Source organism: Cynocephalus volans, chromosome 5, assembly GCF_027409185.1.
Source record: "Cynocephalus volans isolate mCynVol1 chromosome 5, mCynVol1.pri, whole genome shotgun sequence".
Lineage (NCBI taxonomy): Eukaryota > Metazoa > Chordata > Mammalia > Dermoptera > Cynocephalidae > Cynocephalus > Cynocephalus volans.
The window spans coordinates 120,311,987-120,456,165 of NC_084464.1; the positions used below are offsets into that span (position 1 = coordinate 120,311,987).

Consider the following 144,179-nt stretch of genomic DNA (forward strand, 5'->3'; position numbering starts at 1 on the left):
TGCTATTACCTACTCAAAATGTTAGAGGATCAAGTTGAATTCCTTACTAAGCATTCCAGGCCCTTCACGGCATAATGGAAACAGCACAGGTTTCAACCCTTACTAGTTTTGGTTGTAATTGTGATGCTGTGTGTATGCATGTGTGTGGGGTGTGTGTGCGTGTGTGTATGGTAGTTGTGATAGTGGGGAGTGTTTCAGTTTCTTCACCTTAGTTGTTGTTGGGGGCTTAAAAATGTAAAAAACTGAAGTGTCTCATACAAGCTAGCTGTTCAAGAAATGGCTGCACTCTTAGTATGCCACCTTCTCTAGCCCTACATGTACCCTACATGTTGGTCCAACAGGATTGCATGTAGTTCTCTGGACACAGCTGGCCTGCTCTTTCTTGGCTTTTGTTTCAGCTTGTGCCTGGAATAGCCATTGCCCCTGGTTTGTATGGTCAGTTCCTCCTCATCTTTCAATATAGTATTTGGATACTACATGTAGGTCAAGCCTTCCCTGCCACCACTTATAACTAATTATTTCCTCCTCTCTCCTCCCATTGTATTCTCCATAAATCTCTTGGGTAGCTCTTCTGATATTAATTCTTTTAAAAAATTTGGTTCTGGACTATTTCAGCAAGTATACAATTAGCTGCTGAAGATAAGTGTTTATCATATTTGTATGGCAGATCTAACACAGTCACCACCTGCACAAATACTAATCAACAAATCCTTGGTTAATAAATGTCCAAATTATGAGATATATATAAACTAGGGGGGAAAACGTGCTTATAACTATTTTCTGAAATAAGCACTAACCGTTTTCTTAAGAAAATTTAATTGCTTAGTTGAAGTAAAAAAATTCAAAGCAAGTATTTGGCAGAATTGTTTTTTTCAGGATAACAAAGAACCTGCTGCCAACTGTGCATATTCCTATGCCATGGTTTATTTGTTGAGGATTTTGTGAGGATTAAATGACATAATCCTTATACTGTCCCTTAGCACAGTGCCTGATATATAGTAACCTTTTTAAAGGTTGGTCTTTCACATTATAATCTTTCATAGATAATGTATTATATTTGCATTTATCTAGTTGACTCAGATTCTTCTACAGTCTACATTACTGAATCAACCAAATTTGGTACTCTTAGAAGTGGATGCACTTTTTCAGGTAACAGAATATAATATGGTAGCCTGCCAGGATGGACTAAAGCTGAAAGAAATAAAAGTCTCATTAACATGTATTAGTGGTTAGTTGAGTCTATGTTGACATATCAATATTAAGTTGTCTACTGAGAAAACCAACAAACTGGTGTTTAAGACAAATTAAAATAGAATTGACTAGTGCTCGCTTCGGCAGCACATATACTAAAATAGAATTGACTATCTCTTCACCCAGTAACTTTTGGCCACAAAGTATAACATTAACCATAAATACTAACTGTACTGGAAGTTCTAGATCACAATAATCAGAATTCAAAAAAAGTCCTATAAGTCAACAGTATTTTATATACTTGAAAGTCCACAATTTAACAAGTGCTTTCATTCTAGCTTTGTAAATCTGGAGAACAATTTAGTTAAAATTGTACATGGTAATGGAACAAGTTAATAGATTATAACATATTTCCCTATTTTCATTTTGTGATAATTATTGAAGTCAAATAATTTGATATTATATGATTATTAATGCAGTAAAACTCTTGTTGGCAAGTCCTACGTGAAATTAAAAAGTACTTAAAAATTAAACTTACTATGAAAAAAATGAAAAGCATTATTGTTTATTCTAACAAAATTTATTATGCAGTAATTACAAAGGTTAAAGAGTCTTTCATCTCAAATAAAAATAACTGTTATAATTACACACATAATATAGTACCTTATGGAGTGATTCCAATAAATACCACAGGAAATACAGTGTGTTTTCAAATTGGAGAGAGAAATACTTTCTCATTCACAGTTGACATAAGAAAGCCTGTTCACATAATGATTTGTATAAAGTCATGCTCTTAGTAACAGTCCACACAGAGCTGTGCCAACACAATTCTTTCAGAATGTGAAGTATCGGGCAAACCACTCCTGGCGCTGGGGATCTGGAGAAGCCACCGGAGAAGCTTCACTCTGAGGAGGACTAAATTCATAAAAAAAGAGACATGTAACCCAGCAATAAGTAGTTTTGCAAAATATAGGGAAAAACACACATAAAACATCAGTGTAGATTACAAGAACTGGTTCCCCATGTTAGGAGCTGTGCTATAAAGATTTGCTACTCCCTCTACGCTAGAATCGGTTCTCCACTCCATGAGAGCACGAGAGCGCATCAGCAGCTCAGATGAAGTCAGTTAAGGAGGAGCCACATAGCAACAATTACAAAAAGACAAAAAACAAACAATTGAGAAGAATCATGTCACCTTTGAATAAAAAAAATTCAGGAGAAATTGTGGCAAATAAGAGAGAGTAAGATCTTCCTCTCATTCAGCACCTTTTCTGTTTTAGTTAATTAAAATTTCAGAATGTGACACAAGCATTTGATTCTTACAGATGTGTCCTTAAATATAACTAAAGTAACTGTAAGGTATAATATTTTTACTATATACATATTTATATTAAACTTTCATTTCATAATTCCATAAGCAAATACTCCAGGAAAAGGACTGCATTAAAAATCCTATTTCCCCTCTATGTTTGAACTTACATAATTTATACTTATCTTAATTCTAACTAAAGACTCTTTGGGCTACTTGAGAAAACAAAAGAATCCCTACCGTCTTTGGGGGAAATTACAAGGCACGCAATGTGTAATGGAAACTCCAGTAGTCATGTTCCTTGAGCTCATGCACATGCATCTTACTGAAACCTGAACATACCCATGCACAAAGAAAATAAGCAACACAAAATATTTAGCAGGAGACACAGTTAGAGGTATATTTGACTATTTTTTTATTCTTGCTATTTATTTTACTGTTTAAAATAATTAGTCATTAACTATGTCATTAATCATCTAGCCTAAAAAGAACTGTCTACTTATAAGACTGTTGCCAATGACACTGCTGAGATTTAGTAAGAATAAGAAAAAAAATTAAATTTAAAGCAGCAGAAAATCAGTAATAATAAGGTGAGCTTAAAACAATAGTACTTTCTGACTTATCTACTGGCTAAACAATTTCATTCAAAATTTATTTAATATATTTAATTAATGACTCTGAGGTAACAAAATTGAAATGTTAATTTTAAAAATCATTATTTTTTCTAAATTTATTTTTTGCTTAAATATATCATTACGTTTCCAGAACTTACATATTTTTTATTTTAATTATAAGCATATATATTTATAAATAAGTCTGGTAAACAAGAAAGGGAAAACATAAACATATATAACATAAAAAACAAATAAAGCCCACTTAATAAATAAAAAAATATTTTAAAGTTCTGCAATAAGGATGGATTATTAATGAAAAATTGGTGACAATACAAAAAAAAAAACAATTGTCCATAAATATTAAAATTGTAAGCATATGAATTATATTAACACCCCTTCAAGCCCTTTAGAAAACTGACTGCCTGGTGACAAGAAATCAGAAAAAAAAATTTTTAACAAAGTCAAAAGGGAGTTTTCTAGAGAGGTGATAAATATTACTATGAAATTTTCTTAGGTTATTGTTGGAATAGTGGATTTCTGCAATAGAAGAAGTTAAATTTCTCAAGTTAAAAAAGAAAAGAAAAAACCACTGGTGAGACAGGCTCACCTCAAAAATGTCTTGGGCTCTTTGGGTGGCACTGGCTGTGGAAGTGGTTTGCTGCTGTTGAACTCAATATCGTGGACTGGAGAATTAGGAATGGGATCCAGGCGGTTGGGATGTCCATTGCCCACTCCACCAGATTCCAGAGCACTTAGATTGGGAACACTCACAAACCTGTTTGTAGGTGATTTATCATTCTTCTTCTTTTGCTGCATTAAAAATAATACATGTGAGGATAGTCCCTGCATAAGGACAAATGAGAAGGCATAGCAGAAGATATAAATAGGAATGGGAAAATTTTGGCATGGGAAAATTTTGGAAGCTTTATGTTAAATTAGGGTGTTAAAATTAACCAGTGTTACCCAAAGTGTGGTCTGGGGATCCTTGGAGGTGTTCTTTATCTACATGGAATCTACATGGAATCCTCAAAGACAGGCATGCCACCAGGACACAAAGAATGAGGAAGAAACATGTAGGAATGGTCAATGGGAATGGGAGGAGGGGCAGCGAGAGTGCCCGAGGGTAGAGAACACTGGGAGGAGAAGGAGAAAATAGAGGGGAAAAGAGCAGATCTTGCAGATACCACGAGGTTAAAACAGATTTAGGCTAAAATTAGGAGAAGGGGTAAAGCAAAACATAATTTTAAAAGAGAGGTCCATGAACTTTAGCCATCGACTGTCAAAGGGAGGCAGTTCTTGCCTGGAAAAAAAAAGGAATGAGAAAATGCTTGGCACAAATTTCACATTTCTACTTAAGACCTAAAGCTGACTTAGAGAAATAATTTGGTTTTACATTGACTGCAACATCTTTCTGAAGAGAGAAAATTAAATCTGCATAATTAAGTCTAATTTCCCATTTAATTGGCAGTATGATTAATTGGCTCATAGTTTTTTTTTTAATTTAAAAGTTATGAAACAAAAGTAAACAATGTTTTTTATTTTTAATCAGTCTTTAAAATTAACAGACAGAAAGAGGAATACAATTGCAGCTTAACAAAATCTATTAGCTTGCAAATCCTTAACTTTCGTCTCAAAGTATTTTATTCACACCTCTAGTATCAATGAGTGTCATCTTGCTATGAGGAATAAAAATTAATATGTAACATATTTAGAATATTCTCCTGTTTTGCTAATTAGATGTATACTAATTAAATTTATGAAATAAGTTTTCAGAAAATGACTCAAGTTTGAAAAATAATGCAATTAGAATACAAGATTAAACTTTTCCTTTACTTATAAAGTATCTCACTATCAAGACATTTTCCTCTATGTCATATTCTGTGACCCACAGTCTCTGACAAGAGACTCCTATTTCAGCATAACCAGAAAAAGGAAAAATAATATCTTCTTCCAAACTATTTGTGAAAACTGAAGTCACTATTAGGAGTCAAATGTACTTTGAAAGTTCTTACAAAGATTTGTCTTTTGCATTTTCTTATTCTAGTCACCAGAGGGCATAATTAAACCTACTAATGGTTTCTATTTTAAAAATCAAACGTATCATTGGTAAAGTTCTATGGCAATGGTTTTGCAGCAAAAATTTTAATTCCAATAAAATAAATAATAAATGAAAAAGAAAATATTTCTAGTACACCTTGTTTCCACAAGTCTCATAATCTTGCTTTATAGTTAAAGGCTTATTTCACTCTAAATTATGAATTTAAAAATTAAAACGAATTATATTCATTCATTCACCAATTATTGGAGAGCTTTCTATGTGCCAGGCAGTATTTTAGGCTCTGGAGATACTGTTTGCATGGCTCTCTACTTTAGGCAGTCTATTTTACAAAACATTCAAGTTTAAAGTTTGGAGCACTTTAACTTGTGAATAAAGTATGTATTCAGAAGTTTTGTGAGCTTTGAAAGCAAAATTTCTGGGTAAGGGCCTAAAAGAAATTAGATATGATGTGAAACTTAATAAAATCTCAATTAAAAAAACAGTTTTAGCACTAGAACTTTTATTTATTTTACTATTGATTTCTGCCAAAAGATTCATAATATCTGTGAAGCCAACATATACAATTATTTATTCTTTATTACTGACTTAATTTGCAGAATAATTTGTGGTGCCTTACAGAAAATGTGATTAAATTTTTCAAGTGAACAAATATTTATTGAATACCCACTATACTCAAAGCATTATGATTAAAGCCATGGGAAGCTGGTGTACAAAGATGTATAAGACTGAGCCATGTCCATTTCAAGGCTCTTCTATTTGTCCTGAGAGAGTAACAAAGTATCAGAATAAGTCATATTCAATTTTTAATTGTCAATAACAGTCATAAGACTGAGAGAAGAAAAGGCCTTCTTTGAAAATTGGTAGGCAACAAAATGCACATTCAATCCAAGGTCCATTAAGCTGTTAGGCCTTAAGCTACGGGTAGTGTTGGTTATCTGGGGCTGGAGTGTCTTTCTGTATCCCACAGAGGATTATGATCAGTAAGGATATGACAAGAAATTGTCTTAAGGAGAGATAGAAGTTTAGTTTTCTTTAGATATGTGAGAAACAAAAAGGTAGAACCAAGGTTTTATAATACTGATTTAAAATTATTTTTAAGGAGTAGGAATTATCAATAAGTATTTATTATTAAGTCTTATAATGAAAATGAACACAAAGAATTCATAAATTTTAGTGCTAGATTATTAAATTTAAAAAAACATTTTTGGGGGAGCTTTATCCTATGCTGTTCCAAATATTTTACCAAATTTTTAATCAAGTTTTAAACCACATCCCTATTTTACAGTGTTTATAGCACATACCTTAGTCAATGGATTAATAACACCAACAGTAGGACTTGAGTTAAACACTTTGTTGAAGTTAGTTTCTCGATTGACTAATTCCAGCTGATAAAATTTATTATCCTCCTATGCAAAAGAATTATAAACAACTTTCAAACATTTTCTATCAAATATTTAAAAACTTAATTTATAAATGCCATTTCATTCAAAATTTAATTTAAAACCTGAATGAAGATTTAAATACCTTATTCAAAGATGATTAGACCTTATGGCTGGTGTCTTAAAGATTGCTGGTGGGTAAGTTTTCAATGCCTTTTAAACCCTATGCCCACGGACTCAACTCTACCCTCTAAGGCCTTTTCCTCCAAGACTGGACCTAAATGTTTTATTTGGTCCCATCTCTGTTCCACAGGGCTGATTGTGCAGTGTGAGCAGATCAAACTTGCATTCATGGAGCTGTACGCGTGGCTGAGTTGTTTCCACATGTGAGGAATGATACTATGATATATCATTATTCTTCAGCACTTGTAAATAGATTTGATCTCACCTAATCTAAGACTTCAATGTATGATAGCAATGGTAGTCACAGAACAGGAAAAAAGTAAATGGCCCATAGAGAGAGAACACTTTTGATTTTGGCTTCACCAATAAGATGTGCTAATTGAATAGGCAGACTGTGAGAAGTCCATAAGTAAATAGAACAGTTCACGTGTGAATGCAAGGTTGTGCTCTAGCAGTACTAGATTCTAGTGGAATCTAGAAGAACTAGAATCTTCATCTCCCTCTTAGTTACCACTAACTGTCATTTAAATTATCAATCTAGGCCCATATTGTCTCACGGCTCACAGGATCAGGGTGTTGTGGAAAGAGTGTGGAAGAACCCTTGGTTACTTTCCTGGCCCTGTCACTGATGAGTTGTGTTGCTTTGGAAAGTTAATTTACTCTTTGAAGACTAATACCTACCCTGTTATGAGGTTAAATTACAATTCTATTTGTAACACTTCCTCGGTAAGAATTAGTCAATAGCCATTTCTAAGGACCATAGATGAAATACACATTATGCTTGCTAATTTAATGTGTGAAATATACAGTAATTTTCCCTGAGTCTACTGCTATGAGACAGAGCAATCTATGAGGCCTGTGCTCATGTTCACAATACTTGGAAAATTGGGTGGTTAATGGGTTGAAGTAGCATACGCTCTTTCCAAAGCCTGCTCCTGAGTTCCTTCTATGTACCCCAATCTACTATCTGTTGCTTTCAACAGAAACTTCTAGTCCCAGACAGTAGGCTGGCTTTCATAAACGCTAAAAGAGATTCACTGAGGAAAAAGGACTTCAGAAATCAGTGCTGCTCTTACGCTCTCTTTGCATGCTAATGTCCAAAGTTTTCAGTTGAAGAGATCAATAAGCATGCAAAGTGACTGGCGTTGTATTTCTAATTTTACTGTGAAAGATTTTCATTCATTAGTGGCAGTAAAAAGCAATATTTTAATTACTGATTGAGACATAATTTTAGAAGACTCTGAAATGTTTTATGAATTCTAAAACATCTGTGTATTTTTTATTCTTGAGGATTAATAGCATTAATGAAGGCAATGCATTTATTGTTAAATCTGTATTTTCTTGCCTGATGGACATAACAGAGCCCTTAACACCTGTGTTACAGGCTGTCCAAGAGAGAGCATGCAGCTTTTCTTAGGCTAGATCGTGGAACCCTTTTCCTATAGAGTGCAGGTTGAGTATCCCTTATCTGAAATGCTTAGGACAAGATGTGTTTCAAATTTTGGATTTTTTTCTGATTTTAGAATCTGTGCATATCATAATGAGATACCTTGGGGAAGGGGCCCAAGCCTAACCACGAAACTCATTTATGTTTCATGTACACCTTATACATATAGCCTGAAGGTAATTTTCTAAAAGATATTTTAATAATTTTGTGTATAAAACAAAGTTTGTGTGCACTGAACCATCAGAAAGCAACGGTGTTGCTCAATCTGTATCTCTTTGAATCAGTGTTTAGTGGAACACATTTTAGTAAATTCACATGATAACCTGGAATTGTACAATACAGGCTAATGCATGGATGTGTTGACTGTTCTTTCCTAACCAATTCTAATTCTACATGTACAATACACACACATACACACAGTTCAGTAGTACATTAGTTATATTTTGGCAATGACAAATTATTAAACATTTCAGATGCATGGAAAAACACCATTTCTTTCTTTAAAAAAAAAAATGAAAAGGCACAATTCCCTTACCTTAATGCAAAATTTAAATTTTAAAAATTACTTGATATTTTCTTATCCTCATTCATAAACATTTTAATAACTTTCAGTCTCAATGCACATATTTTATACTTTCCATTTTCACTTAGCAATACTTAATAATATTTTCTCAATCAATAGTCTACTGATTACTAACATAGTTATACCAAAATCAAAATATCTTACAATTAGTTTCTTTATGACCTGGTCTCTTTCTGCAAGCATGACTTTTAATTCTGTAATCATCTGTATATCTTCTGGTTTTGATTCTCTCATTAGATATTTTTCTTCCAATTCTTCTAGTCTAAAAACAAGAAAGCCTTTAGCTCATTTTAATAATTCAAACACATTCTATTGTAATACCTACATTTTCCAAATTAGTCCAGTTGAACACAACAAAATTTGAAACAAAACTTTTTTCCTTAAAACCTTTAAACATAATGACATGATTGTTTCAAGAGCTATAGTGTTATATTAAAGGCTTTTCAGAGGTTAGACGATATTATTAAAGACACTGCAGGTTACTTTTTTAGAAATTCATTCATTTACGTCATTCAAGAATATTTGGGGATGAGGCAAGGTGAGCTCTGCAGAAGAAGTGATATGCTGAATAATACTAACCTAACAAATACAGGCTTGAAACTAGAAATGCAGGCTTCCTCTTAGGAGTGCTTGCCACAAATACAATATTGTGTGAGGACATAGGGTTGGTAACATATATAAAAGAGACAAGAGGAGATACAGAGGAAAGGGGAACAAAGGACGCGCATGTATGACATCATTCTTTCTTGGTTTATGGAAAATACAGCTAAAAATTCTATATTACCAGCCAATACATGTAAACTATAAAAAAGTTTCATCAGATATGAGAATTATATTCCCTTCTAGGCCTATTCTGCCCCAAATGATATCAGTATTAAATGCCACTAAAGACTAAAATAGAGGCCATTTTTTATAAGCAGAGGTGACGCAGACACTGCAGAATCTAGGACAAGGCAGACTGAAGAGAATGCAAATAGAAACGGCTGGCTTAGTTCGAAAAAAAGTACTTTCAATTTTAGAAAATGTAAATAATTAGAACAATTTAAAAATCTTATTGTTTTCAGAATATAAATAGAACTTAAGCTTAATACAATTATGGTTAATGAAGATTCCCAGAAAAATTTATTCACTCAACAAATATTGAGTAACTTTCAAACAATCTATCTTCTAGAAATCAGTGATCCACTCCTGCCCCCATCCCAGAATCTCTGTGTACTTTAGTATCATAAAACCCTTCCACTAACTCAGCCCAAGCTAAAGATTTGGAGATAACATACTTGGCTCCCTACCCAGCCGCCTGGCTAAAGTTCTAAACAGGGGTATGGGGAGGCATGAGGATAATGAGGGTTAAGAAGTGATTGGCTCAGGATCAGTTGGGATTTTGTCAGTTTAGTGTGAAGTTAGTTGTGCAATGTGTAAGTTTCACTATCTTTACCTTTGTTCTTTTGTGACAATGCAGACCAAGTGAAAAATAACGTGACCCACTGAGCTCACATAAAGTGACTTTGTATTTTATCACGATTGTATTTTATGGACAAAGGTTTTCAGAAGGTTGAGAAATACTGATCTATTCAAGGAAAAAGGCATTTGGATTTCATGCTAGAATAGCCACCAAGATGCCTTTGGAGCACTTTTATCATTAAAAGCAAAGTACTGCATGAGATTTTTGAACTGCTTGCTGCAGCTGAACAAGAATGCTTGGTATAAATAATAGCTAAAAAAACTAAATTTAAAGCTTTATTTGAAACTATTATTTCTATCTTTTTGTTCTAGTACCATGAGAAGTTAAGGTAAAGTGAGTCTAAAATGATCAGTTACAGTCTCTGAACCACCTTCTTTGCATAATAAAGGTTTCGCCTGAACCCAATTTCTAGTGTGTGTTTTTATTTACTTTAAATATTCTTCTCCTGCAGAATTATTATCAGTTATTTCTCTCCACAAAATATGTTTACATCACCAAAAATATCTAACAAGAAAGATACCTGGATGTTAAATAGGAACAAAATAATTGATTAAATTGAAGTAACACAATCTATATAAATACAAATGGGAAAGCATTAAAGGAGAGAACAAGTAATATGATATAGATTTAACCTGCAAGTACGAGAGTACTTCAAAAAGTTCATGGAAAAGATAGAACTGAAAGATAATACAAATACTTCCACGAACTTTTTGAAGACCCCTCATATATTCATATCTCTAGAATTATTAGTCTTTCAAAATTCTAATAGGAAGAAAACTTGGTACTATGCCAATGTCCATTTCAAGCCAACACTAGTCAACATTTTCCCTTTCTTCAATTGTCTCTGGCAGCTCTCTCTCTAAACTAGCATTGCTTCTTAAAGACCAGGTAATACTTAAGTTTTTCTTTAATCTTTCTGATCACAAGAAGGAGAAAGTCTATTTGTTCTAAATATCTTAAATGCCTTCATAACATGTGCTCATTACCATATTTCACAACACTTGGGTAGACCCTGAGCGTCAATGCTAGCTAGAATCTAATAACACTGTCTTATTTTCACAGAATTTACATTTATATAATTATAGCTTAGCTTCTATTTATAGGAAGGGATACAATTTTTCAGTAATAATAATGATTTTAATTTTACTGTAGTGATATCAAGTTTTTCTGTTAAATTTTTAAGATAAAATGAGTCAATTAAAAATATGAAGAAAATAATAAGTGGCCAGAAATGACCAAATTCCCAAAGGTTGTATAGGCATGATTAAAGCCTGAGAAATACTACATTGAGGGTACCACACAGCCTTTTACTCAAAACACAGATTCCCATTAAAAGTAATACAAAGACTAGAAAGAAGTAGAACACATGAAATTACTGTTGGATTCTCACCAGGCATGCATGCCCTGATTTTTTTTTTGGCCCTGAGAATATATAGGTCAATGTCTAAGGTTCATGGACAACACAGATCTAAAATATGAATGCCTAAAAATTTATACAAAACTGTATAAAAGTTTCCAAAGTATAGTCCCCCCATGCTGTTGTTTAAAAAATTTGAGCAAAAAAAACCCAAAAAACAAAAAACAGTGAATTGAGATTTTTAGAGCCAAACAATAATATTACTAGGCACACAAATATTTTAGAACTTTAATTTTATAAAGATGAAAGAACTCTATTATACCATCCTTCTCTACAGTCTTAAATAGAGGAAATACAGTAATTAAAGTATTTTAACATTGAACTTTTCTCATAAATTATGATCACAGACTCCAACTTGTGACAACAAGCCTACTACTTCCTTACTTCACAAAGCTTATGAAAATAACCTGAATGGTAAATTAAAAATCAAACGACAACAAAAATTACAGGGGTATTACAGCTAAAAGGACTCAAAACTTTCATGGGCTGGCCGGTTAGCTCAGTTGGTTAGAGTGTGGTGCTGATAACACCAAGGTGAAGGGTTCAGATACCTGCACTGGCCAGCTGCCAAAAAAAAAAACCTTTCAAAGAATAAGTAATTTTAGTGTGGTGGAATGCTTCTTTCAGGGATTACTGACCTATTTAAAGTCCAAGTACAGAAACTCAACATTTTTCTCAAGAAGAAATGATCTTTTTGTTCCAGCACAGTGAGAAGTTAATGTAAAGTAAATCTAAACAATCAATAATAATTTCTGAACCATCTTTTTTGCATAATAAAAATCTGACATGACCCCAAGTTCTAGAGTATATTTTCATTTAGCTTAAACTTTCTTACCTACAGAAAAAATCATTTAAATAAAATCAAATAGCCCGTTCTCTCATTTGTTTCTAAAACAGACAAAAACTGTGACATTTTAGACACAATGTTTTTACTATGATAAAATATCACTGAAGAAAATACAATTTCTATAGAATTATCTGAAAATCTAAGAAGACTTTAATACCCAGCACGAGAGAAGAGGATTTCTAATAATCATTCCATAAGAGATCTAGAACTCCTATTACCATTTCTACAATACATAGAGTGTATTTTCTATCCTTTAAATTTCTTGCTCCCCTCTTCCCTAGAGTCCAACAGGATTTGGGGCTGGAGCAGAAGCGAAAAGCTTATACCTACTCCAGAGCTTCCTCAGCTTCAGGCTTCAGCCTGGCAAGCTGAACCATGTTCCTTCAGTCCCTCTACCGCCAACACCTGTCAAGAATCCATAGGGTTTTTCTGGTTTGAAAGCTTTAAAGCCAGGGTGCTACTGATTAGGAGCTTCAGTAGGGTACTAGTCCTTTGGAACAAGCTGGGTGCGAATCATTCAGATATTGTTCCCTCCAGCTCCATAAGCTGTAACAGACACTCCCTGTTCACCATCTCTAAATCCAAACCATTCAGCAGATCCAAGCGGCTGCATTTAAGGATATGGGCCAGAAATATCCAGTAGTCTAAAACTGTCCTTTCCGATATGGTAGTCACTAGCCTATATGTGGCTACTTACATTTTAATTAATAAAAATGAAATTAAAAATTCAGCTCAGTTGCACTAGCCATAGTTTAAGTTTTCAATAACCATTTGTGACTAGTAGCTACTATACTGGACAAAGCAGATATAGAACATTTTCATTATCACAGGAAATCTACTGGACAGCACTGGCTGAAAATAAATTTGTATGTGTGTTTGTTTTTAACTAAGAGTAAATACTTAAAGCTAGGGGCTAATTATACAATGGCAGCAGGTTTCTGGGTAAGAAAAGAAATATCACTCTTTAGCATGGACCCAAGCCTAAGTATACAATGAATGGTAGGTCTAGAAAAGCAGATAAAATATTTTATCAGTAATACTAATTATTCAGCTATTAAAAATGATCATTATAAAGAAAAATAAGTAATTATTTACTATCTACTGAAAATTGATAAAGTACAAAACCATATTAAGAAAGAAAAAAGCAAAAACAAAGACACAACTTTATTCTGTAAATTAACATTCTGAAAAGACAGGACACATGGACAAACAGAGGTTATTCTTTTTGTAAGCATGCTTTTTCAGAGTATGAAGTGGGGGATGCCAGGATTTTGGCCTCTGCCAGATGAATAATATGGAGGCCAGGAGAAGTGCAGACAAGACACTTAAATTTATTGTATTTCACTTCTGCACAATGCATGAGGTTACGAGCTCTTCTACAGTGCAGATACTTGAGCTCATACTGTGGCTCAAAAGGATTTAAAAATTATCTCTAATAATAGCAAACACCAAAATCCACTGTAGTAGGGAAAATAATATGAGTCTCCTCACCATGTCAAGGGCAATGTCACAAAGTGGTAAAAATGATAGGGAATCCCCATAAAATTCATTCATGAGACATTGCGTACTTACTAATGTGAAGATTCTGAATATATCCATAAGAAAGAGGACCTCACCTTAGAGGACCGTCAAGTAAATGCCAATGTCTAGGGGCCCGACTGTTTTCTGTTTCTACTTAAGTGAATGTGTGTGTGTGCGTGCTTGAGCATACGTATTTAACAATATTTACTGTGAGACTGAATTGGTTACATGGATAAAATATGAGAAGATAAGTTTTAGATTTGAGGAAGGTTATTAGATAGTAATAGTGTAGGAGGCTATTCTAGACTATAGAGGACAGCACAGGAGAATCCTGGAAGGAAACCAGAAAGGTCAGCTTGGCTGATACAAGGACAGTAGACAGAATAAGGCTAACTGTTGGATGATGCAGAATAAGACACACTGGAGCTAAGAGTTTAAGTTTGACTTTGACACTGAAGGTAATGAGATTAGTCACTAATTGTGACTTTATTGAAGTATGTGAGTATACACACACACACACACACACACACGCACACACACACATATATTTTAAAGAAGACTTTTTACCTGATTGGAAGAGGAGAGACTAAAGGTAAATAAGCCATTAGCAGCAGCTTAGAGGAGATTAATTCTGAATAACTTAAGTTGGAGCAGCGTTTAGACCACAGAGATGGACTGAATACAAGTTGTGTTGACTCTAGCAGTTTATAAGTGCTGTGGGTTGAACATGTCCCCCAAAGGTTCATGTACTGGAAACTTAATCTTAAGTAACAGTGTTAAGAGGGTGGAAAATCCATTGAAAGGTGGGGCCTTTAAAAGGTAATTAGATTGTGAGGACTGTACTCTTGTGAATGGATTAATCCAATGATGGTTTAATGGGTGGTCATGGGTGTGGTTCTGATGGCTTGAAAAGGGGAGCAAGTGAGCAGGTTAGCTCTCTTGCTCAGCCATTCTTGCCATGTGACACCCTGTGTCACTGTAGAGCCACCACCAAGAAGGCCCTCATCAGATGCACCCCTTGGACTATGGACTTCCCAGTCTTCAAACTGTAAGAAATAAACTTAATTTCTTTATAAGTTACCCAGTTGCAGGTACTCTGTTATAAGCAATAGAAACAGACTAATACAGTAAGTATCTAAGAGAGGGGTTATTAAATATTTGTAAAGAACACTAAGCAATAATTTGAAATTTTGGCTTTAACAATATTGGAGTTACTATGTATTAGTAGTAACTTTATTTGTAATGTTTTTCCTTTACTGATTTTTAAAATCATAAAGCAATCAAATGATTCTTGCAGGAATACAAACAATACCTAACTAATGTATATAAAATAAAAAGGAAAAGTCTTTGCTCTTTCCTACCCCCACTACCTCCTAATCCACTCCCTACAGGAAACTACTACCATTAAAAGTTTGTTTTTGTTTTTAAAAATATTTTGATATTTTTGTAAAAAAATATGTGTTAGTATGTATATGTGTGTGTATAGGATCATAATCCTATTGTTCACAATATGATCTTCTTATTTAACATTAAACAGTAGACATATTTTGAGTTTTCACCATGGCATGACAGTTCATGATCATGAGGAATGTTCTTTAGATAAGTGTTGTCCTAGTGGAACTTTAGCAGTAGGAGCTAATGAATAATAATCATTCAACTGCCTTATCCTAATTAAAGAACATATCACTCTGTAATTACCATCTGTAATATAGCACTTAACTTATCTTTTTTAAATATCATTTTTATTAAAATCAAAATAGTAGCTAATATGAGATTAGACACAGTGTTCCTTAGTTTATTATCCACATATGAACTTTTCTTTAATATAGTATGACTTACGACACTTGTAAAGCTGCATTTATTTCCTTGAGTAGCTCGTTAGTCTTATTAAAATCTGCCCGCATGATATTTTTCTCTCTGAGGTGGTCTGCTGTCATGACATCCAGCTCTTTTTCAAGCCTCTTGTTTAAATCTTGTTCATGCAACCTGTTTAATTTATTTTTAGTTAAGAAAATGTTATTCTGAAGTCAAGCTTTCAAAATTTTCTATATTCTACCAGATTTGAAATGGTTTTTGGTATAATATGTAGAAAATTAATGGAAACAGCCTAAATTAAGCTACTTACTTTGCTATAATCTTCTTGCTTGTGTTAAAGTTGTCTCCTTTAATGCTTTTTCACATAATATTTTTAAAAGATTTTAGTTAATTATATGTAATTTCCAAAGTTGTTAAGTACATATACATCATTTAAAACATAAACATTTTATCTATGTTCTGAATTATAACATAGTCATCAAATAAAGTAAAAAGTGGTCTTCAATATCTTATTAGAAGGACAATCTAGTCACAAAAATAGTCAGGTACTGCTAAATTTCATCACAACAGTCTTTCATATAACACTGCACATTCCTTCTGTTGTAATTAACAGCATACCTCATCTGTTGGTTTGATTCACTTCGAATTCTGAGAATTTCTTTCCCCTTAAATTCCAATTCTTTGGTTAGGGCACTTATATTCTCATGAAGGTGCTGTACCTCCTTATCCAAGTCAGAGATATGATGCTCTCTGTGCCTTAATTCCTCTTGTAGATCTGTTATTCTACACATGTGCTCTTTACTCTGTAAAATACAAATAATTCTTAAAAGTTTTCTACATATTTGCTTTCTATATTTATCTTAGGGGGAAAAATGATATACTAGAATGTCAAATGTAATTATTCTGACACTGCTTCAAAAGCAAACTGCTGAAACAAGAAAACCTCAAGGCCTCTTCTCCATACATATATGAAATGTTTATATGGATATACCTTCAGTAATGTCAGGGTTACAAGGCCCAAAAAATCATAAAAGCACATCTCTCTCATTTTACAGTTGAGGAAACCAATACCCAAGAGATGATGTGTCCAAAGATGATTTGTAATCAGTGGCAGAGCTGAGATTAGAACACAGAGCTCTTAAATACTTAGCAAGTTAGACAGTCTATAGTAAAATGTTGGGACCACTGTCCTTTAATCTAAAAAGGATCTGCACCTATGGAGGCCCTCCCAACACACACATCCCAAGGCTTAGAAAGCAGACTTTGTCTACTTAGTGCTGGTCTAGCAGTAATCTTATCAGACAGATAAGCTCCCTTCCATTCATCTAGATGCCACTGTTTTCTACAAGTTCTGCAGGCATAGACATTGTCAATTTCCATATAAGTCTAGTCGAAGAGAATATAACTTCCCTCCATGGTTACCAAGTAGTTCCTTTAAAACTTCCTAGCAATGAAGGGGAATTTGGGCTGATCATTTAACTCAGGTGAAGACTAACAAAGTGAAAGTCATAAGTCTAATAAACTAATAAATATCAGCTTTCATTGCAGTATGCCTAAAAATCCACCCATCTAGACATACATACATTCAAGGTCACAAACTATCTAATTAATCAATTAATTTATTTAATTTATCACAAACTATCTAATTAATTAACTTACCCTTGGCCAAAGAGCAAAGTTTAAAAAGTATAATAGTAGCTATGCTAGAAAGATATGGAAATATAAATTATCATTTTTCTTCTTTAGGACCTGCGGCTTCTATAGCTGTGCTACCCATTATGGCTCTTTAAACTAAAGTTTAAATTAATTAAAATTACATAAAATTGAAAATGCAATTTCTTGGATGCGCTAGACATATGAAGGTACTTCAAAAGCTTTGTGAAAAAAATGGAATTGAAAAATAATACAAATCTTTCTATGAACTTTTTGAAGACCTCTCATATTTGGCTCATATGGCTACTGACTACCACAATGGGTACCACAGATGTAGAATGGGCCCATTATCATGGATAGTTCTATTGAACAGTGCTGTCCTCACTCTTCATATTATTTATATTGTTCACTTTCCCAAACTGCAAATAAAATTCAAAATATTTAATTAAAAGGTCATCAAATAGAACGTACTTTTATGACTCAAGTATGCTAAAGTTGAATTACTTATTTCCCTTTAGAAATATAACCCTTCAATATACATAGCAAATAACAACTAGTAAAAATAACAGTTATTACAAAATAATTTTCAGAAAATTGTGCACATTCAATCAACTCGCATTTCAGAAATCATCAAAGAACAGAATATTCTTATTTACCTGTCTTCTGCTGATGTCTATGCTTCTCTCTAATTCCATTTTAGCAGCTGCCAATTCTTGATGATGATTATGCCGTAACAAATCAATTGCAGCTGCATGTTGATGGTTTAGTTCTGAGCGTAAGGAAGCTGGAAAGCAGGAAGAAAGAAAAAGTTTAGCAAATTTCAAAAATATTATTGATACTTTAGATAAAAATTGTAAAAGTCACAGAATATTATTTTTAAAATTAGGACATTTGTATATGCCAACTAATTGTTAATAGACTACTATAAACTATCATAAATTTAAACATTATAGACTATCATATACTATCATGAATTTAAAGTTCATCTAGCTTTGATGAGGACATAAAAAATATCAAATGCTTAAGTGGATCAGGGCATTTCTATACATGCTTTCAGTTTGCAGGTAAAGTGCTAATGGAGATAAAATGTTTTTAGATCTTCTCTTTCGCTATTACAATAATAAAATTTTAGAGTTGAATGGTACCATAACAACTATTTAGGAGGTAACTTCCCAGCCAAGTGAGAATTCTTCCATAACATCCCTGAAAGATGTTAATTACTGGCTGGTAAATGCTTTTAGGGATCTGGAGGTCATTGCTTTCATTTGAGTTTGGGATTGATTATTTCATTCAAACTACAAACATTTATTGGATGTCAGGCACTATTCTAAGGGAGAATAAAACATAACCCTGTTCTTCTAACTTGCACAGGCTAGAGGGGAAGCATTCTGCCAGGGAATTAAGTGGGGTCTCAGACATGAACATTAGGTATGTTGTGGTGGAAGCACCCAAATTTCCTAAGAGCAGGAAATTGGGGACACTATCACTAAAGAACTGTCACAATAACTCAGTCTAAGAGTAGGGTAAGAGTTCTCCAAGGAGAGACAGAGAAAAGCATTCAGAAGAAGTGATAACATATTCAAAAGCAGAAAGAACCTGGTCTGTCTGGTAAATTCTAAGAGGTTTGGTATGGCAGAAAGCCACAGTACACATGATCATACTGGAAAGAAAATGGAACCCAGGCTGAGAAAGTTTTAGTACAAAATGCTTTTAACTTTGGCTCATAGTTCTCAAATTGAGATATACGTGACAGTGTGCCTGAAGGAACTTGGAGAATACACATGATCATCATCTCAAACATGAATTTTACTTGAAATTTTGGGGAAAGCACTATTTTTATATTAACAAAAACAGATATAAGTGAATAAAAGAAAAATTATAAATTTTAAAGCTAAAACATGAGACTTCAAAGAAATGCTATGCTTGTAGCTAGCTCATTTAGGCTCCTCTAGAGACCTCCAAGTAGGGCATAAACTCAGTATCCCCTGGTGTTAGGGGCTTCACAGTGGGAAAATTGACAGGCACTGAGGTAGGACATGGAGAGTCACTGAAGGATTTAAAAGTGGGAAGTCACATGGGGAGATTTGAGCATTACAAAGTTTACCCTGGCTGGAGTCTGGAGGATGGACTGCAGGAAGGGAGATCAGAAAGAAGGTATCGCAATAATACAGGTGAGAAATGACCATGAGCTAAGTACAGCAGGGAGACTTAAGAAGAGGAAACAAATATAAGAACTAACAGACAGGATGTGGCAGTGAAAGAAAAAAAAGTTGAACATGATTCCCATTTTGCTGATTTTGGCAACTGGGTAAACAGTGATACCGTTAGTTAAAGGGGGAGGTACAGGAGTGGAAACACATTTTGGACTATGGGGAGATGATGAGTTCATACTTAAAAATGTTGAATATAAGTTAGAATATTGAACTAACGGGCAGTAAGAAATATAAATCTAATATACAAGGAAAGAGGTTTGGTCCAGAAACACATATATGGAGTCGCCAGCACAAAGATAGTAGTTGGAGCCATGGGTGTGGATCCAATCAACTAGGAAAAGGCTGAAGACTAAAAAACAGACCAGAAGGCTGGGGGCTAAGTCCTTGGAAATAGAAATATTTAATGGTGCATATGGAAACAGGACCGGTAAATGAAATTAAAGGATAGAAGGTAAAAAAAAGTAGGAGTACAGTGAGGTTGGTATACTATCATGGAAACCAAAGATAAAAGAGATTCAAGAAGGGTGCGGTCAAAAGGGTCAAATGTTGCAGAAAAGGCAAATAAAATGAGAGCTAGTGAGTATGAATACTCTGGATTTAGAAGTTCAAAGTTCAGTGGTGACCTGAGAGAGAGTAGTTTTAATGGGGGCAAAATGTAGACCTGAATGATCTTGACAAAGGACTAGTATCTAGAATTCATAAAGAACCCTCAAAACTCAGCAGTTAAAATATAAACAATCTAATTAGAAAAGAAGATATACAGATGGCAAACGAGCACATGAAAAAAATATCATTAGCCATTCAGGAAATGCAAATTAAAATCACAATGAGATATCACTACACTCTTACCAGAATGGCTAAAATATAGTGACAACACCAAATGCTGGTGAGGATGTGAGGAAACTGGGTCATTCATACAATGCCAGGGGGGAATGTACAATGGTTCACCCACTCTGGAAAAGAGTTTGGCAGTTTCTTAAAAAACCAAACATGTAAATACCATATGACCCAGCAACTGCTCTCAGACATTTATCCCAGAGAAATGAAAACTTATGTTTACACAAAAACTTGTCCATGAATGTTTATAGCAGCTTTATTTGTAACAGCAAAACCCGAAAACCCAGATGACCTTCAATGGGACAACAAACAAAAAGGACAACAAACTGTGGTATGTAAATACCATGGAATACTACAATGAAAAGCAACAAATTATTGATACACTCAACAACCTGTTTGACTCCAGAGAATTACTGCTGAGTGAAAAAAAGCCATTCCCAAAAGGTTAAATATGTGTGATTCTATTTATAAAATTTATAGCATTCTTTTTTTTGTGGCTGGCCAGTAGGGGGATCTGAACCCGTGACCTTAGGGTTTTAAGGCTGTGCTCTAACAAATCATGTATAGCATTCTTAAAGTGACAAAATTATAGAAATGGAGAACAGATTAATGGTTGCCAGGAGTGATAGGAGTGGAAGAGAGCAAAGTAGCTGTGGCTATAGATGGACAACACAAGGGATCCTCATGGTGATGGAAATGCTCTGTATCTTGACCAAACTGGTTGTGATATTGTATTACAGTTTTGTTACCATTGAGGGAAACTGGGTAAAGGGTACAAGAGATCTCTTTGTGTTATTTCTTAAAACTACATGTGAATCTATGATTATCTCAAAGTAAAAAGTTAAAAAAAAAATGTAGTCCTTTTGTCAATAAAAAGGTATTTAAATCATGTTGTAATGGACAAAAGTACAATAGATCCAAAACTTGGCCTGTTTTTACCTCTCTTCACACACTGTGGGAAGTGTGTATTTCCCTTTGGTTATAATTCTACAAAGGCTACTGCTGCATTTGACTGTAAGCCTTCTGCAAAGACAGAGCAGTAGTTCATTTTTTAATCCCCCCTGCTTAGGGCAGTCTCCAGCATGTAAACAGGCATTCCACAAATCTCTGATAAATGTTTGCACTTAATATGGTTTTTGTGTGAGCTATTACAGTAGCCTTTAAAGAAGGAAGAGGAGAGGGCTACAACGACTTGGTCTAGGACTCCCAGCAACAGAGATGAACAGGGTCAAATGCTTTCCTGTCGAGGCCCAAAATACTCACAACACCTTGGTCATCTTTGTTCCCAGTTCCTACTTGGAAAGAGTGAGCCACTAAAGTGTGACAACATACATTAAAAATATTAGAAGAATTAGAAATAAAATAGAACAGAAGGAAAATGAGATGATAGGAATAAAAAGTTACCAAATGACACTAAAAAACAAAACCAAAAACAAACCTTCAAATGCACATCAAGTTTTTCATCAAAACTCAATTTACCTCCTTAAAAAAGGACAGTGATTTGGACACCACATGGGAAAAAATCCCCTCAAAAATACACCTCAACAAAAAGACAGACCTAATCATGATTTTTCTCACTAAAACAAAGTCCCAAAGTGTAAAAAAATCAATACGACTATAATTTCCTGAATGTACTGACTCTACTGAGTCCCATGAGGATAGACAGTGGTGTTGCTTACACAGACAGAGCACAGAAAAAGCTGAGGGTCTCACTTTACCGTCCGTGTTCTACCCATTCTACTCCACCTCTCTTGTGTCTTCCATCTGGTAACTTCAAATAAAATATGCAGTATGCTTAGATATTCATTTTGATGTTTCAAATTTTAAAAATAAAACTTTGTGACTTTATGTTGAATTTTAAAATGAAAGGATATAAAAATAAGTATGACAAGATTATAATTCTTCCAAAATACCAAGCATAGCCTTTCCTTCATCTTCTAATTCGAACCGAAGAGTCTGAAGTTCCTGTTCCATCTCTATCCGGAAGCCCTCCATTGACTCTCTGTGTGCATCTTTTAATGACTGAAGCTCTGCAGAATGTTTCTGTTGTAAATGATTTTCAAGAGCCTGGAACAGGAGAAAGAAATTCAAATTATTATGCAAGAATATAGGAAGGAAAATGCAAACAATACAGAAAATAGTTACTGAAACTCAGTTATTAAGAAATACAAGGTGTTTTTAGGTCATTTTCAAGAAAATTAGATATAAGATAATCACCACTAGAAAACAAATTAGTAGGGTCATTTCAGTAGAATAAAAGAGTCATCATGAAACCAGTTTGACTCAACATATTTTGTATGAATTGGAAACACAGACCCTTTACCTAAGGCAGTTTTCAAATAAAATCACTTTCTAAAGGTTTTAAGGGGTGTAAATTGCCTAAAATTAACGAATAATTCCTCTGTGTGCACAGACATAGATTTAGGAAAGAAGAAGAGGAGGGCATTACTAAGAAAAGATTTCAGGCTAATCAGGAAAAGAGCGATGAGGGCTTTTATAGCTCCAACCTTATGGAATATTTTGTAGCTATATTCTACAGTCATTCTCTGCTCCTGCATTTGTGAGAAGAAGCAAAAGCTCTGAGAGTTAGGTAACTAGAAAAGTAAACTAAAGGTTTTCATGTGATTAGTTTTAAAAACCTAGACACAGTTAAAAGAACACATATGTCTATAGGGAAAAAAAAAAAGAGCTCAGAGTACTACAAGCTTACAGACTGAACAGTGCCAGGAAGGGTTTTTGTTTTTGATTAAAATTTTTAAGAAAGATACCATATTATAAGTAGGGCTATATTTCTTAAATCATTACTCTAAAATGCTGTTTTCAAAAACTGGTGTTTGGCCACTTATGCTGACTGTTTTAGAAGTGTTTTATTTCTGAAAAATAAAGCATGGGTTTCATTAAATATAGGTAAAATAAAAGACTTAATTTAGACAATGTTACTGAGGTAGCTTGGCCACCTAATGTACAGAAAAACTGCAGGTTCTTATTTCTTTTGAAAAATTATTAAAGTTCTGTAAAAGACTGAATGTGCAAAATTAAAGTACTGATATGAAAGCTTATGTTTTACTACGATTCATAAATGGTATCTAATGAATAGATTATTTAGCACTGCGATCAGGCCTAATTTTTAACCTAAGGAACTTCCTTGACTTTCTGGACAAGACCAATAGACTACAATTTATTGTACATTTTTAAATGAATATGACCTTTTTATTTTAATAATTTCTTTATAACATACCATTTTTTAAAATAGTGCCTGTACCTAAATATAGTATTAAGAAACCTATATCTGTAATCACTATATATAGTGAAAATTATTAGTAAAATTGTATTCTTCTATGAAATCTTTATTTTAATTATAATAAGGTGCTCCGAAGAAATTGAAAAATACGGTATTAAGAAATGAACTAACCAACATGAATTAAAACAAGATGAATGACAAAGACTATGTCAAACTAATATTTTAATACAGAACTGAGTAATGGATATGTGGAGATTCTGGCATATAATATGATTAACCAATAATATAACTATTTGATTTAAATCTCTTTTGAGTTACTGGTGTCACTACTGTTCAAATAGCCTTTGGGGCTGAATATAAGGGAATTATACTATTTTAAAATGTCTCTAAATTCATTTCATTGTGAGTTTTGTATATAGGCAAAAAAAGAATATGAGGGGAAAAAATCTGAGAAAAAAAATATAAATTCCTTGGATATATTTCTTTTTTGTAGATCCAGAGTAAAAGAGAAAGATTAAAAATTTGATGAAAGACTATTTTAAGCACAAAATAGTATTAAATGACTAGAATGATTTTAGCATGGTTCTACAACTCAGTAGAATCATGCTGAAAGATTTAACTCAATTTATTTCATCACTGATAACTACCTAACAAGCTAGAGAGTGTATTAGTTTCATCGTTAACTTGGTATTACGATGGGAAACAGAAATAAAATGTTGGCCCCACTATAACTTGTCTGCTATAGTGTATAATTAGTGTATGTGTTTAATCACTATGACCCCTACACAAAGTCACATCCAGAAAAACACATTTAAATAAAACAATACATAATTTTTCAGAGCAAAAAATGAATTCTTAAGAATTTGAAAGCTAACTATAAGGCTGTTGAATTATATTTGAACATATGTCACATTAAACCTACTCTTTGTTCCTTTTCCTTTTCTTCTTCCATAGTTTGAAATGCAAGGACATGTGCTTCTTTTAAAGATTTCTGTCTTTGTTGATGTTGTTCCTCTAATTCTTCAAGCTCTTGTGTAAGTCGTTGTCGTTCTTGTGTAAACTGGGCTTGCAGTTGCTGCAAAGAAGTCTGAGACTGGGAAAGCTGCATCTCCAGATTCTGTTTCAGCAAGGAAATCTATGCCACAGAATGGTACACAATGAAGAATAAATACAAGACATATTTCACAAATTGCCAATCTAAGGGGAAAAAGCATTTCAAAGATACCAACTCTAGAAGAATAACTGCTTTAAGAAAGTTTCCACTTAAAATGTTTTACAATATATCATAAAAATCTTACTTGAGATATCACCATTTTTAATTATATTTTCAGCAATTAACTTGAAAATAGTTTAGTTATATTGTGTCTAAAGAACACTACAACCCACATTTAGAAATACAATAAACACCTATGTTCCACTGCAGTAAAAATTCATAACATGAAATAAAAACCAAAGAAAACTAACGTATTTATTAGGTTATAGTCACTTGAAAGAGAGAGTCTGAAAAGTTTATTTATGACATAGTAAAGGGAAATAGTTAAGACTGGGGGCTTTGAGTTAAAATCCTAGTCTGCCACTTGTTAGCATCAATACCTCACTCGACTGTGCTGAGGATTAAGTGAGTTACTACATAGGATACACTTAGAACAGTCCCCGGTATGTAATAAGCATTTAATAAATGTTAGCTAAGATTATTTGAGAATTAAAAACTCTCTCCTTAAAAGATTTGTCAGTTTATAATTTAGAATCCTTGTGTAAAAAAATAAGACTTTTATTTTTGAATTTTGATCTAATTCCAAGGACTTGCAAACCTTTAAGCTTTGTAGAAACAACAAACATCCCACAATTCTCTAGTTATGCCTTTATAATAATGTCAGGTGCTTTTCTTTCACTATGAAAAACTGATTTGTCACTCTTTTTGAAAATACATCAGCCTTAATATGTTTGCATGATTTCTGTATTTTTAATGCATTAAAATTAAGTCCCTTTGTAAGAATAAAAATATAAAACACATGTATATGTATACATATATATATGTTCATATGTACATTTGACAAAACCATTTAATTTGATCTATTTTTATTCTCATATTCAGTATATTGGAACTTGAAACTGTATAACTCAAACCATATTCTAAAAGAAGACTAAAGCTAAGAGGAACATAGGAAAACCAGGTAAAAAGTTGTAAAATGTGTTCCATAAGCAATTTAAGACATTCTATATGTTTATAAGCAGTATAAGGAAAACAGTTTCTGTGGCAAAGAAAGCCAATAGAAAGAGGAAACTTTAAAGTGAGTTTTTGTAAAGAGGAAGACTTTCTTTTGACTGGTGGAAGGCAGATATAGGTGGCCTCACATGTCTCACAGAAAAGGGTACACTGGGAAGAAAGAGAAAAAGTAGGGAATCATCAGAGAGGCAAAACAAGAAAGGAAGAAAGAAGCATTCACTGGAGGACAGGAAAGGTCAGAAGCAAGCAGCCAATTAAAGCAGCAGGAAACAGTCACAACTGTAGTGAGCTTCGGGTAGATGATTAGCTATCTCTAAGGGGTTTGGACAGAGTTATGAGGATTAGCTGTAAAAGTTAACACACGTCTTTATGGAAATAGGCACTGGTGAGAAATGATACAATTGACATAGATGTTCAATCTATTTTAAAGTATTTCCAAAGAAGTGACTCTAGCTGTTGAAAGTCTATGAATTCTACTTAATTTTTACACAAACCTAAGGTGTCAGACTATTTTCTAGGTTTGGAGCCAAGGCAGGACTGTAACACTAACTCCAGGCAATGCAACTCCCTATACCTCTAAATGGCAGCAGCACCCATGACTTACAGACAGAAATAAACCCTGCAAAGGTGAAAACTGCATGAAAATGTCACAGCTACAGCTAAGGCCATACTTGTGGAGTAAGATAAGTCATATCATGATTTCTCACCATTTTATACAAGGAAAACAGGATGAAATGAATATTAAGGGCAGCCCAGAAAGAAAAATAAATCATAAAAGAGTTAACAAGTAACAAAAACATGTGTTTGTAAACACTGCTGTGTAATTGGTAGCACCATTCTCTTCCCAGCACACTGGTTCTTGATATAGAGAAGGCACCTCTGTACTCTCTTCCCAAGTACCTACCACCCCAGTCTCAGCCTCAGCATGGGGACCTCTGTGACTGTCTTGTTTGTCTCTGGTGATAACTTGTTCAAATACATATGGGAAAGTTGGGGAAAGTGTGTGTTATATGTAGATTAATGACTGATATTCTCAAAGCTATTACTTGGCACCTCACCAAGTGGGGACTAAAATCTACCCAGCACTCTGCTCACCAAGCTGTCTGCCCTGGTACAGATCTGTCCACCCAAAACAATTATGCACGTCTTCCTGCTTTGCACAAAGGCACCAACCACATGGGTTAGCAGTGGCCCTGCATCCTATCCTCTTATAGAGAAGCCAATCAGTTCACAGCAGTGTGTCTTATTTTCTGCAATACCTACTTCAAAAGTTCACTGCATCAAGAGATTTCCTATGTGTTAATTTGACTATAATTTAACTCACACTTGAACTACAGTAAGGATGAAACTTATGAAGAAATATAACATTTAAAGTGAATGAAGTACTACAACAATATAATAGCTATACATTTAGAATCTAAGCCCAGTAGATTTTAAACTTCTCCACCTTAAGTAAAATACACATAAATATTTTATATTACAATATACTTTACCTTGAAAAGACTCCAAAATATTTTCCATCCTAGGATATATGATTAATCTTTGTATCCACACTCAAGAAAATAATATAAACTATATGCAGAAAGACATTACCATGCAATTTAGTATTCAAATACACTTAGATATTTTGTATTCTTAACTTTGAAAGCACAGCAAAATAATAATAAAACTATCTAAAATCTTCAAATTCATGCTCAAAACAGTCACATGAATTATATGCAGAAAGCTTTAGTCATGCAATGAAGCATCAAAACTTATTTTGTTCTTTTTCTAAATAAATTAGAATTGCAATAAATAATCGGCCTTTATTCAGCATGAAATTACATGGCATGTTAAAAGACAAATAATGAGCAAAGCAATGTGAAATGAACTACTATTTTATAACTATAATTTAAATAGCTGACTTTAATATACCTTATAGAAATACATATTAATATAAAATTTCATAAACTCAAAACAAAAGAGAACAAAGTTTGCATTAAAAGGTTTGGGCAACCTTGATCAGTACTTTTATTACAGAATTACAGAAGATCTTCTAGATATTTCAGGATATCTAGAATATCTTCTAGGCATTTGTTGAACAAATGAATGAGAAACAGTAGCTGTTCAAGTTATACGTTATATTCAAATTATGTAGTGCATGGGATTAGTTTCCAAACATTTGCAACAATTTAAAAATTTTTAATGTTTTTTATTTTGTCCATTTTAAATAAACCAAAGAGAATCCTTATTTCAGAAAAAAATTTAATCTTCATTTTAAAAATTCTTACCATAGCAATTTAGATATGAATTATATAATACATTCTACTGATTAAAAGGTATCAGATATTTTGCAAACAATTTTAAAGGCCAAACTACACTGACAGTAATTGCCACATTCTGGTCTCTACCACTTAAGATACCATTATTAAAGTTTTTCTGTCTTTCTGAAAATAAAGTACTAAAAATAAAGTTTTGTAAAAATTTCAAAAAGAAAAAACTAAAATTAAAAATATATGGATACATTTTTTTGAAGAAAGAAAAGCTTATCTCTTTCTACAAAGCAGTTTCACAAAGATTCTCTGCCTCCACAATTGTGCTTGTAAAAGAACTCCCAAAAAATAAAAACTGGCACATCAAATCTGAGGTACTGGATTTAACAGGATATCAACATGGGATGTGTCATTAATTATGTACATTTTATGTACAACCTCTGGCTTTTTGATGCAATGTTGGTTTTTTTCCCCCCAAAACATCAGTCTTGTTACTGAAAAGAAAGAACACAAAGTATATAAATAATTTGTCCTCAAAATAAAGCATGTCTTGAGATAGCAAACGTAATCTGTAGTTCTCAAACTTGGCTGTGTATGAGAATCACCTCTGTAGAGTTTTTTTTTTTTTCTTTTTTTTTTGACTGGTAAGGGGATTGCAACCCGTGGCTTGGTGTCGTCCACACCATGCTCAGCCAGTGAGCACACCGGCCATCCCTATATAGGATCCAAACCTGCAGCCTTGGTGCTACCGGCGCAGCACTCTCTCGAGTGAGTCACAGGGCCAGCCCATCTCTGTAGATTTTTTTTTTTTTTTTTTTTTTTTTTTAAATTTTATTTTGTCGATATACATTGTAGCTGATTAATGCTCCCCATCACCAAAACCTCCCTCCCTTCTCCCTCCCCCCCTCCCCCCCAACCATGTCCTTTCTGTTTGTTTGTTTCTGTAGATTTTAATAAATATAGTTGCCTAGGCCCTAATTCCTTTAGATTCCTATTTGGTAAGTCTAGAACTGGGCCCAGGCTGCTCAACATCTTTTTATTCCTAATAACTAAAGTAAAAAGTGGTCACTGTGAAAAACTTTAAAAATATAGGAATATATAAAATAAATAGGAAAATTTCCTTTATTCCCTTTCCTTGCCAAATCTCAATCCCGAAAGGTAACCAGGGTTAACACTTTGGTTTGTACGAGTTCTCTGCAGACTGTAAAAACTTACGTTTCTCCTGATATAATTGCCTATCTTGTTTTCTTTTGCTTTTTTTGTTTAACTGCATCATGTGTAAATGGCTCAAAGATTCTTAACAAATGTAGAGAATATATCTGCCATGATCTGACAAAATATTGGCTATGTCCTATGCACAGAAGTTACTTGGAGGCCCAGGGCACACCTCAGTGCTTAATGTACAAAGTAGCTGGAACAGAGACCACTGGGGCTGCTGATGGGGACAGACATTCTATATGCATCACAAGAGAAATAAACACCAGTTCAAATGTGAAACCAAGAGGGTGTGCTGATCAACAAGTGTTGATGGAGTGGTTTTCATAACCCAACTCTAGGTAGCTTCCTCCGAGATAAGTATGCCTAGTGATCTATTTAATGATGCTTAATGATTTCTCCATGAGGGAGGCCAGTGAGTTTGTGTTTGTTATAGTTTTCTTCCCCCTTCAAAGTGGTATTCATAGAGTACATATGATATTTAGATATGTTCCATTCTTTTTAACAACTACATACACTTCCTGTGGCAGGCACTGTTTCCTGCCCATCCAACAGCTGTTCTTCCCCTTTCCTTTCTTCCCAATTGGTTGAACTCTTTAGTTTGGGGATTGAATGGAAATCCCTATCCTAAAGAAGATAGGCCCATCAACAGATGAATTATGACTGGGATAAGAAAATCACAATAATCTAATTCTAAGTATTAACATTAGGTCCAATACTTCCAAATATATAAAACAACACTTAAAATTGCTAATGGAGTCTTAGTAGAGGACAGTAAGAATAATTAATTGTTATGTCAATAACATGAAAATGCTCATGTAAAATGTTTGAAGGTGCTCAAATATTTTAATTCTATGATTTTATTTTTTTAACCATTAATTTGCTATTACTGAAGAGTCTAGTTAAGAAAAGTAAATTTAAGCTTGTGAAATTCTGAAAAAAATCTGAATTGTCTGTAATTCAAAAAATTCATAATTTTTTTATATGTTTCTAAGACTTACAGTTTATTGATTAAGAATCACAATAATGTGTCTTAATGTCCTTAAGATATTTGTGAAATATGGTCCCAATCATCCCCTTATTCTTAACTAAATGTAATTAGAAAGCATCTATGGATGACAGACATATCAATAATCACTTGTTTTTTTAGAAAACTTTTGCTAAGCACTAAACTCTTACATGAAAAGCTGGGTAAAGACAATGTGAGAAGGGGATGGGTAGGTGCTCACCCTGATGAGTACAACACTCTGACAAGGTCATATTCTGTTGTTGGGGATGACAGAGTGAAAAGGTGATCTGCAATGACCGATGTTACAAAAGAGAATTAATTAAATGGGGGTTCCACTGTGTTACCAACCCCTTTCACTTTTTCTGCAGGAGATAAATAAAGACATTCCTATTCCAGTTACTAACAGAATTTCAATAAGGTGGTTTTTATTTAATAAATATCTTTCCATTTATAACTATTAAAGAAAAGTGACTATATGAAGGACAATTCAATTAATCTTAAAAATAATCATATTTTATTTGGGTTCTTATTTCTATACCAATTTGCACATATGTCAAAAAGCCTGGATTAATATGACTAACATGCAAAAATTCTTACTATGTTCTATGTGACTGTTAAAAAGAATTTCTAAATGTAGCCTTATTTAACCAATATGGAGATAAATGTTACTTATTTTAAAACATATTTTTTAAACTGTTTCTAAATATATTTCTGTATTTCTTATTATTTTTTATGTAGAAAGAAAAGCTGAATATGAAAAGTAAAATATTTCTTTTCTTGCATAGTAGAAACTAATTAGGGAGGTATAAGGAAGTAGTTTTACTCTAGAAGTGTCAAAATTTCACGGGACATCTCTAGACTCAAAGCTTCAATTCTCTAGGGCAGGGGCTGACAAACTACAGCCTGTTTTGGAACACGTCACACCCATTCATTTACATATGGTCTTATGAGTGTTTTCAAGAAACAACAACAGAGTCCAATAGTTGCTGCAGAAACTGTGTGGCCAATAAAGCCAAAAGTATTTAGTATTTGGCCCTTTACAGGAAAAGTTTGCTGACCATTGCCCTGGGATATCAAGAAAAATATTCAAAGATGTTCAACTCTCTATTACCTTATATTAAAAGACAAGTTGTATATGGGTTTGATGTAAAAATAAATCTCATTTTTTCTCTTCATACATAAAGAAAAAATATTTAAATGACCATTAAATAGAATATTTTTTTAAACTTAATTTCTGCATACTTGAGTGTGTATATAAGTAAAAATCCATAGTTTTGCCTATTCTTAGGAAAGGGATTTACTCCATTTTGCTTGCCATCTGTGAATTATAACATTGAAATGTAAAATATGTTATAAATCTCATTAGCCTTCATAACTGTCTGATACTTTTAAATAAGTCTATTGATACTATTTTACATAAAATAAACTAACAAAAAATACATTTTTACATTTATTTCCATTTTATGATAATCAACTAGTTAATTTTTCAAAAACATTACTATATCTTTCAAAGCAAACATTAAAATAAATTTTATGTTTGAGAAACAAAATCTTGCATGGCTTTATAATAAAGAATATGCTTGTTAATACAATGCAGTAGCTGTATGCACATACACAAATGAATGGCTGAAAATTAGAAGCTTTTATTCCTCATATACAAAACAAATCTTATTGAATGCCAACATGTATCTTTTACGTAAGTTAAAGCTTTAAAGCAGTGATGTCATTTATGCAAAATCAAAAGTGCAACATGCCCTTGTGTACAGATTGTAAGTGCTGCTCACTTACATTGTTGATAGATTTATGCAAAGCTTCACCCAGAGAGTGCCGCTATGAAGGAAAGATCACAGGAATAAAGAGAAATATTCAGAAATCAACTAAGTGAAAGAAAGAGGGAAAAAAGGGAGAGTAAAACACAGAACATTAATTATAATATATTTAAGACAACAGAAGTTGAAAAAGTTCCACGAAAGAAATTAGACAAAAAGAAATTCAAGACACAGTGAAAATTATCTGTAGTCCATTAAAACAGTGTCTGATATGTTTCTGGACTGGCAGACTTACCTACAAAATACTACAGGCTACAACATATAAATCAGAATCCAGTTTAAAAGATGATGGTTATTGGAGGATCTAGACGGGAATTACTGATCTAAACTCTTCCCAGAAATCTACAATATAACCCTGCAAAGCATTACACCCAGTATTGCTGTAGGTTCATGGAGGATTTCTCCTAAGAGACATGAGCAGAGGAGAACCACAACACTAACCTGATTGACTATATAATGTTGGGGCCAGAAATAAAAATGAGATAATCACTGAAAATGTGAAGATTTAATAATAATCTTGTTTTGTACTGAGTGGAAAGGAAGAAGAGATGCTGTTATATATATATATATATATATATATATATATATATATTAATTCTACTTTCTAGAACATATTTGAAAAACAATTTTTTACTAATAACTTGGACTAACATATTCCAGGATATAGTTCACTAGAGTTGAAAAAAATAAGGTGAGAAAAAAAAGATTAACTTCCTATTTGATTATTTCATAACGTCTTAATCTAAACTTTATCATACTTTGATATATATATTAGTTATATGAATTTTATTTTTTACTTTTTTCTTTATTCTTTCTCATACTCATAATATTTTTATATAATAATGAGAGACTTATTTCTCCAGACTTCACAAAACTAAAAAATCTGAGGAATTTTTAGTTGTAGTATTTTTAGCTCTTTGTATTTCTCAGAACCGATGTCCTAATACTAGAAGTTAATCTAAAATATATGCTATTTACTTATGAAGTAGAGTTTACTTTTCACTCGTCAAGCTATCATCAGACAAAAATACATATAAGACTCCTAAATTAATTGATAAATTAAAACAATATGATAGATCAGAGTCACATCTTCCCTTCCCTCAATCTAGATTTTAGGCTTTATACGACAGAAGTAACTCTGAACACTTGGAATCTTTTTCTTTTCTTTTTTGTGGCAGCTGGCCGGTATTGGTATCTGAACCTTTGACCTTGGCGTTATCAGCATTGTGCTCTAACCAAGTGAGCTATCCAGCCAGCCCAGAACATTTGGAATTTTAACTCATATTGGTCATCATCTCTGCACAAAGTTGCAGGCCATGGAAATATCTAAACCAAAACGTATGGTCCCCAAGCTGTGACCTCAGGTAAGCTTATATCACAAACCTGTCTATGGCAATCAGTAAAGGCACAACTAGTGCTATTGGATGGCAATGCAACTATTGGTTGATACATAAGTGAAGTAAGATTTACTTTTCCATTTAAAAATATGTATTAGAGTACTACTATATATTCCAGAAAATGGTGAGATATAGAGTTGAATAAGAGAGTAAAACAAACACAGAAAAAAATAAATAAAAAAAATAAGAAAATGTTAGTGATAAATATGATTTAAAGAAAGGCCGCCATGATAGAAATGACTGGAGGTGATGTTGGGTTGATGGTAAGAAAAGGTCTTTTGGAAGAAGTCCCATTTAAACTGGAGATCAATGCAGAAACCAGGCAGGAGACTGGATCAGAGAATGGATCAGCTAGCACAAAGTCCCTGAAGTGGAAGTTAGCTGGGATTGAGTGGGTGGATGTGTGTGGGGAAGTGTTAGTGAGGGGAGAGTAGGCTAAAATGAGATGGAAGAGAGCTGCAGGGGCCAGTTAGCTTAAGGTTCTATAGGACAGGCTTAATGTCCTGTAAGACAATAAAGGAGTCAAAATAAGAGTCTTGAATCAATGGGGTGCCCTGAGAGAACTTTAAGCTGGGGTATGGCATGATTTGATTTACATTATAAAAGATCATTTTGAGTGCTATGAGAAAAATGAAATTGAGGAGGACAGGCAGGAGGGAGGCTACTGTAATAGTGGCTTGAATGAGTATTTAGTGGGTGAAATGGATGTGTATAGAGCTGGGATATGTTTTGAAGGTGGAATAAGCAGGATTGACAGATCACATGAGAGGTAAAAGAAAGAGAGAAATAAAGGATTACCCTTCAGTACTTGTTTTAAGCAATAAGGAATGCCAAGAAGTGAAGATGTTAGGATGAGGGGTGGAGGGCTAAAATAAAGAGTCAGACTTTCTAAATTTGAGATGCCTATTTGCCATCCAAATGTATGTAAACTCGGGGGGAAAGGTCATGCCTGGAGATTTAACTTTGGATGGAAGTCACTGACATTTGAATGGTATTTAAACCACAAGACTGGTTGAAATCCCCAAGTGCTGTGGACTGAATGTTTGTATCCTGTGCCTCCCCCTCCCCCCACCCCAATTCATATTTTGAAATCCTAACCCCCAATGTGATGGTATTAGGAAGTGGGATCTTTGGAAGATGATTAGGTCATGAGAGCAGAGCCCTTGTGAATGGGATTAGTGCTCTTATAAAGCAACCCCAGAGAGCTCCCTCAGTCTTTCCACGATGTGAAGACATAGTGAGAAGATGGCTGTCTATGAACCAAAGCAGGCCCTCACCAGACAGCAAATCTGCTGGTGCCTTGATCTTGAACTTCCCAGTCTTCAGAACTATCAGGAATAAATTTTTGTTGTTTATAAGTCACCCAGTCTATGGTGTTCTGTTATGCAGATCAAGCTAAGACTTTTTGGTACCAAAAGGTGAGGGTGCTACTGTAACAAAGATCTAAAAATGCATAAGTTGCTTGGAACTGGGTAATGGGTAGAGGCTAGAAGAATTTTGAGGCACGTGCTAGAAAAAGCCTGCATTGTCATGAACAAATCTTTAAAGGTAATTCTGATGAAGGCTCAGAAAGAAAGAGAATAGCAGTACAGAAAACCTCAATATTCTTAGAGCACATCTAAGTCACTCTGAAAAGAATGTTGGTGGAAATATGAATGGTAAAGGACATTCCGATAAGGTCTCAAATGGAAATGAGAAACATGTTATTGGAAACTAGAAGAAAGGTGATACTTGTTATAAAAGTGGCAAAGAACTTAGCTAAATTATGTTCATGTACTAGTGTTTCATGGAAGTAGAACTTAAGCAATGAAATTGGATATTTACCTGAAGTGATTTCTAAGCAAAGTGTTGAAAGTGTGGGTTGGCTCTTCCTGACTGCTTACAGTAAAATGCAAGAGGAGAGAAATGACTTAAAGATGAAATCCTTAAACAAAAAGAAACTTGAACTCAGAGATTTGGAAAATTCTCAGCCTATTCATATAGCAAAAAGTAAGAAAGCATGTTCAGAAGAGAACACCAAGGGTGTGGCCAAGCAACTGTTTGATACAGAGATTAGCATGGGTGTGAATATGGGCCTAAACAGCTATCTCAACAGAAGCCAGGGACTATTCTTCAAGACAAGGGAATAACGGCCCTGAGGTGATTCAGAAATCATTAGGAATGCCTCCTCAGTTTCAAAAGAAAGGAACCATTGCCTCACTTTCAACAGGCCAGATGGCCTCCACCCAAAGCTGTGCGAGTAGGAACACTCACAGCCTTGGGGATCCAAACTCTGGCTGGCAAAAATTGGGGAAGTACTGCCAATCCAGTGGATCCAGAAGGCAAGAGCTCTGCCCCAGTGTGTCCAGAAGGTGGGCCCTCCACCCGAGTGGGCCTGGAGGGCAGAGTATCAAGCCAAAAGGATTATTCTTGAGCCTTAAGATTTCAAGGAGTTTGCCTTGTAGTTTGCACTTATTTGGGATGTGTTACTCCTATCTTCTTTCCTATTTCTCCCTTTTGGAATGGAAATGTCCATCCTATGCCTGTCCACAACTGTATTTTGGAAGCACAAAACTTGTTTGGTTTCACAGGTTCACAGCTGGATAGCATTTTGCCTCAGGATGAATCACAATTTGAGTCTCATTCATATCTGATTTAGATGATATTAGATAAGACTTTGGATTTTAGACTTTAGAGTTGAGGCTGGAACAAGTTAAGACTTCTGGGGCCATTGAAATGTAATGAATGTATTTTGCATGTGAGAAGGTCATGAACATTGGGGGGCCAGGGGCAGAAGACTATAGACTGAATGTTTATGTCCCCCCCAAATTCATATGTTGAAATATGAACCTCCTATGTGATGGTGTTGGGAAGTGAGGTATTTGGTAGCTGATTAGATTATGAGCTCCCTTAGCCCTTCTGCCATGTGAGGACACAGTAAAAAGGTGGTTATCTATGAACCAGAAAGTGGGCCCTCACCAGACACAAAATACGTTGTCTCTTTGATCTCAAACTTCCCAACTTTCAAAAATGTGAGAAACAAATTTCTTTTGTTTGTAAGCCATTCAGTCTGTTATCCTGTTATAGCAGCCCAAGTTAAGACACCCTAAGTTTTTGCCTGAAGGAATACTCATATTAGACAAACTAAAAATTTGTATGCAAAAATATTTGGCAATCATTCTACATAAGCTAGATCCATGTTAACCAAAAACTCATGCTTTATATAATAGTCAATTTGTTTTAAAGCATCTTAAGCTTCTTGTTAAATTTTGAGATGAGTAAAAAGGACATCAAGAGATCCTCAACTGATTGAGAATACATGTTGAAGCATTATGTCAAAAGCTTAGTGAATGTGTTTTAAGATTTCTATTCTTGAAGAATGGATATAAGCAGACTTTCAGATGTAAGAAGGAAAACTGAATATAACAAAAAATGTTGCTGCACTTCATTAGAAATTTGGAGCTTTGTACATAAAAAACAATATTCTTAGGCGTTTTCCCATTGTTCTAAACCTCAGTTTATTCATTTAGACAAAAAGACAAGGTTTTACGTGTTTGCAATTTGCAAACATAATGATATATAAATACTTAAATCCACTGAATTGTAAACTTTTAGAGGGTGGAGAGACCCTGTCATATTCACATTTTGCATCCAAAGTGTCTAACTGGGTGCCTGGCACAGAGTAATAAATGTTTATTCAAAGACTTAAGAAATAACATGGACTTTTAATATTGAGTTAGTTTTCGCTACTCTCTACCTTACTTCTCTTCTCTCCCATAATAGCAGAAGTAAAAAAGAGAAAATTCTAGATAACCAAAAAGAAAAAAGTTATTTAGGGAAAAAAATGGATTCTAAGACTTAGAAATGTTTCCTCTCAGTGAAATGAAATAATAAGTTCACTAAATATACTAAATACTTGTGCAGAACATAAAATCTGAACAGAGAAAGGCTGTCAGGAGTGAAGCAATATTCATTGAATGACATCTATCTTGTCCCCCTTCTTTATTCTCTGTGCTGCAACCAGGGTTTTGAAATGATAATATTTGAATGTTTCACATTTATTAAAATCCTTCAATAGCTACTCATTGCTCTTTGGATAAAGTCTCAAATACCTAACTAGGCAAACTAGGTCCAGCATGATCTGACCCTACCTAGCCCCCAGCCTCCTAGTTCTCCACTCTCCAGAACAAAGGTGTTATTTGGGCTGCCTGAGGGCCTCTACACATACTGCCCCTTCTGCTCAGAATGCTGTTCTCCTTCTCCTCTTGGCCTGACTCCCTGTCTCCCAGGTCTGAAGTAAAGAATCCCACATTCAGAGAAGCCTTCCCCAAGTTCCCAGACTATATTACACATGCTTGTTGCCTCAGTATGAATTTAATACCTGCTTTCCTTTCTAGATTGTAAGCACCAAGAAGCCAAAGATCACTCTGACACCATTACTGTTGTCAGGTTTGGCACAGAACCTGGCATACCAGAAGAACTCGATTTTGAATGAATAAATGGATGAATGCATAAAAGAAGATACAAAAGTAATTCCTTACCCTTGATATCAACACCTAGGGTTTTTGTTTTGTATTTAATAACATGAGGGTGATGTGGGCCAAGACTAGAACTACTGAAAAGGCCCAAGTGTTATCACAAAAATTCTCTGAAGCCATACTGAATGTTGGAAGTAGAATAGGAGGCACCAAGAGATTAGTTACCAGAGTCACCATACTTTTGCGTAATCAAAGGTGCTGCATTGCCATATACATGGTGCTTAATAAAAAGCACTACTAATGCTTTATGCATAGATGACATACTATATGCATATAACATTCATGAATTTTCATAATAATTATTGTTTGACTTTCAATACTAGTTTGAATAAAAAACCTCAAGAGAAACAGTAAAACCTCACTACTGACTAAAGATGTCATTCATTAAATTTTTAACTTCCTGGAAACAATATTGATACTAATCTTATACTACAATTCAAGTAAAATATGGTAAAGCTTAAAGAAATTACAGATGAAATATTTAATACATAATACCATATTTTCTTAAAGCAAATTATATAGTCTTTTTCTAGTGTTAATTTCAAGAATACTAATATCTAGAGGAAAGCAACCAACAAATTAAGATTGAGAAGTGGGATTCACAGCTTTGATAATTCTCCCAAAGCAAAAAATAAAAGGTCACAAACCATTGTTTAATATTTAAACTAAAATAGTAATAACAAGCATATGAATGAAATTAAGGTGGGAAGAAGCTAATGTGTTAGGTTATTCTTAACACTTTTCTCAGAAACTCAGTCTTAAATGACTTTACAAACATATGTCCACTAAACCCCTTTCACATCCAAAATTTTTTAATTCTTTTTAGTATCTCGTCACATGAAATAGGAATAGATTAACTTGCTTTGTTCCTATAATGCTATCTAAATGTTAAGTATTTTTCAAGTGGGTCCTGGGCCTCAGGACCTCTGAAGGCACAAACTGTTTATCTGCATTTCATCACAGGTGTTACCGCAGTATTCTGCAGAGCAGGTATATGCTCTGTACTCATTAGTAACTACCCAGCATTTTAAACACCTTTTCTCTTTTGAAGCTAGATACAGATCTTATAGTTCCATCTCTTCATTCTCTTCTCTAAAGGTGCCAATTTAAGAACTGATCAGACTTAAATTCCAAAATGGGAGGTTTTGGTAGGAAAAAGAAAATTAAACATTAGTTAAGTACTAATGAAATATTTTTAGATTAATTCAGAAAACAACTAAGTTCTGTTTATATTAAATGAAAAATAACTCTCAAGAAGAATACTAACCACCTAAGTCTAATAAAAGAGGATATAATATACCTGACGTAATAATGTCATTAATTTTTATCTGACTAAAGAGAAATTAAAGACAAACTTCCATATTTACTAAGGAAAATATCGCAAATTAACTTTGAATCCAGGAAGTAGGAAGAATGAGAAATAATGGATTTTGGCTGGGTTTTGGTAGACTTTAATTCCATTCTACATTTTCTAAGAAAGCCAAATTAAGTCATGCCAGCTATTTCCACTTTCTTTTCTAGCTGGCTTTTCCTTTTTCTCCACATGCTATTTCTCTTCACTCTTTCTGGTTCTTTTTCCTTTGACTTCCTTTTCCCTTACCCCAGCCATCTCTTTCCCAGAGTGCAGGATGGTTCTCCCATATTTATTCTACATAGTTCCCTGCTCTCCTCGTGTCCAGCGAGAGGATTCAGACCCTTCAGTATCAGTTTCACTGATCTCTGTCACTGCTCAGGCCATCTGTCAAGGTCACTGACTGAGTTATCTTGGGAAGAGATGAATATTCCAGGTCCCCTGCTATTCCCTCTAGCTCAGAATCTGCTTCCATCTATTCTTCCATTAAAAGGTAGTGCTGTTACTCATTTAAACCAGTAAAGACTTAAGAAAAGGTTCATAAAAACTGATGAGAATATAATATTTTCCTATAGGCAGAAACAGAATTTCTAAAAAGAAGGAATACTTCCCTCCTTAACATAAAAGAAAACTTAATTTAAAGCTAAGAGAAAGAGCAGGAGAATGAGTACTGAGCTCTAATGACAAATTCACCCAATACTTTTGTGCTCTAGATAGTCTAGACCAGTGCTAAGAGAAATATAATTGAGAGCCACAAAAACGCAAGCCATGAGTGCATTTTAAATTTTTCAGCAGCCACATTAAAAAAAGGTAAAAAAGGCAAAATTAATTTTATTCATATATTTAAAACATTATCATTTTGACATATAATTATATAAAAAATGCTAGTGAGACATTCCATAGTCTTTTTTTTTGTACTAAGTTCACTAAACCCAGTGCATATCTTACACTTACATCTCAATCTGGATGAACCTCATTGCAAGTACTCAATAGCCACACGTAACTAGGAGCTACCACATTAGACAGCACTGGTCTAGAACTCAGAAAGTGGTCTACAACAAACCTAAATGAAAATAGCTTTTCAATTGCTTTTGATGAAGAACATTTATCTTAATGCAGCATTTCTTATTGTAGTTACTGTTCTTTCTTACTGAGTGTGAAAAATTCTAAAATACCCTGTGATTGTAAAAGCAATACATTTAAAACAAAAGTCACCATCACTCCATCCCCTTCACCACTCCCACTCACAACCCCAAATAAGTAGCTCATCCTGATCTCCTTGTCTCAAATAATGGTCTCCTTTTCATTACCCTGGCTCAAATCCGAAGTCAACTTTAACATTTCCTTTTCTTTTACCAAAGTAGTCCATCAAATGACATGATTTGTTCCTTTACAGTTTATTTTGCATTCTCAGTGAAATAAACTTAATTCAAGTCTTAATTGGGCTGAATTATTTGTACTTCATATATTTGACAACTTCTTCTTTGGTCCCCGTGCCTCAGTTTCTGTTCACTCTATTCAACAACTGTCAAGTACTTATGTGCCAGGCACAGTTTTAGGTGCTGGGGATACAACACTGAACTACACAAAGGTCCAGGTCTCATGGAACTAAAATTCTAATAGGTGAGAGAATCAATATGAGGCTGTGTAGTAAAAACATTTTGAAGAAACACAAAGCAGAACAAAGGGCTAGAGAGTAATGGAGGGTGCTATTTTAGAGAAAGTGGTCAAGAAAGATCTTTTTGAGGAGTTAAGTAGAGAATTGAATGAAATGAAGGAAAAAACCATGTAGACATCTGGGGAAAGTAGATTCCATGTGGAGGGATTGGCAGGTGCAGAGGCCCCAAGATGGATTAAGCTTGGTGTGTGTGTTCCATAAACCGCCTGTAATCCAGTATAGCTGCGAAAAAGGAGAGAGTGGTAAATGACGTTGGCAACGCAGCCAGAAGCCAAACAGTGAGGGTACTGGATGCCATGGTGAGTGTGTAGATTGTATTCTAAATGTGATAGGAAGTCACTGGAAGATTTGACGCAGAAGAGTAACATGATTGAACTTCTCAGGTTGAATATTCAATATTTTCAGAGCATCACTTTGGCTGGTTGGAAAATAATCTGTAGGTGGGCAAAAGCAGAAGCAGGGAGACCAAAAGGAGGTCTCAGTTGCAGTGCAGGAGAGAAGCAGCTTGGACTAGCATGGTAGTGGAGGAAGTCGTGAGAAGTGGGTAGGTCCTGGTGTATTCTGAAGGTAGAGCAGCAGGGAGTGCTGATGGGTTGGCTGTGCAGTGAGAGAGAGTGCGGTCAGAGATGGCTGAGCAGGGGATGGCTGGCAGCGCCTAGGAGGAGCAGTCTGGCTTAGGTGGAAGCGCACATGGTGTGTATTCAGGAGTTCTGTTTCAGACACTTTAATTTAGATATCTAAATTGAGATATCTCCATTTCATCCTCACTTCAATATCACGGACATATTAAGCTTCCTAAGATAAAATTTCAGCATGTTATTATTCCCTTTTCCACAAACCTTTGATATCAATAGTTTATTGAGTAAACTTTAAACTCCTAATCTTGTAGGTAAAGGTTTTCCACAATATCCTCTCTCCCCAAACCGTCCCCTAACCTTGTTTTTCTCATTACTATGTTCTTCACTGTGCCAGAAAAATAAGAGCATATGTTTAATAAAATGTTTGTTGAGTGAATAAAAATATTTGTATTTCTGCCACTCCTTTATGTTCATCCTTTGCCCTATTCAAGATTCACACTAAAGCTGACCTCCTCGATAACACCTTACCCAGTCACATTGGCTGTATTATGGTTTCTCTACTCCTACCCAATGAAATGTTGGTAAAAGTTTAACATTTCTCTGAAAATCAAAGCTCCGATCTGTAGCATTTGCTGATATCTGCAGTGTAAATACAACTACCATGGGTGACTGCAAGACACCAACATGATGTCCCTGAATGTGGAAGTAGGAAGAGATGCACACAATTTACTATGATGAGCTGGTAGGAGCCAGCTCCATCACAGCATTTCTCTAAAGTAATTAAACCATTTATAAAGTCACTGACTGCATAGTGTCATATACATGGCTATAACCAGCTAAATGACTTTGGGGCCTCAAAATTCACATCTAAAAATGGGGAGTCAGACCCAAACTATAAAATTCCACAGTTCTGTCTAAATGATCTGTTGTATCTCCCTATTTCTAAGTCCACTCTGAATGAGCTGAATAAATAAATGATCATATTGGACACAAAATAAAATCTGCCTTAAAAATGGTGAAATAAAGGAATATGTGATTACATTTTAGTTTCACAAATAGAAAATATGACCACAGAGGACTCTATATAATCATTTTTCTTTAGAATGAGTTGAAGAATAAGAACACAGCTCTTTTGCTTTAAAGGAATTCAAACATATACATTGATTAGACCAGGAAGTATAATTATCCTTGGACTAAAGTGTAATCAATCATTGGACAGAAAAAGAAAGCACAATGAAATATTAAAAGAAAACTAAAAGGTACAAAATTGACTCTGAATCAGAACACAGAGCGAAAATAATCACTTTTGAAAAATTCCACGAAATGGAAAACATCTGATTCAAGAAAAATGAAAATTTTATGCTTTTCTATGCCACTTTTTGACAAGTGGGCCATGAGGGCTATAATTTAAATCAAATTTAACTCTCAAGAGTTTATATTCATAAGAAAAATACATTATTCCATTTCTTCTTTGCTCTAAGGAGGATGAAACACTGGTATGCTAAGCGCAAAAACAGTCTCATGTTCAGTTCATTCAGAAATAAACGAGGTGAAAACTCAGATCCTCTGATACTTTTTCATAGTATATGCTTCTGCCTAAGCCCTGGACATTCCAGTTCTAGTCCCCACTCTTATTCCTTTAATTTTGCCAAGCCCAAGCCCTGTCTGTTTTATAAGTAATGAGGGGAGCTGGAGTGTTGAGGCTTAAGAGGGTGAGTGAGGCCAGTAGCAGTGAGTGGAGTGGAACAGTTGTAGGGATTAGGGCTGGGGGTGGAGGTTATGAGACACAGAGCTTGGCAGCAGGTCAGCCAAGTAGGAAGTGGTAGAGCAGGCTTCAGAGCACAGGCTCTAGGAACCTATCCAAAAGAGTTAAGAGAACAAGATTCATAGGGCCAGGAAGGAGGAATACTTTGTTCAAAACAAAGTTCCATTAAAAAAAGACCACCAGTCCTACTATAATTTTTTGTCATCTCATATGTCTGGAAAGAATGAAACCTTGATAACATAATACCTACTTCACTTTACTGGGGAATACTTTGGTTGACCTTTTTTCTTAACTTTCATCAGGCATTGGTGATTCTGGAGTTCAACAGCTATTTGCCAGTAAGCCTACAGTAATTTGTATGTCCTACACATTTTAGAAGCAAGGAAAAAGGAAGATATTGTGATCTTGGAAATGACCTGACATCGTGGAGCATAAAAAAATAGTTTTATTTTGGGGGCCAATTAATTCCTGATTATCTTGATATTTATGGTTAATCTGCTTTGAAAACTGATTTTAAAAATTCTGTCTGTAAAGCTGGCAAAAACTGGAGCTAATGTGTAGTAAATTATTTTATGATACACAAAACCACAAGATGCAAAGCATCAGGACTTCTCAGGAATGAACACTGTAGAACAGGCATCCAAAAAAGGAAAAGAAAGATCAGAGAAGCATGGATGAAATCTGACAACTTAATGTAATACAAGAGAGATTAAAGGAATAACAAATAAAATAATTTAATAAAAAATAAGTGGGAGAAGTGGTAGACCCTCTTTCCAGTACAAACCCAGCCAAAAAATATCTATGTTCAACACTCAGGCAGGTTTTAGGGATGTTTTTCTATTTTATTATATAATGGAGCTATTTAAATCTTCCTAGGTGAGGAACATGGTAAAGGATTAGTAACGCTCTACTCAGTAAAATCTGTCCTTCTGGATCCCTAAGTAGGAATGTAAAATAAGTGCATAGAAAGTAATTAATAAGCAGTACCAACATGGTATCCAACTTCTAGTAGCAGTTGTTTCCTTGTTATTTTTGCCTGAGTTTCAAAGGTTTCAAAGGATTCACAAAAGCTTATATGTGTGTGTGTGTGTGTATATATATATATAAATACGTATATATAGTGTACACATATACTCATACATATATATATATACACACATATAAGCTTTTGTGTGTATGTGTGTGTGTGTATATACACATACACATATGTATGTACTCTCCCTTCTCAGAGTAACATGATAAATTACTATAAAATACCAGACACAAATCAGCAGACCCCAAGTATTCTTGAAAGATATTGTATGTACGTACCTATGTAACAAATTATCATACAAAAAGCCTATCCTTTTTATTTTGAAATTCATCATGATCACAAATGGAAAGATAATAGTGGATTTCTAGCACTAAATTACTGAGCTGCTTCTTGTCCAAGTTCTGCACTTGCTTACCAACTGGTGACTCATGCAGTCAGTCCTATTTAACTACTGGCTTTGGAGGAGAATGCTAAGAATTCATAAATATAGAAGTTGTGTAAATGAGTGAAAATGTGCAAAGTCTTTTAATTATAATTATAAATGTTCTGGAAATAAGTGAGTGTGACATAAGATAGATTTAGAAATATTACCATCTTTTGTTTATGTAATACTCTCTGCAAGGGGCTTAAAGCATTTGGAAGCATAACAGGCAACATCCCATTGGTGAGAAAGAAGTAAACTGCTCACTATTTGTAAATAGTTTTAGTTATTCAGGATATATGTAACAAGTTTTACCTTCTGTTGCCCAAATGGCATCTAACGGCTTGAAAAAAAATTCTATAGTTTCAAAAACTGGTAACTTACCCATTTAAAATCTCTAATGCATTCAGTTCAAATACTAAACTAAAAATGTGTAAATTCTCAGTATTTGGGACTGCATATATAGCATAATGATTTAGCACAATGTCTTATAAGTTTATGAATATGTCTCTTCAATTTTACATATTTTTTAAAATGTTGTTTTCCCTATGAAAAGGAATAAAATACAGTGAATTAACATAGTGTTTTACAATATTTCCCAAGTTAGAGAATGTCAAGGAAAATGACCTTCATAATGTACAAACTATTAGTTACCTGGTTTAAGAGATCTTCTACTTTCTTCTGCCATGAATCCCTGGCTGCATTTTTCTCTCGCTCTTTTAACTGCAAAAGTTGAGACATTGCTGACTTCTTATCCTCTTCATGTTGAAGCCTTAACTCCTCACGAAGTTTAGAACACTCTTGCCTAAAATAAAACAAACAAATGCATTTACTCTAAAGAGAATTATTCCTCTCAGTAAATGCAGTATAACCATTCACAGGTTTTCTAAGCACTTAATTAATCCTCTCTGAAAGCCTGACTCAGCGTAACAATAGTTTATTGTATAACTAGGGACTATAATGTAAATCGGTAACTTACCTAAGACCATTGATTTATCAATTTATCAATGGCAGAAATAGGTAGTAGAACCAGTAAGTCTTTTGACTTCAGGTTAGTTCTCTATTTTATATTCAAGAAAATAAAATCAGAAAAAACTAAATCTGAATTCAAACAACAACAAAAAAATAATTCCAATTTCTTCATATCTAATCACGGGAAAAATGGATTTAAAATATTGCTACTAAGTCTTTAACAATATGACCATATGAGCCTTACCAGAGAAAACCTTTCTTGCACATCTGTAAGATGTGATAAGATTACATGACACAATAAAAAGCGTACCTAAGATTTTCAGTCCACTTTATTTCTAAGTCATGGGCCATTCTGTCCACTCGGAGCTTCTCCTCTTCTTTCATGGCAGCAAGTGTTTCTTCATGCTGTTGCCTTTCCTGTTCTAGCTCAGTCTGAAGAACAGAAACTTTTCAGTGAAGATTAGTCTTGAAAAGCGAAGACACTGCTGGTTATTTCAGATAAGTAGAGTGTTTGTATTATAACTTCTAAATTCTTATAGCCCAGTAGGTGATAATGCCATCTGTGATAATTACTCAAGTTAATTTTCTGACAATAGAATATATAGGACACATTTTATATTTTAAACGTCCTTATCCAAACTATATTTTATTAAGGCTTATAATATTACAAATTACTTAAATAATTTAAGTCAGTATTTATCACCTTAACTAAACCTTCCATATCATAGGTATCTAACAATAGATTGATTATTCAATTATATTCACATGTATACACATTACAGATGTTATTCAAATTTATTCACATTCATATTCAAAAGTATGGTATTTGTTAAAGCTTAAGCATTATAACTGTACCCCACTAACATGATTAAAATAATTATGCAGAATTTAAGCTACTTTCTGTTTTTATTATGTAACTTCAAACCAGTAGTCCATGTGTTTAGTGTTATGGTAATAGGACATGATATGCCAACTTGTATATGAAATCTCTGTAGATTAGCACAAGTCAAGTGGCTCTCTGGAGCCTGGGGCTGGAGGTGGCCTGTTTGGACAACACTGCCAACCATCAGCCTCTGCCAGCAGTGCAGCTGCTCTTAGGATCCAAGGCAGAAGAGGAGCAGATGATGGCCCATCCTCCTGTTATCAGAATGACCCTTTCTGGATCACTCACTGCTAATAGCATGTGGTGTAGCAGTTTTTAAAATGTATGTCCAGGTTAATGGGAAGAAGCAAGTCAACACTGAAATTGCCATTCTACATTGTTGACTGGCTTTTAAACAGGAAGCACTGAAAATTGAATTCAGCCATCTTAGCCAACTGTCCTTTTCACTCTGCCTCTAGGAACTATTAATAAGTATGCTGCCTGTAGGAACTGTTTTTCTACCAAAGGTAGCATTAAATGGAGTAGAATTACTTAAAAATATTTCTTTTACTTAACACAGAGTACTTTATTAGACATTACTCGGGTGGGGCTGGAGGGAAAAACAAACACTTGCTCTTCATGAGTTTGCACGAAGTTGTGGTAAACCATAATACAGTGTCTATGTTTTCTCAGTTAAAATTGTCCAGCACAACAGAAAATAAACAGTTGATAAGATTTTGCCTAAAATTTTGATTATTTTCTATTTGATAGAACAATGTAAATATGAGAAAGGACCTTAAAGAAATGAAACTGAATTCATAAGCCTGATTCTCAGTTCCAGAACAGTGGGGGAGGGAGCAACCAAGACAAAATATCCAAGTCAGGAACTGGGTGTACACCAAGACAAGAGACATATTCAGCTAACACCTGTTAGAAATATTTCAACTGTTTATTTTTAAACACATTTTTACTACCTTAAAATATCATCTTCCTTTTATTTTTTTATTTTTTTATTTTTTATTTTTTGGGTGGCTGGCTGGTATGAGGATTCAAGCCTTTGACCTTGATGTTTCAACACTGCACTCTAACCAACTGAGCTTACCAGCCAGCCTCTTTTATTTTTGACAATGGAAAAAACACTTCCTAATACAGTTTGGTCATACAGTTCAGCTTTATGTCACAGGATGTTACCATTGAGGTTATAGTTGATATGTTTGGCACCACATAAATATATCAAGTTGTGTTATTACACTAGCTCTAAATTCCAACCTATGGAATTGTGATATGACAGTGTTACATATTACGTATAACATATATATAATATAGTGTGATATGACAGGCTATGCCATATATTAACATTGCCATATCACATAGCCATTAGAGAAACATAAAAAGGAAAAGGAGATTCAAGGAAAATACAATAATCTGTTTATTTTGTCACAGAATTCCAAAAAAGAATGTAATTAATATTCAACATATATAGAATAAACAATTATACCTTAGATAAAATATGAATAGAATTACATGTGTACCACATAAAAGGTATATCCACTAAAGTACCCTTGTTTACATGCTTTTGAAATGTAAAAATTCTAGGGCCAGCCCGTGGCTCACTTGGGATAGTATGGTGCTGATAACACCAAGGCCATGGGTTTGGATCCCTATATAGGGATGGCCGGTTGGCTCACTTTGGAGAGCATGGTGCTGACTACACCAAGTCAAGGGTTAAGATCCCCTTACCAGTCATCTTTAAAGAAATGTGAAAATTCTAAGAAATAAAATTTAAAATAATATTAATAAAAGGCAGCATTTACTGAGAGCTTACTATTTTGCGAAGCATTGTGCTATAAACGGTTTATCTCATTTACTTACTACAATAGCAGTGTGAAGAACATTATTACCCCTACCCCTCCCTCCTCGTGCAGATGAAGAAATTGAGGCTTTGCCCAAAGTTACACACTAAGTAGTGACCTCAGAATTCACACACAACCAGCCTGACCTCAGAGCTTACACTCTAAATCATCTCTCTGAAGGAGAGGTTGAAAAGAACTTGCTGGCTACTATCCCCCTAGTTTTATGGATCATTTACTATCTACGGCAGTCTAAATCTTTGCTGTACTTGATAAGAATGAAAAGAAAAAGGCAGAGCCTTTCTGAAATTTGTAGATCGCAGAGAAGCATTCAGTCACTACACATGAAAGTTCCAACTCCTACCAGTAAAAGAACTGTTCATACTAAGTGTTACAGGTTGAACTGTTCCTCAAAAAGATATGCTGAAGTCCTAACCCAGCTCAGTACCTCAGAAAGAGACCTTATTTGGAAATAGGCTCTGTGTACATGTATTTAGTTCAGATGAGGTCATACCAGAGTAGGGTGAGCCTGTACTCCAATATGACTGGTGTCCCTGTGAGATGACAATGTGAAGACAGGAGAAATTAAAATTGCTTCCAAATGATAAGGAACATGTGGGGGCTACCAGAAGCTGGAAAAAGCAAGGAAGGATCTTCTTTAGAGGTTCCAGATGGAACATGGCCTTGCCAACACCTTGACTTTGGACTTCAAGCCTCCAGGACTGTGAGAGAATACATTTCTGTTGTTTTAAGTCACCCAGTTTTTAGTACTTTGTTATAGGAGCCTTAGGAACTAATATACTAATTATATACAATGTGATGCTTAAATAAGCTTTAAGCAAAGTGGATAAGTTATATTTTTACTTTGCTGATGTTTAGATTTCAGTAGAATTATAAATTTACCTCAACATTTAATAGAGCATCCTTGGTCTCCTTTAGCCTGCCTTTAGTCAAGTCAAGTTCATTCTGAAGCCTTTCCTGCAAGTCCTGAAGACCAGCAATGAGTCCTTCCGCAGAGCCAAGACCTTGTTCACTTTTCCTTACCAGATCTTGGAGGTGGCCAATCTGCAAGTAAATAGAGTACTTTTAATACACTTCACTGTAATAGACCAGCAAAACACTCGTACAATTTCTTCTTGAAGTTTTTCTTTACCTGTAACTTTGCTAAATGGATTTCTTAATGAAAAGACCTCCATATGTATGATTTCCCCTTTTCACGATAACCATGTAAAGAAATGAATATATTTCTCAAGCTCCTGGCTTTAAAAAGAGAATTCCCAGTTCTATCAATAACAAAATACCTCTACTGAGGAATTAAAGCAAGAGAAAGATTATATAAAAGACTGAAAACATTTTTAGATAAAAATATTTTAAAAACTGTTCTTGAAAACTGAATCACTTGTATTTCATTTGAGTTCAGTTCTCCTGCTAAATAAACTTAGGTCAATATTGATAAACTGGTAAATGCATTGTAAACTAGAATAAGTCGTGATTTCTGTGTTTCCATACAAAATTTTCTCTCATGAAATCTTTAAGAGTTTAATTTAAATACTGTTGAAATTAAGAGCTAACAGACAATTTGCTGATTAAGCAGATCCCTATCCTCAAATTATAAGAACAACATTATCTAGGAGAATGCTATGAAGTAAAAACCTCATTTTTACAAAATGGGCAAGCCTATAAGCGTTCTACAAAAATTAATGCCTCAATATTTCTATACAGACATCACAAAGAAAATTATAAAAATTCTCCTTCCACCCTCTCTCTGACCCACAATTCCCTCCCCAGATGCACAGCCTCCCTGTCGCCTTTCCATGCAGGCACATGTTAACATACATATATGCTGAACAATTCTAGTAGTAGTAGCATGTGATCTTGTTAGTGTCTCTAAAGGGATGCTAACCTCATAAAATGATATGGAGAGCTTCCCATTTTTTCTGTGCTCTGAAATATTTTCAAAACAAAAGAATTACCTGTTTCTTAAAAGTATGGAAAAATTCATCCATTAAATCCTGTGGGCCTACTATGTCTGTAGATACACATTGGACTATTTTCTATCATGGTTATAACTGGTTTGGTCAGGTTGTTCAACTACTTTGAGTCATTTTAAAACTTTAAATTTTCATACAAAGACATCTTTTTTCTTAATTTTAAAAATTTACTGGTTCATAACAACAAGGTCAAGGGTTCAGATCCCATACTGGCCAGCCATAAAAAAAATACAAATAAAAATGTACTGGCATATTTGTATACAAAATTCACTTATGTTTTACAATTTTATCTGTCACTATATTTATGTCGCCTTCCTCTATTCTATATTGATTACTTGCATCTTCTCTACTTCTTGTATTGATCTGGCTTGCCATAAATGTGTATTAGAGTAGTGAATGAATGACTGTACGGAAAGCAATTATAACAGAGATGAAAGAATACTGAACTTAGCAGATAATCTAGTTTCAAGCCCAGGGCATGCCACTATAAAACAGGAGTAATAAAACCACCTCATGGAGTTACTATAATGATTAAATTCAAGGATATACAGGAAAAGATTCTTTAACTGGAAAGCAACATGCAAACATTAGGTACCAATCAATAAGGAAGGAACAAACAAACTTTTTAACATGGAGAAGAATACTCTTCCACAATCCAGAAAATTTTCTGATGAATAAGAGTTATGCATACAAATGCAATACAGGAAAAAATTTATAAAGAATATTCTAGTTACTCTGTAAAGAATTAAAAGAGAGGGCCTGTTAAAGAATCTAAGATCTATTTAGAGACAAAACGAATATTTAAATAGGTGAAAACTTAAAAATTCTGCACAATTAAACGTAATAAAATATAAAAGCAAACAAGTGACAAACATAACTGATTAAAGTTTGTTTTCTAAAATAAAATAAAAATGTATATGTGTGGAAAACATCTGTTGTCTCCCAATATCAAAACCTCTTTTTGGCATTTGGGGAATCTACCCTTCTTCTCCATGGGTCCATGTGGTCTCAGTAGGGATTCAACCCAAAAACCAGGATGAAGTGCTTGACAGAAGCGTAAACCAATAAGGTCGTTTCATTCTGTTGGCCATGAAGATTGGTTCACGGGCAGGCACCTGATTTAAGCTTACAGTGATCCCAGTGATATCAGGACTTTTAAAGGCACTCCTAGAAAAGGTCTTTCTTCAGCTGCACATGTACCTAAAGGAATATATGACCAAAGCATGAAGTTACCACAGAGAGAGCAAATCCAACTTAAGAGAAAAAGAGGAACCGAGTTCCAGTGTCACCAGTTTCAGTTCTGAATCTAGTCATGCTTGATGCTAATGTTATCCTTGGACCTTTTAGTCATAGGAGTCAATAAATTTCCTTTTTCCTAGGCTAGTTTGAGCTGGAATTTCTGTCATTTGCAATAGAGATCAATACTCAGATTCCTATTACTGTGCACTCTGAGGGAATATAGTAAGTCAGAACCTCTTCCCTGGAATATCTATCTTTCCACATCTGTTCTTCTCTAATCCATTCTCCTTGGAAGAGTAGAGTGAATTTTTTATAAATTTAAATATGGACACAAGTGTAAGTCCTGTCCCTCAAGCAAGCATATACATATTTGCACTTATTATCTTCCAACTGCTTCCTATTGACCTTAGGATAATATTCAAAATCTTCATGAGGCTTAAAGGGCTTCCATGGCATAGCCCCTACCTAATTCTCCATCCTCAGCTTGGCAACCCTCCTTCTTGGTCTTTATACTCATTGGGAGGAAGAGTAACATTGTGATTAAGAACTGAGTTTTGAAATCACACCACCTGGAATGGAATTCTGGGTTTACCTACTATGTGACTTGGGCAAATTACATAACTTTTCTGTGACTTAGTAACTAGTATCTACTGCAGAGGGTTGTTGGTTGTGAGTAATAAAGGAGAGAATAGTACAAAGGAGAGATTATATAAAACAATGCCTGAGACAAAGTAAGCACTAAATATTATTATTATAGTTGCTGTTACACTCCATCTATACTGGCATTACCACAATTACTAGAAATTTCTCATGCCTCAGGGCCTTTACATAAGCTTTTCTCAATTTATTATTCCGGCAAGCCCCTATTTATCACTTACCTCCCTTTTGCAATAGGCATCAGACTTGTAATTACTTGCTTCTGTGCCTGTCTCTACATGATAGTAGACATCATGTCTGACTTATGCACCACTGTAACCACAGTGCCTAACACAGTACTTTGGTCCCTAATAGCCTAATATTTATTGAATAAGTAAATGAGTCAATTACAGAAAAAGTTTGTACATACTTAGTAGCAATTAAGAAGAAATAAAAATCTCTTCAACATCTCGATATGTAGGTATTTAACTCCTAAAAGGACCCTCAATGCCTTCACTTTCTTGACTTTGTCTTGTACCAGGGCAGGTGCTAGGCCATATGGCACCTCTAAGCAGCAAAAGGCAGTCCCCCTGGGCGTGGAAGCGGCCCCAGAGAATGGAAAGACAAGCAAAGGATGCTTCTGTGTGAATTAGAAAAAGTCTCCCTTTTTTCTAGGCAGACAGAGTTTTGTGGAAATTTAAGCTGTTTCTAAATTTCTTCTACTATAAACAGGGCTGAAATTTTGTCAATAATCCTTAATTATTTGCTTATATTAAATACACAGAAATGAAACTGCTTATTCAAAAGACATGCCCATCTTTAAGGTTTGCCTACGTGCTGCTAAATTCCTTTCCAGGCAAAAAATTATTCAATTCTATATTCCCATCAGTAGCTTATTTTTATTTTTACTAATATGCCCCCATCAGTAGCTTCTGAGTGCTTATTTCTTTACCCTTATGAACACTGCACGGTCTGTTTTTTATCACTGTCAATTGTATGGTAACAGAATAGAATCTCATTGATTTCATTTCCAGTTCTTAAATTACAATGAGGTTAAAATTGTTTTTTTCATGTTCTCCTTTAGCCTATAAAAGAAAACTAGGGTGTCTATATTTGTCCTTGTCTTGTAAACACTCTTAAGGTGTTAAAGACATGAGCTGTTTGTTAGCCATATAATTTGTCAACCACTTACTCCCTCTCTCCCAATTTTTCCTCTTTTTATTTTGTTTACAGTGTGTTTTGTTATACAGAAGTTTTACCTTTAACTATACAAATATTCTGTGTTTTTAATTCATGATTTTGGTATCATGTTCAAAAGGCCTTCATGGTCTTAAGGTTTGTCACTTGTGTTTTCATATTTTATTTATATTCATATTCATGATTTTTTACATTTCAATCCTTAACCCATCTGGAACTTTTTGGTATGAGGTTGAAGAAAGGATCTAATTTCACTTTTGTCTCCTCTTCCATTCACATATAATCTTAAAAGAGCAGTGTCATCCACTATTATTCAAATTAAACCTGTTAACTCTAGCTTCCATGCTACTTTTCTACTGAAATTGCAGGAAGTTCTTCAGAGACCTTTGATCTTGATTACGCAACCTGGTGTCCTCTTTTCAGGTCTCCTGCTCTGACTTCTAAGCATTGTGCAACATTGTAAGGCACTTCCACCCTTTTGTAACTATCTGCCTTTAGGATTTTCTGACATCCATTAATTCCTGTTCTCATTCTTCTGGCTTCTCCTTCTCAATCTCTTTTCCTGGCTCCATTAACTCAATATTGGCGCTCCTCTTTGTTATCAGCTCTCTTCTCATCAGCTACCCCTGAGTGGGCTCCGCTACTCAAACAGCTTCTAGAACTGCCTAACCTTTAGCTCCAAGCCTGAACTCTCTACTTAGTTCCGGCCCATCTCAAAGTTAGCATATCCAAACAACTCACTGTCTTGCTGGTCCAATGTACTTTTCCTATTCCTATAATTGTAATTCCTATCTTCCAATAGTAGCATCATTATCTGTCCAAATACCTGAGCTAGATACCTGAGTCACTTTCTACCACCCAACATATCAAGTCCTGTAAATTTAACTTTTGAATAATCCTCTTCACTCCCAGTTTTACTTTCCTAGTCAGAATGCTAATCGTTTTTGCCTGCACTAATGAAACAGCATATTAAATCATCTATCTAATCACCAACCCTGCCACACACAATACATCCTCTTACTGCACCAGCTGATAGTGTGTTAGCTCTGTTGATATCACTCCATCATCAGGATAAAGTCCAGTCTTTGACATGGTGCAAGAGTCCCTCACAATTTGGCCTCAGATTTCCTTACTACCATATCTCTTGTCAAGCCCCACATGTATCCTATGGTCAAGTACAGTAGTTCTCACCTAGGGTCAATTGCCCTCAGAGAACATTTGGCAGTGTCTGGAGACATTTTTGTTTGTTACAGCTGGATGGGAAGGGGTGGTATGCACTACTGGTATCTAGTTGACAGAGGCCAGGTATACCATTAAACATCCTAAAGAAATCATCCGACCCCAAACTGTCAATAATGCTGAAGTAGAGAAAGTCTGGTGTAGTGAAGTGATACATAACTTTTCCTGGTTCACCAAGACACTGAAACTCATATACCGATATGACTGTACTTACATTATTCTCCATATCCATATTAACTTACATCATTCCTACATTTGACAAATTTACACCCACCTTTCAAAAACTATCTCCTATACTGCATTTTTAAAATCTCTAATATCACATTCTCTAAACTGTTTATGAACCCTTATGGTCAGAGAATCACTCCCTCCTCTTGGCTCTAAAAATATATTGTATTTATCACTTAATTATAACAGGCACTTGAAACTATGAGCTTCTTGACATTTTGTTAAAGTATCCTCATCACCTAGGAGATATCATGCAGTAATAAATGATTTATAAATTATAAAAAATATGCAGTTATTACTGATGCTTCTTGAATCTAGTTCCAATTTTTCTGGAGACATATCTAGGAAAAAAAGTAAGGAGAGGTACAAAATTATTCCTACCCTTTGGCCCAGTAATTTCATTTAGAGCAAGAGCTAGACAAAAAGGAAAAAAATTTTAAAAAATGAACAAAAGTATTTATAGACTTGATAATATATCCATTTACCAGTAAAAACAACACCCTGATAAATGGCTAGGCAGGAACCTCTCTAATACCCTGGCTCCTCAGTGTTTTGGGGCCAGTGAGTGAAATATGCCTGGACTGGTCACTGAATGGAACCTGAATCTGGCCTTAGAAATACTCCACCTTGTACTCTGGCCATGGCCTTTGCATAATCCCTCCCCACCTCAAAATAAGAGGAGGCATTTGCCTTAAAATTATCATTATTTATAATAATAAAAAATAATTTTAAATTAAATGCTCAACAAAGAAAATGTTTAAGCAACTGTGGTAAAGATATATGACAGAACACTATATGAATATTTAAAATGCCTAATATGTAGATAAAGTTAATAAATGAAAATATTTATATGGAATAAAAACAAATTTACAAATCACTTGTGAATAAAGGTTATGCAATAACTATTAAAATGCATATAAAAAATGCACATATACATATTAAATGTTATTAGAAAATCTGGAACTCTGAAAACATTCTGCATGCTTTTCTTTTTTTTTTTTTTGTAAAATTGCTTAAATCCATAAAGAGCAATTCTCAGAAGTTTTAGCACCTACCAATCACTAACTCTAAATGACATACTTTACAGCCATCTGAGAATGGAGTTTAGAAACTCAATCACTGTCCTCTAAATCATGGCAATAGATGTCCTGCATGTCCTGCATGCTACAGCATCTACTACAGGAGCCAAAGAAATGTTATTTTCTTGTTGTAATAGGCAGAATCCCAAGATAACCCCTACCTGACCCACACTTCTCCTGGGACCTGAGAATATAATGAGATATCACTCCCATGATTACATTATGTTATATTGCAAAGGGGATCTTGCAGATGTAATTAAGATCCCTAAGCAGCTGACTTTCAGGTAATAAAAATGGTGGATCTAGGGCCTAACCTAATCAGGTGAACCCTTAAAAGAAGTCAGAGAAATTCTAAGCAACAGAGGTTTTCTTCCTAGCCTTGAAGGAGTAAGCTATCATGTTATGAAAGGAGGAAGCCATGTAGCAAAAACTTGAGAATAGCTGCTAGGAGTTGAGAGCAGTCCCTGGCCAACAGCTAGCAAGAAAATGGGGACCTCACACTGCACTCATACAACCACAAGGAAATGAATTCTGACAACAACCAGTGAGCCTGAAGGACGACTTCTCATTTCATGTGGGATTGCAGCCTCAGTTGTCACTGTGGTCTCAGCCTAGGGAGACCCTGAGCAGAGGATCAGCTAACCCATACTTGGACTCCTGATTCACCAAACTGTGAGATAACAAAAATGTGTTACTTTAAGCCACTATGTTTTATGTAATTTGTTACACAGCAACAGAAAACTGTACTCATATTTATAAAAAGTTGGTTTAGTTTTCAATGAGACGTTTTATTCATTCAACAAATATTTCACTCACAAATATTTATTGATCTCCTATCATGTGTTAGGCATTGTATCAACCATGATATAACATATTATAATAAATAAATCCAAATGATTTTCATTTTAAGAAAATACTGAACTATACATATGCATAAAAAACTGATATCCAGAAGAAAATCTACAACTTAAATGTTACAAGAACACTTTTAAAAAGCCATATTGGTCAAATTATTAGTCATTCAGTCTAGAATTTTGTCTTTGAAGGTGATCCCAAATAAAATTTCATAGGATAGCACAGTCATGTTCCACCTGAGACTTTGGAATCATTTGTTTACTTTAATATCATTTATGATTCTGGTGCTTGTGAATTTATCAACAAAATCCATAGTTGACCTATTGATATTTTTTAGGCTATATCACTTGTAAGGATATCAAGATCCATAAACTTATGAAGATAGTGCACTCTTAAATTTTTTTAAAACAATCACTTTCAGTCTTTACAAGGTATCCCTTAATCCTTTCTTTATGTCTTTTTATAGATATATCTAATAGCCATTCAATAAATGAAAATGGAATAAATTCTTCATTTAAAAGGAAAATATTAGACTAGCTATTTTTTTTTTAAATGCAGCTACATGTGGTTTCTAACAGGCACTTATAAACATAAGTAAGCAGAAGAACTGAAAGTCAGTTGATGGAAAAAGATATCAGCTGTATCATACTACAAGAAAGCTGGTTATACAACATCAAACAATATAGACTAAGCCAAAAAGTATTATTTACTAAAAAGCTAAAATAATTCTATATTTGTATGCACATAACAAGCCTCTAAATGCACAAAGCAAAAACTGATTGATAGAATCCAGGGAGAAATAAATGAATCCATGATCATACCATCAGTTTTTAGTAACTAACAGATCAAGAATATAAATGTTAGACAGAATATAGAAGATTTGAAGAAAACAGCTTAAAATCTTGACTTTATGTACAGGCATATAGACTACATTGTGTTAAACAACTGAATGTAGCCAGAACATTAAATTCCTCTCATGCTAGGTCACAAAGCTAGACTGAACAAGTTTCAGAAATTGTTTTCATACAAACCACAATTTCCAATGGTAATGCAATTGAGTAATTACTTTTTAAAAAGTAACTTCAATCTCATACAATTCTTCCAGGGAACAAAAGAGGGAATATGTCCTACTTACTTTTATGAGGCTAGTATAACCTTGATTCCAAAACCAGAAAAAGATAGTATGAAAAAGAAAAAGTACAAAGCAATCTTACTTGAACCTAGGCTCAAAAATGCTATAAAAATATTAACAAACTGAATCTAGCATTAGATAAAAAAGATAATATATCATGACTAACTAGGACATATTCTAGAAATTTAAGATTGATTTAATATTAGAAAATTGATTGAAGTACCACTAACAAAGTACAGGAGAAAGTATGATGTTAAAAGATATAGAAAGATCAACATCCGTTCATGATTTTTTTTTAAATTAGGAAATTAGAATTAGAAGAGAATTTCCTACTTGATAAAGGGCATTTACAAAACAAAACTCCAAAGAAGCATCATAATTAACAGTGAAATATTGATATCCTTCCCTTTAGGAGCAGGAAACAAAACAAGACTGTTTATTATCTCTGGAGATCCTAGTCAGCAAAGTAGGACAAGAAAAAAGATGTCCCAGACTGAAGGAAAGGCAGGAGCACATTTTAGGATGAACCAGGTAGCTGCTTGGGGAGCCATTCTAAAGTGGCACCAAAACATTACCAGGGCACTAAAAAATAACTGAGAATGTAGCCAGAAGGAAAACAAATTACATACTTACCAGAACTCTTCTCAGTGGGACTGCACTATGTAGGTTGGAGGAATATTTAGATAAACCATTTGGAATTGAGAGAGGAACCCTGAGGGGCCTCATAAGAAACACAGATGGTCTCTAAACTGCCTTCTAATGAGAGCAGGACACAGTAACTACAGGGGATCACATTCTGCTGGGAATGATGTTCTCATCTGAAGCCAGAGGTGGATTATCTCGAACAACAGAAGAGAGGTTGGGCTAATACCAGTAATAATCTTACTACTCTATCCTTCCCAAATGTAGTACTTGATGCTTTCTCTGGATAAATGTTTAAAAGTAACTAGAGAACAGTGAGTGCAAATTATTAGCCTGCCCAGGGGCACTCGTGTTTTGGTGTGGTTTCTGTGAGCAGAAGCCGTGATGGGAAAACAAGACTCAAAGGCTGTTGGCGAGGATGACACTTGGGAGGTCAGAAAAGCTGAAAAGACAAAAGCAGCATCAAGACATGAATAGTTTGAGGAAGGTCACTCAGCAAACCACATGAAGGATGAACTGGAAAGCAAGGAAAAGGAGATAGTAGGGCATGGTATGGCATAGTGTGAACCAGGACAGAGAGAGAGAGAGAAGCAGCAAACAATATCATTATTTTAAAAATGTCATTACATTTATTTTATTCCTCACTTTTTTGACTTATAACATTTTTATTATAGTCTATTATTTGCCTTTTCTTTTCCAGGCTAAATATTATTTTCACATAAAATTTTGAAAATATTTTAGATGTCACTATCTAAAACTTGTAAAGTCTCTGTTTTTCTTTAAATCACGATACAGTGTAGAGAATACTAAGCTAATGTTTTGTAAAAGGGCAGAGAAACTGTTTTTGTTTTCTTTCCTATACAGTGATGTTCTCCTTTGTTTTGCTTTTCCCCACAAAGGCACACTGGTTTAATGTTTTTTATAGTAAATTTTTACCTGGTGGGACATAAGCAAAGTGTTATGAAAAATCCAGCATTGATTAAAGTTTTTGGGCTGTTTTCACTCCAGATATGTTACCTTCACTGAAGTTCACGTACCACACAACGTCACCAGGATAAGTTATTATTATGAACATACATATAAAAAGGTGATAGGCCTAAGGAATTCTTGCCTCTTGATTGGCTGTATTCAGCTTATCTTCCAGGACTTCCTTCAGGTTTTCCAGCTCCAGTTGAAGCTGACTTTTATCCTCCTCCAAGATTAGTTTCTCCTTTCTATATTGTTCCTCCAATTCCTTAGAAAAAGAAATTTTAAAAAATTAACAAGATTATAAATCCTATATCCTTTGAAGACTCCAAGAAAAAGACTATTCTGTTTTATATTTTGATGCTTTGCTCTACAAATTGTTCTTACTCTTAATTAATAAAATCAGAGTTAACAGTGACTCTAATTTAAATCCAAATGGCTTTGATTCTATCATTGTGAAACACTTAAAGCCATTAAATAACTTTTTTAAATGGCGAGAATATGTGACTGGTCTACGTCAAGCTGTAGTCAAAAGACAGAGAAGTATGATATAAATGACCTCGATGAGATAATAAAAAAATTCCAATCATATCTTGAATTCAGAATTCTTTTATACTTACATAAAAAACAAAATCTAGTCACACTTCTGGAACTCAGTGGTCTATTAAAATTAAATTAATTAGGGGTACAGGAATACAAGGATGGGGAGCTGATTAAGTCTAGCTTAGTGAGGAAATCTTTAGAGAGACAGCAGTTCCTAAGTCTGGTTTGAAGGAGTGCACCAGTAGGAAAAAGTGCTGGACTAAGAGAGAAATACAGCATTCTAGGTAGAGGAAAAAGCATGTGCTAACCACCATGCAGGTATAAAATAGCATAGCATGCTACAAGTAGTTCAATATTTCTATAGTGGAAGGTAAGAAGAGTAGAAAATAGAGATCTGTGTCAGGGGTCCCCGAGACAAACCTGAGTTTGATGATTTGCTAGGAGGACTCACAGGACTCAGTGTATAGTCATACCCATGGCTGTGATTTATTATAGCAAAAGGATATAAAGCACAATTAGCAAAAGGAAAAGACACATGGGGCTAAGTCTGAAGGAAACAAAGCACAACCTTCTCACACAGGACACACTTAATTCCTCCAGCAAGTTGTGACAACTTGTGTGAAATGTTGTCTACCAGGGAAGCCGATGAGAGACTCAGTGCCCAGGTTTTACTGGGGGCTGGTCACATAGGCACTTCCTGGCAAATAACAAAATTCCAGACTCCCCAAAGGAAAACAGGTGTTCAGCACAAACCCCATCATGTGCGTAAACAGGTTAGGCACAATGAGCCATTCTTATCAGGGAATGGTAAAATCCTCCCAAGATTCAAATTCCCAGATGCCAGCCAGGGGCCAACTTGCCTTTGTAAGGACAGCAGTTTCAAGCCTGCTATGTTAACTCTTTTCTGCCCTGGTTCTCTGTATATTCATTCTCAGATGGGGTGGAAACTAGAACTAGAGTTATGATGGAAAATATAATCCTTTCTGATAACTACATCATAAAGAATGGAGAAGTCATCTTTAGCTAAATGTTCTTTGTCACTGGAGAAAGACTACTCTGGAAGGAGGCTGGTTTTAGCTTAGGCTCATACATGTGCTAGATAGGCAAGAGAAGAATGAAGCAGAAATGACAAGTTATTTTGATAAAAGAGAAGGGTACAAATAAGGCTGTCAGAGAGGCTTTGAATATGTTCCCATACAGGAAATTTTATGTCATCTGTCACATCGCAAACATGTTTTGAATAAAGATTTTTAAAAACCTAATTGGCTTAAGGCAGGTTTTTAGGTGGCTTGAAAATTAAAATTTAATGGGGTGGGGGGATGATTAGGAGTGAAGTGATGAGGCAAAAATGATACTGATAAAAGATGCTCTGATTCTAGCACTTAGAATTTAATAAAGAGAGATAAAGAAAGACTAAAGGCAGGACACATGCAATTTAAATATTCCAATAAGAAAAGACAAGGCGAGGTGAAAAAATAATGACAAAAGATAGTTATGAAAGAGATTACAGAAGCAGCAGTTACTGCTAACCAATTTACTATAAAACCCTGAACACCTGGTAACAGGCATCCAGCACTGGTAAGCATGCACACCTATCACATAATTAAAGCTGTACAAATTAATCCTGGAATAGTGAGCTGGCACAGAGAAAATTACAATGACAATCTTGAGAATAATGTGTCTCTGGGTACATAAACATATAATATTAAGTTTATATAGAATTAACATTCTAATATGAAGTTTTATTTGAATTTTTAATTAAATTTAGGTCTTAAATATTTTTTTTAATTAGTTTGTGTCACAAAAGGAGGGAATATTGAGGCAGAAGACCTCAATTCACATCCTATCTCTTCTACTTACTATGTTTGTAGCCCTAAGTAAATCATTTAGATTTATTAAACCTATTTCACCATCTGTATAATAAAAATGATACTAATCTCCAAGTCATAATTATTAAAAAATATATAAGAAAGTTCTTTGTAAAGTACTATTGTGTAAAACATGTAACAGCCATCATTAATGAATGTCTACATGATGTGGTGTCTAAATACTGGTATAGCAAACAAACCAATACCAGTGTCATAGGATTAAATGAAAAAATATATGTAAAACATTAGTACAGTGTCTGGCACATAGCAAGAAGTACTAATAACAGACACTTATTTATCACCAGGTGCTAGGACATGTCTGGGTACTCAACACCTTATCTCAATCCTCACAGGAACACTGTAAGATGCATCACATCTTCTGTCAGATGGGGAGGCCGAGGCACAGTTTTTGGGATCCATGGGAATGCAGTAAGCAAAGAGCTCAGGGTAAGGCCCAGGCCCATCAGATACTTTGCTTTTTCTGCTATCCAGACTGTCTGTCATGCATTACTATTAGCAAGCTGATTACTTACTTGAGGAAGAAAACACACACAAATTATTTTCTCAGGGATGGAAACTATCTACAAGAGAAGTGCTTCAACTAGTTGAGGATTCCTGAAGAGCACACCTATCTGGTTGTCTCATAAAGAAACAGCTCAAGATCAAAGAGAGTATTGCTATTATGGATTATGTGAAGGAATAATGCCTCATATCAATAAACCGTGTCCCATACCAAGAACTTTCATATATGTTACCCTTTGAATCATGATTTAAAGAATGATTACAAGACAGCAGCCATCGAAATGAAGCAGATGATTACAACACAGGTCAAGGTGGACAATTACAGAATCCCATCACTTGACAATGCAATGATAAACTGAAGTTTCACTCACCATTTGCAGTTTTTTCTTATCCCTAATTGCATTGCTGTGGACAGCCTCAATTGCCACATGGTGCTTCCAAGCTAATTCTTCCAAAGTCTTAGAATGGGCTTCATTTAATTGAGTCATTTCCCCTTCCAGTCTATTTTGCAGGTTTTTAAGCTCCATTTCATAATACTCTTGCTGAGTTCTCTTTGCTTCATTTACTTTCTAAAATTAAAACAAATAAAGATCAATAACTGGCATTTGCTTTTTTCATCACTGCTATTAGTATTTTGAATATCCTAAAAATATGTAAACTTGAATGAACTGAGTGCTACGAGATCTAGACTACAAAACATGAGAATAGATCATTAGCATTCTCAGAAGGTGACTGGGTGGCACAGGCGAAATGAAAAATTTTAAAGCAAGAGATAAAATAGACAATTATTAGATTAGAGCCAAATATGAGTCAGCATACCTGCAAGCTTAAGAGAGAAAGGCTTTCTATATGTTAAAGTAGTACACAAAATAGCTTACCAATTAACCCACTCAAATCACATTATTCTATACAATTTTGAGTGCCAACTGTGTAACTTTTAAGCACTCACAGTCAATGATTAAAAAGGTCAAAAGACAGTGGCAATACAGGTTTATAAGTTCTGTGAAAGGGGTATCTATCACATGCTGTGAAAGTATATAGGAAGGGAACCTAACCTGGATGAGGTGGGAAAGGGTGCGCGCGCGTGCGTGCACGTGTGTGTGCACGTGTGTATGTGCATGTGGGGGGGGGGAAGGGAGGGAGGGAGGGAGGGAGATATCAGGGAAGGCTTTTCAGAAGAGTAGACCTCTGAGCTGGTGATGACACATTCTCTTATTTAATTCTCACAACAAGCCCAAAAGGAAATTAAAAATAAGAAAATGTCAAACCTAGGTCTGATGTCAATATCCTGCATGTACAGACATTTCTACTGCCTTCTAGCATTTCTGAAGATGAGAAGGAGCTAACCACATAGCAAAGTTTAGGCAGATAGAAAGTCCATGCAGCTAAGCATTGTGTATAGAACACAGGCTATAAGGCTTAGGAATGGTGAGAGATGGGGCTCAGAAGCAGGCAGGGGTTAAATGATGAGAAGGGGTCTTTTATACAAAGGACTTTGGGTTTTCTTCTGAAGAGAATGAGAAATCACCAAAGTTTAAGTTAGTGACATTGTTTAAAACAATCACCTTGGCAGGAGGTTGGTGAGCTGATCGAAGGCAGGGAGAGCAGTTAGGAGGCTGCCACTATAATCCAGGCAAGCAGTGACAGGTGCCTAAACCTAGCATATGTGAATGGGTACGAAGAGTGAAGGATGGAATAAACATATGTTGAGGGAGTAGAACCAACAGGACTTTGTAACAGATAAGAGGGGTTGCGGAAACAGTACTCAAGAATGACTCTCAAGTTTCTGAGTTATCAAATAGACAGACTGTGGTACTATTGGTTAAAATAAGGAGTAAAAGAAGTATAGTACTTTTGAGGGGAGAAAGTTCTGGGTGTGCTAATTGACATACTTGTGTAAAACATAGATAGAGATATCTAGTGAAAAGTTCCAGTACTCAAGTTCAGGAAAAAGATCTGCTCTGGACCTATAAATTTAGGAGCTATCACTGAACAAGTGACAGTTGATGTTACTGAAATAAATGAGCGTGTGGAATGAGATGAAAATCCTGAGAACATCAGTGGTGAATGGGAGGGAGCAGGAGCAAGGAGAACAGACACTGTTCAGTACTCTTAGTTGCTGAGGGAAGGAAAAAGGAAAGATGTTCAAAACTCCCACTCGGTAATATGGATATCTGAAAAACTGAAATAAATATTCAGCAATCACTCTACAAATGATGTCTTATTTGTATAATCTAGGAATTTAATATGCTGGCATGTGTATTTTTAGAGATTGACGCTTGTCATCCTCTTCAGTTTAACAGAAATTTCCTAGGTGTATATGCAATAATATATTTCATTAGTGGGAAAAAAAATAGGATTAACTATAAATGTGCACTCCGACAAAATAAGAGTTTATTCAGTTTCTGGCTTGAAATACATTGGAATGCCTTAAATTTTTATATTATAGATTGTTACCCACATATTTTGAGCATATACATAATATGGGATAGTCTAGCTTTACACCTTTTTTCCTCAAAATAAAAACAATAAACAACCACTAGAGTAAGAAATGTATTGTTATTGTGAAGTAGAAGTAAACACTCCAAATACTTCAAACCTGTAAAGGAAGAAAAACAAACTTTTCTTCCTTCCCCTTTTTTGGGAGGTGGGGTGCTCCATTACTTTTTACCTTCTCCAGTTCCAGAATCTGCTGCTTCTGCTCTTCACCCAGACTCTGAGTTCTGCTTTGCAAAAAAGCTCTTTCCTCTTCAAGTTGAGATAATCGCTCATTGGCCCTCGATTTTTCTGATTCTAAATCTTTAATTGCAACCTCCTGGGTCATTTGAGTTGCTTGAAGCATTCCAATATGACCTAGCCCCCAAAAAGAAAAATGCTTTCAACTAAAAAATATATTGCACTGTGGTATAAAACAGTTTATATTTAGTGACAAAGTCGTATGTTATACCTAAGTAAAATAAATGATCTGCATGTACAAATTTTTCTTTGGTTTCTTCACTGTGTAAAATGAAAATATTTACAATGGGAACACTTCTTATCCAACCAGAATAATTTAAACTAGCAAGTCCATTTTCATATTATTGATGCTTCCTGGACCTAGTACCATTCTACTTTTTCTTTTTTTTAAAGATTGAAAGCTATACAAATTGATGTAGAAGTAACTGCTCAGGGGTTCATGGAAAAGTCTCCTGGGAGTAAAACAAGGTAAGAGAGGATGCACTGTAATATCGTGGAGCCAAAATGAATAATTTATTTTTTTCTAATCTCATCTTTTTTTTCAAATTCTAACATAAAGAGGAAGAAATTTGTATGCAGGGAACAAAGGTGGCAGAGAGCAGTTTGGTTGAAATGAAATTTGTTTTAGACAAGCACTAGATAAAAAAACAATGGTAGAGTAAGAGACAGGTAAGGACAGTAAGGTTATGAAAGAATAAAATAAATGACAGCAAAAAAAGGGTGGAGGAGGAGGAAAATGAGGAGAGAGAGAAAGATGAAAAGAGTGTGTGAGAGAAGGGTCTCGCAGAAAGCATGGTTTAGGGCAGTGGTTCTCAAAATGCCCTGGACCAGCAGCCCTGGCATCACTGGGAACTGTAGTTAGGAATGTAGCCCACCCCAGATCTGCCGAATCAGAAACTGTGGGTGTGGCCCAGTATCTGTGGGTTTATAAACCCTCCAGGTGACTCTGATGCTAAAGGTTATTAAAAACTATCACTTTAGGGAAAGGGAAATCTGGGATTCCCTGATGAGTCAATCAAAATCAGATGAGATCCTCAAAGAACTAACTCAAATAGCTTCTTGGGGCACATTAAACACTCAGACAAAATATAACTTTAGAGCTAACGTGAGTCACTCACTTTCTGTAGTAAGGGCTATGAAATTAGCACATCAGCCACTTCAGAATGGGCTACTCAGCTCTAGTATGTAAAATGATCCTTCACAACAAGACCACTGAAATGAGGTGCTGCATGCAGTTTATATATGAGGGTACATCAAAAAGTTGATGGAAAATGGAATTAAAAAATAATACAAATATTTCCCATGAACTTTTTGAAGACCACTCATACAGTCCAATTAATACTTTAAAATGTATGTTTTTAAAGGACAAAACCTCTTAGAAACAGTGCTTCATATTTCTTTTAGTGACTGATTTATTGGTGGTTTTACCTGCTAACAATTTTTCTACAAAAATATATTCGTAAGAATAGAAATAAGTTTTCACTTGCTTATTTTATGATTAATTCGTAGGATATTCAGGTCCTTTAACATATTTATGGTCTAAACAATTTTAAAATATTAGAAGAAAAGACAAATTGTCTTGAGTTAACATTCAAGTATTAGTTTTTAGATGTGCATTACACCAAAAACCGTGTTCAGACATACTAGCTTTGAGAACAAGATCTGAAGCTTGCTGTTGTAAACGTTCTCTGGCAGCTGCTAGTTCACTTTCCACTTCTTTATGCTTGCTTAATAAGGACATTTCTCCTTCCTTGGCATCATCAAGCTGCTTTTGAAGAACCTGAGAAAGATTAAACAGCCACTATTAAAATGAAAGAATAATACTAAGCTAAATCATGTAAGTTCTAAGCATGTTTTCTCTTATTCAGAAGTCATACTTAACTATACCTAGCTTTAATTCTGTAAGTATTGGTAACACTTATAACTTGATATTCTCACAAGTCATATGACCTTATCAGGAAAGGATATTCTACCCTTTCTAGTCTGTTCTAATGCTGCAAAGATATTAAAAACATAGCTATGACATTTTCTGTATCAATAAGGTAAAACTGGTAGAGACTTGGTTTTTTTCTCTAGATTTGTGCCATACCCCTATTAAATTCAGGTTTATAAAGCAATCAATTTTTTGTTCAATGTCTAAATATCAACTAATGGGCAGTCCATTACTAATGAAGGGAAAGAAAAAAACATAAACCCAAAGCCCAATGTTTTAACTCTCCCAACTACTTATGGAAAATATTAATAGTATTAAATAAAATCCTTTCATAAATAATCAGCAAGATTTTAAGCTTATCTTTTTGGGATCTTGATATTTGAAATTCTGAAATAATAACTATCTCTTCATTGATTTTTCTCACAAAGGAGTAGCAGAAAAAGGCAAAATGGATTAAAATAAAGTTTAAGTGGTATGAATGAAAAGAAACTGATCCTGCTAAGCCAGGTAGACTGCTCTCCAGTTTACAAAATGCATATATTTAAAAGAGAAAACTGGAAAAAAAAAATCCATGTGTAAACTGTAATATACTTTCCTTACCTGAACATTGTTCTCTGCTGCAGCAAGTGCCATCTGAAGCTTTTGGCATTTGTCAAGATGACTTCCAGCTTCATCCTGTACCATCTGCAACTCTGTCTTTAATTTTCCTATGGTTTTTCGTAAAATTGCTTCTTGTCCCTGAAATTCTTTTCTAAGATCAGCTTCCTTTTCTTTGCTAGCCTGTAGACTTTCTGCTGTAAAAAGCTGTGACCTTTTCAAAGTATCAAGCTCATGTTCGTAAAAGGACTGAGCTTTATTCAACTTGCCTTCATATTCCTCAATTAGTTTCTTCTGTTCAAGTCTCAGCTCCTCAAGCGTTTTGTTTAAGGCCTCCACCTCCATTCTGTGTAGCTCCTCTATTTTCTCCTGTCCTTTATTCACTGAGGCACTGTGATCCTGTTGGGACTTCAACAGCTCTTGGATCTCCTGTCTGTGAGCAGATCTCAAATCTTCCAATGCCAATCGTTTGTCTTTTTCAAACTGTACTTGGAGCTGTCCAAAGCTCCGTAATCTTTCTTCAAATTTCCTTCTAATCTCTTCAACCTCTCTAGACATGGTTACTATCCGTTGGACATGCTGGGCCTCTGCACAAAGTTGCATGTCCTCAACTCTGTGCTTATAAGCTTCAAATTCTGTCAAAGCCTGCTGTTTCATTTTTATGTGATCTTCTAATGATGCTTCTAAAACTTGAATCTTTCTCTTAAGGTCTAACTCCTCTGTTACTCTGCTTTTATATTGCAATATTTTTTCTCTTGTTTCTGCAAGAATTTGTTGGATTTCTTCTTCATGAGCATCTTTGAGAGCTTGAATGGCAGATTCATGCTCATCATTTTTAGTGTTCAAAGCATATATTACCTGCATGGTTTTGAAGGAGAAGGGAAAAGAATTGAGTAAGCCATACTCTTTTCTAACTTAAATTCTTTCATTTGGATTGATATTTTTCCATGCACATAATATTGGCTATGGTAAATGTTAAACACTGGAACTTCAGGCAATTGTTTTCAGACTCACAGACTGATTTGCTTAGCAAATTTCTATCTTAGTACATCTTAAAATTTGTATTTGAAGACTTTAATTATGATTTTAAAGCATTCAAAATTCAGAATGTTTTACTACAAATGAGTGAAACAGTGAGGACGAAGGATACAAAGGAGACCATCTGGCCTAAAAGAAAGGAGTTATCTGTACTGCTCAGACTAGCTTACTGGGGGCTTTAGAGAGGATCAGGAGAAAAAGCCTCACAGTTAAGTCTGCCTTACACTGGTGTCCTAGAGATAAGAGAAGCTTCACCAGAGTGGAAACCCTAAGTCTTCCCTAAATCCTCTTTTATTTGTTTAGTGTCCTGTTTAGATATTTTAAATTTTGAAATTTCCTTTTCTAATTCCCCCATGGTTTGCTTTTAAAGCTGATCCTCTTCTCCCTGCAGTTTCTAGTGGTCTCTTCACTACATCCAATTACATAGTACTTTTCACTTCACTACCAAACACTGTAGCTTTGCTCACTGCCTCATTTTCCCTCTGCCTCCAAGCAAGCCCTATTCCTAGAGCCAGCATGTTTTGGGTACAGGTCCATGGGTTTTAATGATTCCACTGAGATTTCCCCAACCTTAATTCCAAATGACAACATATGCCCTGTATAGTAACACTCTTCTTCTTTTGTGTTCCTTTGACATCCTCCATCATATCACTGTTGTCAAATGGGATAATACTCATGACTGTTACTTAAGGCTTAGAGATGTACCCACTTTCTTTCTCCTGAAGTAAAAAGAAGTGAACGCTACACAATCCAACCATCCAGAAGCTAAAAATCAGTGCCCTGGAGATTTGCTTATTTTAATGTGATCTTACTCTGGCTTTAGAAATGAATTCCACCACCATACACCAGAAACTGCAATTAAGATGCAAAAGTGTTGCCATTTTTGTAGAAAACTTATTCAACTTATTCATGCAGACTGAGGCAATTGAGACAGACTGGAGAGCTTTCCAAATATCCCTGGTAACTCCAGATCCTACTTGCTAAATATAGGCTGTCACCCTCTCAGCCTGCAGCTGCACTTGCAGAAGGAACAATACGTATCAGAGGCCTGCCCCACTGCAGGGGGGCTTCATTCTCTCCACACAGGGCTTTGTCTTCCAGACCTTATCCCTTGTCTGTATCCTCGCTTGGCCTGCCATAACTATCCTGAGATGCAATCATACCTAACGTAAAAAGATTGAGAGGGGACAGGAACCCATCTGTCTTGTCACAGCCACCCCTTTTCCTGCAAAGTTCACAGGAAAATATGTGCACAGAGGGAAACAAGTACTTATTCACAGTCTCTCTGTCTTTTGAAAAGCCCTAATTCCAGATCCCAAATTGTGTCCCTAATGAGCTAACACGGATCCCATGCAGGACTTCTTTCACTTACGCATTTAAGCTTAAAGGTAGCCTATTACCCTAGAAAGTTGGGTGGCTTCCTATTCCTGTTCCCTGGAGTCATACTTGCCTGACCTGATGACCTGACACAGAGCTCCTAAGTCTCTGGGAATTTACTGGGTGACAGGAGCATCTTTTGTTCTACTTAGGTAACTGTTGGTGTGCTCCTGGATAGCCTGAGGATAGGTTTGGTTGCCAGAGGAACCAACCATGTGAATAGGGGGTTAAAACTTTCCATCTCACCCCAACTACTAGGGAAAGGAAGAAGGGATGAAGGTTCTGCTGATCACCAATGGTCAGCGATTTGATCAATCATCCCTACATAATGCGCCTCCATTATGGGAGGGTGGCACACCTGGAAAGGGAATGGAAGCTCTGCATCCTTTACTATAGACCTTGCCCTACGCATCTCTTCCATCTAGATGTTCACCTGTATCCCTGTAATAGCCTTTATAATAAATGGGTAAACATAAGTAAGTCCCTTAATCAAATCCAAGGAGGGGAGTAGTGAGTACCCTCAATTTATAGCTGGTTGGTCAGAAGCACAGGTCACAACCTGGGGTTTGTGATTGGCATCTGAAGTGGGGGCAGTATTGTGGGACTGAGCCCTTAACTAGTAGGATCTGACACAACCTTCAGGTAGATAGCATCGGAACTGAATTGAATTACAGGATACTCAGTTGGTGTCCACTGAAGAATTGGCTGTGGTTGGGGAGAAAATCCACACACATTTTAGTGATCAGATGTGAAAAATTCTGTGTTGTATTGAGTGTGAGAGTAGGAAAAACACTTTGTTGTTTCCTATCTCAAACAGTGTCCCTAAAGAAAAGCCAACCAGCCAGAGAGAAGCCCATTTGCCAGAGTGCCTAGAACAAAGCCGGTATAAGTTCATGTACTGGAAGAATCAGTATTGTCAAAATGACCACAATTCCCAAAACAATCTGCAGATTCAACAAAACCCCCATCAAAATACCAATGACATACTTCGAGAAATAGAAAAAACAATCCAAAAAATTTATATGGAACAATAAAAGACCCTGAATATCCAAAGCAATCCTGAGCAAAAAGAACAAAGAAGGAGGCATCATACTCCCTGACTTCAAATTAAGCTACAAAGCTATAGTAATCAAGACAGCATGGTACTGGCACAAAAACAGACACATAGAACAATAGAACAAAATAGAGAATCCAGAAATAAATCCACAGCCAACTCATTTTGGACAAAGGAGCCAAGAACATACATTGGGAAAAGCATAGTCTCTTCAATATGTGCCACATCACAGGATCCACAAGATTGTAGAATCCATTCATAAGAATATCCTGCTGGTGGACTGAGAGGTAGAGTAAGAATGGGACGACTATAATGTGTCATCTCCCCTGATCACGGGACTCAATAGACTTCTGAATAAGAACTTTGATATCAGTAAAATTTAATGAGGTGAGTTAGGTAGGATTGGAAGAGTGTGTATATAACACATACTAAGTGCTGTAGAATCTGGGTGAATTTGGTGTGATGCCTCACTTGAAAGGCCAGAGCCTTCAGAGCCAGTGGCCATCTGATGCCCAGGTTCCCAGATACCGGAATGTATGCATGAGACTCAGATCCTGACCTGGGACGCACACTCCCTGAATATCTCCTAAGGCATGGCTGCAGACTCTCAGATTGTGGCCTCTATTATATAGGCCCTTGACTGACCTTATATTTTCTAAGTCATATATTCTCTTCTAATCCCTAACATTAGTATCTAACTCAAGTATAATTCAAGGACTGAAAATAATTTTAATTATCTGTTTTAGATCCAGACACCTCTATTCTAATTTTCTCATTTACTCCTTTCACACCTAAATGTGCTGTAAAAGATAGAAAATATACAAATGTGTCACCTGAGAGTTCTTCCTTCTACTCCTTTCCTTATCCCTCCCTCCCCATGAAGCCATTATTAGGTCTTATCAGTTCTACTTCCAAAATACAACATGAATCTCTGCATTTATCTCCATTTCCATTGCAACCACCCTAAATGCAAGCCACCACCAACTCTGACTCTAGGGCCAGGACCACCGCAGTGCTCTCCTAACTGATCTCCTTTCTTCTGCTCATGCTGTGCTGCAAACCATTCCTTGCTCAGTAGCCAAAGTGACAACCTCAAAGTACAAATCATAACTCTTGCTTACATCCGCTAATAGTTTCCCATCACACAAATAGAAAAAAAGTGCCAAATTCCTTTTCATAGACTTCAAAGATGTACCTGATCTAGCCCTCACTCCTGACCTAAGCTTGAAGCCACTTTTACCAAATGAATCAATAAACAATCGTTAGAGACAGAGACAGGAAGCAGCTCTATCTGAGAGACACAAGTATCACAAAGACTGTAAGCAGGGGCTTTACACAAAACTCCCAAGGAATTTGAATTTCTGTATACTGAGTTGTCTTAAATGAAAGTATTCCAATTTAATGAAACAACTAAAAGTCAAGTTACCAGCACCTTTTATTGAATTCAATAAACATTCCTTTCCTTGTCGGTAAATGGAGAGAAAACCAGTGAAGGGATTTAAGCAGAGGACTAACCTGTTCTGACTTGCATTTTAGAAATTAAAATTCTGGTTGCACTGTCGGGGATACATTGGATGGGATACAATTAAAGAAGAGTCAAAAGGCATCAAATAACTCAGGAAAGACATCATACACAGCAAGGGAATCTGGTGGTTGATTAAAACTGAGAAGAGAGATACCCTCTCCCAGTTGTTCAGTCTATTAATGAGGTTATACACCTCTACAAATTTCATTCTATCTTCAACCGGGGCTCATACCTTATGAGTTACAGAGGATTTGTACAGCATCTACTAACTGAGATTACTCACATGGCCCCCAGACAGAGAGCAGCCTGCTGTCTCAGATAAACCTGGGCTAGAACAGGCTGTAACTCTGACTCCAGGGTCTATAGCTCTGCTCTTAGCGCCTATCTCTCCAGCAGATAAGGCAGTTCTAAAAACACGTCACCCCAAATTTCTCTATGTAACAGCCTAAGGCTGATTGTACTTAGCCATCTTTCTGCCCGACCACCAAGTGGATATTACACTTCCATTAATAACTGCTGATCACTATGGCAGATATTCTCAATTTGGTTTAGGTGCAGGAGGCTGTATAAGAATCATTAAGTGGCCTTTTAAAAAACTACGCATTCATTCCTATCCACCATCCTGATGGTCACCCACACACCCAAAAAGGGAAGTGACTGAGTGAAAGAAAGATTGAGAAACACTTACTGCTTTACTAAATATAAAGCTAAGAGTTAATAAAATAAATTCAGTGATTAAATGAATGTCTACCTATTTTATAAGAATAAGAATTTTTTGTATAACAGTAGTATACCAAACTGAATTCTAAGAGAAGTGACTGTTTTGTAAGACTTTTTCTGCTATTTCCTATGGCAATAACATTTTCAGGTCTCAATCTATTTCTCAGCAGGAACTGCACATAGTTTAATGAGATGAATATTATGATACTCTCCCTATGGAGAAAATCTCAATGCCATTACGAAAGTACATGAAGTTAAGAAAGGTAATGAAGTTCTAGGAAAGAACTTCAAAATCTGTCAACATGTAAATCCTTCAGAGAAAAAAACTCATACTTAATTTAGTGACAACTCCCCTCCCCCAATACATTCCTCTTTTCTACTATCCCATCTCTTTCTCACAGAAAATTTTAAAGAAACTACCATATATAACTCTGAAAGGGAAGCTAAGGTAAATTAGTTAATTACAATCAAAATAAAGCAAGCTAACTTTGCAGTTACATACAGTAATTTAGAATTATTCTAGTCTGTCTAGCTGCAGAAACTGAGTGGCTTATAAACAACAGAAATTTATTTCTTACAGTTCTAGAGGTTGGGAAGTCCAAGATCAAGGTACTCACAGATTGGGCATTTGGTGAGAAACTGTTCCTCATAGATGGCGCCTTCTATGTATCCTCCCATGGCAGAAGGGGCAAATTTGGTAACTCTATGTTTAGTCTTTTGAGAAACTGCCAAACTGTTTTCCAAAGTAGCTGCACCACGTTACAAACCCACCAAAAATGTACGGTGTTCCAATTTCTCCACATCCTCACCAACACTTTATTGTCCATTTTTTTATTACAGCTACCCTAGTGCATGTAAAGAGGTATCTCTTTGTGGCTTTCATTTGCATTTCCCTAATCACTAGAGATAATGACCTAATTTTCTGAAAGTATGCATGGTACAGATACTAAATTTCTCTGGTGTAAAATCTCTTATACTGCATTTCTTTGGGCTTTACAGATACTTTTGTAGCCCTCTGACACTCTCTGCACTGAGTGTGGTTTATTATGGGCTCCTTCTACCCTTTTCAGCTCCTGCCTTGGCCACCTCCCCAAAGGCATGCCCCCTGCCTAATAAACATACTCTCTTCTTCCTCCTCTTACAAAGTTCACAATCTCCATTTCTTCTGTGAGGCCTGGTCTTTATGAAATCCCTACCCATCCTGACAACCCATATTCAGCTTTATATCTCACAGCCCTGCCCTCCTCACTCAAGCAGCCTCTATCACCCTTGCCTCTGTAGACTTCTCTAAAATCTTTCCTAATTTTGCCACATTCCAAACCACTCCTTCCTTTGACTCCAGACTCCTCTATGCCCCTCAGGTCCTCTCCATGTTCCTATTTCCTAATATTCCTTAGACTATAAGCCCTACAAGACTAGACCTACACCTCCCTCTACCCCTTTGGCCTTATTAAATTTTATCCTATTCTCTTTCTCTACTTTCCAGTTTCACACTATAGTCTGGAATCTGTTTGTCATTTGATTTGTAAGTAAGTAAAAGTGATGATGGAAGAAAACCTTTTCTAACTGAGATGTTACGATGGTTAATTTTATGTGTCAACTTGACTGGGCCATGGGTGCCGAGACATTTGGTCAAACATTATTCTGGGTATGTCTGTGTGGGTGTTTCTGGGTGAGATTAACATTTGAATTGGTAGAGTGAGTAAAGCAGATTATCCTCCCCAATGTGGATGGGCCTCAACCAATCAATTGAATAGAATAAAAAGGCTGAGAAAGAGGGAACTCTTTGGTCTGTTTGAGCTGAGATATAGGTCTTCTTCTGCCCCTGAATTGTAATTTATTCATAGCATTGGCTCTCCTGGTTCTCAGGACTTTGAGCTCAGACTGTAACTGTACCATTGGCTCTATCAAGTCTCCAGATTGCTGACTGCAGACCTTGAGACTTTCCAGCCTCCATAATCATGAAAGCTAATTCCTTATAACAAATCTCTCTATATACATACACATACACGAAAACACACATGCATGCACACAAAATTAGTTCTGTTTCTCTGGAGAACTCTAACTAATACAGGTGATTTTAAGCCCTGGAAGCCCCTTATTCTACAAACAAATAGGCAAACAAGCAAAAAACATGCAGAGGAATCTAGATTTGACATGGTAAACAACAAAGAGAAAATGAGCACTGTGAAGGGGAACACATTTATTAATAGTGCCATATCACTGAGCAAGATAAACTGAAATAGATGAGTATGAAAGTCAGGAGACCTTACAGATATAAGGCTTACCTTGAATCCTACCTAGGGGGATGACAATGAAAAGGAAAACCTAAAAGATATTTCAAAAGTAGAAATGAAAATACTTAAGAAAGAAAGAGAAGAGGAAAATTTAATTTCAAAGTTCCATCTCTAAAAGATTAGATTTAAGATAGGGTCAGACAAAAATGCTAGAGTTGAGAAAGAAAACTAGATTTTTGGTTTATTTCTTTATTCTTTGGCATATAGGGAATGTCTGATGGAGAAGATGATTAATTTGACTTTGGACATGTGGCAATGAGGTGATGGCAGATATCCAGGTGCAGATAAGTCTTAAACGATGAAATGGACAGAAGCTTCCTAAAATAAACTTAGGGCTCTACCATACCACAGCAACATTTTATGCTCACCAGAACCTATTTCTCATCTTATCCATGGGTATTACTTAGCACTGGGCATCAAATTAACTGGCTACTAAATCATGGTTCTAGCAGTTTATGAACTTCATCACTAAAATCTTCAAAAATCTCGAAAGACTAAAGCTAGGTATATAAACTACTAGGAACTTACTTAGTTTCTGTTATAAATTTTCCTTTCCAAAGTGATGTGAATTTGGGCATTCACAACATGCCAAGCATTTATACTGTAATATAATGAAGCCAAGACACAAAACAAAAGCCCAATGCTGTGAATTGATTGTGTCCCCCAAATTTCATATACTAGAAGCTTAATACCCACTGTAACTGTTGATGGTGGGGAATCCTATTATGGTAATTGAAAGGTGGGGCCTTGAAGAGGTGATTAGATTGTAGGACCCTGCCATAATGAATGAATTAATAATGGTGGTCAGGGGTGTGGTTCTGAAGGCTTTAAAAGAACAGCACATGAGAGGTTAGTCTCTCTCTGCTCCATCATTTTCTGCCGTGTGATATCCTGGGTCACTGTTGCCACCACCAAGACCCTCACCAGATGTTGAGGTCCCTGGACTTTGGACCTCCCAGCCTCAGAAACTGTAAGTAATAAATTTTGTTTTCTTTATAAATCACCCAATTCAGATATTTTTTATAAGCAACAGAAACAGACTAATACATCAAGTACCACAAACATACAGTATTGGAACCACTAGATCAATAATCCCCTTAGATCCCCTCATATGGGACAATGTCCTATATAAACCTGGTGTGGTAGGCACTCGCCAGTGTGCTAAAGATATGGGTCTCTTCCTTCCTGATACAATCACTACTTATGTCACCATCAAAGGGGCTAACAGGATAGAAATAAGAGAAATTTATTTCACAATATGATTAAAAATTAGTGTGACCCAACTTGAAACCTATAAAGGCTGCTGTTCAGATATGTACATATATATTGTTACCACTGAAGTATAGTTCCAAAATCTTGGAATTAATCTCCAATGGCCTTGAAATTATGGTTCTCTTTCTTATTATTCCAATAGATAAGACTGGCAAGTGTCTGAACAATGACAATATCCAAAGTTCACATCATTATACAGCATAAGTTCTAAATTTCTGCTATGCTTATAATAAAAAAATTATTTAGTATTACCTTATATTTAAGAATGCCTTTGCTAAATTTGAGTATGGGACCAAGAGAAAGTGTCTCTGCTAGTCTGGAGATTCTACATTTCTGTTTACAATGGCAGAGGAGAGCTCTTTCTTAATAACACATATTAGGTTACATTACCAACTCTTTTTTTTTTTCTTACTCTCTTAAAAGTTTGTGTCTAAGTACTGAGTGTTTATGATAGCTGGGTGTAAAGCTACACCACTACACCAGTTGTAGGGTTGAGACAATAGCTACACTAATTATATGGTTAGGCATTTCATAACTAAAGCCAAAACGTTTCATTATTTTAGTTATACTAAGTTTCCATTTGTATTGTCAGGGCTAGGGCTCAGACCCTTCAAACCATTGTACAGTCTGGGTCACCAGACCCCTCGCATGCCAGGCTGGGTCACCAGACCCCTCACACGCAGGTCCACACTAGGTAATTGGGAAAGATCCTGGGAGCCGTTCGCACAAGAGCTCAGTCCTCGGCAGCGGCAGCAGCAGCTTACAGCAGCCTCCAGCAGCAGAGGCATTGGCCTCCCGGAGGGTCCCGGGGGGCCCTGGCAGCAACAGCTTGCAGCAACAGCCTCCAGCAGCAGAAGTGGCCTCCCCATGGCCACTTTCAGGTGCATCCCAGGGGTGGGGGGCACCATGATCAGAGCCACTCATCCTTTATACTTAAGTCCATAACCCAGGACACCTGGGTGCCCACGCGCATCTACATCAGGCAATAACCAAGGAACACCTGAGCACATGTGCATAGTTACATCAAATGCTTGGAAAGATTCTGAATATCTGAGGGGCCCTGCCCATTTATCTTTCATTTTCCCTACACTGGGCTTTTCCATTTTTGTGCCTTGGCTTCATTATATCACAATATCAATACTTGGTATGTTGTGAGTTGTAAATATTGGTTAATTTCTTCCCTATTCCTAGAAAGTGTACATTGTGACAGACTGTCTTTTCCAAAGATGCATGTTTCCTATCCCACATGCTCTTATACATTGTGCACGTGGGATGAGAAACATTGCTGCCCCTCATCAACGAGTTCAATTCTCCTCTCAAATCTAGGCAGTCTCAACAATTCACTTGTAACCAACAGAACATGGCAAAAGTGATACTGAATAGTTTCTGAGCCTAAGTCAGTAGAAGCTTTGTACCTTCTTTTTCCATTTCTGGAACACTGAGTCTCCAGATGCTGCCATGCTTTGAAAAGTCCAAGCTACATGAAGAGGACACAATAGATCCCCTGGTCAACTATTCCACCTGAGCCCAGCCTTCCAGTTATCCCGGCCCAGGCACCAGATGAGTGGAGAAGTCATATGGAAAGGGGATTCTCCAATCCCAGCTATCTCAATCCACAACTGATCAAGTCATACCCAGCCATTTGAGTCTTCCAATCTGAGGCCCCAAGCATCATAGAGCAGAGACAAAGCACCCCACTATCTCTTTTCTGAATTCTTGACACCAGAATTTGTAAGCATAATAAAATGGTGGTTGTTTTATATAAGAGTTTTGGGTGGTGTGAAAGGCAGCAATTGATAACCAGAGCAGCAATAGATAACTAGAATAGATGTTGGATGACACAGCCATCCCTTCACTTTAATGACCATATTTCACATTTTTCTACCCCTTCACTTTACTGAAACTGTCATTCCCAACTCATGTTTTTGCCAATAATAAATGTCCACTGTTAACTTCCCCATTTATTTTGACAGTTCAACTTTAGAACCCATATCCAATAAAACCATTTCCTAGGGTTTGGTTTCCAGCTTATTTGTTTTAAAAGCTTCGTTCCTCTCCACTTCCTGGATATTTTTCCACCCTTTTCTTCAAATCTATGTTTGTTTTTTTACCCTTTTCTTCAAATCCATGTTTGAATTAGGTCATGACTAAAGACACAATTACTTGAAGCAAAATGCCATGCACCCAACTATAAACATGATAAGTAAACATTCTGTCAGGCATAAGAATTATCCAGCCCTTATCATGAACAAAGCACTATACCAGTACTTCAGTTTATCATTATAAACGCTTTATTAATGTGAGATGGCCATATTCAATTTTATATATCTGCTCCCATCCACAAGTATTATTTTGTCAGAAAAGCACATTTTAATATTTTCATCAAAAAGGCTATTGTTGTTTGATACGCAATTTTAATATAAACTCTTCAAATCATTACATTTTTATACATGTAGTCTATTTTACAACTTTAATAGGTATAAATTGGTCACTCACAAATCGCAGTGTAAAAAAATGAAGCTCTTCACTTCACTGAAAAATTTCATTTCCTTTCTGAGTCTTTCTGACTACTTGGCAGAAAAAAAACTTAATCCTGTTGTTTCTAAAGGTATTTAGTCACTTCAAGATTAAAGTTTGGACTTTTCAGAAGACATCCTATTAAAATTGTCATCTCAGTTACGACTGAAGACTCCTTCCTGGAACTCTTTCCCTCCTAGTGAATTTCTTCTTTTCACCCTGCTCAGCTGTGCCCTTTCAGGGGTGGCTGTGTGGGGATTCTGCTTTCTCAGTTATGACTGAAGACTCCTTCCTGGAACTCTTTCCCTCCTAGTGAATTTCTTCTTTTCACCCTGCTCAGCTGTGCCCTTTCAGGGGTGGCTGTGTGGGGATTCTGCTTTTTTACTGACGTGCAGTAAGAGTGAACAAACTACATCTGGTCAATATTATCCTTTTGCTGGTTCTGGAAGGTGCAATGGAAAAACATGGGGCAAGGCAACAAAAGGCACTGGCAAGACAGTGGCTGAAGTAAGAGCCCAAGCAATCTAGAACGGGTAAAGAAGAAAGTGGAAAAAGGAGAGGCTGATGAATAAGGTGAAAATGAAGGGGCTAAAAGACGAAAAGGACTGGAGAGAATGGGTAAAATTTGAGGAAGGAAGGGAGAACCAAAAGATTAATGAATTCACTCATTTAATGAACAAATATTTACAGAATACCTTCCATGTGGCTGTTGTAGAGTTTAAGATTCAGAGGAAAATGTGTATGAGTAGCTTGAGTAAAGATGAAGATCACAGAATTTGAAAAGGTTAAGAAATGTGAGGCTAGGATGTTCGATGGACCCATGCATGGGCAATGATGCTGCTGAGAGTGGGAAGCAGCAAGGAGAGGTGTAGGTAAAAGAGCCAGTGGGCCTAAACCTCAAGAATTATATTTACATAGAGTGGAAGAGTAATGGTTTACGAGTTGCAGTGAGAGCAAGAAGAAAGAAGACACTACCTCCAGGACCTTAGGTTGATGAAATGTGTGCAAATAAAGAGTGGTCACCTGCAAAGGCTGCAGAAAAAGCAGTATCCTGGGGAGAGAGCCAGGATTACTTTTCAACTAAAGTAAGGAGATAGAGCATTTCACGAAGAGATGTGGCTACAGAAAAGTTTGTTCAGCATGGCGTAATACTAGAATGCAAGTATAAAAACTGACAAGTGTCCAGGAGAAGGAAGTATACAACTGCCTGAGGATAAACCAGATGACCCAGTGGCTTGCAACTGAAGCTACAGTTCAGGTAGACAGAGATATGAGGGAAGATGGAATGAGCTGACTTGAAGCTTCCAAGACTCACTCTGATCTTACCATTTTGAACATACCCAACTGGATTTTACATAGGTTTCCAAATATGCTGGAGAGGAGACCAGGGTTAGCCTTCTTTCTCACAACTGAGAAAGAAGCTATAGCTCTGAGAAAGTTATTTTAAACATCTCTAAACCTCAGGTTTTTTCTGCAAAAGTGAGAGCTAACAAACCCCACTCCTTTTTGATTAAGGGCTATCCATTCATTCCTTCCTCTCCCTAATCAGTCTTTGTCCTTTCCTCCGAGGCTAAGCTCCCAATTAGTCCTAACTAGTTTTGGCCAGTTCTTCTGCTATACCTACCAGGTAAAACTTGGACTCTGGATTAATACTATTATGACCTGCCTGCTTCTCTCCTCCACATGCTGAACAATGGACCTCTCCATAGGACTGCATAGGACTTTGCAGAAAACTGCAAAGCATTCAAATTGATGCCAAATGTCTTGTCTAATTTCCTCTTGGGACAACCACGTGTCTTACTGATCTTTTCATTTGTCTCTGGTCAGCTCATTTCTCCGCCTTTCCTCAGTAACCATTCCAGATGTTTTCTACTCTGCTTAAGGCCCCAACAAACCACTCACAATTTTAATTACTACCTATATGCTATTGACTTTTACATTTTTATTTATACTATTGATCTCTTCCTTTGGCTGGAGACACATACCCAAATGCTTCCTAAATATTTCTACCTGGATATAAATAGCCACCTCAAATTCTCTGAACTCATTATCTCATCCATCAATTCTGCTTCTCGGAGTAACCATCCTCCAAAATGGCCCCTAATGATCTCTTTCTCCTGGTATTAAAATATTTGTGTAGTCATCTGCTTTACTATACCATGGTTGGTCTGTATAACCAATAGAATATGACAAAGGTGATGATAAGTCACTCAACGATTAGGTTATGAAAAGCCTATGGCTTCCATCTTGGTCTCTCTCCCTCTCCAACCCTCAGACCATTTGCTATGGAGACCTATGTGGCAAAGAATTAAAATCTCCTACTAACAGCCATATGAGTGAACTCAAATGTGCAACCTCCAGCCCCAATTAAGTCTTCAGAAACTATAGTCCTGGCCAACAACTTTATGGAAACCTCATGAGCCAGAACCACCCAGCTACGTGACCCCAGAATTCCTGAACCTCAGAAACTATATGACTTAATGTTTACTGTTTTAAGATGCTAAGTTTGGGGGGAATTTGTTACCCAGAAATAGATAACTAATACATGTCCTTCCTACATTCCTATCTCAATTGACATTAATATCCCCATCTAGTCACTCATTCACTCCCTCATTCATTCAGCAAATATTTGAGTTCCTACTATGTGACAGAGACCTGTTGTCCTCAATGTTCCCTTATAACATGTAGGGAAAATATAGGAAAATGGTCAGGCTCTGATGGAGTTTGGATGTGTTGTCCCCTCCCAAACTCATGTGGAAATTTGATCCTCAATGTGGCAGTGCTGGAAACTGACTGAGTCGTGGAGGTGGATCCCTCATGAATGGATTAATGCTCTCCCTAGGTGGGGGGATTAATGAGTGAATTCTCACTCTATTAGTTCCTGTGAGAGCTGGTTGTTTAAAAAGACCCTCTCTTTCTCTTGCCTCCTCCTGCCATGTGATCTGCTTGCACCCACCGGCTGCCTGCCACTTTCCGCCATGAGTAGAAACAGCCTGAGGCCTCTGCCATATGCAGCTGTCCCAGAATCATAAGCCAAATAAACCTATGTTCTTTATACATTACCCAGTTTCAGGTATTCTGTTATAGCAAAACAAAACAGACTAAAACAGGCTCCCTCGGGAGGTTCAGAGTCTTGCCGAGCCTTTGATGTAAATATGCACATGCACCCAGGTGTTCCTTGGTTATTATTTGTGGATGCACATGGGCACCCAGGTGTTCCTGGGATGTCTGACTGACACCCAAGTGTTCCTGGGTTATTGGACTTAAATATAAAGGACTAACAACTCGGGTCCACAGTTCCCTCAGCCCCCAGGATGCCCCAGAGGGGCCACAAGGAGGCTGCTACTGCTACTGGAGGCTGTTGCTGCAAGCTATTGCTGTCAGGGCCCCCAGGATGCCCTGGGAGGTCACCACTCCCACTGCTGGAGGCTGCTGTAACCTGCTGCTGCTGAGGAGGAGGCTGGGGACTGAGCTCACGTTCAAATGAACCTGTCAACTCTGCCAGTGGTTCCTGGGATCTTTCCCAATTACCTAGCTCACGACCTCTATGTGAGGGGTCTGTGACCCAGCTTGGCATGTGAAGGGTCCATGACTCCATCTGTACAATAGGTTTGAAGGGTCTGAGCCCTAGCCTGACACAACAATTTATCACAAAGTCCTGACAAGGTTATTTCCAAAATGTTTCTCAATCCTGTCCCTCAGTTTTGACATTTCTCAAGTCTCTCTCTCTCCATGGCACCATCATCCTAATTCAGGTCTTCATAATTTCTCACCAATACTACTGCGATAGCCTCTCAATTCATTTCCTTGATTCCTATCTGTCACTGTCAAGACAGATCTATTTAGGAGATAGAGAAGCATCAATACATGCAAGTTAAGGCAGCAGGACCAGGAGAAAGTTCTCTTAAGGAATGAATGACCCAGAATCTTTGTAGAAAAGTAACTTAAGTTTGAGAGTCTTGATAGTTTCAGTAAAACAGCAGCTTATCTACCTAATGTGTACAGAGAAAGAGGGGAGTGTGCAATTGTCCACAGTTGTGGGCAATTCAGAGAGCCAGCAACATCATATAACGCAGCAATACTGAGTGATCAGATAAAACTGGATTGCATAATTTTGTAAAGAGCCATGTAAGTCTTTGCATTAGTTTTCTACTGCTGCTGTAACAATTTACCACAAAGTTAGTGGCTTAAAGCAACACAAATTTACTAATCTTGAAATACTGGAGATCAGAAATCTGGAAAGAGTTTTACTGGGCTAAAATCTGGAGGCTCTTGAGAAGATTTGTTGCCTTGCCTTTTCCAGCTCCTAGAGGCCATTTGCATTCCTTGGCCAGTGGCCCCCTTCCATCTTCCCAAAGCCAGATATGGCTGGTTAAGTCTTTCTCACATCCCATCAATACAACACTGCCTCTTCTGTCTGCCTCTTTTACTTAGAAGGATCCTTGTGATTACACTTGCCCCAACCAAATAATCAAGGATAATCTCAACTCAAGACCCTTACGTACATCTGCTAATGTAAGGTAATATATTCTCAGGACATGGATATCTTTGGGGGGAAGGGGAGGCATTATTCCACCATAGCCCAATTCCATAATTTTCTCTAGCAGTGCTCCACAGTCCAGAAACAGGAATAGAGAAAGCACACAGCAAAGGTGACTCAGGGTTGAAGGTTAAAGATATATATGGTCCAAAAGACAGCAATATCAAAGTGGTGGCTTCAGATCAAACTGTTATTTATTCCAGGCCTGTTACTTTGCTAACTCTCTCATGATACAGAGTACACTTATCTGGGCTCCTTTTTCACCTGTATTTCCTGCTAATCACCAGAGGATCAGGACAAGAAAATATGGACACATATATATAAACACATGCTACTATTAAAAACATTGAAATTCACATTCTTCTAGGTCATTTAAGGAAGGCATATGACAGGATAGAAACCAGTAAGACTATCTGCTTAAGACATCTATATTTAAATAAACCATTTTTTAAATGTTTTCTATATGTTGTATAAGGTTAATCCAGAAACATTCAACCAAATGTGCTGTAGTCTCAGATTCTGTAAGATTTCTAGTTATCTTTAGGTACTTAGATAAAGGCTCTTAAAAAAAAAAAAAAAAAAAAAAAAACTCCCACACTGACAGTTTATGCTGGGAAGGAAGTAACTGCAAACATATTTCAGGCAAATGAATGAATATAAAACTTAAAATTAAAATAAATCAACATTATATTTTTAAAGGTTTTGTTCCATGCCCTGGAATAATTCATACATTTTACTCTTTTTTCTGACGTAGGTCAATATGGTAGATTCAAGTTCAGATCATGAACATTACAATTAACATACAAGAAGAGAATCTGATTGTAATTTTATCCTGTGCTTATGATTGTAGGGTGGCTGCTAGGTGATTGGCAACTCATGCAAAAGATGAGTATTCCTGCCCCCACTATCCCTACCACCCCTCTCATCTGAGGGTGTTCAGGGAGATAATAAGAGTCAAAGTCACACTCATGTGAGGGTGTTTAGGGTGATAATAAGAGTCGTAGTCACATAGCCCCATGACAACAGCTGACAAAGCACAGCGGGGGCTAAGTATATAGCAGATGCAAAGTTCAGCTTCCATTTTTAGATACAGTCAATCCTCTTTATTCATGGACTCCATATTTGTGAAATCACCTACTTGCTAAAATTTATATGTAATCCCCAAATCTAACACTCATGGTGTGATAGATAAATTTCATTCAAGCATGAGTTATAGCACAATTGGCTGCGAGTTCACTGTTAATGAATCAAAAGTACACTTTAAATAATGCTATGACCAGAGGCTGTCAGGAACCTAACCCTGTATTTTCCCTAGACTGTAGAACATAACTACCATGTATAATGAAAACTGACTGTATTTTATTTGCTGCTTAATCTTTATTTTTGATGGCTGTGGTCCCTAACAACGTAGAATATATCTCCATCAGAAAAGAAAATATATACAAAAACATACCTTACTGTTAGAGACTTTGTTAGCAGAGGCTGAATCAATGGGGAGGGGACTGGCAGGTGGGTAAGAATTGATATCTATTGACTGCCTCTATTCTGCATAAATCATATCATTTAATCTTTACAATAATTCTATGAGACAGGCTTTGTTATTCTCATTTTCCAGGTAAGGACACTGAGGCTCTGAAAGGTTAAAACATTTGTGAGGGTCACACACTAGTAGGGATCTGTCTAACTTACTGACCCACACCTTTGATGGGCATATGATGGGCGCACTGCTGCCTCACTGGGCCATTCGGCTCTGGGAATGTGGCTCTCTGGCCTGCCCATGAAAAACCTACACCTAACACAGACACATTAACTCCTGGGTTTCAGATACTGAAATCTCTACTGTACTCCCTGGCCAAATATGTTGGAGGTTCGTAACCAGAGAATGCGTCGACTGAGGCCTCAAAACCTTGTTACAGAAGTTGGAAGGTACCAGGATAGCTTCTTTATCTCAGAAAAGCAGATATGTAAGTTCTACCCATAAAGAACCAAACCAAATAGAAAAATTTGCACATAATTGTACATTTTAAATTTGTCAGAATTAATCTATTGATAAATATGTTGTAATTAATATATGTGATTAATATATTCTGGTTACATTTTCTCAAGTCTACTGGAAAAAATGAGAAAAACATACAGTCCAAAATGGAATAGTAAATGAATAGTGTGAAATAATTACTAGTGCCTAGCACAATGTCTTTCATGGACTAGGCATTCAACAAATTTACCAAACACATGGGCCTATATGTTCTATCTTAGTCATATCTAAGCATATCTTCTTTTATTTATTCTGAGTAGACCACTAAACACACATACACTCACACACAAACACACAACTTGCTCCCCAATTACACATACTTTGTTTATATAATTTCATTAGACAAAACATCTAAGAGTAAGAAAAGAATACCATTAACTATTTTATCGTTTTTTATTTTTTAATATTTTTGGTGGCTGGCAAGTACGAGGATCCAAACCCTTGACCTTGATGTATCAACACTGAAATTTAACCAACCAAGATAACCAGCCAGCCCCTACTTAATATTTTGATCATGAAATATTTTCTGAAAGAAGTGAGATTCTGTTAAGACTGCACTCAAGGAGAAATGTAAATACCTGTGAACACACAGACACATATTCCCAGAATAAATAAAATCTGCTCCACCAGAAAGGCCAATGTCTAGAACTCATGCATATTCAAACTCCGCACTTTATTTTATAAGAAAGGGAGAGATGACAAATAAAAAGGGAAGTAACAGTAATTATTCACAAATAAAATTTCAGCATTTATAGGTTTGACCTAGTAGGATTAGTATAGGTTTAGTATAATTTCCTGTACACATACTGATGATCACAACAATGATCTGTAGGTGATGAAGAACTCCAGTGTAATTTATGAATGGTATGGTTTAAATGTAAGTATATTATAATAAAAGGTGGGAAATTATTAATCCCTACGGTAACTTCTAATTAACTAAAATAACTCATCCTCCAATAATTTAGAATAGGAATTTATCCTAATATTTTACTAAAATTATCAATTTCATTGATAATTTAAATTTAGAAATGTTTTACCTTCAAATCTTAAATCTCAATAGAAAGGTAGTACATATAAATAAAGAAGTACAGATTAGCAATTTTAAAAAGTCATTAGAAATACTATAACTTTTATAATAAATGAGGTGGCACACAGTAGCTGATTCTAACATATCCAAATCCTATATATTATGGTTGATTACTAATTCTTTTGTTTTTCCATCTGCTATAGGTCCTTTGGTAGTTTCAGCCTCCATTTATATCTTGAAATGACAGTAGTAGAAAATACAGGACAAAAAGTTTATATATTCAACTTTAATACTTTTTATATATTCTTGTTATTAAAGTTTTGGTAGGAAAGAGAGATGTAATCATTAAATGAAATAAATTTGAGACCTACAAATGATATTAAAAAGCTATGAATAAAAGATTTCCTAAGATATTTACTTTGGTCTTAAATGTTAAGCATACAAAATACTGATTACAATTGGCAATCCTCAACTTTCAAAAATTGGTGTTTCCAAAATTCATTTTTATATATTAATTGATTGTGTGTTAGAGAATATTTTCCAATCCTATTTTAAAGGACAGTTAAGTTCCCAGGTCAATCTAAAAAAGCCTCTATGGCTCAGATCACACTTGAAATAGAAAATATAAACCTGACAGTAATATTTCCCCCACATCAAACTACCACTTATAACACTGTCTTTATTTTTTAAAAAAATCTTGAATTCAGTTAGCAATGGTCTCCCTGCAGTATCTATCTCCAGAAAGGGGTGTAAGGTGCCAATTCTGACAGACAGACTTAATGTCTTTTTCATTTATAAGTGGCCTTCAGAATAGACACTGTCTGTGGTGAAAAAACAAGTATAGCATTAGGAATTTCCATTATTCACATCAATCCATTTCATGGCATAATATTCAAGTTTATTTGAATGTTCACAAATAAGAATTTTTTTTTAATCTCATAAAATTAACTGAAAGGTCAGAATAACAGTATTTTATCAATCTTCGCCTGGCTCCCATAATCACCTATTATCATTCAGAAACTAACCACTCTACAGGCTCAGGTTACTCTTCATTCTCATCTCAAATATAAGAGATATAAAATTTTCAGAAAAACATAATTTTAAGAGTTAGAGTATAGGGAATTTATTAATTAAATTAAAATGAACAGATTACTTCAATCATAAATTCCTGCTGAAACTTTATCCTTCATACCACTTGTTAAGACATTCGCAATTAGAGCAGAGCAAAGGATTGTTATAAACAAACAAACAAAACAGAAAAAAAGAGTGAAATGGATAAACACTAGAAAAGTTCCAATTTACTGCCTTCAGGAAAGGGGTGTAAGCAACAATCCAATAAAGAAAGTAATCAGTCAGTCAAGGAAAAAATATTTAAAATAATCATAGAACTAACTTTCACACTAAGTTCAGCAGTCTCTAAATCAATGTATTTAAAAAATTTTTAAGTCTTGAATGACTAAAGCATGAAAATATTATGACATTCATCTGAGAACACACACAAAAAATTGCTCTTTCAAAGTTACCAAGTCACAGTTACAAAATGTATAACCTATAAACCCAGAAAGTTCTATAGTGTACTAGAGAGGCACATTGGTTTCACTCTTATCAAAAATCTGTGATTCAGATGGTAAGTAAAACATGGTTCCAACATGAGGAACCAAACAATTCCCCTGTGGACTGTTATTGAATAAGTAATATTAGAAAGAAAGTAGACACAGAGAAAAGAGACTGCTAGTGTAGCTGTCCCCTACTAGAACAATCCAGAGACATGGGTTAGAGTCCAGATTCTGCCAGTGATAGGCTGTGTAATCTTCAAATGACTTTGGGGCTTCAACTTCCACACCTATAAAATGAGAGGGTTAGGCTGGTCAGAAAATAAGGTTTTTACCAGCTCTAAGCCTTTTAACTCAAAAGGCAGACAACTTGTAAGTCTTGGGACAATTAACAGGATTTTTTTCCCCAGCAAGATGGCTGACTAGAAGAAGCCAGTCCTTGCCTCTAATGCAAAAAAAGTCCAAAGTGACAAGGAGACAGTCACCTGCAGAGTGGAGTGTCTAGGAGAAAGTGACAGAATCCAGCAAAATAGTGAGAAAAAACTCCCCAAGATCTGTAAACTCAAGACAGCAACATAGAAAGAGAGGGGAAGCATCTGACCAAGACCAACACGGAGACTAGGGAGACCCTGTACTGGTGGGACAAGGTGCAGGAGGTCAGTGGCCGGCACTCTCACTGCAGATGCCTGCAAATCAGGCTGCAAAGTAACTGCACAGTCCTTGTGAGCAGTGAGTACAACATGGGGAGCTGCTAAGACCCCAGATGACTGCATTTTTTCAGAGAGGAAATACACATTGCATACTCCCCAACCCCTCAGTCCCATAATGCCACTGGACATTATCATTTTGGGATAGGAGCCAAGAGAGCTCAGAGTGCCACCAACCCAGTCCCACCCCCCAGCACAGAGCATGGGGGAAGCTGGCCAACTGGACCCAGGCCCTCCTTCTCCTAGAGCTCAGAGTCCCGCTGACTCAATGGCAACCCCCTCTGCCCAGTGGACAGTGAGCAAGGATTATGCTGGTCCCTTATGCAGGTCATCTGAATCCATAGCCTCCTTCCCCAGGAGCTCAGAGGCTTGCCTGACTCAGCCCCCCCCCCCCCCCCCCGCGTGAACAGCAAGCAAGGACTGTGCCAATCCCCTGCACTGGTCACCTAGATCCACACCCACCTTACTCAGTAGCTCAGAGGCCCACCTGGCACAGCAACCCTGTCAGCACCAGAAGAGAGGGTGCAGGGAACAAGCCAGTGCTAACTACCACACTTACCCAGAACCAAACCTATGATGCCCAACCCAATTATCAATATAGAACAATTCTACAGGTAAGAGTCTCCCCTTCAAAAACTACTCCAAAAATTAAAAGAAGCAACTACACCATCAGAAGCTCAGAAATCAACACAGAGATGTGAGAAGCATGAAAAAACAGGAAAACATGAATCCCCTCCAAAATGACAATAATTCTCCAATACTACACCCCAAACAACAAGAAACTGGTGAATGCTTGAAGAAGAATCCTAAATGGCAATCTCAAGGAAACTCAACATAATAAGAGAGAAAATAGATAGAAATCACAATGAAGTCAAAAATGATGCAGGACATGTATGAGTAATAAAACAAGGGAAAGAAACTGTAAAAAAGAACCAAGCAGAAATCCTAGGATTGATGAATTCATTAAACAAAATAAAAAATACAAGTGAGAGCTTAAGCAATAAGCTAGAACAAGCAGAAGAACAAATGTCTGAACTAGAAAACAAGCTGTTTAAATTAATCCAATTGGACCAACAAGAAAAAAGAATTAAAAAAAAATAAAGATAGCCTATGAGATCTATCTGACAACCTTAAGCACACAAACATCCTTATTATGGGTATGCCAGGAGGGGAAGAGAAAGGAAAATGCTTTGAAAGCCTATTTAACGAAATAATAGCCAAAAACTTCCCAAGTACTGAGAGAGATATGGTGTCCCAGATCCAAGAAACTCAAAAAGCCCCAGATTCAACTCAAAAAGGACCTTCTCAAAATATATTACAGTCAAATAGTCGAAATAAAAAAGGGAAAGAAAAAAATTCTAAAAACAGCAAAAGAAAAGCGTCAAATCATCTATAAGTAAATCCCCATTAGACTAACAGCAGGCTTCTCCACAGAAACCCTACAGGCCAGGAGAGAGTGGGATGATATATTCAAAGTGTTGAAAGAAAAAACTGCCAACAAGAATGTTAAACCCAGCAAAGCTATTCTTCAGAAACAAAGGAGAAATAGTATCTTTCCCAGACAATCAAAAACTGCGGGAATTCACTACCATGAAACTGACCCAACAAGAAATCCTCAAGGGAGTCCTACATCTGGAATTAAAAGAGTGACATAATTACCAGAAATACATTAGAAAGAATAAAAATCACTAGTACAACAGATATGCAAATAAGAGAAAGAAATTGTATATTGCTACAAAAAAAAAAAAAAAAAAGCAAAGACAAACAATAAAAGGGAAAGAAAGGAACAAAAGAAACATAAAACAACCATTAAAAAAAAACTAATAAAATGGCAGGAATAAGGCAATTCCTTTCAATAACTACCGTGAATGTAAATGGATTAAATTCCTTAATTAAAAGAGTTATAGACTGGCTGAGTGGATTAAAAAACTAGATCCAATTATATGCTGCCTGCCAGAAACTCACTTCACTAATAAAGACACAGGAAGAACATTATATAATGATAAAAGTATCAATGCAGCAAGAAGATATAACAATCATAAATATATAGCACCCAACATCAGAACACCCAGATATATAATGCAATTATTATTGGATCTTAAAGGGAGAGATTGACACCAACACAATAATATTTGGCGACTTTAATACACCTTCTTCAACAGTGAACACATCATCTAGACAAAAAATTAGCAGAGAAATATTAGATTTAAAGGGAACCTTAGACCAAATGGACTTGACAGACATTTACAGAACTTTTCATCCAACAACTGTAGAATAAACATTCTTCTTATCAGCACATGGATCATTCTTCAGGACAGACCACATGTTAGGCTTCAAATCAAGTCTCAACAAATTTAAAAAGACTGAGATCATATCAAGTATACTTTCAGACCACAAGGGAATAAAACTAGAAATTAACAAAAAACAAAACATGGGAAACTATATAAATACATGGAAACTAAACATGCTCCTGAACAACCAATGAGTCAAAGAAGAAATAAAGCAGGAAATCAAAAAATTCCTTGAAACAAATGAAAAGACAAGCACAACTTACCAAAACTTATGGAATGCTGCAAAAGTAGACTAAGAGGGAAGATTACTAAAATAAATATATACATCAAAAATGTTGAAAGATCCCAAATAAACAACCTACTGTCACACCCCAAGGAACTAGAAAAGCAAGAACAATCAAAATTAGTAGAATGAAAGAAATAATAAAGATCAGAGCAGAACTAAATGAAATAGAGACCCCAAAAATAAAAAAGTAAAAAGCTCAATGGAAAAAGTTGGTTTTTTGAGAATGTAAACAAAATTGACAAATCATCAGCTCAACTAACCAAGAAAAGAGAAAGAGTCAAATATCAAAAATCAGAAATGAAAATAGAGACATTACAACTAATTCTACAGAAATACAAAGAATTATTAGAGACTACTATGACAAATATAAGCCAACAAACTTGAAAATTTAAAAGAAATGGACAAGTTTTTGGACACATACACCCTACTGAGAATCAGTCAAGAAGAAATAGAAAACCTGAATGGATCAGTAACGAGTAATGAGACTGTATCAGTAATCAAATGTCTCCCAACAAAGAAAAGCCCAGGACTGGATGGTTTCACTGCTGAAGTCTACCAAACATTTCAAGAAGAATTAATACCAACTCTGCTCAACTATTAAAAAAACCTGAAGCAGAAGGTATTCTCCCAAACTCATTCTATGTGGCCAGCATCACCCTGATACCAAAGCCAAACTAAGACACAACAAAAAAAGGAAACTACAGGCCAATATCCTTGATGAACTTAGATACGAAAATTCTCAACACAGTGCTAGCAAATAGAATCCAACAACACATCAAAAAGATTATACACCATGATCAAGTGGGATTCATCCCTGGGATGTAAGTATGGTTCAGCATATGAAAAACAATAAATGTGATACACCACATCAACAAAATAAAAGAGAAAAACCATATAATCATCCCAACAGACACAGGAAAAGCATTTGATAAAATTCAACAACCCTTTTATGATAAAAATGCTCAACAAATTAGGTATGGAAGGGAAGTATCTCAACACAATAAAAGCCATATGACAAGCCCACAGCTAACATCATCCTGAAAGGTTGAAAGCTTTTCCTCTAAGAATGGGAACAAGACAAAGATCCCCAATCTCACCACTCCTATTTAACACAATACCAGAAGTTTTAGCCAGAGAAATTAGAGAAGAGAAAGGAATAAAGGGCATCCAAATAAGAAAAGAGGATGTCAAACTATCCCAGTTTGCAGACAACATGATCTTATATAGATAAAAACCTAAAGACTCTAAGAAAACTCTTAGAATTGATAAACAAATTCAGTAAAGTTGCAGGATATAAAAATCAATATACAAAAGTCACCAGTGTTCTATACACCAACAATGAGCTAGCAGAAAAAAGAATCAAGAAGCAATCTCACAATAGCTGCCAAAAAACCCTAACATACCTAGGAATAAATCTAACCAAGGAGGTGAAAGATCTCTAGAATGAAAACTATGAAACACTCATGAAAGAAAGAGGACACACAAAAAAATGGAAAGACATTCCATGCTCATGGATTGGTACAAATAATGTTGTCAAAATATCCATACTACTCAAAGCAATCTACAGATTCAAGGCAATCTCTATCAAATTACCAATGACATTTTTCACAGAATAGAAAAAGCAATCCTGACATTCCTATGGAACAACAGAAGACCTCAAGTAGCCAAAGCAATCCTGAGCAAAAAGAGTAAAGCAGGAGGCATTACACTACCTGACTTCAAATTATACTGCAAAGCTATAGTAACCAAAACGGCATGGTACCAGCATAAAACCAGACACTTGGACAAATGGAAGAGAATAGAAGCCCAGAAATAACCCATGTACTTACAGCCAGTTGATCTTTGATAAAGGCTCTAAAAACATAACTGGGGAAACGACAGACTCTTCAATAAACAGTGCTGGGAAAACTGGACATCCATGTATAGAAGAATGAAACCAGACCCCTACCTCTCACTATATACAAAAATCAACTCAAATTGCATTAAAGACTCAAACATAAGACCTGAAACTATAAAACTTCTAGAGGAAAACACAGGGGAAATGCTCCAGGACATAGGACTAGGCAAAGATTTTATGAATAAGACCTCAAAAGAACAAGCAACAAAAGTAAAAAAATAAACAAATGGGATTGCATCAAACTAAAAAGCTTCTGCACAGCAAAGGGAACAACCTGCACAGTGAAAAGAAAACCTACAGAATGTGAGAAAATATTCACAAATTATGTCTGACAAAGGACTAATTTCCAGAATACACAAGGAACTCAAACAACTCAATAGTAAAAAAACAAATAACCCAATTAAGGAACAGGCAAGGAAGCTCTATAGACATTTCTCAAAAGAAGACATTCAAATGGCTAACAGGAATATGAAAAAATACTGGAAATCACTAATCATCAGGAAAATGCAAATCAAAAGAACATTGAGATATCATCTCAGGCCAGTTAGACTAGCCGTTAACAAAATGACAGAAAATAACAAATGCTGGTGAGGATGCAGAGATTGTTAATGGGACTGTAAATCAGTACAGCTGTTATGGAAAACAGAGGTTTCTCAAACAACTACAGATAGAACTACCCAGCAATCCTACTCCTCGGTATATCCCCAAAGGAATGGAAAGCATCAAGCAAAGGGATATCTGTACACCCCCATGTTCATCACAACTCTATTCACACTAGCCAAGATATGGAACTAACCTAAATGTCCATCGATAGACAATTGGATAAAGGAAATGTGGTATATATACACAACGGAATACTACTCAGCCATAAAAAGAATGAAATTCTGCTATTTGCAGCAACATGGATGAGCTTACAGAAAATTATGTTAAGTGAAATAAACCAGGCACAGAAAGAGAAATACCACGTCCTCGCTCATATGTTGGAGCTAAAAAAAAAAAAAAAAGAGAGAACAAAACAAGCAAACAAACACAAATAATAAGTTGAACTGTTAAAAGGAGAGAAAAGAACTATGGTTTCTAGAGGCAGGAAAAGGGAGAGGAGAAGAGGGATAGTGAAAGGCTGACTGATGGACAAAAAGTACAGCAAGATAGGAACAATAAGCCCTACTGGTGTACAGTTGGCCCAGAATTCTATATCAATAATGTTTTACTGCATGTAACCAAACATCTAAAAGAGAGGAGCTCACATGTACACCAAGAAATGATCAAGTTTTGCAATGATGAATAGGCTAATTATCCTGATTAGATCAACACACATTGTATACACATATTGAAATACAACTCTGTACCCCATAAATATGTACAATCAATATGTTTTAATAATTTTTTTTAAAAATTAATAGAATATCATGCTTTTGTGTCCATTAGTAAAATACAAGAAATTAATCCAAACCACTGAACTACAAAAGATCACATCCAAGCTTCTGCATACGAGAATGGCAAAGCTGTAACGCAAAAAAGGAGGAAAAAAAGATGATAGGGCTAAGCTGAAACAGCCATTGTTATGTTTTATGAGGCAACTTACAAGTCTAATTCAAACACCCAAGTCATAAACAAAACTGAGTATTACTATGAAACAGTATCTATATAATTTAAACAAACCACTTAGTGAAAAATCAGTTTTATTTAGAGAAAATAGGATTGTTTGAAAATTTCACTGGTTTTGCTATTTTATAAACATATCTGATTTTGGATATAGTAAAAGCAGAGTTATGAGATGATTGATCAAAAGACTTCTTTTATATTTGATAAGAAACTAGGAAATCAATTACCTACATTTTGAAATGACAAATAATATTTATATTTTAGATAAAGTGCTTTATATTTTTATTCCTACATAAAAATATAAGTATATTATGAAATAATATAGCTTTTCAAAGCAGTTTAAAAGGCAACCAATAAACATTTAAGTATTTAAGAATAATTTAATTCAGCTGAAATGATCTATCATTAACCCAGAAAGTACCTAATAGAATTCCTCAAAAATACTTACTACTTTCACTACTGTATAACAAAGTCACTTAGCACGTTACCACCACCACTGCCATCTTCCTCAGTAAATACTTAATCTTTTATACTATGTGTAAAGCATTCATATTACAATTACATGAAACATAAGATACAGTCCCAGAGCTGAGAAACTTAAATTTTTAAAAAGGGTATGTTTATAAACACAATAAACTATTTGCAAATTAGTATTATCAAGTATCAAATAAGTACAGACAATAAATGTTATAATAATTCAGAGTAAGGAAAGCCCACCACGAGCTAGTTGGTCAGGGCAGTTTTAGGTAGAAGGGCCATAAGCTGTGTATTAAAAGGAGAGGATTTAGTGATGCTAAGCATAGAGAACACAAAGAAACGACTTTCTATTCTTTGGAAACTTAGCCTACCTTACACAAGGTATGTCTGTAAGTGATAAGCGGACTGAACTGTATCAAAAGTGCAATCAACTAAAGAGGCATTTGATAAGCAGGTAATATAACAGGATATTAAAAGGGAAGTTTCTACCAAGAACCAAAGACAATAAAATGGTATTCCAAAGCAAGTGTCGGAACATACTCAAAAATTTCAAAAGAGGCACTCTACAGAAAGGAGTGTTGAGGCATGTTACCGCCTACCCACAATACTAGTGAGAGGAGGCCTCAAGGAGAGTGAGAGCGGGTTTTGGAGATTTTCTTGGGGAGATCTAGAGTAATAAGGGCCAGAGCTTTCAAGGTAGAAAGGTGGAGGATGCTTACCCTCACCTAAAGCCTAGGGGAAAAGGCTTTGAGGGACTACTTGAAGGGCTTGATATGTGTCTCACGAACTTTGAAGACCATACTGTCCCGGCACCTGATTCATTCCTGGACAACTGAAAAGATGAGAAGGTGATGAAGAGGCATGTGAGAACAAGAGAGATGGCTGAATTGGGACCACTACCAGAATTTGTGCAAAGGATGAGTGCTCCCTACAGACCAGATGTGGGCCCTATGGGAGAGACGGAGCAAGCTGGGGTGTGGTCAAATGAGTCCATCCAAGTGGGTTGTCTGGAGTTTGCATGGACCTCAGCAAAATGGAGATGAAGGTACTACCAGCTTCAAGAGGCTGAGGAAGGAGTAAGCAACTAGCCAGAATATAGATATATTCTCATTGTCGTGGAACTTGAGGTGAAAATCTCAAGCAACTGAGGCGGGAGGGAGAGGATCCACCAGTGAAAGAATGAGCTTTAAACACCTGCCAAGGCTAAAAAAGCACTGTAGTTAGATCACCATCTACTTTCTCTACTAATCAAGTAGAAGTTTGCTGCTCCTCTTTCCTCTCTTCCCTTCTTCCTTTTTCAACTTTGGAGGGGTCAGAAACCAGAAATGGCAGAACGAAGAGTAGAAAAATCAGATCAGGCTGTCTAGTTAGCTCCCTTGGGAGAGTGTGATGCTCATAACACACATCAAGGGTTTGGATCCCTGTACCGGCCAGCCGTCAAACAAAACAAAAAAACACAAAATGCCAAGTCAGAAGAGAAAAGGTCACTGATGTCCCCTTACACAATTATTGGCTGCCCCCGTGCAATAGGGAGAGTGGGTAGGTGGGGAGAAGCTTCATCTTTAATTCAGGTTTAGTCTGGAGTTTTTACTTGTTGGCAGTGGATATTTGAATAATCGAATTGAGACTTTTGCTACTTAGTTACTGAAGGACCATTTGTGTTATCTAAGAGCAACCAGAAAAGTTAGGTTCATCCATGGCAGAGGATGAACCAGCCTCACAGCATAACTTGAAAGGGACAAAACTAAAGCTCTTTTATAGGGCCGGCCTGTGGCTCACTTGGGAGCGTGTGGTGCTGAAAACACCAACGCCATGGGTTCAGATCCCAATATAGGGATGGCTGGTTAGCTCACTTGGGAGAGTGTGGTACAGACAACACCAAGTCAAGGGTTAAGATCCCCTTACCGGTCATCTTTTTTAAAAAACCAAAAAAAACCTAAAGCTCTTTTATCATTACATCCTACAAGTCTTGCTTTTCCACCTAAAGCATAAAGAGTCAACAAGATGGAGAGTAGAGAAGTACACAAATGAGGCCTTATAAGACATAACTAAATCCGTTCAGTTTCTCCACCTATCCTGAGATGGTTTAGCCATTAACAATTCCAGAAATTTGCCACAACATGACTCAAAAATCTAATATTAATTCTTAAAATTTGACATGGATGACCAACATATGTTAGACTCCCTTTAAAAGGCAGAGACTGTCTTTCCCTCTGCTTTATCTCTAACATTTAGCAAAGGCCCCCTTTCATGAAAGGTGCTTAGAGAACTGCTATTCTCCTTACAATAGAAAGGCTGCTATGTTAGGCTCTGAGGAAATAGGATGTGAACAAATATGCAGATAGCCAAGACTTCTTTTTAGTTAAAAATATATTGAGCCTTACTATGTGCAAAATAATAATATACTTTCATGCTTGTCCTTTCATAGCCAGCCAAATCATTGAAACACGCATGCTGTATTTTCAGAACTATTCTACAAGGCAGAATAAATGTGAAACCTTTAAACTTTGATACTCAAATAGGAGAAAAATTACTATGTACATTATTAAAGAGTTTAGCAGAAAACCCTCAAATAAATACAATATGTAATGCTATTAAATGCAGAATGGTTGATTTTTAAAGAAGAGTATTTTAAAACTATTACCCATATTTTACTAAAACTTGGCTTACTGGTATAAATTATGACTTTTCTGTGACAGCCTGAATTAAAAGCCTACTGTGTGCCATTACAACTCTTTAATATAGATATTATCACCCCTATTTTAAAAATTATAAAACTGAGGCTCAGGAGCTAGCCAGTTAGTTCAGTTGGTTAGAGCACAGTGCTGATAGCAACAAGGTCCAGGGTTCAATCCCTGTACCAGCCAGCTGCCTTAATTTTCTTTTTTTAATTTTAAAAAATAAAACTGAGGCTCAGAATTTGGTGACTTGCTCAAAGTCACAATATTAGTAAATGGTGGAGTGGGAGTTTTAATTCAAGACAGTGTATCAGATTCCCAAGGCATGCTCTTAATTACACTGCTACCATAATGCTAAAGAGTTCTGACTCCTTTCCAAAATAAATAAAATCCATTTTTAACAGTTACCTTTATAATGCCCAATTTTGAAATATAAGCTATTGTCAAGTTCCAACCATAGTTCCATTAACATACCTCTACTAATGCAAGTTAATTAATAAACTCTTCACAAGTGAAAATGCTATATAGCAGATACTAGTATACTTTCTGTCTAACAGTCTATATATACTCATGAGTTTATGCTTACAATAAGTGTGACTATAAAATGTGACAATTTCCAAAATGGTACATATGGGAAACAGATCCTATTGTATGTTGTCAGAAACTGAAGGGTATTAGCTGTAACAGTCCTATTACCAGACTGTTTCATTCTCAGGTCTTATCTTATTTAAAAAAAAAAAAGGTAACAGAACCCCTAGATATTTCAGTACAGGTCAATGGTTCTTAACCTGGGATGACTTTGCCCCCACCCTGCCACAGGGAAAATCTGGTAATGTCTAAACACATGTTTATTGTCATGATGGCAGGGATGCTGCTAAATATACTATAAAGCACAGGATAGCCCACCAACAAGGAACTGTCCAGTCCAAAATGTCAATAGTGCCACATTGAGAAACCCTAGCACAAGGGATTAAATGTCTGAGGCACTTAACAGAGGGAGTGGCAAGTGTTTAGAGACTGTAACCACAAACACTAAATCAGAGAGTCCAAGTACCACTCAGTAAAGATTAGGTGCACCCAAGCAGTGATGAGAGCACTGTCAGGGAAGCACGCTCTTGTCTCACTAGGTTTGCGGTGGGCAGTGGAAAGGGAGAAAATGATAGCAACTTCCACTCAATACTCCTACCCTTATCAGGAGTGCTGAATTATTTATTGGTAAAAGAACAAGAAATTGAAAAAGCATAAGTAGAAAAGAAAAAAGTATACTGAAGAGAAGAGAAACAGCTTTTATTAAACAGTACACAGTCCCACTATCAATTCATTGAGTATTTCTGTTACTTACAACAGGACTCTAGGGGGTTACAATCTAAAAAAAGAACAATGGATGTTGTGGACACATCAAAAGATAAAATTAGAATTAATAAATTTTCATGTGGTTCATTCTCGACATCAGTATTCTGAAGATCAAACACTACTGCAGGAGGCCTGGCTTTTGGCCCCCAAATGTGTAAATGCGCTGACAGACACACTACTATCATTCCTTCCCAGACCTTCCTTTCTCTTAATTTGGGGACCCTCTGCCACAAGAGAAAACAGTAAAAACTGGACACATACCAACATCAGAGATGGTGCTGACATACAACAAAAAACAAAACAAACAACAAAAAGAGAAAACTCCACAAAACGTCGCCTGGCCTTGCATGGTGAGTTTACTGTCATGTACTGGCACCTTTTCTTTTGCTCTTCCATTTGTTCCCGCATTCGTTAGTCCTTTCATGTCATCTTTCTTTCTATCCTCAATCATTTCTTCACTCCCTCTTTTCATTCCTTTTTCACTCCCATTCTTTCTTTCCTCTCTTCCAATTATAATGCCTTACTCTACTCTCTCAGAAGTGCCAACTAGCAATGGAATAATACAATGAGAATTTTGGAGTCGAGTCAGACTTTGAAGGTTATCTAGCGTGGCCCCCACAACCGCCACCTCTCTTCAGCATACCCACACTCCTAACAAGGGGTTGGTTAGCAGACTCTGCTTAAACCTGTTAAAGTACATCACCTCTACTAACTTTCAGCAACCACAAATCACTTCTTCTCACTTAATGGGCATTGCTAGATTGCTGGTGAAATCAGAAACAGAGCAATAGTTGATGTGAATTGCTCTTGTGTCACTCTTTCTCATTATCAACATTTACCACATTAGGAAAAGAGCTCACTAATTTAGGTACCAATCCTAAACTTCAGTTGGCCAAATTTTCAGGCTATTTGCTCTTTGAAAACCGTCTTTTGATGACTGAGATACTTAACTAAATGCAGACACAGTGTGACTCATCTAATAAGCCTTATTTGACATTTTGTAAAGATAAGGAATGACTCATTAAATCCCTAAAATGGCATTAAGGTCTGTTTTACCCTCTTATATTCCTTGGAAAGTTTATTCTCCCGTTAACTACGTAACCAAGGAAAGATACTGATTAATTCCGAGGATTCGGGGTCACATTCGGTAAATACGGTACTAGACTTCCTACGGTACTGTAGTGTGATGCCTCGCGGAGCTTCGGCAGATGCATGACAGCAACAGTAAAGTGATTTACTATCGTGCAATAAAGACAGTAAATCCTAATTTGTTCTGTGCTGGCTTGCCCCTAAAGGGCAACGGGGTGCACATCCCATAAACCCAGCCACGCCGTCGTGCTGTCTACTTTAAATTCACGTCGCCAGCGTTCCACCGAAGTTTGAAAGCCTTTGGCGGTAAGTCTGCGCTGCCGCTTCTCTCGAAAGCCCCCTCCACTGGCCCGGGAAAGGACTCGCCGCCTCCCGGCGGGCAGGTGAGCGGGACGCGGCCCGCCCGGGGTCGCCGCCGCCGCCGCCGCCGCGCACCCTACCTTGGTGAGCTGGGCGATTTTCTTGCTCATCTTCAGGTGCATGTCCTGGCTGTAGTCCATGCTGTGCCCGGCCAGCTGCGCGGCTGCCGGCGAGGGCGCGAATTTCGCCGCCCCGGCCGCTGAGCCGCCGTAATAGTGCTGCTGCCAGCTCATGCCCGGGGTCGCCATCTTCCCGACAGACCCCGGCCGGGGCACCTGTCCCCGCGCTAGGGGGTTGGCGCGTGCAACAAGGACGTCTGGGAAGCAAGAGCCGCTTCCCGACCCGACACCCGGCGCCCGCCAGCCTTGGCCGCGGGCGCCCTCCCGCCCCCGATCCCCCTGTTACCGCCTTTCAGGGACGGGGCGGACCCGCCCGCCCGAGGCTAAGGGCGACACCCGCGCGGGGCGGACGCTCGGAGTCGGGCCCGCTCTCGCCCGCTCCTCAGCCCGCGCCAGGCCGGGACGTCGTGGGCAGCGCGGCCCCACGACGCGCACCCGGCACCCGGCGAGACAGCCGCCGCCGGGGCTGCGGAGGGAGGAGGAGACGGGGCGGGCTGCAGCGCGGGGAGGCGGGGACATGGAGGAGAACGCGGGAGCCGCGGAGCCGCCGTTACCAAGGCTCGCGGCCCGCGGAGCGCGCGGGGACGCCGACGTCATTTCCCCGCAGCCAAGCCCCGCCCCGCGTCGCCGACGCCGACCCCGCACCCCCGCGGCCAGTGCGGGCGCCAGGAGAACGGGGCGCCAGGCCCTCGCCGCCCCCCGCTTCCCTCTGCTCCAGGGAGTCTGGGTCCCGTATGCCGAGCTCGTGTGAAAAATTCGGCCGGAGAAGATGCGGTCGTGCTCACCTGCAGGTAGCCGAGCGCGGGCCGGTTTACCGAGCCTTTCCACGTGCATCCTCGTGCGCGCACGGCCCCGAGAGGTGGGTCTTCCCCACGAAGAGCGGCGAGCTCACATCCACGTCCCTTCCGACGATGACCTCGGCACCAGCGACGCGGGTAGTGAAGTGGCCGCGAGTCTGGTAATCTCTACGCTGACCCTTCCTATCAAAGTCACACAAGTGTGATCTTTAAAGGGTCTTAGGCCGACCTGCTGTGTGCCAGGCCACTGTCCCTCAGTCAATGGGTATAGCATGCACCCCTACTTCTTCCCAGTCTAATGGAGCCCTTGACAATTATATATGATATCTTGTTGGTTGGAAATCAGTAAGAATAGGATTGCAGTGAAAGTAAAGGGATAAAACAAGATGAAACAAGATATCGGCGCCTTAAGAATTTGGAGTTGGGCTAAAATGTGTCATTTCTTGTTCATTTTTACCCTCCTAAATGTGTTACTCCCTACTGATTTTCTCTTAACGTCTCTACTCCTGCAGGTCAAATGATTTTTTTTTTTTTTTTTTAATTCATATCCTGTGTTGAAATAAATGAGTCGTTTTAGGGCAATGTTAATACAAACTTTAAAAATTTAGAATTGTATCTTTTTAAAAAATCTGATCTTCCTGCAGTCTTGCACGATGGAATTCCCCCACTTTATATGATTTCTCTTTAGCATGCAAGTAGCCATTATATAGATCGGAGATTATTAGCAAATTAAATTGAAGACCAAATTAACATAAAGTGGGAATGGGACAAAATCTAAACAAGGTGAAGTGAAACACTTCCAGATCTGTTGGAATTCCAGAAAGGAAGCCTGAAATTGGCTGCATCTTTTCACAGATGTTAGGTACTCAGTCCCCCTCTAATAGACCTTCCAGAAAAGAAGTTGTCTAGTTCCAGGGTTCCAAAGTGAAAGGAGCGGATGGCCAGATATAAATATCATGGAAATTTTGCTCTCTCCTACACTTGATCTCAGCCAAAAGGCCAGGAAGCGATTGCTCCCTCCTTAAGCACTAACAATGAAATGAAATTAAAGAGAATTAAGGACTAGTGTTATTTCATAAAATTCAAGGCATGAAAGATTCACAATCATCTTAGAACTCTCACATCCTTTATGTTCTAAACAGAAAGGTATGTTCAGAGGCTCAGTCTGTTTCACTAAATTTGCATAGCCAAGTCTTGCTAGGGCAAAGAAAGTGTTTTTGTTCTTGTCATTATGATACAGTGGAAAGATCATAGGAGTGGAAGTAAGGAGACCAATGTGCAGCCTCAGCTGAGTCACTGCACCTGTTTATCCCTCAAGTACTTTGTCTGAGAAGAGCCTGTCTTATCAGCCCCTTCCAACTCTGACTTAGAAGTTAGAGGTTAGGACCAATCCTGGTCCACTGGTAGTTCACCTTGAACCCCATCACATGAGTTTCTGCCATCACTACATGAGATAGCCCAAGAGGAGCCTCTTCCTATGCTCAGAAGACACCTAGTGTCATTCCATGAATTTAACATTTTTACCCCACTACAATGGGACAAAGCAGTCATTTGATATAGAATTCTATTTAAGTATAAATAATATATAGAAACATAAAGAATAATGTAATACACCCATGATCCCATCACCCAGAATCTCACTTTTTAAAAATTCAGTAAAGGAGGTGTATGTATGTACAATAGGAGAGAAAAGGAAAGAAGCTAGTTAGGCAAGAAATCTTTATTCAGTGCCTTTTTGTCCCATGAGATTGTTTATGTGGGACTATTTATTGATGCCTGTTGTGTTCCAGGTACTGAGGCTACAGTGTTGACTAAGAATCAATCTCCGTTCTGAATAAGTTTAGCAGTCTAGTGGAGAAGACAGATGAGTAAAGAATAACATGCAACACAGTGTGATAACTGTTAAAAGAACTCCAAGTGGGGCACTTAGCCTAGCCTTGGGGTGTCAGAGAAGGCTTCACACACACACACAGCAAGGTAATGTTTGAATGGACTCCTGAAGGATTTTTTCAGATAAAAGGGGAGGAAAGGTAGACTACATACACTGAGGATAGCAAAGGCAAAGCCCTGGAGATGAGAGAGAACATGACCTATTTAGGGAATAGCAAGAGGTATGGTCTGACTGGAGCAAAGCAAGTGGATGTCAAAACATGAGGTAGAGCAGGTATCCAGATTACTTATGGAGGGGGGACTTATATGCCTTGCCAAGGGGATTGGGACTTTATTCTGATGAAAATCATGAGCCACTGAAGGGGTTTAAACAAACTGGCACTTTAGTTACATAATTCTTGTGACTGTGGAAAATGGATTACAGGGATAATTTTATAGACAAGGAGGCTATTACACTTATTCAGGTGAGAGATGATGAACTACTGACCTAAAACACAGCACTGAGAATAGAAAGGGATGGATATGAAACATCCATAAAATAAAACAGGCAGGACATTAAGGCTGAGGAAGAGAGCTCCAACTGAGACAAGGGATAGAGAAGGAGGAATGGGTTGGGTGTGAGAGATGATACATTCAGTGTAGAACGCTTTAACATTTGAGATGCCTGTGGGACATCTATGTGGAGCTGTTCAGTTGCAATTGAATATAGAATAGGAGAGCTGATAGAGTAATCAAATTAGCATACAGCAGGAAAAGGTAAATATTGCTTTAAAAGGAGATCAGAGGCATGAGTATGTGGAAAGAGGCATTAATCTAGGTGGATTATCATCTGTGACATTCTATAACTTCTTCGAGGAGGAGTCATAACCCATAGATGGAAGCATCAGGTCCAAGGGAACAAACAGTATGCAAGAAATGGGCTCATAGTAATGCAGAATCAGGGCACATCAGGGGTAAAGGCAGGTATAGAGGAACTGTCAGTGAAAGGAGGTAGAGGAATGAACTGGAAGTAAAAAGAATTATTGGCTATTAGAGCTGGGATGGAACTACAAGTCCAAACCTCTCATCTTATACATATTGAAGATCAGAAAAGTTGAGTTTCCCAGATTTTCAAAACCAATTAGTAATAGAGCTAGAATGATGACCTAGATATTTTAAAGCCCAGTTCTTTCTGATTTACTAAACAGTAGTTTAAAGCCATTTGTAGGAGACTCTGTGTTTGATATCCCTTTACTGGAAATGTCTACTGATACTTCCATTACTAATATTTAAATTATAATTTAAACATACTTTCTGAATTATTAGAAATGGTGGGGTGAGGGGAGGAGAAAGAGGTAGTGGTGGCTGCAAAGACTTATTAATAATGAAGCTAGTGAAGCTTGCATGACTCCTTCCAGGAGGGGTCCTAGCAAGTAACAAGGTTATAAAATTTAGTAAAACTTTATAAAAATTATATTTTATTTTTTTCTTAAGTCTCCCAAATTGTATGTATTTCAGGCCCCAGAAAGCCTAAAAAATTTTTAAAACTTTGGGGCTTCAAAGGACACTATCAACAGAGTGAAAAAGCAATCCTTGAAATGTTAGAAAATATTTGCAAATGATGTATCTGATAAGGGATTAATATCCAGAATATCTAAAAAAAAAAAAAAAAAAAAAAAATCTCCGAAAACTCAACAAAAACAACAAAAAAAAGAACTTGTTAAAAAAATGGGCAAAGGATTTGAATAATCATTTCTCCAAAGAAGATATACAAATGGCCAATAAGCACATGAAGAGATGCCCAATATCACTAATGAACAGGGAAATGCAAATCAAAACCAAAATGAGGTACCAGTTTACACCCATTAGAATGGCTACTATAAAAACAAACAAAACAAAGACAGAAAATAACAAGTGTTATATGGAGAAACTTGGACCCTTATGCGTTGCTGCTGGGGATGTAAAATGGTGCAGCCCCTGTGGGAAACAGTATGGTGGTTCCTCAAAAAACAACAGAATTATCCCATGATCCAGCAATTCTACTTCTAGGAATATACCCAAAAGAATTGAAAGCAAGGACTCGAAGAGGTATTTGTACACCAGTGTTCACAGCAGCATTATTCACAGTATCCAAAAGATAGAGGCAAACCATTGACAGACAGATGGATAAAAAGAATGTGGTACATACAGTGTAATGTCATTCAGCCTTTAAAAAGTTGACACATGTTACATGGATCAACCTTAAAGACATTATGCGTTATGCTAAGTGAAATAACCAGTTGCAAAAGGACAAATGATTCCACTTATATGAGGTACCTAGAGTAGTCAAACTCATAGAGACAGAATGCTAGTGCCTGGGGCTGTAGGGGATGGGGGAGTGGGGAATTATTGTTTAATGGGCATGCGGTTTTAGTTTGAGAAGATGAAAAAAAAATTCTGGAGATGGATGGTGGTGTTGGTTGTACAGTATTGTGAATGTACTTAATGCACTGAATTATACACGTAAGTATGGTTAAAATGATAAATTGTATGTTATATATATTTTATCACAATAAAAAAAAAGTGGACACTGCTTTCTTTAATAAAATATACCCTTGATACAGGAAATCCATTCCAGAGAATAGATAATCAAAGAATGCTATTCCATCAACCAGCAAACATGTATTGACTGCTTGTGGAGGTGAAACAGTCATTTCCCACCTGAAGTCATGGTTAGCTAAAAACCAACATGTGGATATAAGGTTTGGAAGAAGGGAGAGGTACAGGAAATCTTCTTTCTCCTTTTTTTTTATTCAACTCATTCCCATTTGGGCCAGAAGAGTCATAGAGATCAAATTAAGCAGTCTATTGAAAATGGTACTAAATATCTACAAAAATGCCTCATGAGCTTGGTGAGGTGATCTCCAAGGTACTTTCCACTCTCTTCTCTTTTGCATTACAGTGTTATGCTTCTTGTATGGAACTTAATCTAAGGCCATGCAACAAGGCTTAATAGCATAAGAAACTCGGAATCAATATAGACTATATGCAAGTAACTGAACTTCGGTGGAATCAATAAACACACCAGATTTGTGTAAGACTTCACACAAGTACAGAAAATATTTTGAGTTAAATCTTTTCCAAATGACAACTCTTGTCGGTGCAAGTCTCCAAGTATAATGGAAAGAGTATTAGAATCTTGATATTCTGGCCCTGATTGTGCCTCTAAGCACTTCTTTTTCTTCATCTGTAAAATGAGGACATTGGACTAAATGATTTTGAGGGTTTCTCACATTTCTCACATATTACATGTTGAATTAGATCATATTTTAGAACAGAACATTGTGATATTTGGGTATACCATACATCAGTCATATTCCAACCCTCACTGTCACATCCTAACATACCCAAAGCATAGTACAGATAATAAGCCTAAATAAGGTTGTAGATTTCTTTAGGTAAATGGTTAATCCAAGCTGGTAGATTTATTACAAAAGAGTTTGACTATCATTTGTTGATTTCTTGCCATATGCTCCTTTCTCCCCCCCCCCTTTTTTTGTTTTTTCCCCTTGAATTCAGAAAAACTCATCTCTGTTATCCATCAATTGATAATGGTATTGAGTACCTTCTGTTATCCTTGATTATTAATAAATTCTCAATAAATTTTTACTTCCAATTTTTAGTTAACTTCACTTTTCCCACTCTGTTAGTCCGTTTTTGTGTTGCTATAACAGAATACCCAAAACTGGGTAATTTATAAAGAAAAGAAGTTTATTTGGCTCACGATTCTGGGACAGCAGCATCTTGTGTGGGCCTCAGGCTTCTTCTACTCATGGCGGAAAGTGGCCAGCAGCCAGTGGGTACAAGCAGATCACATAGTGAGAGGAAGCAAGAGAGATAAAGAGGGGGAGGTGCCAGGGTCCTATAAACAACGAGCTCTCGCAGGAACTAATAAGAGTGAGAACTCACTCCCTACCCCCAACCCTCAGGGAGGGCATAACTCCATTCATGAGGGATCCGCCCCCATGACTCGAACAGCTCCTGACATAGCCACACTGGGAATCAGATTTCCACATGTGTTTTGTGGGGATAACACATCCAAACTCTATCACCCACCAAAACTATGATTAGCTTTTCCTTTATTAACAAAGCCAATCTTTTCTATAAACGTCACAACCAATTAGCAGCCAACTGGTTTATCCATCTACTTTGGGTTCCTCTGAAAGCAGGCACTGAATCAGGTATGTCACTGGGTAGGTGGTCTTGGGAAGCAACAAGCTGAGAGAAGTCAGAAGGAAAAGCCATTAAAGGATATGATATTGAGTTGGCTACTACTTTGGTCAACTGGGACTCGGTCCCAGTAGGAATTGTCTGAGGAACTCTGTAGAATGCATCTCAGAATGTTCCCTACCAAGGATGGAAGGCTGACTCGTTTATCCACTGATTCACTTCAATCATTGGTTGAGGGTGGCTCCCAGGGGAATTAACTCTCCTGTATGTCTAGTCACTTATTGTGGGCTTAGTGAACTCCTGTGGCTTTGGAGACAGTGGTGAGTCAGGAAGGCAGAGAGATGCATCAGGTGCTTGAGGGGGTATGTGACATGCATAGGAACTGTCCAACACCTTTGCAGCTGAAGTAAAAGGAAGTGGCACTGGATATCAAATGTATCTCCTACAGTCTATCCCTTGAACTTTTAAGATTTATTTTTGTCCTATGTAAAATCCATTCTGTCTCCAACTCTTTAAAGTCATAGGAAGCTGCTAACTAGCCAAGAGACTCAAGACAAGAGAGTTAGTGTAGCAAGCAGATGTCCCTTGCTGCAACTGCTGCAAAGGCATTGATACTCATGAGGTCCCTTCTAGATTTTCACCATGCATTCTAGATTTTCCTCATCCTTGGCAAGGATTTCAGCTAATCTAAGTTATTTGCTTGGTGAGGAAACCCAGATCTTTATCCTTGAGGAATTCAAGCCCTTGGATGGCTTGCCCATATCAGGCTGAGGTTGCTACAATTCCTCATTCAGTGCTTTCACCAGGCATGGAAGAAAAAGGAGAATCCCAGTGAATCTTCTGAGATCTAAAAATACTCCTCCCTGCTTCCATTATTTAGCAACAATCCTAGGTGATCAGGATAGATTATTCTGTCAGTACTTAAAAATGCCTTTCTTTGGCTACTAGTCCTTAGGCATAAAGAGTAAAAGTGAGCAGGTGGTAGTCATAGCTACAGATTCTGTGAGACATTACTGTGTCCCATAGTAGAAGTGATTTTCTCCCCGCTTCCTCACCTCCAGCAATAATCAAGACCTGTACTTTAACAGAGCCTAAGGATGTGGGAGTAAGAAGCACAAATTCTGCAAGTGGGTCCCTGGATATGATGGTGAGAGGAGCCATTTCTACTTCTCCACCTTGGTTTCTAGACTCATGTGTTCTAGCTATTGGGTACACAGAACCATATATCCGTCATTGCCTCAATGCATACACCACATCCTATAGGACAACACCCAAGCATACAGAGTGTTGTCCCTGAACTAACTTTCCCTTAGTAGTCCATTACAACATAATATCAGACCAGCTACTTGTGGATAATGTGGCATATGGTAGCAACCGTGGATCCCATAGTCTTGTGCCTATTGTTAAGTCATCATATCTCCTTCACTGTGGGTCTTTTTGTGCAAAGTGACGTTATGCAGGCTACCATGTCAGTAAATAAAGCATTCTGTAAGCCCTCAGATATTAATCCTAGAAGCAACACTATGGTCAGGGTAACCAGACACATATCCAGAATTGGAGACAATTCCAGTAAAGATGAATCACTCTCTCCTCCAGAGGCGGGGGTGAGGGATCTGATGTAATCAATTTGCCACTAAGTGCCTGGCTGGTGTCCTTGAGGGTTGGTACTCTATCAAATGCCCAGTATTGGTCTTTGCTGCTGACAAGTCAGAACTTCTGTAGAAGCAGTGGCTATGTCAGCTTGATGAGAAGGAGTCCATACTGTTGGGGCCATACATGGCCTCCATACCTGCCAACAAGGCTACTGTGTTTGTGGGTCCATTGAACTAGCATCAAGGTGCCAAGAATAGAGTCTGGCTGATACCTACCCCAGGAGCATCCTGTCTACCTGGTTGTTAAGAGCCTCCTTGGTGATGGATGCTCTCCAGTGGACATTAGTGTGAGACATGAAGATGTGCATATTTGTTTCTACTGCCATAGGCATACCCATGTGACTCCTTATACTCAATATTACAGTCTTGCTCATTCTATGTCCATAACCAATCAACCAAGTAGTCACCACAGCACAGGAGAGCATATATATCCTTACATCAGGTTAGTTCTCCCTCCACGCACCAAGTATTTTGTCCCAAGCTCTGCCCACTGGGAGGGTTTCTCCTCACTACTGTCTTTTAGGGCTACCTGTGAATGGGGTATAGTGCAACAGCAGACCATTTTTGCTTAAACTAACATGCCAAGTCAATCCATTTTTAAAACGTGTGGATTTTTTTCCCTCCTCTTTCAGTTGGTCACAGGGTACATCTCGTGAGGTCATAGGTATGGACTGATGGAGAATCCACAGTATCACACAGGTTGGTGACATGGGAATCTGGTCACCCATTTCTGAAGTTTACCTGTGCCCTCTGAACTTGCTCAGGCCTGATCCTGTATGAATCACCTGATAACTTAGATGATTTGACAATACACAGTTCATGGTGGGCATCCCCAATTGCAGTTACTTGATGTCCCATGGTCAGGTGCTCAATCTCTACTAAGACCTTGTAGCATACCAGAAACTGCTTTTCAAACTGTGAGTAATTCTCTATAGCAGGAGACTCAGAATTTTAGAGCTCTGAGTCAGCATTCTTCTATTGAATACCTCTAGCACAGCTGAATCTGTTGGATCACGTAGTCCTAGCAGCAAAGAAGCCTGCACCATTGCCTGCACCTGCTGCAGAGTCTTCTCTTGCTTTGAGCCCCACCTGAAACTGGCAGACTTCTGAGTCACTCAATGAATAGGTTGGGTCAGTATCCTCCATGTGGTATCGGTTACACCAAAGTTTAAAAAGACTAAACTTGTCCCCACCTTATTAATTGAACCATGATAAAATTTGGGTCCCCCGTTGTCAGTGTCGCCTCAAATCCTGTATCCAACAGCCCTTGAAAAGGCTGTGTACCTTGCCATAGGTCTCTTTGGGGGAAGAACCGGAGAGATGATATATATATTTATTATGGGATTGCAGGATCTTTCCTCAAGGGAGCCAGGCTTCCCCTTCAGTGATTGGGCTCTGGGTCTGATAACTGGCTCAGATCTGGAAACTCAACAAAGGAATATGCTTTTCTATTGTGGTTGCTGATCCTAGCCTGCTGCATACCTGGTATTGATTATTTTTCTGGTTATGTAAGTCAAGTAGTACTTTTGTAGGCCACCTATCTATCTCATTCCTAGGAAACAAAGGTCTATTAGCCATTACCCCAAATCCTTAGGGTCCTGGCACTTTGGTCACCCCTTTAGTCTTGTTGTCTGTTACACTAATTATGCCCATCTGGCATTTGTGTTTAAGTGCAGCTACCTAGACTAAAACCATGAAATCTTTATTCTCATTGACCCTAGGGAACCCAATTCTATGGCAGTATTTTCTTCTGTGAACCCTGATTCATAGAGAACACTGCCACTGGCCTTTTAAAAAATGCTGGTGCATTTCTTATTGCCTTGGTGAAGGGAGTATTCCTGGGAAACATGGTCAGGAAATGGGTCTCACATAAAAACCTTGTTCTAATATGCCCACTTCCTTGAGCCTCTCGACCTGTTCCTGAATACTCTAAGGCAGCTCTGGCATCTCTATATCATTGTCATGTCCAAGTTTCAAGGCATCTTAGCAGGTGTTGGGACAAACTCCACGTGTCCTTGGCAAGATGTTAAACCCTAAGTCATGGAAAAATGTTCCCAAGCTATTAAACTTTCCCCTGTTCAGCCTTATATCCAACTCCCCCTATTCAATTTAACATCTTCAAATCTATTCTCATAGATCTTTTCTTCTTTCCTGTTAGAATTTTTCTGTAATTCTTACAGTAAGCTATTTCTTCCCATAGCAGAGATTTTTCTTCTCCTCTTATGGTATGCTAGGACCTGACACATTATCAATCTGTAAGCAAACAGGGGAATCAGTGGAGGGGATCCTAGGGAGGATGAGCACCATCTTGCAAAACATTCTTCTCAGGGAGGTCTTCATCCTCTCCAGGCAAGGGAGAACTGCCGTCCTCTAGCAAGGGGGAGGAGACTGGCTTTTACATTCTCCATGATGATTCAAGAGCTCCCAGGGTTTAAGGTTCTTATCCATATCCATATCCTCGCAGGTGCCTTCATCCCAAGTCTCAGGTCCCACTCTTTTCCCTATCAAAGCCATGACTTTAGCACAGACTTTTAGCATAGGAGACCTGCACATCCAGCCTCCTTTTCCATTCTGGCATCCCTAAGGTTAAGTTCTGAAACTGATTTTTAGCCCAGACTACAGGGTCTCTCTACTTTCTGTCATGGAAGACATCTGACTTTCACAGAATGCCTTGAGTTGATAGCTGGCTGAACTGAAGTTGTCTTTCTCTTTAAGACATTCTTCAAGGCTTCTAAGGCAGTTCATACAAGCCAGGTAATTCCACTATTATAATTACCATTGCCTTTCATTCTAGTATGAGAGACACTGTACAAGCAAAGCTTCCCCTTCCCCTGTTACACTTCTCACTGTGTAACTGAGATGAAAAAAGGGTTACTCAAAGCACCATGAATGTGATGAGAAACCCAAAGGGTCTGTACCCCAGCAACTCCCCTGTTAGAAGGAGAAAACTGGGTACAGCCCTGATTCAAAGTTAGCTTCTGTTTTTTATTGTAAAGACAAGGAAGTGTCACAAGAAAATTCAGTTGATTCAATCATTATAAAAGGACACAAGAACATGGGCAGTGTTACAAAAGTTATCTATGGCTAAGTATAGCTTAAATAGAAACTAGTAACATCAGTAAAATTAACAATGTGACATTCCAAAGTACAATTTGTGAAAAGCTAAGTAGGTCAAACTGTGCTCATTATCTAAAGTATAAACTCTCCTTAAGCAAAAGTTACATTCTTATGATAAAATCTAAGTATAATTATGTCTAAAATTTCCCCCAGCAGACAGCTTGCCCCTAGCAAACATTTTTTTCACATCTCTCTTCAGCAATTCTTAAAATCTCTTAACAAGATCAGTATGAAAACCACTTGTTATCTCTAAACTCATTAAAGTATACAATCCCATACCTAGTGATTAGAGTTGATTAGATGGGCTGTCGCCCCCTAGGTGTAGACTGTGGTCTCCTACCCGAGGGCTTTTGCCCCGTATATGTATTTACCTAAAAACTCAATTCTAAAAATTAAATGAGAATCAACATTACTTAATTAGAATTGATTAAATGGGCTTTTGCCATGCTATCTGTAGACTATGGTCTCCTACCCGAGAGTTTTTGCCCCATATGTGTATTTACCTAAAAACCCTATTCTAAAATCAAATGAGAATCAAGATTTCTAACATTCGACATTCCCCCACAGGTTACTTTGATAGTTATGCCAGAAGTTATTGACACAACAATTAATATAAGCAATGGAGGTTTTGTTTCCATCCAACTGGGGAGTAAACCATTTCCAGAATACTCTTCTGAGGTCCTGCTTTCTTGGATTACATCTTGTATTACTGTCTTAGTTTAAGTACCCACAAAAGCAGAGCCTGAGGTAAGGATTTGAGTTTAGGTAATTTATTTGTGAGATGACTCCAGAAGGTAGGAAGGAGAAAGGAAGATCAGTGATTATTGACAGAAGGAAGATGGAAAAGTTAATAAAGGGTATGTTGCTGAGCTAACTACTACTGTGGGCAACTGGACTCAAGTCTTCTGAGGATCCTCTGAGGAACCATGTGGAATACACTTCAGAGTTGTCCCTGCACTGATCTGGAGGCTGCTGAAGCATTTATCCCTTGACTCATTGGCTGAGGGTTCCCCTGGGGGCATTTTTCCCCGTAATTTGGGCCTGCCTTGCACACAGCTACATAAGCTCCCACTGCTTCAGAAGACTTGGGAAAGAAAGTCAGAGTGATGAAGAGGGCACTTGCAGTGGGTTCTGTCAGCATGTTTGGGAAGGCCCACTACAGCCGCAGCCAAAGTCAAAGATTGCCCGAATGGGTGTAGCACAGGTTGCTGGGATTATCTGTTCATCACCAAAGCCAGTCCTATACACAAGTAAATGGTCTCCTGTCTTCTTTAGTTACTTATTCCCATCTCTTCCTTGCTAAGAACCCTAACTTATAAGACCTCTTCTTTCCTACCAGGATAATCTCTGTCTCTTCAAAGGCACCGAGTGAGAGAAGAGACAATCGAAGTGCATTTTATAAAGCTAGTGCTGAAGTCAGGAAAGATCCTAGCAATAGGAGCTGGTGATTTCCTGTCAGGAGCATTTTATTTTATTTTATTTTTTGTAAACACCTTGTGTTAAGTTATTAGGTGAAGAACTATAAGCAAGTTGTTAATTGTCCAATCCCTTGCTCATGGCTCCAAAATCCGGTGCCCAGGAGATAGAATTTTGCTCTGCCTTTCATGGCACTCACTGGATGGGTCTGTCAGAGAAGATATTAAAATATCTAGATGAGTAGGCTTTTCTATTCTTTTGTGAACTTCTGGGCCATCTTCCATCCCTTTTGGGACCAATGGAGGCAGGTGGTTGAAGGAGCAAGATGTTGACTCTCCTGGGTTTCTTTTTCACTGACTTTGGACTTTGGCATGAATCGTATTCATACTTGAACCTGTCTCATTGCACTTTTCCTCAAAGCAACTTTTGTGTCATTTGAAAAGAGTTCTTCAGACCATAAATCAAAAATCACCCCTTCGAGGTCGTGGCATTGAGTGCTAGGGGAGAAAGGGTGCCCACTGTGTATTCTGAGTCAGTAGCTTAAAACAGTCTTTTCCTCAGCTTGATCTCCTTATAGTCCCTTCTCCTGTGACACTTGTTTTCTTTCCTGCCCCTGGGGTTGTCTTCAAGCTATTGACTTCTGGGACTTGCAGATTTTGCAGCGTGGTACTACTTTTCACAGTTTGGAAGAATAGGAAGAAAGAAAAGGATCATACTAAAGAACAATATTAGTATTGCTATCATTTGCTAGGCTGAGATTCAATATGGGAGTGACAGCACTTAGGACAAAAGTTTGGATACATATTTGTCTCCCCCAGCTCCTCACACCAACCCCCTGCCCCTTGCTCCTCTCAGGTCCAGACGTGTCTCTGGCATTGGTAGACACGGGGCTGGTCTCCTGGCAGCCCATCCAAGTTCACAACTTAGAGACAAAGCACTGCATTTTGCAGAGTCCTGCTTGAATTTTCCTCTCTTTTCTCATTTGAAGAGTTCATTGTGACACCCTGGGGCGTGAGAAATGAAGTAAAGAAAAAGGGATTTAGGGAGCACAAAGTGCAGAGGACAGAAGAGGCAATAATGAGGAGAGCCCAGATTTAGAAAAAAAAAATGTATCTAAAGGAATATTAGGGTCAGAACAATGATGACATTTTCTTCCATTCTTTCTATCTAGTGGTTCATGCTGTTCACTCTCACCTCTGCCTCATGACTGGTTTTATTCACACTTTAAAAAGTGCTACTTTTTCAAAAAATATTTATTCACTTAAGTAAAAGAGCTTAGCTTTCAATTCTCCACCTCTTTTCCTCTTCTTCCTGTCCTACTATTCAATTTCTCTCACTCCCTTTATAAAAGGAACAATTAAAGGCAAAGACTGAAACAAAATGTGAACCAGAACACACACACACCTGTAAAGCAAGTTTTACATATCAACAGAACTGAATTTTAAAAATAGAAAACTGAGATGTTTTACTTTAGGTTTTACCCAAAAGCGGACACTCAGATGTGGCTTTGGGTGCAAGAAGTTTATTTGGGAGGTGATTCCAGGAAGCATAGTGAGAGAGAAGGGAGATGAGACAGAAAATGGATGGGACAAGGCCATAGAGGGTGCGTAGTTAATGAATAGGTTACTGCCATGAGCAGTCGGGGCTCAGTACCACCGTGGATCCTCTGAGAGACCATGTAAAATGTCTGAAATTGTCCCAACAGGAGACAAAGATGTGAAGTATTTACTCATCGATATCAGCCCATTAGTGGTTGAAGTTTGCTCCCCTGGAAATTAACTCCCTGGGAGCCCCAGGTGAGAAGCCATTGGAGGTTAGCAAGTTCTTTACCCAAATGCAGTTCACCTCCAGCGTGGGCAGAGGGGATGTGAGCTGGGCTGACATCAGCCAGTTGCACATTTTTATCTGAATAAAAGTCACCTGCTAATTTAGCTTTTTTCTCTCTGTATTGAGTTTTAGTTTTCTCAAAACACTAAAAATACTTCTTTATATGTTTTTGTAAGCTCTGTGATAATAGTAATACCATATAATGTCTCACATTTCTCACAACGTACTTTCATATCAGTTATCTCATTTAATCTCAAAACAGTCCTTGAAAAAAAAAAAAAAAAAAAAAAAAACAGTCCTTGAGATGAATATTATTAGCCTTACTTTACTATAAAAGAACTGTGGCCAAGATGAGTTAAATATTCCTTCATAAGGCCATAAAGCAATAAGTTGCTGATGTTCAAACTTGGCTCTTTTGATTCTAATCTTAGTACCTTTCCCACCATATCCACATTTGTCTCTTATAATAGTATAAAGTTTTTGAGCATGGGCATGGGATGCAATATATTAATAATGCTTAAATATTAGATACAAATCATGCTAACTTTCTTTATGTGAATCTCTCATACTAATATCCCTCGCTGGTGCAAATGGGGTATGTATTAGAAGACAAGGAACCATCATAAAGACACAAAAATATCTAAAGAATAAAGGATATTAATCCATTATAAATAGAAAAATACTAGGAGGAAATTCAGCAATATTCTATCATGGAACAGAAGTCAGATCAGGGCACAGGAAACAGCAGATTGTTTTCCTTCCAGATCAGAAAATTAGGAGTGTAATTTTTAATGCAAAGAGTGAAGTTGATTATAAATCTAAGATATTGGCCTCTTAGGCTTTGCTGTAGACCAACAGTTAGTAGAATTCTTAATTTCCCCAAACTATTACTGAAATTGTTATAAACCAAAAGACCAAGAAAGCATGAGGAAAGGAGATGTACCTAAAATAATTTCTACTTAGAATCAGGCTTACAAAGAAAAAGGAAATATAGCAAAAATAAGCTTCAGTATGTATCAGGAAAGCAGAGAGCTATGATGCTGGAGAAAATCCTCACTTTGAAAATATCATCAGAGAAGGAAGAGAATATCAAATTCAGAGAAGAATGATATGAGCTCTAAAAGCAAGTTTAAATCAACAGATCTGCCAGGAAATACTACAGAGTACAGGAGACCTTGATTTCCTATACAAGATCCACTTCCATCTTATTCTCTCTTAAGAGAACCTCAGATTTGCTCAATTACTTATCTATCCTGCATGCGATTCTGGAGTAATCCCTATTTCGGGTCAATCCTAATTTGTCTGAGTAAATTATGATTTTCCTATTCCCTTGCCAGGAATTGGTTTATGAGTATGTGGTCCAGGGACCTGGTGTTTATGAAAAGGACAGGTAAGAGCCTCTGGGAAGGGCTCCTATGCTAAGAGACAGCCCCCTCTTTGCCTCTGAACATTTCTCTGTATGTGATGTCTGGAACTGCTTCACACATCTTGTTACCAGCAGTCTAAGCACAAAGCCAGGACACTAATGATCACAGAGTGGAGAGATGGAATAAAGCTGGATCCATGATGAGTAGCTTCATCAACCCCCTGAAGCCTATTTGCTGAATACTTCAGGACTTCCTGATATAAGTGTTAGTAAATTTCTATTATTTAAGCCAACTTGGCTGAGGGATTTTTGAAATCTGTAGCCAAAGACACTTAAGCTGATTTAAGAGTTGGGGTGGTAGTAAACCTTCCATCCCAGCACGGTCTATATCCTAGCACTTTGTCCTTTCAATAATAGAAGCAGGACAAAACTAGGAGACAATGCATAATATTGTTTGTCTAATTCATTTGTTGGAAAAGATTCAGGGGACTGCTAATTCCAAGGAACCATATTCATATTCCTGAAGCAGGAAAAAATATATTTTAAAAAGGGAAGAGGAATGTTCATTCTTTTCCCCAGAAGTAATGCATTGTGCCATATATTTGAAAATGTGGATAATTAATTTTAAAAGATGTTTGAATTTGCAGATATTCCAAATACCATAGCAAGATAAATGAGGTAAGTATTGGCTTTCAGGATGGGGAATATTTAGGATGGGAACTTAAACCTCTTGAGGGCAAAGATGATGTCTTGGGTTGTAATTCCATGGTTCAGCATAGTTTCTGATAAATAAAGCTTGTCAAATAAATAATCTGAAAAACTGGGAAGGTGTATTCCAAATGGTATAGCACAGAGGGTGTTTCTACAAAGATTTCAAGAATAGGATCTTACTGTGCAAGGTTTTAACGTGCTAAAACTCACCAGGACTTTGATGATTTATTTTATTTATTTTATTTTTGATGGTGCATGTTTTCAAAATTATGTTTTATTTCATTAGATGTAAAAAGTAAATGTCTCACTATTAAGTGTAGACTGCAAATAGTGACTTCTTTCCAAAGAATGTTATGGAAAGAGGGGAAAAGAGTAATTTTAGAATGCAGAAACTGACAAACACTACCTGAGCAAGGTGATCTAGGTCAACATCAACAGTGATAAGTCATTCTGATAGCATGTATCCTTGATATGATTTGATAAAAATGGTACTTTACCTCTATGGTCTTCCTCCCCAAAATCCATAAGCCCAGCCTAATTATGAGAAAAACATAAGGCAAATATCATTCTACAAAACTAACCAGTCCTCCTCAAAACTGTCAATGTTGTCAAAATCAAGAAATATTTGAGAAACTGTTAAATAAGCAAAGCCTAAAGAGACATGATGACTACATGTAATGTGATATCCTGAATGGGATCCTGGAACAGAAAAAGGACATTAGGTGGAAACTAAGGAAAACTGAATTAAGTATGGACTTTAGTTAATAATAGTGCATCATAATATAAAACATTAATAATAGGGGAAACTGGGTGTGGGATATATGATAACTGTATTATTTTCACAATTTTTCTGTAAGTCTAAAATTGTTCTAAAAAATAAAGTTTATTTAAAAAATATGTGGACTACAAACAGGTATATTCAATTTTGAAATATGTTTACCATTTTTTCAATAATTTCCATCTACTACAAAGTTTGTCTTGCCCCTTCAGTAACAGAAATACATTTAAAAGCATATGCACATCACAGAAATTCATTATAATCTTTACTTTGACAGCAAATATCAATTACATTCATTACGAAGATTCATAGTAGGTTAGTTGGCAAACATTAATTTTAAGTAACTATGTGTAACTAACCTAAAGACATCAGTCATGAATAGCTGAATGTCAGTAAGTTACCAATTCCATATTTAAATGAAGTATATCATTATCTAAGGTCAAAGAATTATCTTGGATTTTTTGAATGCTTTTTAAAAACTGTCATTTGTGATTTGGATGCTACCAGGAAGAGAAATGCTATTAAAAAATAAAACTGACTTATTTTTAAAAGGAACATATAAATGATAGTTTTTTTTAATTTTTATTTTTACATATTTATGGGGTACAGAGTTGACTATCAGTATTTGTGTACAGTACATAATGATCAAATCAATATTATTAGCATGTTTATCATTACAAATCCTAGTTACTTTTTTGTGTCCCTTAACCAGTTAAGCAAGTAAAATCTTTCTGATAATCTTAAGCATCAAACATCTGTATAATTTGGGTTTACAGGAAAGGGAAGAGAAAGGAAAAGGCACTGAAAGCCTATTTAATGAATTAATAGTTGAAAAATTCCCAAATATTGGGAGAGAGATGGTCTTACAGATCCAAGAAGCTCAAGGACCCCCAAACAGATTCAACCCCAAAAGGACCTCCCCAAGTACATTGTAGTCAAATTATCAAAGGTCAAAGACAAGTAAAGAATACTAAAAACAGCAAGAGTAAAGCATCAAATCACCTATAAGGGAGTCCCTATCAGGCTAGCAGCAGAATTCTCAACAGAAACCCTACAGGCCAGGAGAGAGTGGGTTGACATATCCCACTAAAGTGCTAAACAACCACCACAAAAACCCTTCCAACAAGGAACACTGTATCCAGCAAAGCTTTCCTTCAGAAATGAAGGAGAAATAGTATCTTTCCCAGACAAACAAAAACTGCTGGAATTCACCAACACAAGACCAGCCCTTCAACAAATCCTTAGGGGAGTCCTACATCTGGAATCAAAAGAGAGATATAGGTCACAATAAATAAATGGTAATTTGTAAAGCTATTACTCCGAGTGGGACGTTTTGTCTTCTCTTCTGCTTTCTGTCTTATGATTTTGAAAAGTAAGCGAATTACTAGCCATTCCATTAGGCTATTAATTTAACTTTTATAGTTAGAGGTCATATGAATCATTCAAACTCAGTATATCTACTTAATTACTCGGTGCTAGCTTTAGTTTTGAAACTAATTAATTGAATGGAATTTTGGAAATGACTTAACCTTTTTGTGTTTCACTTTTGTCATCTCTAAAAAGGACTAATTTTAGTTATCTGAAATGACACAAATTCTCAGGGGATATGTTTCAATACCACTCAACATGTAGTAAACATTAAGTGTATAAACTGCATATGGAAATAATTTCTACATGATCTCAGTCTGCCCAAACCAGAAACTTCTCTCACAGATATACTTATGTTCATACTCCTTTCCAAGTCTGTCATGGGATTGTTAAGCTTTAAAATATCTATACTTATTAGTATTACCCTGAATGAGAACACAATGTTTCTGGACCAGAGCAGATTATTATTTGCTTATAGCAAATAACTGTGCCAGTTCTCCTTTGCTCCAATTCTTAATACTAAAATCTTAACTCCAAGACATAGATCAGATGTCATCCTACACATATCTGATTTTACGATGTAGGTGAAGAACCCTGAAAATATAAACCTGAGTGTTTATATAGGAAAGGGACTGCTGTCTCTCCTCCCCTCCTGAAAGGTGAGGACAAAAATCTTTGTTTCTTGAGAAGGGTCCTGGATTCCCACTCTTACCCTTTGAAATGTAAATAAATCTCTCCTCTGAAAGATAAGACTAATATCTCCAAGGAAGGTTTTATAGCAATTAAAGCTCACCAAATGTGTTGGGCTGAAATGTGAAATAGCAGCCTCTCTATCACTGCAGGCTGCAAGGATAAATTTGAAAGTTTTTTTTTGTTTTTTTGTTTTTTTTAGAAAAAAGGATATCATCGATGGAAGGATTATGGAATAGAGAATCTCCAAACTCTCTTCTTTTGAGTCTGTGATATAAATTTCAAAAAGGCATTGCTTTTTTCCTGCTATTAGTACTCAGAATAAATTTAAGACATATTCATTAGGTAGCAACATTCTTCACAAGTATCAACTGAATTGGAATAAAAGGTGAATCAGGCATTGCTGTATGCTTTGCCAGGGTTCACAAGGAAGCAGAATCGGGATTTCTGTGAGTGAAGTCCAGAATATGTGTTTTACTGAGCTCTTCAAATAATTATGTACTCTCACATTTGAGAAGCACAATTAGGTTTTGTGTATATGTGTGTAGGGTTCTTGCGTGGTTGCCATGACATTCCTTTTTTTCTTGTTTATGGTTAATATAGGTTACTCATTCAGATCTTTTGATACCTTGATATGCATTTGGTGAATTCCCCTTGACACATTTACTATATAATTAATTTTTGTTGAATGGGAATATGGAAGCGGGAGTAGTTGGAGAGCTTACCTAGAGCAAAGTGGAACCATCACGAGGAAATAGGGTCTTTTTTCTCTTCCGAAATGCTGATAAATGCCCTCCACCCCATCAAGGCTGTATTGCATGCCTCTGGACTTCAGTATGCTTCTTCTAAGTCAGTAGCTCTAGAAAATGGCAATCCCTGGTGGCTATTTTTGCCTCTGCCAAAGTTCCATGAGGGTATATTGGGGTTGCTACTCGAGAACTATTTCTTGATTGTTTTTTCTTTCTTTCTTTCTTTCTTTTTCTTTCTTTCTATCTTTCTCTCTCTCTCTCTCTCTCTCTCTCTCTCCTCCCCCCCTCCCTCCCTCTTTCATTCTTTCTTTCTCCTCTCCCCTCCCCTCCCCTTCCCTTCCCTTCCCTTTTTTGCTTTTTTGTTTTGGTGGCTGGCTGGTATGGGGATCCAAACCCTTGACCTTGGTGTTATCAGCACTGCTTTCGAACCAAGTGAGCTAACTGGTCAACCCTTCCTGACTTTTAAAAGATTCTCTGTCTACCTTTTCAAATTGTATACTTCTCTTCAAATTGCAGGAACCAATTGGTTTCCTATCCCCTCTCCATGAATTAGAAATGACAGTATCCTCTGGAGGTTGGGTTGGGTTTTTCTTTGGAAGGTGTCACCCAGGCCTTGATGGATAGAGTTTGATGGAGAGTGAAGAGAGCTGCTGGCCCATGAGCTGAGACTCCATACAAGCTTGGTCACTTGGGACACTGATGGGTTTTGCAAACATTAAGGCTTTGAGTGGAGTTGGGAATGCTGGAGCCAATAATCTTTACCCTCTAGGAAACAGGAATGACTTCTAGTTCAGCTTCAAATTTTTTCTTCTTAGCTTTTGAAGGTATCCATGAGTTGACCCAGTGCTACAAATCTATATCTATCCCTCACTGTTTTCCAAGATAATCCTTTCTTCTAGTCCCACAAACAAAGCCACCTATCTTCATACCTCCTTGTTTTTGCTTCCTTTCTACTTAGGAAGTTCTGTTTTCAACCTTCTCCCTATTCCAATCTCCTTGATGTAATCCTTTCCCTACTATTCTTGGTCTTATAGCTGTCTGTATTTTCTCAATTTCTGTAGTACTTGTCTTCTGAACCATATAATTTAGCCATTAATTACATACTGTGTCACACTATTTGCTTGTGTGTTAATATGTCTTAGTATTTTATTCTCCAACTAAATTTTAAGTGTCATGAAACAGTGCACATCTCCCATTTTACAAATCCAGAAACCTGCTCTAAGTATAGAGAAGATATTAGCGTCACTGATTTAAACCTGGTTTTAGCACTTGAACTTTGGTCTTCCTTACCCTCTCTCTCATCCTAATTAGTTCCATTCTACTGGGTGCTCTGATTCTGGAATATTTTCTTTAACTCTCTTACTTTCCTTTTTCTGTGAATCCTTCTCTTTCTCTCTTTTGGATGTTGATAAATGTTCACTTCACTGGATGAATATTTTAGTTATGTACACAGAGCACCAAATATTCTTATACAATATAAAAGGATATGGATGGGGATAGGATTAGCTTGACCCTGTGGCAATTCACAAATGAATTATTATAGCATCATAGTAACATCTGACAAATTGAACCCTTTAAGGAATAGGGACTCCCACATTCGTGAGGATTTTTATGAGAAATGTTAGGAAACTCAGCTCTGATTTTATTGTTTAAAAAATCATTTTCAAGGTAACAAGCACAGCATGCCCAGGGTCCTAGGCAGGAGCTGAAGGTGGCCTCCTTCACCCAGAAGCAGAAAAGGAGCAGAGCACACCAGGGGTCCTAGGCAGAAGCTGAGGGTGGCATCCCCTGCATGGAATCAGGCAAGAAGCACGACAAAAACACTACTTCCACATGGGCTGCCCACCACAGCCACCACCATAGTCCTGGCTGCTGCAAAAGCAGCTTAACGCCACAGCAGTACCCACAGCCACTGTGCAGGTGGCCTGCGAGACACCCACCTGCATTGGCACAAGGAGAGTCACCAGCAGAGACTGGAAAAAGCAGAGGATGTCTCTCTCCTCAAAGCCCACTCCAGAGTAATAGAGGAGGCAACTGTTCTACTAGATGACCAGACATCAACATAGAGATACTAGAAATACAAAAATCCAAGAAAATATGACACTACCAAAAGAATACAGTAATTCTCAAAGACAAGACTCTATAGAGCAGGAAACCCTTGAAATGACTGAAAATGAATTCCGAGCAACAATCTTAAAGAAACTCACTGAAATATGACAAGACTCAGTCAGACAACATAATGAAATGAGAAAAAAAATCCAGGATCTGAAGGAGGAAATTTATAAAGAGATGAATACCTTAAAAAAGAATGTAGCAGCAGCTTCCAGTCAAGGTGGCAGAATACACAGTCCCCAGTGTCATGCTCTCCCACAAATCAACCAATTTACAACTATAAAAAAGTAATGATAGCCAAGCTGGGGCTGCTAGAGCTCAGGGAAAGAGGAGGAGAAATCTACCGAGTGCATGGAGGTGGGAGAAGCAAAGATGAGAGAAAGAAAAAACTGCTCTGACTGTTTTGAGCCCCAGCTGCTTCCAGGCTGGAGCTGCTGAGCTCATGGAGCAGGAGCTGGCAAAGCCACAGCTGTGCCCTTTGGATGAAGTTGCTTGGAGGCAGCAGGGGACAAGAGGGCCTTGGTGACTCCCAGGCCAGCAAGACCACTAATAGAATTACTGTGGACCCACATAGGAGTGAGGAACCATAATAACTGAAAAAAGGAGCCACTCAGAGGCTGGTGAGTCATTGCAAGGAACTGGTACAGGGCTCATCCCATGGGAAGTGTTTGGAGCATGGGCAATAGGGGAGATGGACCCACCAGGGGAACAATGGGGCACAGCAAGGACAGCTGATTTGCCCCCTGATCAGCGTAGGACACTCAGAGTAGACTAGTCAGGAATATAGAATTGCAGGGAGTGTAGTTTGATGAAAAGACTCAGGCCCAGACCAGATATTCTACACAACCCAGGTGCACAGGTTTTCACTAGGTCTGGAAGTACCTATAAAGTCAACCATTAAAACCTGAGCTGCACAAAAAGCCTTCCCTAGGGAGTCAGCAGCAAAGCAGCAAGTTAGCTCAACCACAGAGCTCAAGTACTGGTCCCCACAGGAAGTTCCCACATCTTAGAAGTAAACAACGGACAACAAATTATTTCCAGCGCAGAGTTTAAGTGGTGGGAACAGCAAATAATCCAGCACAGAACTGAAAGAAAAAACAAAGTACCCACAACCAGAGACAAAGTTTTGTATTAACTAGTAAAGGTCTCATTTCACCAAAGAACACCTATAACACCAAGAAGGTCTGGAAGTCCCCTGCACTAAGCCAGAAAGGGAGGAGGGCTGGGAGTGCTCAGCAATGCTCCCGCAACACCATCAACCAGTCTTGAGGGTGGGGGATGAGGGTGTTGGCCCTGACTCCCCCAATACATGTAGCTAGCCCAGTGGCAACCAACGAGCCACTGCAGGAAGCACCCCAGGCTCTCCCAAGCCAGGGTGGTCAGGGGCCTTGGGCCTTGGTCACACCCCCTGACACCCACAGCCAGCCCAGCAATGACCACTGAACTGCCACAGGAAGTGTCCTGGGCTCTCCTGAGCCAGGGCGGTGGAGGGCCTCAGGCCTTGGCCACACCCCCTCCATGTGCAGCCAGCCCATCGATGACCACCAAACTGCCACAGGAAACACCCTGGGCTCTCCTGAGCTGGGGTGGTGGTGGGCCTTGGGCCTCAGCCACATCCCTCTGACACCCACAACCAGACCAGTGGTGACCAATGAGCCACTGCAGGAAGCACCCCAGGCTTTCCCAAGCTGGGGTCATGGGAGGCCGAGAGCCTTGGCCCTGTCACCCCAACACATGCAATCAGCCCAGCAATGACCACCAAGCCACAGGAAAAAGGGCCCTGGGTTCCCAAGCTGGGGTGGGGGGGGAGGGCTTTTTCCACACCACCCTGACATCTGCACACAGCCTGGCAGTGACCAAGCCACCGCTGGAAGCCCCCTGGTCTCCCCTGTGGGAATGAGGGGGTTGCCACAGTCCTCAATCCTGCCCTTCCTCCTTTCTCCTTATTCCATCACATTTCCTTCCTCTTTCCCCTTTCCACCTCCCTCCCAACTGCTCTGCACTGACATCCTAAAATGTAAATAAATAATGTTAATAAAATTAGATTTTCTAAAATGAAAAAAAAGAATGTAGCAGAATTCATGGAACTGAAAGATTCATTTAGTGAAATGAAAAACACAAGCAATATCTTAAATGGCAGGCTAGAACAGGCAGAAGAAATAATTTCTGATCTTGAAGACAGTCTTTTTGAAATAATCCAGGTGGGCAAAGAAAATGGAAAAAGAATTTCAAGAAATGAAGGAAATCTAAGAAAGCTAGCAGACAGCACACAAACATTCAAACTGTCGGTGTTCCAGAAGGGGAGGAGAAAGGATAAGGCATGGAAAACCTATTCAATGAAATAACAGAAAACTTCCTAGATATAAAGAGAGACACAGACCTTCAGATCCAGGAGGCTCAAAGATCCCCAAACAGATTCAACCCAAAGAGATCTTCTCCAAGACACATAATAGTCAAACTAGCAAAGCTCAAAGACAGAGAATCTTAAATGAAGCAAGAGAAAAGCATCAAGTCATGTATAAGGGAGCCCCTATCACGCTAACAGCAGACTTCTCAACAGAAACCCTATAGGCCAGAAGAAAATGGGATGATATATTCAAAATATTAAAAGAAAAAAACTGCCAGCCAAGAATACTGTACCCAACAAGGCTTTCCTTTAGAAACGAGAGTAAACAGTGTATTTTTCAGACCAAAAAAACTGTGGGAGTTCCCCACCACATAACCAGTCCTAGAAGAAATCCTCAAGGAAGTCCCACATCTGGAATCTGAAAAACAATAATCACTACCACGAATACACAGGAAAGAACAAAACCTACTGGTAGAACAAAAATGCAAACAAGATAAAGAAACTAAATCTTACCATCACAAAAAACCATAATGACAATGTAATAATGCCCTTGCTTTATTTCTGATTTTAGTAATTTTGGTCTTCTCTCTTTTTTTCTTTGTTGGTTTAGATAATGATTCACAAATTTTGTTGAACCTTTTAAAGAATCAACTTCTGGTTTTGTGTTTTTCTCTGTTGTTTTTTAATTCCCTATTTCATATATTTCTGTTGTAATCTTAGTTATTTCTACTTATATTTGCTTTTGGTTTAATTTGCTCTTCTTTCTCTATTTTCTTAACGTAGAAGTATACATTACTGATTTGAGATTTTTCTTATTTTTAATATAGGTGTTTACATGTATAAATTTTCCTGTAAGCACTGCATGAACATTGCATCCTATAAATTTTGATATATTGCACTTTGATTTTTATCTCAAAGTACTCTCTTATTTCCTGTGATTTTTCTTTTTACCTATTGTTTATATAGGAGAGTGCTGTTTAATTTTCACACATTTGTGAATTTTCTAAATTTCCTTCTGTGATTGTGGTCAGAGAAAATATTTTTTTATGATTTTAGTCTTTTAAAATGTATTAAGACTTGTTTTCTGGCCAAAAATGAATAAATAAAAATAAAAATAAAACAACAACAACAAAAAAAGTCATTGTCTTCTGCTATTTTCACTTTTAAATGCCATTTCTTCACTTATCTAAAGGCCTTCTAACTTGTTATTTTAAATATTGCACAATATCTACTGCCTTAGTACTTTTAGGTCCATATCTGATAAAAATGTAGCTCTGCACCATATTTTAGACACCTTTTCTCAAAAAAAAAAAAGAGAGAAAAATCAAGAATATTTATTGTTTCTTCCCTAAACACACCTTTAACTCATCTACGCATCTCAGAGAGTATTCATCTGTCTCTGGTGTTGGGTTATGCTTCACTCAACACAAATCTGAGTGTGGTGATTTAACTCAATAGGGGAATATTTTTCTCATTTAACAGGAAGTAGGAAGTCCTACTAGAAAGTAAGTAGTCCAGCTGGAGTTGGGTAGCCCAGGGATGATGGAGCACCTCACCCGTGGGTTATCATTGTCCCAGGCTCCTCTTTCTACTTTGCAGTGCTTAACATGTGGCTTTTATCTTTCTGGCAGTCTCATGGTTACAATAAGGCTGCTCCGTCTTTTGTTTCCCATCCAAGTTTTAGGTAGGAAGCAAATGAAACAAAGCAAAATAAAACAAGCAATGAGCCCCTATCAGAAAGTAAAACTTTTAATCTCCAGCAGACTTGTGCTTACATCTCAAGGACAGAATTGTGTTACATGGTCACCTCTGGCTGCAAAGAAGTGAGAAAATGAAGCTTTTTATTAGTAGGGAAGAAGGTAAGAAAGAAATTGGATGGACAACTAGCAGTGTCTGTCACTTGGAAAAGCCAGAGGCAATTCCTCATGAATGATAAAAACTACTTTAAGAGCTCCAAGATATGGCAAGATACCAATGTGTGGTTGGCTGAGAAATTTCAGGCACGCTGTGAGAGCTCTGAGAAGAATTTCAAGCACTGAGATTCTGATTACACTAATTCACTATTCTTTCATATTTCACAATTAAAGTACTCCTTATTAATTAAACCCAAATAAAAGCTTCAGGTATTTCTTACATTGAACATTGGAGACCTAGAGAATAATGTTGATTCTGCTCTGAAGAGGCAAAATTTAACGCATTGTAAAACAGCTATACTTTTGCCAAGCATTATGTCTAGTTTGTGGATATTTGCTGCCACCTGCAGTTTAAACTAGATATTCACTCTGTACATCATCTGTAACTGGAACATAATAACCCAGGAAATGAAAAGGAAGGATGCAATGAGTATCTTCGTCACTGCTGCCACCTTATGCTTACTTAAATTGAATTTCCTATTTGTAAACTCATGTTCATAGCAGCATTATTTACAATAATCAAAATGTGGGGGCAAACCAAGTGTCCATTGACAGATAAATGGATAAACAAAACATGGAATATACATACAATAGAATATCATTCAGCCTTAAAAAAGAAGTTCTGACACATACTACAATACAGATGAACCTTGAAGATGTTACGCTAAGTGAAATAAGCCAGTCACAAAAGGACAAATACTGTATGATTCCTCTTATGTGAGGTTTCTAAGGTACTCAGATTCATAGAGACAGAAAGTAGAATGGTGGTTGTGAGAGGGTGGCGAGGGGAAGGGGATGGAGAGGAGGAATGTGGAGTTAGTGTTTAATGGGTGCAGAGTTTCATTTGGGGAGGATGAAAAAGTTTTGGAAATGGATGGCAATGATGGCTGCACAACAATGTGAATGTATTGAATGCCGCAGAACTGTGCACTTAATAATGCTTAAAATGGTAAATTTTATGTCATGTATATTTTACCACAATAAAAAAGAATTTTAAAAAATACTGAATTTCCAGGGAAGTGAGTAAGCTGATCCTGAATAATGTAGAAACGGGATACACTTTGACTCGTAGTACCATGTAGTAATAAATTGGTACCAAGTCTTTTGGGCTTCCCCCACTCACCGAAGAGTAGGTGCCTTGCCTGTTGAGGAGCAGATTGTCATGTTCTGATCGCTATGGAAATTGTTTTGGCAGTGTCAGGGATGCAGCAATTTAATGTACTACGAGAAAACATGTAGCAGATTCAGGTACAGGGAGGGAGGCAAATAAGGGCAATTTGGAAAATTCTTATTTCTCTATAAAAGCAACTTCTTGGTATATGGAGCTGAGCTGAATATTTTCATTACAAGAAATAGTGTGAGGACTGTTTAGCAGTCCTAGAGAAATTTTAAAAAAACATTTCCATGGTCTTTCAGTGTATATTATTTTAACTGTTAAAAAGTATATAATCCCCGAATTTATTTATTCTGGAAAGAAATTTTCAAAAAAGGTGGAGACCTCCTATGTTCACAAAATGGTCTATTTATTACATAGGGTTTCTGAATTATCATATTTCAAATTGAACATGTCATATTTAATGACTTTAATTCAGGTTATATTTAAATCATTTTTAAAACTCTTTTAAGATAATGTTTTTAGTTTTCTGTCCATTGAAATTATAGTGGGTTTTAGAGTAAAGCAGTCTCCTGTTTCCTTTTCCCCTTCCAGCTTAACTGGTTTCCCTTCCAACATCTGCAATTCAGATCATCAGCAGCTATTACCTGTTACACTGCTGAGGAGCACTCCCATGGCAAGCATTGCTCAAAAGAGAAACTGAACTTTAGTCTTTTAGAAAATTGACTGCAATCCTTGTGCATAACTTGAGATAGTCACGCCAATTTTTTGGGGGGGTGGGGAGGCACTGGTCAGCATAGGGATCCGAACCCTCAGACCTTGGTGTTAGAACTGAACTAACCAGCTTGCCTAAATTTTTAAAGAGGAAACATGTGGATAAGGATAGACATTGAATTGAGAAAGATATTTAAAGTATCAGAAAAGATGAAAAAGGATAGATGCAAAATGTAGGATATCTATGAAAAACAAGTCTGAGAGAGAAAGGTGACTTTTGCAAAGAAAAGCAGCAAGACTACTAACTGCTGTAAAAGGAGAATTACGATACATTTTTCCTTATGCCAAATGCTAAGGGGAACTGTTTGAGAAAGGAAAGGGGAAGTTTTATTTCTTGTCTGTCATGGCAGAGGGGAGCATAGTGGACCACCAGCCCAGCTGCTGCCCCACTGGGTCCACTGCCCCAGGGCTGCTCCAGTGATGCCTGCACATGGCAGGGGTACTAGCGCCAGCCCATTCCTGCAGCATAGGGCATTTTTCTCATGGGCAGCTTCCCTGACTACTCATTATTGGCTTATTTGATTCAACCCTTTCCTTTTAAAAGCTTTTGCTGTATTTTCTGAAATTCTAGAACTGCAACCAACAAATTGTCTTACATGTTCAGCCTGCCTCCAAATTCCCCTAGATCTCTCTGAATTATTGGCGTCCTTTCCCTTCACTGCTTTAAGTGAAAATTGGCTGTGTTCTGAGGCCACTGGTTGTCCTGTAGCCTTCTCAAGTACCCCAGATGTACTGGGATGTGGGGTAAGAATCCTCCTTTCTTCCTGGTCACACTTCTGAAACCATGTTTCTTCCTTTCTTTCCACCCACCACCCACCCCCAATCACATCCTTTGAAGCTCATGCCATGTATCTATGCCATATTTCTATCATCTCTCATTCACAGAAGACTTTTAACTTCCATCTCAGGGGTTCTCTCTACCAAGGGTTGTCAGATTTAGTAAATAAAAATACAGAACTCTCAGTTAAATTTGATTTTCAGATAAACAGCTAATACTTTTCTATTAGGCAACCCTCCCTTCTCCCTCACTTCCCTCATCAATTTCGGTGTTTCACCATCCACATGATTATGATCCCACTACACTAGTCTCTGTTATTAGCCTCCTAACCTCTAATGATTTTTCCTCTGCAAGCGTACTTCAAAAAGCTCATGGAAGAATAGAATCAAAAGATAACCTGAATCTTTCCATGAACATTTTGAAGTACCCTCGTACTGCACTCTACTATGCATTTCCATGGTGGCACTCTAGATCAGAAACTACCACCTCCAAATCTCAGTTTGAAATGTGTACTTTCTGCCTTCTAGTCTTCTAGCTTACATGCTCTTGAACTATGGCTCAGGGGCCAAATGAGGCCCAAGGACAGCTTTTGTACAACCTGTGAGTTAAGAATAGTTTTTACATTTTAAAAGAGTAACAAAATAAAAAAAAAATAGTTTTTACATCTTAAAAGAGAACCAAAATAAAACAAAAAAACAAAGAAGAATATATGACACAGGCTGTGTATGGACTGCAAGGCCTAAAGTATTTACTATCTCGCAGTCTATAGAAAAAGTTTGCTGACTCCTTTTCTAGAAACTTCTCCATTACAACTTTTGTACCTTATTTAGACCTCTGATCCATTGATCTCATTTCTTTCTATGTAGCAATCCTCTCCTGCCTTTACTTTCTTCTTGTCTAGCTTAGATGTCCTGCCTTTCCCCATCATTCTCATTTATCTCTAAATCAACCAAGTTAAACCCAGCTCTACTCTTTGTGATTGCACCCCAGCAGTTGAGTCTTGCTCAAGAAAAATAAGAAAACCAGGCTGACAAGGATCACGTCATCATAAACCTCATATGAATATCCAACACGGCCTGTAATGCTACCACTTTTCCCTATATTGACTTTCCCATACTCTGAGGTCACCACTTCATAGATCTTCTCTCTTGTCAATGCTCCTCCAGATATTGCCCCATTTCTCTGTTGCTTTATAACAAAACTTCTGAAAATGGTTGTCTATACTAACTCCAAAGTGAGTCAGGGAGGGTGGGAAGCAACGCAGGCGATGTGTTTCTGCCTAGGCCGCAGCACACAGCTTCACCTTGTGGAGCTCTTTGGGCAGGTCGGATGGAGAAATCATGCCTGGGAATAGTTTATCAGTGTGGAGGACAGAGGTGATTTATCTCACAGGCTCCCCCCCACTCCCACCCCCTATTTTCTGCTTCTCATTGTCAAAGCGGCAGGAGGAGCCAGAGACCCTGCATGTGTGGTTGGTGGATGGGCTATCTCAGTGGCAGAGCAGTGTCAATATGCAGCGATGGCTGAGGCAGGATACACAATCAGAAGGTCCAGGAGATAAGTAAGACAGACGATCTGAGGAGGTACATAAGATATGCCCAACACGCTCTTTCTCGGTCTCCCTTTTTCAGTAAATCTGTCCATTATCCAACACATTTCTTTCCAGCCAGAAACCTAAGACTCCTCCTTGATTTTCTCCATTCTTCCACTAGGCTCATTCAATAAAGGTACTGCCATCTCTGTCTTCAAAATATCCACTTGAATCCATTCTCCATTTCGACTGACAGCATACCATCTGTACTCCCCCAATAACCTCCTAATTTGTCTTTTTGCTTCCTTTTTTTTTTACTTATTATATTCCATTTACCATATGGCAGCCAAAGTTGTCTTTTAAAAGTAAATCAGATCACATCAGTTACCTATTTAAAACTCTCAATGGCTTTAATTTCACTTAATAAAATCCAAATACCTCACCATGTGCTATGATTCCAAAACTATTTATTAAGTCTATATTATGTGGTAGACATGGTTCTTAAACACTTGGGGGTATGGGCTGGCCAGTTAGCTCAGTTGGTTTGAGTGTATTGTTATAACACCAAGGTCAAAGTTTCTGTTCCCCGTACTGGTCAGCTGCCAAAAAAAAAAAAAAAAAAAAAAAGAATAAAACATTGGGGGTACAAAAGCAAACAGAACAGGAAATAATCCCTGCCTCATGGAATTTATGTTTCATTGACAGGAGGAAGTTAATAAGCAATAAAGTTAATAGGCTCAAAACTGATAAATGTAATGTTGTAATGTTACAAAAAGTAGAGTACAGGGGTTGGAAATTCTGGGAAGGTGAGTGGCAATTTTTAATTTGGTGATTAGGTTTGGAATAAGATGACACTTGACTATTGAGTTAAAGGAGGCGAGACAGTTTGTCATGCAGAAATCTGTGGGGAGAGCTACCAGGCAGTTCAAATGCTTTAAGGCAGGAATGAGTTTGTGTTTTCAAGAACCAGCAAGAAGACCAGTACAGGTACTGAGTGGAGCTGCTGAGTAACTGGGGGCTACATCATCTAAGCAAAGCAGGCCAGTATTTCTCTGCAGAAAATAGAAAGCCACCACAGTGACTTGAGCAGACAAGCAGTATGATCTAACTGACACTTTGAAAGCATCACTGTAGCAAGCAACGTAAAGGCAGGAGACCTATTAGGAGGCGACTACAGTAATCCAGGTGGGAGAGGATGGTGGTGGGTAATCATGGAGTGGTGGGATGTGTCAGATTCTGTATGATACATTTTAAAGGTAAAGATAATGGCATTTCTTAGCAGATTGAATGGGGCATGTGAGACAAAGAGGGGTCAAGGATGACACCATGGATTCTGGCTGGAGAAACTGGAAAGATGCAGTTGCCCCAGCTGAGATGAACAGGCTTCTGGTGGACTAGGTTTGGGGAAGAAGAGAGACGATGAGCAAAGAGCTAAGATCACGGAAAATAAGGAGGAATGAGACAGAGGTGGTGATAACAGCTAGAAAGATCGTAGTGGATGATGTGATCAGATGACATGAGATTCAAAGTGTGGGAAGGTTTAGGCAGAGAGAAGGAAAGTTGGTCTGAAAGCAGCAATAAGAACCCATGCCCGACCTCCAGGTCCTGTGGTCTGTGGAGTGTGGGAGAAGACAGTCACCACTTGACAGGGACACAGGGGAAGCAGTGTCCGCAGGGGAGAGCTGATTTCCATCAGAGCAGCAAGACAAAGAGGCACATTTACAGAAGTGGCTGAGGATATAGGGGATCCTGCTGATGAGCAACCTTGGGTCCAGAAGGCACAGAAGGAGAATTTCAGAAACTGGGGAGGGACGAGAGAAAGGGACAGAAGAGGGGACACACGGAGCCTTGTGGGGTTTGGATGCAGGATGTAGGGGGAACACGGACTTCTCTCTGGTGACAGATATAAACAGAGACAAAAGCCAGAATGACGGGTTCAAGGCTGACAGTGTTGGTGAGGCTGTGAATGCTGAGGAATATGGAAGTCCAGGGAGGCAAGGTCCTGGTCTTAGTGTGTAGATCTCCCTTCAACCTGATGATCAGAAGGCCTGATGGCAGGGTAACCTTGGCCCAGTGTAGGATGTGGCCCCTGCAAACTTCAGTTATTTCAGCCCATGACAGTCTCCTCTTCAACACTGTACTGTAGCCACACCAGATTTCTGGTAGTTCCTACAGCCAAGCTCTTTGCAGCCTCAGGGCCTTTGCACTTGCAGTTGGCTCTGCCTGAAACACTCTCCTTTCGGTTGTTTGCATGGCTCACCCTTCTCCTCCTTCAGCATCTCCTCAATGAGGCCAAAGTAGTCTCCTCCTGCTATTCTCCATCACAGCACCCTTTAATTTCCATCATAGCTTTAATCAAACCAGATGTTCTTTTAGTTTACATATTCATTTTAAAGTATATTTAAATTAAAATCCATGAGGACAATCGCTATGTGTGTCTTCTTCCCTGTTACACCCCCACTGATAAGTACAGTGTCTGATATAGTAAGTGCTTAATAAAAAATGATCAAATAAATGGAACTCAACCAGAGGCAACAAGAACAAAGTAAGTGCTTGGTTCTTACTATAACTACAGAGGGATAAATCAATTAACTGTCCATCTTAAGCTCATCATATCAGTTCTGTAAAATGAATATTAAAACCTTCCACCTTTGGGAAGAAGGAACAGCAAGCCAGACAAGGAGATGCTTATCGCAGTGCTGGATTGTTGGTCTGTCTGGTTCATGGCTGGAAATGCTTGTTGGAAATCGTGGCCTGCTCTCCAGAACATCACAGAGCAGAAGCTAAAGAACTGCAGCCCCCAAGAGCAGCATTATTTGCCTGTCACCTCCCTGTATCTCTTTCCTTTATAGGTTTATGGAGTGATTGGTGGTGTCTGCGATGAATTATAGATATGAAATTTATTTGGATTGGGGGTGAATGTATTAGTGAGGTGGTTCTTGGTTCTAATCAAAATAACTGGAGGCTATGAGGAAGAAGACATTTCCCACTTTGTGTAAACATGCCATTGGGCCAAGAGGTCTCACTCATGGAAGCAATGCAACAGAATTAAAATCAAAACCAAAATAAATAACACAAATCAGTTCCCCTTCCCCTTCTAATTATTGTCCAACATTAGAAAATAAGGATACCTAAATATAATGGAATACTATGGATCCCTTAAAATTACAAATGTGTGGACTATGTATAAACATGGAATAAGACTTATGACCTGATATGTGAAAATAGTAGAATATCCAATTAAATATTCATTGCAATTTCTAATGTGAAAATATGTATTAATATGAATAAGGATTTAAAGTAACAGGCAAAATGAAAATAGTTATGTTGGAGTGGCAGATATAGGAAGCTTTTTTCCTGTTATCCTTTTACACTGTTATATTTTTTAATTGAAAAAGCCTTCAAATCCCTATTACATAAGAGCACATCTGTAGAAATGCAGCATTATGAACAGTGTCCTTTGTTATGTTTTGTGTTCGTTTGCTAAAGAATCATGTCTGGGCCCTAATCAATGGAAGCTTCTTGTACAGCAACATACCCCTAGAAATTTGTTCATTTTCAACATGATGCTAAACTGGTTTGGCTAAGATTTCTCTGAATTTATGCCTACGTTCATATTTGCATTTGTGTATCCCCTGAAATTATCTAGAGAGCCATGATAGAAATTATGATAGAAATCATCATGCATGTGCTTGTGTTTATAAGATCTATATATTTATTATACTGAATAGAAGAGCTGGGAAAGAAGTTCCTGCAAAGGAAAAGAACAGTCTTCACTTCTAAACCAAGGGATTAGAGCAAGTGTGTGGAGATCCCTCCAGAGTTCTGATTCTGATGATCAGTGATGTCTTCTGAGACCCTTACAATTATTCTTCTCTCATGAAGCTGCTATTTCTCACCAAGGTAGTTTATTCATTCGCTGTTACTTTTTTTCTCCAACATACATCCTGAACCAGAAGAGCTGGTAGGTGCTGAGAGTACAAATAGGAAAATGGATGGTCCCTACCCTCAATGAGCTCATCACCTAGCAGCTGCTTTCTAGTCTCCCTCATGTGGGTGCAGTTCATATCTCCTACTGCTCTGGAGTGGAAATGATCTGTTGACAGGAGAACTGAGCTTTGCTTGTTTTCGAGGGAATTGTGTCCCCCCCCCAACCTCCCCTCCAAATTCATATGTTGAAGCCCTGACTCCCATAGTGATAGTATTTGGAGATGGGGCCTTTGGGGGAGATAATTAGATTTAGATGAAGTCATGAGGGTGGGGCCCCCAATATGTTTGGTATCCTTATAAGGAGAGGAAGAGACACCGGAGCTCTCTCTCTGCCTTATGAGGACACAGTGAGAAGGCGGCCATCAGTGAGCCAGGAAGAGCACCTTCACCAGAACCCATCCATGTTGGCACCTTGACCTTGGACTTCTAGCCTCCAGAACTGTGAGGAAATAAATCTCTGTTGCTTAAGCCACTTAGTCTATGTATGTTGTTGTGAAAGCCCAAACTGACTAAGACAGTGGGGCTAGGAATTCTTTTTAAATATAAAGTTATACGGTTAATTTAGTTGATAAAAAAGAGTTTACTAGGAGACTTTTAGACTTCCTCCTAATAATATATTAATAATATATTTCACTTTTTAAAAGGACTTTTACTATTTGTTAGATTTTTAAAAAATCTTTGTACATATAAGGGTACTTCAAAAAGTTTGTGAAAAAATAGAATTAAAAGGTAATACAAATTTTTCCATGAACTTTTGAAGTACCCTTCAAAAGTATGTGTTTTACCATAATACATCTGTCCAATCTGTCCTCTTGATGTTAGATTATAAACTGTGAGAAGGCAAAAGCTATATCTGCTCAATGGGTCTTTTAGAGCATCCCTTACCACACATATTATAAACATCTTTAAGTGGATTTTTTATATTGAAATACAACTCAATCATGAAATTTACTTTTAAAAAGTATATGATACAGTGGATTTTAGTATATTCACAAAATTGTGCAATCTAATCACTACTAATTCTAGAATATTTTTCCCCCCAAAGAAACTGTTATTAGCAATCACTCCTCATTTACCCTTTCTCCCAGCCCCTGGATTTGCTACTCTGGACATTTCATATGAATTGATTCATATGCTATGGCCTTCTGTGTCTAGCTTCTTTCACTTAGCATAATGTTTTCAAGATTCACCCATGTTATAGCATGCATTGGAACCTCATTTCTTTTTTATAGTTGAATAATATTCTATTGTATGGATATACCACATTTTGTTTCTCCCTTCATCAATTGTTAGATAAACGTTTAGATCCACTTTCTAGCTATTATGAAGAATGATGCTGTAAACATTCCTGCATAAGTTTTTGTGTGGACATATGTTTTCATTTCCCTTGGAGTGGAATTGCTGTGTCATATGGGAGTGGTATGTTTAACTCTTTGAGGAACTACCGAACTGTTTTCCAAAGTTGCTGTACCATTTTATATTCCCACCAGCAGTGTATGAAGGTTCCAGTTTCTCCACAACCTCTCAGTATTTACTATTATTTGCCTTTTTGTTTATACCTATCCTAGTGTGTGAAGTGATAACTCATTGTGGTTTTAATCTGCATCCTAGTGACTGAAGATGTTGAGCATTTTTTCATGCTTATTGGCCATTCATATACATTCTTCGGAGAAATATCTATTCAAATCTTTTGTCAATTTTTCAATTTTTAGATAGATATTTACTTATTGTTTCAAATGATTTATAAATTTTTCTTTTTCCAAAATATTTCTGATGATGTTCATTTTCCCACTGACCATTTTTAAACTGTTTACAAAGAAGCTAACTCCACGGCTCATATAAAATTGAATTGTCATATTCCAACAATATTTAGTTACAGTTCATTCACTAGCCATTTATTCATTAGGTGTTATATTGCATGGAGGGAAGGGAAATACATAAAAGATAGCTCAGATACCTAATAATCCTGTTCTGATCATCCTGCAGAAGTAGGATAGACCCTAATCCAAAATTTGATTCAGATGTCAAGTCTGATGGTGTCACTTACACAGTAAGAGGGTATGGAAAGACTTTTTACATATGTAGTGAGGCTTTCTAGGTATGGCAGGTCAGGTTTCCCAAGCTAGTCCAAAATGGCTTAAGAAAGCAGCGAAAGGAGACTGTTTGGGGGCTTTATGGTAGTTAGGGTGTGGCCCAGGGTACGTGTTCCCCTGTTCTGGCCAGGGCATGAAGAGATTTGAATTTCCCATTGCTCCAAAGGAGAGAGAACACTTTTTTTATTGGCTTGCCCAGATGTTGGGGGAGAAGGGGAAAGGAGCATGGAGGGGTGGGGGGCTTGCAAAGTGTCAGTAGTCAAACATCAAAAATGCAGTCAGACTCATTATTACAAATCCCTGTCTAGTGAAAGAAAAAATAAGTAAATCAGTACGACCATTAGAGGGTGAAAAATGTGCACAGTGCCATGCAAGCCCAGAGCAATGAGTGTCCAACTGCCTAGGGGAGAGTTCATGAAACTGATGTTGCCTGGATCTAGAAGAATCTTACAAGACAGAGAAGAGATTGAGGAGGAGAAGGAAGAATTTTCAGGCTTAGAGTTCAGTATTTGGAAAATCATGGATGTTTGAAAGTGCATAGCATATTCTGAAAACAATCTATCATCCCTTTGTAAAGTGTAAGGGATATTTGGAAATGGATCGGGGGCAAAAGAGAGCCCTGGAGAGGAAGTTTGAGGAGGAGTGTGAAGGGCCCTGTATGCCATTCTAAACATTTAGACTTTGTCTCTTGAAAAATGGGAAAGTCTCAAAGACAGCATTGTACCTGCATTTTAGAAATATTCAGATTTTCAAGATTGCAGGAGAATTGGAAATGGTGTGATCAAGTAGAACCACCATGTATGACTAGGTGGGAGACTGATTCGTAGGAATCGTCTAGGTAGGAAACTAGGAGGGATTGTATAGATAGGAAACCAAGGCCAGGAGATGGGAGGGGGTATAGACTTCAGAGCCCAAGTCTGTGGATCAGTTTGTGTGTGAGACTGAGGGAGAGAGAGAAACTAACTCTTGGAATTTTGAACTTGGACAGCTAGGAATCGAGGATGATCAACAAATTTCTGATTTGGGTAACTGTGCACATAGTGATACTCTTAACTGAGATAGGAAACATGATGGGCAGAGGGAAGGAGAAATAATGAGATGCATGGAGGGAATGTTGAATTAGAGGTGCCTGTGGCAATGTTTCCTGGTTAGTCCTTTGAGTGGAAATTGAAAACAGGCCATACTGTAGCACAGTGAATTTGAGCACAATGATTTATAATCACACCCTAACCCAGGCAGCTTCCTCCACAGTGGTCACCTTGAGAGGCTGTATCAGTTCTGTTGCTGCTGCCGCCAGTGGTTCTAATGCTTTGGAACTTGCTGTGACTGAAAGGTAACATCTCATTCTTACATACATTTACAGTTTATGAAGCACTTACCTTACCTTAATTGAACCTTAAAACAATCCTGTGAAGTATACAGTAGGACTATTATCATCTTTTACGGATAACAAAACAAACTCAGAGAGGTTGATTTTTGCTACTTCACATGGCTAGAAATGGAGAACCTGAATCCCCTTTTCCATGATTAATCTAATTGGTTTAGGATTTCTAGGACCTGCAAGCTCATCTAGCTGTGTGGAGTCTTCCTTATAGTGCAGGTTTATCCAGCAAAGGGCTCAGAGAAAGGCAGGGCTGGAGTCTCCCAGAAGCATCACCAATTAGGGCCTCAGTGAGAGGAGAGAGAAGCAGACAGGGACCAGAGGGCCTGCCAGGCACTATACACATTTTGGGTCATCCAAAGGGTCAAAAAGAGATTAGGTGTCACCAAAGATGACTCAGACCCTAAGGCAGAAGCTTTGCTCTCTGAATTATTTTATGTGGCCTCTTTGCCATTGATGGCTCTGGGCCTTGGTTATTTATTAAGTTATTCATTAAGTCAGGACCTTTCCACAGAGGCAGAGGAGGTATGGTCTTCAGCAATCAAGGATAATTCTTATTATTTATAATCTTGAAAAACTGGAAATAAACATAAAACAATACAACTGGCTCCATAAATTAATAATTTAATTTAGCCATAAATTAATTTTTTTGTAGTGCGCTCTAGCAATATAGGGAGACTACAATCATCACAAAATTGCTATATAACTTCAAGTAGCTAGTTGAGAGGATGTTGAATGTTCCCAACACAAAGAGGTGGCAAATGTTTGAGGTGATGGATGTGCTAAACACCCTTATATGATCATTGCACACTGTATAAATGCACCCAAGTACTATATCGTACTCCATAAATACATACAATTTATCATGGGTCAATTAAAAAAATTTCAGAGACAGAAGTAGATTTGAAGTTACCAGAAATTGGGGGAAAGAATAATGAGAAGTTATTGCTTAATGAGCGCAGAGTCTATGTTTAGGATGGCAAAAAGTTTGGGGAATAGATTGAAGTAGTAGTCAAACAGCATTGGGAATGAAATTAATTCCACACAATTGTATCTCTAAAAAATGCTTAAAATAGCAATCCTTATGTTAGACATGTTTTACTACAATTAAAAAAAAGGAGAAGAAAGAGAAAAGAAACTTGGCAAATGCTTGTTTAGTGTGGAAGGAAATTCTTTTTAACAATTAAAAGAAGATTTTTTTTTTTTTTTTTTTTTTTTTTTTTTTTTGCTCTTTAACGTAATACGATTTATTTTAAATTTAAAAAACACAAATAGAGAAAGAAAACATAGATTTTGTTTTCTTTTGTAATTGTTACTTTGATTTGGAACAAGAAGTATGTCAGTTTTCTTTTCTTTTGCACAAAGATGTTAATATCAGGTCTTCTATTTTTCTCATTGTGGTGTGCAGTATGGACTTCAGCCTTTAAGTGGGAATACTTTTATTACATTTTTTTTTTTTTAACTTTTGTGAATTTGTTTTTATTGGGATATAGGACATGGGTTGGGAAATGTCACCTTTGGGTATGCCCTCCCCTCCAGGGAATGTCCATTCTAATCTTCCTGAGATGATTTTTGGAACTTTTTCTTTTTGTGGAGCTGTTCTTGCTGCCAGCAGCTGCTTCTTGTATTCCAACATGTTTTAATTGTTGGTACCAGTTTGCACTGTAGTTTAATAATTTTCATTTGCAGTTTTAAAATTATTAATATTAATGTAAGCTCTATGAGGGGAGAGATGTTTGATTTGTTCAGGGCTGTATCCATGGTGCCTAGAATAGTACCTGACATATTCAACTGATTCTTTTTTTTTTTTTAAAATTTTATTTTGTCGATATACATTGTAGCTGATTAATGCTCCCCATCACCAAAACCTCCCTCCCTTCTCCCTCCCCCCCTCCCCCCAACAATGTCCTTTCTGTTTGTTTGTTGTATCAACTTCAAATAATTGTGGTTGTTATATCTTCTTCCCCCCCCGTTTGTGAGTGTGTGTGTGTGTGTATGTGTGTGTGTGAATTTATATATTAATTTTTAGCTCCCACCAATAAGTGAGAACATGTGGTATTTCTCTTTCTGTGCCTGACTTGTTTCACTTAATATAATTCTCTCAAGGTCCATCCATGTTGTTGCAAATGGCAGTATTTCATTCGTTTTTATAGCTGAGTAGTATTCCATTGTGTAGATGTACCACATTTTCCGTATCCACTCATCTGATGATGGGCATTTGGGCTGGTTCCAACTCTTGGCTATTGTAAAGAGTGCTGCGATGAACATTGGGGAACAGGTATACCTTCGACTTGATGATTTCCATTCCTCTGGGTATATTCCCAACAGTGGGATGGCTGGGTCGTATGGTAGATCTATTTGCAATTGTTTAAGGAACCTCCATACCATTTTCCATAGAGGCTGCACCATTTTGCAGTCCCACCAACAATGTATGAGAGTTCCTTTTTCTCTGCAGCCTCGCCAGCATTTATCGTTCATAGTCTTTTGGATTTTAGCCATCCTAACTGGGGTTAGATGGTATCTCAATGTGGTTTTGATTTGCATTTCCCGGATGCTGAGTGATGTTGAGCATTTTTTCATATGTCTGTTGGCCATTTGGATATCTTCCTTAGAGAAATGCCTACTTAGCTCTTTTGCCCATTTTTTAATTGGGTTGCTTGTTTTCTTCTTGTAAAGTTGTTTGAGTTCCTTATATATTCTGGATATTAATCCTTTGTCAGATGTATATTTTGCAAATATTTTCTCCCACTCTGTTGGTTGTCTTTTAACTCTTTTAATTGTTTCTTTTGCTGTGCAGAAGCTTTTTAGTTTGATATAATCCCATTTGTTTATTTTTCCTTTGGTTGCCCGTGCTTTTGGGGTCGTATTCATGAAGTCTGTGCCCAGTCCTATTTCCTGAAGTGTTTCCCCTATGTTTTCTTTAAGAAGTTTTATTGTCTCAGGGTGTATATTTAAATCCTTAATCCATTTTGAGTTGATTTTAGTATACGGTGAGAGGTATGGATCTAGTTTCATTCTCCTGCATATGGATATCCAGTTATCCCAGCACCACTTGCTGAAGAGGCAGTCCCTTCCCCAGTGAATAGGCTTGGTGCCTTTGTCAAAGATCAGATGGCAGTAAGTGTGTGGGTTGATTTCTGGATTCTCTATTCTATTCCATTGGTCAGTGTGTCTGTTTTTATGCCAGTACCATACTGTTTTGGTTATTATAGCTTTGTAGTATAGCTTAAAGTCAGGTAGTGTTATGCCTCCAGCTTTATTTTTTTTGCTGAGCATTGCTTTGGCTATTCGTGGTCTTTTATTGTTCCATATAAATGTCTGAATAGATTTTTCCATTTCTGAGAAAAATGTCTTTGGAATTTTGATGGGGATTGCATTGAATTTGTATATCACTTTGGGTAGTATGGACATTTTCACTATGTTGATTCTTCCAATCCAAGAGCATGGAATATCTTTCCATCTTCTTGTATCCTCTCTAATTTCTCTCAGCAGTGGTTTGTAGTTCTCATTATAGAGATTTTTCACCTCCTTGGTTAACTCAATTCCTAAGTATTTTATTTTTTTGGTGGCTATTGTAAATGGGCAGGCTTTCTTGATTTCTCCTTCTGCATGTTCACTATTGGAGAAAAGAAATGCTACTGATTTTTGTG

The 144,179-nt window shown here is 37.2% G+C and overlaps 1 protein-coding gene across 3 annotated transcripts; it reads right to left on the reverse strand.

Moving 5' to 3' along the window:
• Window positions 1–2,024: 2,024 nt before the first annotated feature.
• FAM184A (family with sequence similarity 184 member A) lies at window positions 2,025–102,076 on the reverse strand. Of its 3 annotated transcripts, XM_063098087.1 has the most exons (18): window positions 101,909–102,076; window positions 68,134–68,988; window positions 67,245–67,380; window positions 65,536–65,717; window positions 63,236–63,433; window positions 60,077–60,199; window positions 49,631–49,792; window positions 46,326–46,447; window positions 45,698–45,848; window positions 24,694–24,906; window positions 22,444–22,597; window positions 18,137–18,264; window positions 16,446–16,630; window positions 15,852–15,998; window positions 8,910–9,027; window positions 6,475–6,579; window positions 3,722–3,924; window positions 2,025–2,106 (listed from the first exon to the last, which is right to left on the reverse strand). In XM_063098087.1, exons 1-18 carry the CDS (start codon window positions 102,074–102,076, stop codon window positions 2,025–2,027), a joined length of 3,432 nt encoding a protein of 1,143 aa, XP_062954157.1. The 3 variants fall into 3 exon arrangements, with proteins under 3 accessions (XP_062954157.1, XP_062954158.1, XP_062954159.1); XM_063098088.1 differs by lacking the exons at window positions 15,852–15,998; window positions 101,909–102,076 and having other exon boundaries at window positions 68,134–68,787; XM_063098089.1 differs by lacking the exons at window positions 6,475–6,579; window positions 15,852–15,998; window positions 101,909–102,076 and having other exon boundaries at window positions 68,134–68,787.
• Between the last annotated feature and the right edge of the window lie 42,103 nt (window positions 102,077–144,179).

Coding starts and splice junctions, on each gene's coding strand:
- FAM184A (XM_063098087.1), bottom strand. CDS start 102,076: ATGGCGACCCCGGGCATGAGCTGGCAGCAGCACTATTACGGCGGCTCA. Junction 63,434..65,535: donor AGATTCTGGAACTGGAGAAG/GTAAAAAGTAAT, acceptor TTTTAATTTTAG/AAAGTAAATGAAGCAAAGAG. Junction 3,925..6,474: donor TTATTAATCCATTGACTAAG/GTATGTGCTATA, acceptor TTTTTAATGCAG/CAAAAGAAGAAGAATGATAA.